The sequence below is a fragment of the Puntigrus tetrazona genome, unplaced genomic scaffold (genome assembly GCF_018831695.1).
Source record: "Puntigrus tetrazona isolate hp1 unplaced genomic scaffold, ASM1883169v1 S000000846, whole genome shotgun sequence".
Lineage (NCBI taxonomy): Eukaryota > Metazoa > Chordata > Actinopteri > Cypriniformes > Cyprinidae > Puntigrus > Puntigrus tetrazona.
In genome coordinates, this window is record NW_025048446.1 from 836,490 (window position 1) to 972,500 (window position 136,011).

General features: G+C 37.3%; 6 protein-coding genes and 2 long non-coding RNA genes across 10 annotated transcripts in view; 6 read left to right on the forward strand and 2 right to left on the reverse strand.

Moving 5' to 3' along the window:
* sirt6 (sirtuin 6) overlaps positions 1 to 189 on the forward strand; it is a 19,346-nt gene extending 19,157 nt beyond the window's left edge. For both annotated transcript variants that reach the window (XR_006248997.1, XR_006248998.1), the window contains exon 9: positions 1 to 189. This exon is cut by the window's left edge and continues 1,940 nt beyond it. The gene's annotated coding sequence lies outside the window, so the exon portion shown is untranslated.
* Positions 190 to 9,450: 9,261 nt separating this feature from the next.
* LOC122335698 lies at positions 9,451 to 16,263 on the forward strand. Its single transcript, XR_006249003.1, has 4 exons — positions 9,451 to 9,495; positions 9,629 to 9,827; positions 10,794 to 10,922; positions 15,849 to 16,263. It is a non-coding gene; the product is annotated as an uncharacterized LOC122335698 (long non-coding RNA).
* Positions 16,264 to 25,925: 9,662 nt separating this feature from the next.
* On the reverse strand, positions 25,926 to 28,959 carry rxfp3.2a (relaxin family peptide receptor 3.2a). Its single transcript, XM_043233511.1, has one exon. It carries the CDS (start codon positions 28,098 to 28,100, stop codon positions 26,901 to 26,903), a length of 1,200 nt encoding a protein of 399 aa, XP_043089446.1. The 5' UTR covers positions 28,101 to 28,959; the 3' UTR covers positions 25,926 to 26,900.
* A 3,527-nt stretch (positions 28,960 to 32,486) lies between these two features.
* On the reverse strand, positions 32,487 to 52,980 carry creb3l3b (cAMP responsive element binding protein 3-like 3b). Of its 2 annotated transcripts, none has more exons than XM_043233521.1 (10): positions 52,819 to 52,980; positions 47,505 to 47,615; positions 45,939 to 46,203; positions 43,802 to 43,932; positions 42,327 to 42,437; positions 41,468 to 41,574; positions 40,033 to 40,101; positions 37,633 to 37,717; positions 35,598 to 35,694; positions 32,487 to 33,602 (listed from the first exon to the last, which is right to left on the reverse strand). In XM_043233521.1, exons 1-10 carry the CDS (start codon positions 52,837 to 52,839, stop codon positions 33,352 to 33,354), a joined length of 1,248 nt encoding a protein of 415 aa, XP_043089456.1. In that variant the 5' UTR covers positions 52,840 to 52,980; the 3' UTR covers positions 32,487 to 33,351. The 2 variants fall into 2 exon arrangements, with proteins under 2 accessions (XP_043089456.1, XP_043089455.1); XM_043233520.1 differs by having other exon boundaries at positions 43,802 to 43,935; positions 52,819 to 52,979.
* A 4,658-nt stretch (positions 52,981 to 57,638) lies between these two features.
* Positions 57,639 to 70,559, forward strand: ralbp1 (ralA binding protein 1). The gene is given in 11 exon segments (XM_043233519.1): positions 57,639 to 57,711; positions 59,492 to 59,776; positions 61,227 to 61,661; positions 62,398 to 62,747; positions 63,793 to 63,954; positions 64,833 to 64,964; positions 65,780 to 65,890; positions 66,125 to 66,246; positions 66,931 to 67,051; positions 67,779 to 67,949; positions 67,952 to 70,559. Coding segments are annotated over 10 exon segments (1,995 nt in total). The 5' UTR covers positions 57,639 to 57,711; positions 59,492 to 59,529; the 3' UTR covers positions 68,096 to 70,559.
* On the forward strand, positions 69,773 to 76,925 carry rab31 (RAB31, member RAS oncogene family). The gene is made up of 8 exons (XM_043233515.1): positions 69,773 to 69,821; positions 71,628 to 71,834; positions 72,628 to 72,707; positions 73,197 to 73,277; positions 74,203 to 74,274; positions 74,673 to 74,779; positions 75,298 to 75,407; positions 76,359 to 76,925. Exons 1-8 carry the CDS (start codon positions 69,773 to 69,775, stop codon positions 76,454 to 76,456), a joined length of 804 nt encoding a protein of 267 aa, XP_043089450.1. The 3' UTR covers positions 76,457 to 76,925.
* A 7,542-nt stretch (positions 76,926 to 84,467) lies between these two features.
* Positions 84,468 to 91,700, forward strand: LOC122335651 (C2 calcium-dependent domain-containing protein 4C). The gene is made up of 2 exons (XM_043233505.1): positions 84,468 to 84,608; positions 86,454 to 91,700. Exon 2 carries the CDS (start codon positions 86,491 to 86,493, stop codon positions 87,754 to 87,756), a length of 1,266 nt encoding a protein of 421 aa, XP_043089440.1. The 5' UTR covers positions 84,468 to 84,608; positions 86,454 to 86,490; the 3' UTR covers positions 87,757 to 91,700.
* An 8,828-nt stretch (positions 91,701 to 100,528) lies between these two features.
* LOC122335692 lies at positions 100,529 to 109,036 on the forward strand. The gene is made up of 4 exons (XR_006249000.1): positions 100,529 to 100,604; positions 102,292 to 102,409; positions 102,711 to 102,798; positions 108,349 to 109,036. It is a non-coding gene; the product is annotated as an uncharacterized LOC122335692 (long non-coding RNA).
* Positions 109,037 to 136,011: the final 26,975 nt, after the last annotated feature.

Sequence of the window (136,011 nt, forward strand, 5' to 3'; positions counted from 1 at the left end):
ATATTAGATACATAAATTTGAGACTTCTAAATTATCAACGGGATGTATAAGGCCTGCTTTGCTGGGAAAAAAACGGTAATACATAATCTTGTATGCAGTCTGTTTAGCAGGTATAAAGATCGCACTGATTTCATTTACATTACAAACTATTACCTATTATAACTATAACTATTAAATTGCATATTGTAATGTTTTGTTGTTATCATTATTATTGATAATACTTTATAATGTTATTTTTCGCTTTACCGCGTGAACAGGAAGTAGTCTTGAACATTAGCGTAAACTTTTATTTTGCCTTGCGTAATGATAAACATCAACATTAATCATTTTAACTTCAGGAACCCCGTGGAGACGTGGGACAAACTAAATAATTAAATAACACAATAATAATACAGCCTTTCCGAAACACTTTTATGTGAAACTTTGCATATTCATAACCACAGAGGAGTAATAATCGCACAATTAATGTTTTCAGCAATTTGAAAATGGCGCTGACCCCAAAACAACAGGAGGGTTAAAAGAAGTCACAAATTTTGCATGACTCACTGCGGTGTCCTCAGTATTCGACGCTGCCGAATGTGCGCTGAAGTGATAAACATTCACTTTAGAACAAATGCGATGCAGCCTTTGAGTCAAAGCACAGCGTTCCAACTAATGAGCTGATAAGATTACAGAAACACGGCAAATGTGCATAAAAGTGGCCTCCAGGAGCGCTGCGGCACGCCACAAAATAAATAATCTGGAAATGTATCAACAGCACAGGCTTGGGCAAAGCACATCAGACGCCTCCCTGGCATATCCCATGATCCTTGGCTCGGATGCAGTCACAGTCATTCGCCCTCAGCGACGGGGAGGCTCAGAATACCTTAAACCAATTTGGAAACCGCATCGCTTTCGTTGTCGTCAAGCTGCCTTTAGCCATGAGCGCGGCCTTATCTCACAGCGAAACAGCCGCCTTCTGCGTCACCGGGACTCTCTCCCTTTGACACGCGGCCCCCCCCCCCGGACAATACAAACTTAATTGAAAAGGTTCACTGCAATTTGCGAATAGATGGCGGAGCAAAAACAAAACAAAGCAACTGGTAAAAATACGAAAATACGTCTCTTGGGCTTTTTTGAAATGAACGACCTCTTCGGCAGGTCTCTGGGGGCTCTAGGAATTGGGCTCCGAAATACAGAGGAATATTGATTACGGTTAGGCTGCGTTGTTTTTTGTTTTTTTTCTTAGGCGATGTTGTCCTGAAATATGCAAAGCTCTACAATCGTTACGGCAGTAAAGTTGCTTTAATTGTCTGTTCAGCTGTTTGGCCGACGCGCAAGATATTGTCGACTCGTTGTGTTTACGTCTGCCACAAAATGTCTCGGCATCCACTTTAGTCGCTTTTCTCGTGTTCAGTTCAAGTTGCGTCTGTCACAGTCTGTCCGGGAACTTTCTTTCGATGCACTGTCATTCAGAAAAGTCGATTTCAGTAACAGCTTTAATGCTTATTTTTGAGAAGTAAAGGCATTTAAGCCCGGTAATATTTCCGTTTCAAATAAATGCTGTTCTTTCTTTGACAAAGAATACAAAAATATGGATATTTTCAGCATTAATAATAATCAGAAATGTTTCTTGAGCAGCAAATCAGCATATTAAAATGATATCTGATAGAGCATGCGATTTTGGCGTCGTATAATATTCTTCTGTGTCCTCCAGCACATGTCTTCCTGGGAAGTGACATCTATTTGGAGGGAAAGACAACTAGATGAACGTCAGTAAGTATTAGCAATGGGACTTATTCTGCTGATGCTGCGGAGTTGGTTTGGGTTATTTTGGTACATCTTCAGTATCAATCCTTTCCTTAAACCCTCAGCGTGAAAGGAAACTTGCAGCCCATTTTATTTCTTTCGGCTGCTGCGCTTTAAAATATATTTATTAAGAATAAATGTGGAGTGGGAAGGTCTGATGAGAGTTATATGTAGAGCATATGTGAACCAATCAAGTTAAAATGGATGCAGTTTGACGACTTTTTTGGCGTTTAGAGTCATTTTTAATTATTGCAAATTATGCAATGTGCATTAGCATGATTTTTCATGTGTTCTTTATTTTTGCTATCAACTGGTGATACCTACCAAGTAGCAAAAAAATGTTTTAGTTTCTCTAGTAAGCGTGTACTGTCATATACAGTATATCACCCCGTTATAATCAGTATTCAAAAGGTATTCATTATTATCCGTTTGATTCATTTCATGTTTAATATTCACTTTATGTCTGATAATTTTGCTCTTTGTGGCCAATTATGAATTTATCATGCTGTAATGTGGATTTAAATTGCTCACACTGAGGGCGTAATTCTTTATGACAATTGATGCCACCAACAATGAACCCAATTCCCTTGTATTCAAAGCTGCATGCATTATTACCTGTAATTATGCAAAAAGCTTAAAGCGGTTAGAAAATTGATGATTGAAGGTGAGAAAGGTTAGGCACTCGTCGAGCTGCAAGAGCTGATACAGTGGAGGTGTTCGGCTGAATATTCACGTGTTGCCCAAGGTTAGCTGGAGGTGGTTTTACTGTCAGTTGCCAGAAGAGCAAGGGCAGCTTTAAAAAGCCACGCTTAGAGGGCCAGTGAAATCTGAGGAGCCGAGGCCAAAGGGGACTGTGAGCGCTCAGCAAACGTCTTAGAGGGGCACGATTTAAGCTCCATTACAGACATGATATGCCGGTTTTGCCACCGCTGGGACGGAGAGCTCGACAAGCTAACGGCCCATTAACCGATGATGGCCTTGACGTGGGACAGCGGCCCTCTTGACATCGTAGGAGAGGATGGGATGTTCCAGAAACTCAGTCTGGCAGGCGTTCTGTAGGAAGGGGACGCAGTATCAAGACGGGGTTTATTAGTCAAACTGTGTGCCATTTAAGAAATAAATCAATGGAGAGCGCCTGGATTTATATCGAATCGGGGCAGCAAACAAGATACCTTGCGAGTAAGATTATTCGAAATTTGCTGTTTTTGTTACTTTTGAAGATGTTTTTCAAGACGTTTGATGGTTTAGGTTTTATATACATGGAAAGCATAAAAAGTATCTAACTTAATGTTTCAAATAACATTTATGAAAATAAAATTATTGTCAAAAGATCGTTAATGACAAAGGTCTGCCAAGTTTTTAGTAAATAAACTTGTTACGCTGGATGACATTTTAAGTGGTGTCTTCTTTAAATTATGGCCAAATGCATTATAGTCATTATTTGTTTCACAGTGTCCAGAGAAAAACTAAAACTGTATTAAACTTCTGTTGTTTTGGAAGCTTGAAAACCATTTTTTGTCTTTAAACCATATGCAGAATGAATTATATATATTATTATATTATATTATATTTTAGTATATTTAGTAGAGACTTGAAAGGCAGACTGTTGGGAGTTATTAGAGTAGCCTATTAATCAATGTTATACGCAACCAACTTATTTTTAATATAATGACTTTTAACAGTTGAGTTCATAGTGAAAAAGCACATTGCCCATAATGTTTTACTATCATCTTTTTGTTTGATTTTTGATTTTTTTTTTTATTAAGTTTTTAATATTGTGATTATACAGCTGGCTGGCTTGGTCCACGGCTTATGACGCGTTAATACAGATTATTATTAAATCCATATGGGGAAAATCAATAAACAAAATGGGCAGGCACTAATGTCATTCCTATTTCTGTCATTCCAATTAAATTCAAACTCAGGAACCCGACAAAGAGACATTTTGTCAGTTCTTGAGTTTTAATAACCTTAATTGACGGCAACGTAGAGAGAGGGACAGCGCCGCGTATCGATGCGGTTGAGATGATTGTTCACTTGAGCAATGATGTGATAAAGCAACAATGTACTTACGCTGAAGTCTAATGTTTGGGGCTTTGTTCGACATTCAGTATAAATACCTTAGAAAACATTGTGAAAATCTCATGACCGCTTTAGATGCCTCTCACAAAGAAACTCGATTCATTCTCAAAACCCCTGAGCTAAGCTCTTTCGAGTTGAGAACATTTATTAAGTTCAGGGAAAAGGAGGAAGTCTCGAAATGAAACCCCTTGCAGATTTTTAACTCGGAATCGCTTTGTAGTGTCAGCATAGTATTTGCCAGGTCTGGAATCAAAAATAAATTCTTAACTGCTGATGTCCTTAAAGTACGCCAGTGCTAAATCTTCATCAAATCCTTCCGTTTTAAATCTCGTCCATCCATTAGTCTACGCTGGGCCAAACCACAGCGTGAAACCTTTTCTTCAGGATACGAATGTCGTGTGTTATATTTTATGAGCTCTGGCTAACTATGCGCTCGGCTGCGGTTTCCACTGATGCTGCGTTATTAACAATCTTATCTTGTGTTTTAATAATTCAGCATGTGCGGATTTTCTCCAGAAGAAAGCAGCGTGAATCAGCTCGTGAAGAATAGGACTGATACCCTTCCTGTAATCCTCAGGTGAACTTCACTTTCACCAATGACGTGCCCACAATGTAGCCTACAGTTAATTTCCCATGATGCATCTCTTTCACGCTAGGTGCTTAATTACTGATATTCATGCCAGCATTTTCAGCTGCCCTCTGAATAACAAGAGTATGATTTTTTTTTTTATATTGCATTACAGTTGCATTACATTTATCTTAAAATGCATTGTAGCCTTAAAAATGGCTTTTTTTCTAAAGTAGGCCCACATTTTGCATTCAGGTTGTTTTAAGCATGTTTCTTAGAGTTCTTCCTTACACGCAGTTCCCTCAATTGTCGTTAAAACCTTTTTGTATAACTTATATGGTGTATTTTTGAGTAGAGGTGTGCTTTTTCACTTTGCTGAGTGACTAACCGCTGAGAAACTGCACCAAACACAATAGCATTGCGTGGGTGAGTTTCACATGTAAAACGCTCGCCTGTTGACAAAAGACTAGTATTTCAGAACGGCTATCAGTCAGGCTCTAAGAGAAATTAAAGCAGCGACGTTTTGAAGGTGCAGTTCAGGTATAATCCGCTGTTCATTAGAGCGGATCGGCTCAGTGAGGGACTCGAGCAGGTATTTTAAGTCGATATCTGAGCTCTTTGAATGAGTTTCTCCCCGCTGGAGAGCAGGATTGATCTGCAAACTCACATTTTCCTGCTCTGGCACCACCTGCCTCATTGAAATCCACGCTTTGCTCTTTCTCTGGAGTGGACGGGGAATCTTCTCCAGTCACACCAGGGGTTTGTTTTCGTCTGAAGTAGCATGCACGCCTCCCTGCATCTATATTGATGAATGCCCTTTTTGCTTCTTTTTTATGTCTTAGTTTCGTTCAGTTTCGTGCACGTGACATTTTCTGTATGCATTTCAGTGTTTTTCTAATTTGATCTCTATTATATAATGACTTAAATTAAATATGATGGGTTAAAATAATATAGGTTTAAATTTTATATTTCTTTTCAAAAGAGACAATAAAAATACCTTTAAAACGAATTCTTTTCTGTTTAAAAATGATATATATATTTGTTTTTCAAAGGTTTATGAATTTGCATCCACTGGATGTAGACACTGAAAATACACAATAAACTAGTGTAAAATAATATGTATGAACATTTCATTATTACCTATTTGATTTTATCCCTTTACAAAAAATTCTAATAGTTACTTAAAAGTAAAAAAAAAAAAAAAAAAATAAAAAATATATATATATATATATATATATATATATATATATATATATATATATATATATATATATATATATATATATATATATATATATATATAATTTTTTTATTATTATTATTTATTTATTTTTATGGAATGTTATTTGTTTCTTCTTTTAAGTAACTATTAGACTTTTTTTGTAAAGGGATAAAATCAAATAGGGTAATAATTAAATGTTCATATATTTTTTTTTTTTTTAGGTTTCAGTTTTGAGTTTTATATTTATGGCACAGACACACCTGCTGTGTTCAATGTTAGCTGTGAAAAATTGTACATCGGAGAATTTGTTCTGACGTCTATGTATTATCTTTCCGCTGCTCCTGGTTTTCTTCCTGTCAGATCCGTAGCGTTCTTCCCTGCTGTTCCACATTCAGTGAGCTATAAAGCACTCTCAGCACCGCTTGCTGTGCTCCAGATTTGGAGGATTAGATTTGTCTAATTTACTTTAACAAGTTTCTCAGCAATTATGCACCGGTCACCTCCAGAATGATTTGCAGAAAATTGAGGAAAATTCCTTGTCCTCATTTCCACCGTGTCTCATAGACACGACATGTTAGAGCTGCACGTGGCAGTTCTCCAATGGGAATTGAGAGTAACATTGTTTTATCTCAATTGCTTTCGACAGCGTGGAGGCTACATGGAGATCAAATCTATCTCGATACTAACTCTCGTGTGTTTCACATGTAACTCTTATGCATGTAAAAGATCATTTTAGCTAATGATAATAATAACCGCACCCTGGAGAGGATTGTGAAACAGAACCCATTTGAGATCTGCTGGTCTTGGTCCGCTGTGTTTTATGAGGTCCAAGGTCAATGCAGCCATATACCAGGAAGTTTTACCAGGAGCCAATAAAGAAGAAGAAACATCTAAGGGCGTGACATGCCCAATGACGGATCCACTTAAAATGACTAAAAGATCTGTGTTCTGCATGCCAGTTCAGTAAATAAACACATAACTGTAGACTGAACATGTTACACACAAGCACATGGCCTCATTATGTCGTTTTTGAAGGTTACGTAGAGACAATAACAGTTTCATTTTCAAAAACGTGCACGTTGAAAGCCATTTTTGTTTTTAGGCACATCAGAATTATATATGACTGATGCAAAACTCCAAAACATACGATTCACGTTTTAACATGATTTCTAAATTATGCTGTTTAATATGTGCGTCACATATTTATCTTCTTTTGCGATGCTTTTTTAATAGTAAACTTGCTCGATTGCACACCTGGTACATTGCAATTGCAATGTGCGGTGTTCAGATAGGAGTCTCTAGAAACATAGTTGAAAAAGGCCCGAATGCTGTGTAGAAACAAAAGTAAAATAGCATGGTTGTTTCAGTAATTGCATTTTTATCTCACTTTTCTAACTGTTTTAATTAGGTTTAGTCATGGTAGGTTTAGCGTAGGTGGTGCTTCACGTGGCACTCGTGTGGCATTTGATTTCCAAACTTCTGCAATGCGTATAAAAACAAGTGTAACAATGTTGCCAGGGCCACATTTAACTGGTAATTATAGAATGAATATGATTATTCGCATGCTATATAAAAGATTAGCTCTAACACGCATAGTCACGTCATTTCGTAATTTAAATCCCAGGTGTCCTCCCTTCTCATCTTCAGCTGCATCACTCGTAAGCTGTAACATTTATGTGCAGCACTTCAAGCTCATAAAAATCAGACGTTTGACGAAATTCAAACACAAGTGGTCTGAAGAGACGCTTTAGAAACGCTTCATTACCAGCTGGAAAAACATCTGACTGAATAACCAAAAAAGCACTTTCATATCCTGGAAACAGGGCATCTTTCTCGCTTGCATGACTTCTGGGATATCCGGTGAACTATACCTTTAAGGAAATGTATCTATAGAGAACTACAACAGGCTCAGAAATGTGCTCAAGTCAGACACTAAGTCTCGTTATGCATACCGTCAAAAGGGATGTTAACTCGAAATACATTTTCATGTTTTCGTTCATCTTTTGAAATGTAATATAACAGACTTCTATCAGCGGATCAGTGGGACCTGTGAACTTTCCCAGCTCTTTATGACACGTCTGCTCAAACCACGCATAATTGTGATAAAAGAAAACAAATTTAGTTTCCAAGGTTTGCGTTTTTTTATATTAAGATGTAAATGTCGGAAACGTGATAGCGACATTGACGGCTTCTTCTTTCGCTTTTCCATTTACAGATTGTAAGACTGGTAAAAGGTAAGATCCAATCTGATTTTAAGCCCTCCTCTCTCTGTATTTCGTGTCTTTTTCTCTTTTCCATCTTTCATTTCCTGAGTTCTTTCTGAAAGAGCTCTATGTCACAGTCGGCCGCTCTCACCTCTGCCTTCTTTTCTTTTGGTTGTTTCTCATCCGTCAGCCCATATCCTGCTCTTTTAGAGTCATTTGCTATCTATTCATCTCTCTCCGTCTTTTGTTAGCGTCTTGATCTGTTCATCTTCTTTGCTTTCTGTAATTCTGCTTAAACCGTGATTCGTTTTTTCTTCCAGTGCGTAATATTAGACAGTAACACTCGGGGGCATTTTCGTGATTTCGTGTTGCCAGATCATGAACAAAACGACAGTACTTACTGATGTGGAAGTTCGACTGGAACTAAATGCTGTTGGCGTATGCAAAGATGCAGAGTTTTTTTTTTTTTTTGTACGCATAATAACATGTATTCACACTTATTCATTACAAAAGCAAAATAGATATTGCTTGCATGTGCAAGTGTTTGCATTTTGCTGGTGTGATTTCCTTAAATGAATAGTTCAATCACTTTGTTTAGCATTGCATCACTTGCTCACCAATGGATGCTCTGCAGTGAATGGGTGCCGTCAGGATGAGAGTCCAAACAGCTGATAAAAACAAGTCTACAAGTAATCCACACCGCCACAGTCCATCAATTAGCATGTTGTGGAGCGGATAGCTGTATGTTAAATTACATCATTATTTTATTATAACTTCATCATTATATTGCGTTTATCAGATATCTTGCATAGACACATTACATTCAAAAGCAGCCGCCTGTCAGTCAGGTACAAAATTGAACTGGTGCTTAGTGCAATTCGCCAACTTTGTGATCCGGTCGTGGGCTTTTCGAGTTAACAGTTCACTGGAGGGGAAGATTGTAAAGGAATAACGCCTTACATTTTAGCGTAGCTGCAATATGACTCTGAATATAGCACAAGTCATGTGGACTGCTTTTGTGGTGAGGCTTTTTTTCGGAGATTGACAGCTGGTTCTGTTGAAAGTGAACTGCATGGAAATTCATCTGCATGGGTTTGAAACGGCTCGAGGGTGAGCGATAATAACAGATCGGTCCTTACAAATGCATATAGTGCGCCGCCCTGAATCGTATTCAGTGAATGAAATCCCATATATTTTAACGCGCCGATTTCCAATAATAGTGTTGTTATGAAGCACGTCACATCTTTTCAATATGACGCCTTTTGTAGCATCTTTGCTTTCGACAGTCATTTGTAAGGTGTCCTTAATCACCAGAAAAACAGCCACAAAGACACGACTCCTCTCTTCCTGCAATTATTTGTAATTCAACCGGCGATTTTCACATGCATGAATGATTTCGACGATGTTATTTCATGCCTGATCCAGATTTCAAAGTTAAAATTATGGCTCGTGACGGAAGAAAATGCAAACATGAGCCAGATGTTTCCTGTGAGAGAACATGACTGATTTGTGCCCTCCTTTGGACTTTTGACTGCTTCTTTTGACGTTTGACTGCTTTTGTTGTTTCTCATTTTGTGAAACTGTACGCGACGGAAAGATTTGATTGCATTTTTGAACAATTGTCAAATGAGGTAATATTAGGCCTTATTTTTTGCAAAAAACGATCAGAATTCAACAGATTTGTATTTTTTTTGCAGGACGCAGGTCTGTGCTATCAACAGGTCGTTCTAAATTGGATGCATTTGCTCTTTTCTCTTGTGACAGGGCTTTGCCGTCGTCGCCCTTGGCTCTGCTCCGGTGGCCCGGATTGGGTCTGTAAATGTTTTCTTGTTCTTTTCTCCCCAGAGTGTGAACCTTGAAGGCTCAGATGAAAAATCAATACTTGGCCAGCTCCTCCAGGTCATCGCCGCAGACCGTCAGCAGCAGGAGGAACTACAGGACAAACACTACTTTGTCTTCCTGTGTAAGTTTACCCAGTACTCCCACAGGAAATGAAAATCACGAAATGAGATCCGAAGTCAACATAAAAGTCTTTCACTTCTGTAAAATAAATCATTGAAAGGATATATATGGTGAATTTGGGTAAACTGGGACACCAATTTAACTTAAATAAGAGTTAATTAACTAATTATATTTAACAGAGTATGACTTCGTATTCATTGGGAATCTGTAAAAAAAAGTGCTTCATGCCGCAAGTATTTCTCCAGTAACAAAATCAAATTATATGAAGTGCAAGTTATGATGATGTTTCCAGCTTTCAAGATATTTCTCCAATTTTCAAAAGCATCTTTTAGAGTTTTAAAAGACATCAACAATGTCTCAGATTTGCCACAATAATTATTGTGGATAAATATTTGGTAAATGTCTGTATTCTGAACTGTTTTTTTCTTAAAATGAAACATTTCTCAGATCATTTATACATTTTAAAGCGCTATGTGTTGTTTTGTCTAATTTTTAGGAAAAAAAAGTCGAAGACAGTGAATTTATATTCAATTTAAACTCTATTTTATTTAAATCTCCCTTAAATAAGGTGATCGTGCTTTCTAAAAATGCTAATGAGTTAATGAGAAGTGCATACATACATATTTATAAAAACTCAGTAACTCATGTTGAGGTCTGTAAATATGGGCCATCACCATGACGACACGATTGAAGGTTTGATAAACGCGAGAGAGCAGCCATTAAATTAAATTTGCTTCAGTTCTTTATTCCGACACGTTGCCAGATTGTGAAATGCTTTTCTTACAAATAAACTAGAAGCTGTAATTACATGTTGTTTTCGGTTTCTTGTCAGCTTGTTTCTGTAATTTCTTTCTGTAATTTTGCACTCTTCTAGTAGGAAAAGGAAGTAATGTCGTGTCCTCTGTGTTTTCATGACTGTGCGTGTACGTATTTTCCTCTGCTGATCAATGAATGATCTTCCTGACAGTTGGGAGCCGCAAAAAAAAAGAGACGTTTACCGCGTGACTGGGCTTGAATAGACAAAAGACAGACTGCTGCCGGGCGGATGCAGACAGATAAAACAGACAAATCATCCGCAGCCATCAGAGGAAAACAGGTAGGGTGAAACCGCGGGACTTTTCTGCCTCTCGTCTGAGCAAATCAAGTGATTTGGAGCTTTGTTGTGACGAACGATCTCAAACGCTTGTCTGGAAGGATTGCGTTTTTGATTTCTCCCTTAAATTATAGCTCTTTGTCAGTCCATGCACTGTTGATATTGAATGCTCTACTATTTTTCATTTAGAAAAAGGCTGAAATGGACTACACTGCTTTTCCAACAATTTTTGAAACACTAGGCATCGCTTTATAAATGATTACAGAGGGAAGCTGGGCATCATACGCTTCCTTTATGCACTACCGGACTATCAAGTTGTCTCGAACGCTACAAACTCACACAGAAACGTGCAGACAAAATAGACTCAAAATATCACATATATGTTTAATACGCTCTGATTGGATTCCCTGTCCAGACTGTACATCAGGGCAAAAGTGTCAACTATAGTTATTCAGACTTTTTCCTCACTTTTTAAATGTTTATCTTTTGCAATTGCGATATCTCAAAATGTATATCTCAAAATTCGGACATTTTCCTTTTATAAGCTTGCAGCTGAGAGTTTAATTTTACAGGTTTTTTTTTTTTTTTGCATCTATGTCTTGAAATTATTTTTTTTCTTTCTTTCAGAGTTTAAATCTTTTAAATTTTTTAACTTATAAACTTGCATTTGTGAGTTTAAATCTAAATCACTCATTTTCAGAAGTTCCCTGATTCCCAGAATCCCAGATTTTATTCCAAATTCCAAATTAGCTGTTTATATCTCACTGTTTTGTGTTTTTTTTTTTTTCCTGCGCATAACATGTGATGTACGAAAAAGTGCTGGGCAGCATGGTGTTTCTATGGTTTTTCGTCTATGGCTCCAACTTCTAATTGAAGTAACTTTTGTGGTTACTGAAATGTTTGAAAGAGCATTTTCATTGAGTAGAAACCGTATAAAAAGATTTTGTGTTGCTATTGATACGATGACAATGTGCCTTAGCATTTTTCGAAGCGAGGTAGAAAACATGTAGGTTTGTAACTTCTGAAATTGTGTTCAGGGACAGGAAGCGTCGCCCACTTGGGATGTGCTGTTATGAGTTCTGTGGGTGTAAGTTGTGACAGTGGTCTTAAAAGATTAGCCTATGTTATCTTGGACAAAATGTCAGTGGGAGGAAAGTCTTTAAATGAAGTAAGTCAAAGGTTTAGCGGAATAAACAGAAAACTTTCTTCAAACACGAGAAGTGCCTGACCGTAACCCCTCTCTGATTCACAGAACAGACAGAAAGCTAAACGATTCCACCTAATGCGGTTTGTTTTGGACGGGCCTTGGTGGGCCAGATTATGTCACTGAATCAGCAGATGAAGCGAGCTGAAACGTACTCGCATTGATTCGTCTGCCAGAGGAAGCAGTGAGCCGTAACTAGAGAGAAAACACAACAGACACAAGAAACCTGTTTAAACAGTGTTCGATTCACCTAAAATTGAGTCAGATTTTCCTTCTGTCATCCTGCATTTTTTATTTTTTATTTATGTCTTTGTTCATATATCTATCTACCTATCTGTCATATATATATATATATATATATATATATATATATATATATATATATATATATATATATATATATACATGTTCATAAAAGCAATTATTTTAACAACAAATAGAAATGTTATAATTTATATATTGTGTATGTGTATATATATATATATATATATATATATATATATATATATATATATATATATATATATATATATTTATTTATTTATTTATTTATTTATTTATTATTATTATTGTTTATATGCTTCTATATTGCATTTCTATTTGTTGTTAAAGTACTTTAATTTACCCAATGGCTGTGATAAACCTTTTTATAACAGATTTATATACACCGAATAGTTTACATTTTCTGCTAAATCTTGCTCTAATTTCTAATTTCTCTAAAGAACTAGCATGCTACAGTGACTCAAACACTGCAATTAAAACACTGATATCTTTATTTCATGTTAAAAGTAGTAATATATATGAAGTTAATTTAGGGTTGAAGCAAAAACGCAAATATTTGTAATCATGAGTTTACAGTATATTTTTAGGAGTTCTCGGATCCTCCACAGTTTTCATGAAAATTTTTTATTATGTATTAAATAAAATCCAATCACAAGGGTCTTAATAGACATTAACATACCGTTTAAGAACCCTAACACTGATGTGAACAACCTAGAAGGATCCATCAAAATCTTTATTTATCATATAGCACACTTGAAAGTACTTGAAAAGGAAAGCTTTGCTCTGAAGGACCTTTTAAAGAATCTTTTTTTTTTCTAAGCTTCAAGAGATGAATACCCTGTCGGTCATCGCCATGGTAACCAGCAATACAATATTCTCCAGCCATGCGCTCGACAACACACTACAAAACGGCTTATGCTGCTTCTGTTATCTGTCGTTAATTTGCCAAAACACTTAAATAATTTCCCTGGCAGGTTTGTTTTCCTCTGGGAACACATCATTAATTTGTGTCAGTCAGTTCTGAAGAGGCTGCGCCGGAAACAACTGCTGCGCTGACGGATCATGAGAGGTTAGCGGCCCACGAATGTTCAGAATATCAACACAACATCAGATCTACAGATACTACGCACACTTAAGACCACTTCAGAGGCCTCTTCAAATGTGTCGAATCATGATTAATTAGACCGTCATGCGGTTTGCACAGATCCGTTTTTTTCTACAGATATATGTCACCCTTTTAGAAAAAGATTTTGATGCATTGCGCACAATGTGTATAATACGTCAGTATTTCCTCTTTGATGCTTGCTCGAGCATCACGTCTGGATTGTAAAGCCATGCCTCATCCTGAGAATTGCATTACTCAGAGATTTAGCTCTTTTTGTCGTTTAAGAGAATAAATAAGGTACTTAAGAATTCCAATTTAGGATTTGTATGTTTACCTTTTCATTTTTGTATCATTAGTCTCATTTAAGTATCACCTTTGTCTATTACTTTAGTAAATTAAGATGGATACAAATAGCTGTCATATTGAAGAGCCTAGAGCTACAAAATAATGTAGATAGTCTCTCTGATCATTTGACCTTCATAGAACTGGAGGAAAAATGTTGAGTCAAATCTGAAACATAAAGAAGACTAATGTCAGAAAACTGTAAACTTTTTATTCTAATAACAATCATGGTGCCATGAACTCGGTCCACAAACTACCCTTCACTCACCACCTGCACCACACCACTGTTGACTTCAATTCCCATCATCCATTGCACTGATGACACACACACACACACACACACACACACACACACACACACACACACACACACACACACACACACACACACACACACACACACACACCTGATTGCACTCATCACGCTCACCTGCATTCAATCACCATCTCATGCCATAAATAGCAGTTCCAAACCTGTTTATCCCTCTTCTAGAGATAGACAGAAAAGCCATTTCCTGTTTCCAAGTTTGTTCATATTTTTTTCTTGTTAGATTCTGGTTTCTGGATTTACTCTTTGCCAGCCGTCTTGGACTTTATTTGTTAAAGCATGCACTTGGAACCACATGGGTCTTATTTTACCCTTCATCTAAATATCATTTTCAATCAATCACAATGTTTCAGAGACATGCTTTAGTTCATATCGAGACCTCCGCATGATGACTTTAGCACAGTTTTCATATCTGAAACCGTGGACTCGCGTGAGAGGACAATCTTTAGCCACATTTTGCTCTCCTTCATCGTCTTTTTATTAACCTGGAGAAACAGTGCTGATGTTTAAGTTTCTTGTGAAATGTTTTGAATAGAATTTCGCTTGTAAATATTTGTGCCGCTTTCCCAAGATCAATTACAGTCCCCTTGCTTTTCATCCATATTGTCAGAAGAATTGGCACCGCTGGTTATCTTATTAAATCCAGCGTTTTAACTAGCTGAGCCAACAAGACCTTCACTGTCAGCCGCTACGAACTGTCCCGGTAAATTACGATAAATTCACTTTACACCTGACACATCCAGTTTCATTCGTTAGACCTTAATGAGCATTGATCTTGCAGTACACAGCTCACCTTCTGCTCAACATTCCCTCGCTGTCTGATTCCATTCAGAGACTAATTCTTTCCATTTTAAGAACGGCATCGGAGGAATGGCATATGTCAACATAAACTGTATTACGTTTGAGCAAAATCCACATAGGGCTTGGGAAAAATTCAAATAATGAACTTTGCTACTGGTCGGCTGCTTAATATTCCACACTGACACTGAATAAATTGTATTCGTAAATGAAGAGCAGAAGACACTAGCAATTAAGACCGACCCGCAGACGGCCACCAGGCACGTATTCCAATTATAACAGATGCCGAAAATACCTCCTTCGTTCAGATGCATTAGGGCCAATTGAATTTGAAAACCAATCTCTGTTTGATGTATTTGCACAATGCCATATTCTATCACTTCTAGTTTAAAAAGCATTTTTTAAATTAAAAATCGTATTTTTATGTAGACTTATTATTACATTTTATTTCCTTGGACCGTGCGTTTCAGTCTCCCATTGTGTTCATATAATTTGTCATCTTATTTTTAAGCAATATTCCAAGTTGGAAATGTAGATATTTGGATTGTTTCTCCTAGACATCAGTGATTCTCTGGTTGTCTTACTGAGCAAACGACTATAATAATCTCTACTCAAGTATCTCAACATCTCAAACCCAGGATATTTCTCCGCACTCTTGCCTTACGACGGCTGTAGTCTCATTTGTGTCTATCAAAGCGTTTTCAGGAGGAACACAATGCTGACACTGAAATAACACACAGTTGAGTCCTCCATAAATCCTCCTGAGCTTTGAAACATAGCTACAAACTTCCCAGACCGTATCGCTGTAGCGGCGTTTCTTCTGCACGGGTTTGAAACATGACATCCTTGAATAAAATCTGTAATTGGCAGGTCCCGCGGCTCCGGACAAACTGATGGATGAACGGACAAACATACCAGAGCTACCTGGCTGGAACCTTTTGAGCTCCTGCGAGGGAAACGAAACTTTCGGGGAGATTCAGATTTCAAGTCAGTGACGCAGTCAACCACGCAATACAATGAGATTCACCTTTAGACCGTTATCCCTTGGCGGACTTTATTAGGAGCAATGGGCCAGTTTGTCAGAAATTAAATATTTTGAGAGACTGAATGTATTTTGTATTAATCTGATGTTTAATCATCACAGGATGCCAATATTGGGTGCATTTCATATTAGACTCACTTCTAGTAATGTCACAAGTAAGTCACATGACGTTTCCAACTTAAATTTGTGTACATTTTAAATGCTTTGGAGCAGAGACTTAAGGTTGATCTCTTTTTAATGAAAACATGCGGCAGATTATTGTAGAGGTGAGTAAAGTGGAAGTTTATGGAAAATTACATGTAAAAATCTACATTTTATATCAAATGTATATTTTACAAAACATAATTCACTCTAAAACTACTAGAAAAATCTGAAAAAATCGTGTTCCAAATTTGAGGTTGAAATGTTTCAGTGAAATTTTGTTTCACCAGTGTTTTTCACCATCAAACCTGTGACTATATTAGGGCAGGTTTAGTGATCTGAAGCATGCTTTTCCATATTTATTACAATGTTTATCACGTAGACATCACATTTAGAAGTATTAAGGGTAGTATGGCAGCATCAGATTTCAATTCAACCTCCAAAAAACATAAAAGACATGCGGCAAGAACCTGGATGTACGTTCTCCTGCATCAAAAATGGACAACTTGTTGTTTTTTCTTTACATTGAAAACCTTTTTTCTCCAAAAATAGAATGAATGTATGTTTTGAACACTTGACATGAGCATGAATGGAGATTTGTAGAGATTTTAAATGAATTTAAAGCTTTCAAGTAATATATAGTGTGTTAGGATTGCTATAGGTTCAGACTAAGATCATGTTTAAAACATGTAATGGCAAGTGGGCTCGTAAAAAGACACTTCAGTCACTCTTAGAAACGTCTTGTTTGAGAGTGTGTAAGTGATCAAATTCCCGTTGCTTTTTAAAATCAGATTTCTCTTTCATTTATTATGCATAGCTGTTGGTGTGGAGGTGGAGTATGACTCCAACCCTTTGGTTTCTTGTGTTTGAGTTGGCTCTTCAGTGGGTGTCTGAAAAATATCAAGCAACTCAACAGTTCTCAACATTGATTATCATATTTATAGAGCAGCAATCAGCACATTACAATGATTTCTGAATGATCACGTGACACCAAAGACTGCAGTAATGATGCTGAAAATTCAGCTTCGCGTGAAGTAGACGTTCATAACCTCGAAAACGACAAAATATCGTCAGTGTCTGATGACTTGAAGGCTGGTTTGTTGTTCTTTTGATCAGTTGAATGTTTTATTATAACAAACTCGATATATACATGATATATCCTGTTCATCCGTATCAGTGCTCAGAACGCAGGTGTTTCTCTGTCAGAGATTGTCCTTTGTGTTTTCACAGGCAGCGTTGCTTGTGGCCGCAGGCGCGTTGATCTGATCTGACGTCTGCGCGGACAACCAAGAGCCACGTCCGGCGCTGAGCTAAACTACCTGCTCCGACCAGATCGCTATCGTCCAGCCGGGCCAGACGGAAAGGTCGCGGCCTGACCCGTGTCACGGAAAGCAATTACGATAAGCATTTAAAAGCAATTATTTGTGTATTTCGTGCGTCGGTTTCAGAGAGAGAGCAGAGGCGTGCGACGTCACGTGACCCGCGTGAAACCGGTTCAGAAGACGTCCGCTGGGATGTGAAGAGCTGCGGAGGAATTCGTGCGAAGGTACAAGAGTAAAGAAACGTGACAGGATTTAGATTTGATTTTAAAAGTGAGTATTTATTTATTGAGGGTCTGCGTACCTTCTGGTCATTTAATTCTCTACTTAAAAATAAAGAGAAATTAGTAATAGTAAAAAATTAGCAGTATGTTTAAGGAACATTAAAAAAAAGTACAAAGAATATTATTATTTAATATTTGTTTTAAATGACATTTTAGAATTATAGAAAGCCTTCTTCTAATTCAATTGTATATATTTAGTATGTATTTATTTTGTGTAGTTTCGCTTTTTTTCTATAGATTATTTTCAATAATTCGTTTTTCATAATTCGTTTTTTATATTCTATAATTTTTCACTAAAAATGAACAAATGTTCATGCGGTCCCGACACAAAACATTTCAATATTACGATGATTTTATTTACAATTGTAAAACTTACATTTGTATGAATTCAGGTGGATATTTAAGTGGATTGAACATAATCAAATTAACCTGTGGCAAAATCTTTAAACAATAATTTTAACAAACGACAAAGTCTGTATAATCGCAATTAATAATTTGGTGTTTCAAACATTTATTTAATTAATTGCAATAGTTCTTTTGTTTTAACTATTATTAAACTATTAAAAAAAAATTTTAATGAGAATTGCGCGTATGTATGAATTCCGTTACGAAGGCATTATTGTTATTATTATTATTATTATTATTATACTGATCTAAGTATTGCATTGCGCTGTCTAAGGGTTGAAGGAAATGCCCACAGACTCGATGGAAATGCTGCTGATAATTTTTTTCCACTTTCAGTGAATGTGACTGAAGTTATACAGCTGATTACTGTAATAACTTCATGTCGTTTTCATAGAATACGGCTGATTATAGCGGCGATCTGATGTGAGAGTGTCAGACCGTCATCATTTCTATGCTCTGGATCGCAATAGATTTGTTAGAGCTTCTGCCACCAATTACTGCAGACCAGAGCTCAAGGTCTTCAGAGACGGCCATCAAAGCCTACTGGGAATGGAAAAAGCTTGTTGCCGTTGCTTTTCGAGCGTCTCAGCTCTGCAGACTGGACTGAAACACCGTTTGGCTGGATGCTTTCAGAACATTGCTATTTTCTCGTCTTGCTCTCTGCAGCCCTTGGCTCTTAATTCTCTCGTGGCTCATCTGAAGACAGATGCTCTATAAATTATGAAGGAAAATCAACAGTTTGGTCATAGCCTCTAGCTTTACCCTGTCACCGTTTACTGTTTATACTTGCGCTTGTCATCCTCGGTGGTTTTGCAGACAAACACAGCGATGGCTCAAGTTCGATTCACCCCGTTACACAAAGATAGAGTTCGTGCTCAAACTAAAGAAGTACAAGTAAAGCTCTATGTCCTGATGTCAGTTACCACAAAAAATTAAAGCCATTTCTCGCTTTTTTACTGTAATGCATATACAAGTTATAATTTGGTATTACATCACTTGCAGTGAATGGGTGCCGTCAGAATGAGAGTCCAAACAGCTGATGCTGACCTCTTTCATTAAAAACCCATCAACTTTTTGTTTAGAATGGTTTTCGCATGCTTGATCTGTGCGTATGTTTTAGCAGCCGTTTGGAGTCTCATTGTGACGGCACCCATTCACTGCAGAGGATCTATTAGTGAGCAAGTAAAGGAACACCACATTTCTCCTGATAAAGAAACAAACTCATCTACATATTTGATGGCCTGGGTATATTTTTGAGTCAATTTTATTTTCTCTTTTGCAAATCAGATGCGTTCAATACTTCATTTGAAGTAGTCCAGTCTGAAAAAATTTTTTTACCTCATATTTGAATGTTATTTTATTGTTTTTTAAGTTTAATGCAAAACAATTACTTTAATAATATATGTAATTTATAAAACAATTCATTTTTATATCTGTTATGTATCTTTTTCAACTAAAGGCTTTTGCTTTAATGCTTGAAATTAGATTTGCATTTTGTTGAAATAAAAAAATAAATAACTAACTTGCAAAAAGCAAAAGGCTTAATTTCTTTTTAATTCAGTTTAACCTTATACTGAAATAACTAATAAGGGGGAAAAGACTAAATTAAGACTAAATAAAAATGACAAAAACCGTTTAACATTCAACATTTAAAAAAAAAAATAATAATAATAATAATAATAATATATATATATATATATATATATATATATATATATATATATATATATATATATATATATATATATATATATATATATCACTATTTTTGCATATGCCTAGGCACATTGTTAAAAAAACACTCACTAGGTTTTCTGCAGCAAATAAAATGCAAGTAATGAATGTTTTGTCAGTGGCTGATCTTTCAGGAGCAGCTGTCATAGAGATGAATGTGGATGCTAACAGCTTTCCTCAGGTATCATACGGAGCTCCAGAGTATATTCACACAAAGCTAATGTCACTCTTTAAGTCATCCTCACTCATTTGCAGTCACAGCTTTATATTTCCTGCATATCAAGTGCAGAGTTGGAGAGCATTCACTTCATGTTATTTTCATAAGTAGTATGTTATATGTATGTTAAAGGTTAAGAGCTCATTTTGATGCACAAACTCTGATTAATTAGCAGTAGAGAGAGATGGCATCTCATGGGAGTCCTGCAATTATGAGACACGCTTTGTGGGGCCATTTGTTTTCATCTTGTTTGCTTGTGTTGCATATTACAAGTGTTATTTAACTGACGGTGCTGTGATAACGATCCCTTTTCAGACTGATGCGTATTATTAACGGAGCAATATTTTCAATTCATTTTTATTTTTAAAACATTGATCCTCAAAGTAAACTACAATAGCAAAAGCTAAACTTCTCAACATTTTACTATAAATAAATAAAAATGAAACTAAAATAAGTAGTAATATTAAAATGACAAAACAATGTAACAAAAATAAATAAAAACTGAAAGAGTAAAATAAAAGTAAAATATTAGTAATAAATAATGCTGGTTTATATATGAATAGATTTAAAAAAATTTTTGTTTTTGTTTTTAATTTTTTATTATTATTATTTTTAGTTAGTTTTAAAACTGATAGTTAAAATGTGTTATATTAATAGTAATAGATATTATTTTTGTTATTGTAGTATTATTTTACTATATTTTAAAAAATTGCTTTCACTCTAAAATTAAACTACTTGAGCATTACTTGTCTATCTTACCATGAAATATTTTTACATTAAAAAATAAAAAATAAAGTAAAAAAATGTAAACATACACACACACACACATATATATATATATATATATATATATACCCATTTATAGAAACATATATACACACACACACACACACACATATATATATATATATATATATATATATATATATATATATATATGTGTGTGTGTGTGTGTGTGTGTGTGTGTGTATACAGTATGTATATGTGTGTATGGGTTTTTTTGGGTTTTTTACTTTTTATTTTTAATATATATTATTTTGGCAGCAGAGCATCAATGACCTTTAAAAAAACACAAACACAACAGCTTAATTTAAACAAACAGCTGCTGCATTCTCCAGATTTGCATGAAGGCCACTTTTAAATGGCAAATCCACCTCAGAATTGCAAAGCGGATCATCTCTGCTCTCTCGCTCTCCTGCTGTAAACACATCGTTCATTTCGATTTAACCTTTATTCAAGCAGGACAGTCACACGAGATTTCATTCTCTTTAGTGACTCAGCTCTGACAGAGAAAGCTCCTGTTTGTCTCACGATGCTGCTATGAAATTAACAGACAACGACGACAGTAACATGCCGAGCAAATTACACTGCCCTGACCCGGTCGCGCTGCAAAATTAATACAAGTTCTTTCATTCGGTGACTTTTTTTTTTTTTGATGTGGATCTTGAGAACGGAGATGAATGTCGGGGGAATGAGAAGATAAAGATCTGAAAGATGTGATGCCCTTGAGCCTAAATAAACCTCGCTTTTCCTATTTTTTTCTTAATTATAAGGCTGCTTCCCAGTGCTGTGGAGGAGCCGGAAGCATTTTCAGTTACAGCCGTTTTGTTGTGTATTGTTTCTTTGGTCTTTAATTTCTTTTTTGTTTTTATTATGTCTATAGTTTTCTGGTGTTCGCATGTAAATGTTCGATCTGTGCATATTCTCTCCTAATTCAGACAGGATGAATTATTGTGATGTTTTTATCATCTCTTCTGAGTCTTATTAAGACGGCACCCGTGCACCGGAGAGGATCTATTAGTAAGGAAGAGAAGGAACGCTACTTTTCAATGGCTGGTTTAACACAGAGGCTCTGTTTATGATAGCGTAAGTCAAATCTAAAGCAGAGCAGCAGATGAAGCGTGATTAATTGCGGTGGATTATCCTTCATTACAGCGGGATTCAGTGGCACTGAACTTTCTGACACTAAGGTTTTTCCAGCAAGCTCAAAATGTTCTCTTATCTTTCCAGCATCTGTCACTTCGGCAGCTTCTGAAAGCGATTTTCTTGCGGCGGTCCGGTGAGAGAAGAGGTGAGTAACTGCATCGTGTCACTGTCAGCGGCGTCAAGCGCTTCATGAACGATTCACCAAATGTATGACAAGACTGCAAATTAAGTTATTGGCAATTTTTTTATATGTATACAGTGCTTTGCAAAAGTATTCATACCCCTTCATTTTTTTTTTTTTCTTTTCCCCACATTTTGTTATCTTGCTGCCTTGTTAAACTGCTTTCAATAAAAAAAAAATTTCCACAGCAGTCTACACTCCATACACCATATCTATACAGCAAAAAACACATTTTAACATCTTTACAAAATGAATAACAATTAAAGCTAAAATGATTCAATCGCAAAAGTATTTTCACTAAATATTTATCTGTAGCATCTTTTTTTTTTTTTTTGATGCGACAAGCTTTGCTCATCAGCAGTTTGTCAGTTATCTGCCATTCCTCTCCTCTTATAGCTCTCAAGCTCTGTCAGGTTGGATGGGGGCAGATGCGCATGTTCAGGTTTCTCAGAAAATATTTGACAGGCTGTGTCTGGGTCACTCAAGGACATTCACAGAGTTGTCTATAAGCCACTCTTGCTGTGTGTTTAGGGTCATTGTCCTGTTGGCAGGTGAACCTGTTGCCCAGTCTGAGTTTCTGAAAGCTCTGGGCTGGGTTTCCTTTAAGGCTATCTCTATATTTCACTGCACTGAGCGATCCTCTCAGTCCCTGCCGCTGATAAACAGCCCCACAGCATGAGGCTGACTCCAGCACACTTTACTTTTGGGATGGTACTCTGCAGGTGATGAGCAGAGCTGGGTTCATTCAAACATGATGCTTAGACTTGAGGTTCATCAGACCGGAGAATCTCGTGTCTCAGAGTTTCAGAGGGTCCTTTAGGAGCTTTTTTGCACATTCCAAGTGTGTTTACATGCGTCTTAACTGAGGACAGGATAGAGTGTTGCAGTGATGTTTGTCCTTCTGTAGATTTCTTCTATCTCCAGCACTCATGGAGCTCAACTTGAGGGACCATCAGGTTCTTGATCACCACCAAAGCCCTTCTCCATCAGATGCAGTTTGGCAGGAGGCAAGGTTTAGTAAAAATTCTGGTTGTTTCAAACTTCTTTTATTAAGGTTAACAAAGACTACATGACTTTTCTTTTCTGAACTCTTCCACAGATGTGTGGCTTAACGCAAACCTGCTTCTCAGCTATTCCTCAGCAGTTCTTTTTGACCTTGATGCATGCTTTTTGCTCTGATATGCATTATTAGCTGCTAGACCTTTTATTAAGACGTGTGCCTTTCCAAATTGTACCCATTCAATTGAATTTGGTGTGAATACTTATGCAGTGAAATCATATTAATTTTTTTTATTAATACATTTTTAAAGATGTTAATAACCTTTTTTGCTTTATAGTTATGATGCATGGTGTGTAGGTTGATGTGGAAAATAGTAAATAGGAAAGACAATTTTCAAAGATTCATAAAAACCTCCCAAATCACAAATGATTTGCTTGAACATAGACGCATTGAGGCAGATCAGGATCAACACATTCCCTTCAAAGTGAAAGTAATGGTAATCCTCAGCATCTCAGGAGTAAATGATGACTGCTATATTCATCGTTACATCCAACAACAAAACACCTCATGATGACAGATCACTCAGGGCGGGTCTAAGGCAAGACGGTCTTGTCAATCAACTATCATGGGAGGGGCTTGTACAGAACTGTCAGGAATCTCAGAACAGCCTGATTTGAGAAAGAGGATTTTAAAATAGGGATTTAGAAAATAAAATGTTGACTAGTTCACTTGTTTAGTTTCTGAAAGTATCACCATATTCACCAAATCAGTTGAGTGAAGCATTTATAGGTTCACTCGTGAAATCACTTGGTTCCTGAAAGAATCTGTGAATTAAGAATTATTCTTAATGAATAATGTAGCGATTCACTTATAAATACATCACTGTTAACCATCATAATAACACTTACTGGCATAACTAGGCCGCAAAACATTTTTTTAATGGCCAACATTCTACTAGTCCATTAGAATAGAAGGCAACCGTTGAAGAAAATAACATATTATACGAAGCTGTTAAAATTGTGCTTCTTATTCAGGATGTCAAAGCCGCAAAGAGGCCAGTCATACACAATTATGTCTAAAATGCACTGGAAGATAATTGCACTGTACATTAGCTGTGCTGCTTTCTAGTCTAACCGGAATCAAACCAAAGCCTGTCCATTTGCTACGCTGCTTTATTTTGAAGTGCATGAAAAATGCAGGCCTAGGTTAAGCTTTCCAGCGCAGAGTGTTAAGCAATTTAGTCAAGAGCTCCAGGTAACAGGCAAGCAAATTTAAGATTCGCCACAGAATCTGGAAATAAATCAGCTGCCAGCTCTGCAATAAAGCAATGCCACCTGCTTTAATTTCACAATCCCATTCTGAACATTGAAATTAAGTGCATTGGAGTCTCAGTGTTAGATGCGCGCTGTGTTCTCCAGTCACAGCTGTAAAAACTAAAAGTGATTTAAATGCAATCTAGGTGACTGAAAATAGATGTAAGGATGAAGAGCTCTATTGTCATTTGATGGGCATGATTAATGAAGAGCCCTTCATAAGCTCAGTTTGTGCAGCTCGGATGAAATGTATTTGAACGTGTGGAGAGATGTAAAGACTTAACCAAGACTGACAGCTCACGAGTCAGTCAGCGAGTCAAGAGGTCATGCTTAGCAGTGAACGTTCTCTCCAAAAGGACACCATTGAACAGAACTGCATTGTTATTCCACGTGCTATGGCTTTCATCAAGCGAGAAGCGTGCCACAGAAACGCCTCATCACATTTCCATTCCTGCAGATGACCTTTATACCAGTCAAGCTAATGCAAATGCATAAATAATAACAATAATAACTCCTTGGCAGAACTTAAATTGGATGTGTGGGCATCGGAAATGAAATAGTTCACCCAAAATGAAAATCCGTCATGGCCTTTCTGTCATTCCAAACCGGTACGAGCTACTTTGATCTGTGTAACACAAAAGAAGCTATTTTGAAGAAATATTTTCTCATGAAATTAAATACACCGTTATAAGATTTACTCTCCAAGTGCTTGCTGGAAACTGGAAATTATTAGCATGGTTTCAGCAATGCAAATGATTTGTTTAATGCCGGTGGATTAAACCAACTTCCATTTCCCAAATTTAAGTGGATTGCATGCAATAAAATTAAGTTGTTTTTAAAACTGTGTTGCGTTAACTTTTTATGTTAAATTAGGCAAGCAATGAATCCAGTGCTTACTTTCTCAGTAGCTGTATTTTTTAGTAAAGCCAGTTTATTGAAATGTTACTGTTTTCAGGGCACCATTTATTTATGTATTTATTTGTTTGCCGTCCATTAAAATTTTTATATATTTGTTTTTTAATGTTTATCAGTTTTAAAAAGGCAAGTCAATTCCTTTGCATTGTGGGATACAGTAATTTGTACTGTATGCTCTTGTATATTAGATGTTTGTGTACACATACACATTTCCATGCAGTACATATGAATCAGACACACGTTACAGCAAAGCAATATCAACACAGACCGCAGAAATTGTTCAAAAGTCAAATATTGTATGTTTGCAATTAATAAGCACACGTGAAGATTGCACCAGTGAAAGGAACTAATTATTCAATCATATTTGATTTAGATGTTGTGATATAAAGCGCACTTTTAGTGTACTTGACTATACCTTTAACTACAAACCTTAATTTTATTCACTCTGTCAATGGAGGAAAAACCGAGGATTTGTTTTGAAACTTTTTTTTTTATTTACAACGAGTCATATACAGTTCAGCAAAGCGAACCATTTCTCCTTGAAAATGACACATCGCTTTCAAATTTCCTTAAAGAGAGTCATTGTGTGGATGATTGTGTTTAGACCGCATTCAGCAGCATTCATTCAGCGATGATAAACAAACTCCACTGTTCAAATGTTTCAAGGACAGTTTAGACAGTTTCTCTCCTCGTGGCTTTTTCCTCTGAAGGTCCGCAAAGCTCATTCGATATTTTCCCAAAAAGACAGAATAAATGCTCGATTTCCAACCCCGAAGCTCAGCTCTTGGAAACGCTGCGTATACATGGAGACGTCGGTTGCTTGAGATGTTTGGGATGGTTTTAACAACAATGATAGAATCTATCACTGTCTCACGTCACATTAGCAGTCGAGAGTTTGGACACACTTTGTAATTTCTCATAATAACTGTTGCCAGCGTTTTACAATAAAGAACCCCACATTTTTGGTGCCCTCAGAAAATAAGTTATTGTAGTTGATGTGACACAATATGCGATATGATAAAGCTACATTTAAAATAAAATAAAAAAATGATTTACAATAACAACTGTGGAAATGTGCAATCACGTCTATGAAAAGAGTCGATAAAATAGAAGTGTGTGAATTAAAGAAGGGCAATAATGCTTTTACATTAATATCTGCTTCAGTTCAGTCATTAAATGAAAATACATTACATAAATTAATTGCATTTTGAGTCATTTTTTCACCATAAGACTTTTTTACCCTCGCTTAAGAAATGTTTCCGTTAACTTGAAGTTTTTGAGTCCAAGTGCGTCCAAACTTTTGTCTAGTAATGCACATGTATTATACGCGCAGTGCAATTCTGTTTCAGCGATGTCTGATGTTTGCCAATCCGCGTCGCAGAGGTACGCAGAGATGTATTTTAAAGTCGAAACGAGTCACGGAGTTTTTCCTCGCGGATAACGCGTCACATCCCGATCTCCATCTGCACCACGGACACCGCAGGTGGAGCCTCCGCCACCTTTTTCCCCCGGTACACGAGCTTGGCCAGGTTCCGGATGGACGGAGTGGCTCTAAATAGCAGTTTCTTGAGGCCGGTGCGGTACTCCTGGCGGATCAGACAGTACAGCACCGGATTCAGGCAGCTGTTTGTGTGCGCCAGGCACACGGTGATGGGGAACGCGTAGGCCTGCGCGTTGTAAAACGCGTTGCTGAACGGCACCAGGTCGAATTTGATGAGCACCCCCCACAGGGTCAGAGCCTGGTTGGGCAGCCAGCACAGAAAGAACGACAGAACCACGATGGTGACCGATCTGGTGACTTTGGATCGGCGCTTGTGCCGTCCTCTCTCGCTCTCCGAGCCGGGAATCCCGCTGACGCGCCGCCGCAAAACGAAGCGCAGCAGGAGCAGGTAACAAACGCAGATGATGACCAGCGGAATCACGAAGCCCAGGAGCACCTTTTGGGTTTGATACAGACCCAGAAGCAGCTGCGGGTCCCAGCTACCGGAATCCGAGAAGCGCACGAGGCACAGCTCGTCGTCGGACACCTGCGCCGTGGTGGAGTAAACCGCGTGAGGGATGGTGGCCACCACGGACACGATCCAGATTCCCAAACTGGCCCACTTGACCTCTGCCGAGGCCGTTTTGGGACTTTGCATCCGCAGGGACGAGGACAAGGAGCAGTAGCGCGCAACGCTCATGGCCGTGAGGAAGAACACGCTCGCGTACATGTTCATAGTGGTGACCGAGCTGATGATCTTGCACATGACCTTTCCAAACGGCCACCTGAAGTCCAACGCGGTGTCCACGGCCCAGAACGGAAGAGTCAGGACGAACTGCAGGTCCGTCACGGCTAGACTCATGACGAAACAGTTGATGGACGACTGCTTGAGTCTGTGGCGAGACTGGAGCAGGTAAAGCGCCAACAGGTTCCCGACGAGCCCCAGAGCGCACACGATAAGATAGACGAGAGCGATCACGACGCGCATGGCCATGCTCGAGCTGTCGCCGTAGAGCTCCGGCGCGGATTCTTTGGAGAGCAGCTGCAGCCAGCAGCGGAGAGACAGGTTGTGGAGAGCGGTCCGGTTCGACAGCGCATCGCCCTCGTCCAGCGCCGGTCCGCACGCCGCCAAACCCGGTGCCAACGCGCTGCTGTTCCCCTGCATGGCACGGCTTTACGCGCCCATACGATTACTATAAAATTCCATGTGCTGCACAAGTGCGTTCATAAAAGTCATCCCACGGGTGCAGAGTGTGATCGTCATGCGCGTAAACTCTTTATTCCTGCTTTAAAGCGCGGTCTTTGCGCGAATCTGAGCAGAAGACGCTCCTCTCTCCTCTGACTCTCCGCACCTGAATGAGCTCATGGAGCACCACCAGGCTTTATATAAGGGAGGCCGTCTGCTGTCGCATGGGGGACGTTTTCAAAAATACTGTAATTTATTTTTATTTAACCTGTAAAAGCTGTATAATATACGTTTGGATAAAAGCATCTGCCAGATGAATACATGTATATTCAACAAATGCTTACTTTAGAAAACGAACAGCGTAGCTAACAAAAAAAAAATCATGCCTATAAACAGTCATATATACATTGTCGTTATGTTATCATAAATTGCTTATGGCTGTAATTTTTCTTGGTTGCAATTTATTTTGATAGTTCACTTTAGGCATTCTGCCAACTATAAGTTACTTAGTAACTACATGTCAACTAGTCCTGATTAATTTGCAACTACATGTCTACTAACTCTCAGAGTAAGGGGTAAGTTAGGATAAGTTTAGGGTTAGTAGAATACACATATTTGCCAAATTTCTCATAATCGGTATGTTGTGGACCCATCAAAGCAAAGTGTTAGAAGATATTAAGCAGACAGTCTTCTAACAGTCAGTTATTTTTTGGAAAAGATCAGTTTTATTTCAACTATTTCTGTAGTATTTTCTGTAGTATGAAAGATTTGTATACTCTTACAATGTGGTTCATGTCGTGAAATAATCTTCTTATCAAGGCGTATAAATAAACATCAGGTTGCCATCGTAACAACATGTGTGTCAGCTTATGTTTCATCTTTTTTTCCCGTGGTAAGTGATGGTGGAAATGTTCAACAGCTTTTTTTAGCCAAGACTCAAACGTTTGTCTATGCCCAGACCTAAAAGTAATTTAACCCCCGAGAAATATTCACTGCAATATAAACTGTGACAACTAGCCCCAGGTTGTTTAAGAACACCCAAATACCAGAGATGAGATCAAGCAGTGATTCTCCGCATGAAGGAAGTCTGTAGAGAAGACACTACTCTTCCTGGGCTCTGAGAGACATTGATTGATCACGGTAGAGGTGGAGCGGCGATCGACTTCCCTCGAGGCGAGAGTGACACGTTAATTGAGTTTGTTCCAGGACGACTGGCTTCCACTGTACAGATTCTGAGATACACTGACTGGAATGGCTTGACGAAAACAGAGCTGATTTGGAAGGTGTTTTGCAGGCTACCGTTGAGAAATTACGTTATCAACTTTTCGCTAAAATCCTAAAAAAATCACATCCACTTATACGGTGTTCGTAGCTCGTTCTCCTCAACTGCACACATATGTAAATATGGCGAAATATTCTAATGACCCAGCTGCTGTGATGCCTGTTCATCGAAGGCTTAAAGAAAAAGAGGAAATGAATATTATTTTAGAATTTAGTGTTTGATGACTTTCTAGGACATTTCTGTATATTACTTGCCGAAGGGCACAGGTGGATGACATTTATCATATTGGGTTTATTGTTTTACAGAGACATCCGTAGAATGCTATCAGCGATACCTGCCTTCGAAAAAGATAACAATAATATTAAAAACACGATTTATGTTGTTTCTACTACATATGAAGATCGCTTGTGAAATTATTGCAATAGGAAGGCATATTTAAAAATGTGAAAATGTTGCTTTCTTCAGTTAAAAAGTCATTTTGCCTAGTCAGGAGAGAAATACGCACAAATCAAACACACTAGATATAGATATATAACAGTCAGGTATATTCAGAAATCGCATCGTAACATATTATGCAACCGTTTCTACCTGATTCAAATGCATTGTGCATTTAGACAAGGAGCTTTCATTAAGAGAAACTGCACGTCTGGTTATTTGTGCCTGATATGAAATGTGGTACTTCTGATGATGAAATGATGAACGAATGACCTCCAAAGATGGATATCTTTTAACAGAATGATACATTTATCTCCTTGCTATGAGCTCAGCTCCGGATTCAAATAAATTAAGCTTTTGTGGAGATGAATTAAACGATTGTGAAAGTGATCCACTCGACCTGTTTCGATCATAAGCTTTTCAAATCAGCGTCAAAGAAAGCTCCCACGCAAACACCCACGCGAGTGACTCCCGAGGTCCTTTATTTACAACTAGCACTGGTCAGAATATTTTCTCAAAATACAAAAGCAATGGGAAATAAATACATTCAGATATTCGGTCAAGGTTTTACCATTATGTTGTAAAATCTTGAAACCTTGGAAAATACAAATTCACATACTCCTTTTCAGCCGTGTATATTTTACAATCTTGTATAGTTTTTGCTAAATCGTATGCATTTTACGAGTTGCCAGTTCATATGAATTTCTACTCGGCCCCTTGAGGATAGCCGCTTGGTAAAAATACATAAGAATCGGTGGCCAGATAGCGTTTGAGCGTTGATATTCTTAAAGGGCTACTCCACCCCAAAGTGAAACTTCTGGCATTAATCACTTACAAACAGATAAAACCTTTGTTTGTTTTCAGAACACAATTTTGGATGAAATTTGAGAAGATTGTGACTGTCTCATTGATTGGGGAAAGCATAAAGGACGTCGCCTGAGCTCTTTATCTGCCAAAAGTGGTTCAACCAGAAAGAAAGCAAAAATAACTACTTTATTCAACAATTCGGGACCCTAACGCTATTTTGGAGATGCCAGTCAACGGGGATAGTCTCAAACCTCTTAAATAAATGTCTTAAATTGTATGCTTTTTACAGGTTTGGAATGACATGGGGGTAAGTGATTATTGACAAAACTTTCACTTTGGGCAGGACTAGCCCTTTAATGCTTCAGCTATGCAGTTAGTAATGGAAAAACAACACCGAGGAGTAAAATAAGCGTAAGGGATGAAAAGCCCAAAGGAGAGCTGTGCGCAAAGAAAACACAGCAGCTCGTTCTGTCCAAGGTTGTGTCGTATTTCCAGGAGCTGCACACAGCAGGCCGTGTTCCAGGAGCCGCCCGCGGTGAGGTTTTGATGCAGAAACCCTGACCTCGTGTGAAACAGGTAATTGTTATTCCTCGCCGCCCCTCTTTTACCTCTAAAGCGCACCGACGTCAGGAGCTGCACATGAAAACCTTGTGCATGTGCATGGAGCGAAAGGCCGATGAATGCTGAGGTCTGGACGCGTGTGCAATACTCCACGGGTCCAATTATGCACGTATTCCGATAGTCATGCGGCAGCTGCCCCGGAGGTTGGTGGAGGTGGAGCGAGGAAGAGTGAATACCTGCTTGAACAAACGTCGATTCGGGGGTTAACATCCGCTGCTTGTTGCGTGCAATACTAAATGGACCGTGCGTGGAGCAACAACAAAAAAAAAACATTCAAAAACCTCTTTGACCGTGAGTCAAAATGCTCGAGGGAGTTCTGCGCGAAACAAAATAACACAGAAAAGCAAGCCCTTGAGATAAATTTTACGGCCGATAGATGCAGAGACAATATTGCTTGATATAAAATCCCATTAACTGAGCGCGTGCGGATGCTTGATTGTTCTCGAATGACAGGGGCTCCGTGCATCAGACCGAGCTGATGAAGCGGCCGATGCGCAGCTGATCTTGGCACGGTGATCCACACACCGCTTGGCAGGAGCGTCTGCTTTTGATGGGATGTGCTGCGTTGGGCCAGTTCCCATTAATTACTTTCTTCCCCAACGGCAACGTTTAAAACACAGGCCGGCGTTCGGCTTTCATGCAAATTTGTGGATGCATATTGCACAGAAAACTCTTGTTGGGGTCACGCAGTAGCACTGAAAACAATTTATGTTTACAAATGTTAATGCAGTAAACTCTTGAAATGGTCACTAGAATTGCTAGGTTAATTGCATGAAATCTTTGTATAATATTGTTTTTTATAATTTGCAAATGAAATAGTATTTGCATCTAAAACATGTACTTTATTTTTTTTTTTGTTTCATGTGCATACTTTGCATAGTCTGCATAATTTTTTATATTATTATTTTTCCATTTCAGTTTATTTTGGTGTAACCTATTCAGATAAACCAGCAATATTTTATTGCTTTTCTGTACTATTATTTATATTACTTTTCCATTACATTATGTGGTATAGAATGTAGATAAAATAGAATGTAGATAAAACATTTTACTCTATACTATTTTTGTGTGTATGTTTTTTGTACTATTTGTGTGTGTGTGTGTGTGTGTGTGTGTGTGTGTGTGTGTGTGTGTGTGTGTGTATGTGTGTTTGCATGCTGTGTTTTTCAATTCTTGTCTGTTTTATTGGTATGATCTATTCAGATAAAGCCACATTTAAATGCCAAGTTTTAAGAGTTTATTTCAAGATTTAAATTCAAATGCTTACAAATGTTGATAAAATGAACGTTTGAGGACTAATAACTAGATTAGTCAGCTTCGTTGCATAAAATCTTTTTAGAACATTCTGCAGTCATTTGTGCATCTGTGATTTGTTTTGGGAGATTTTTTTTTTTTCAACATTTTACTTTATTGTATTCAATTTTGTTGTTTTCTGTACAACCTTTGCCTGCAATATATTCCTACGGCATAGCCTATTTAGATATACCCAAACCTAAATGCCAAAACTGACTGTGGTTGTTTGCTTTGCATGTCGATCAGATTCCTGTCTGTGGCAGTTTTTTAGCAGGAATGAGCTGCAATATCATAGCCAAACGCTTCCAGAAATGAATGCGATGAACTTGAGGATGACAGTCAGGGTTCAAATCTTTTTTCCATACGTATTGAGCTGCGATGGCGTGGTCAAATGTTTACAAATGCTGCTGCAATGAACACTTGAGATGGAAACGATTTGCCAGGGTACTTGCAACAAATCTTTGCACGATGCTGGAAACGATTCATGTTCAAGCAATGAACGCTTGAGGATGAAACGGGCGTTAAATTTGCCAAGTTACTGTATTCGCATGAAACCTTCCTACAGTACTCTTACAATAAGGTGCATCATTTGCAAGTAAACTAAAAATGCTTTTCGCAACATATTTTTACAGCTCCAGTCTGTTATTGCAGTGTGATCTATTCAGATAAACCTGCACCTGCATGCCACATACAAGCAAACCAAACAGCTGTGGGCCGCTTTTCGTGTCAGCAACGTCCTGAGCGGCGATGCCTTGGTCGAGCGTCTGCTACAATGCGCGCCAACCCGTGACATCACTTCCCGTCTTTCTCATGATGCGTTATCCACCCCAGTGCGGAGGCGTGGCCCGTGACGGGATCTCTGTGATGATGCTCTCTGTCTCTGTGGCTGTGGTTGTGATGCAGAGGGTCCATGTCGGCGTACTCGGGTCGGAGCCGATGCTTTCCGTGAGGAGACGAGGGGGACGCGTCCACATCCCTGTCGACCGAGTAGCCGGGCTGGACGCTGTAGACCTCCATCACTGAACGCAGTGACCTGGACTGAACTGCAGGAGAAAGGGGAAGAGTGAAAACAGACCTTGTACTGAGTCGCTCCATCTTCTCAATCTGGACACGGTGACTCACCGCTGCATATTCTGTGTTTTCTTTTTAAACACCCCCCCAAGAGCAGTTCAAGTATGAAAATACATTATCGTTTAATAAAAGAACAGCATGTACCATCATACATGCAGCACTCTTCAAGGTTATTTCTATCATCATTTACTCATGAGGATGAATAAATAATATTTGAGCGAAAATAAGGTTCTTCGGTTGAACCCTTTTAAGCTCTAGCTATAATTTCCTTATTAAAAACCCATTTTTGGCTGAACAATGTTCTGTGTGAGGTTCATGGGTTCTTCAGATCTGTGTTATGGTTTCTAGGTTCTTTAAAACTTTTGGATGTCACTGACTCCAAATATTGCTTAAAAAACTTTTTTAAAGACCCAGATTGTGCGAGAAGAAAACAGTATTAAAAGCAAATAATAACATATTCTTTTACAAAATTAAAATGATTGAGACTGTCAATCTAGAAAGTTTTTTTAAAATATATATATATATATATATATATATATATATATATATATATATTAATCTAGTTAAGCTTATGTAGTGTTTCTAATATGTTTTCCACATCGTATAAAATATAATTGTATATAAAGATTTGGAGTCTGTGTGTATGTTGTATGTTCTTTGATGTACAATTATTTGCACTGTATTTAAAATGCATAAAATGAATAATCAATTAATATTTTATTAAAATGTTACAAACCAAATTCTGAAAATGTTAGGATATTTAAGAAACGCTTTCAAATCACATGCGGCAATATTTTATAATAGAACATAAAGAACATAAATGTTTAAACGGAGATATTTTACACAGCTATCACCAAATGAGCTCATATCAAATTTGATGCCTGCTGCAGGTCTCAAAAACGACGGCATGAGGGAAACAAAGGGCTAATGCGAGAACTTTTGAAAAGATTCAGCTGGGAGCACAACTAGCAACTTTTCAAGTTAATTATCATCAGATCTGTAACACGATTAGCTATAAAAGTCTCTCAGAAGTAAAGATGGCCAGAGGCTTTCCAATCTGTCAAAGAGTGTGTAAAAAGATTGTGGAACACTTCGAAAAACAACGTTCTTAAATGTGAAATTATAAAGGCTTCACTTATCTGCGTGATTCTGTCACTGAATGGGCTAAATGGGCTCAGGAATACTTCCAAAAACCACTGTCGGTAAACACAATCCACCATAAAACTGTACACTTTTCTGTTTGGTCATCTATTGTAAATCTCGCACGATTCAAAATCCTTTCATTTAATTCAAATTCGACTTGTGCGATGTATATAAGTTGACCGTATCCCTTTCTCTCCGATACTACAGAAAACATTTCTCAGTCATTTTTCAGTCCCGTTTTCCATGGACCCCCAGAACGCCCCAATCCGACAACTCCTGCTTTAAAATGCCAGCAAAGGACTGCACTGAAACACTGCCCAAAGGCTTTCAGCGTCTCCCGCCTGACCTTGTTTAGTCGAGAGCAAGCGGACGGTGAAGCCAACTCTCTCGGAGGTTAAACCAAGCGGAGTACGAGAAAGGTCAAACGCGGGTTGCGAAGAAAAGTTGCGGCGCATGAAAAAAAAAATACTTGCGTCGTATATATACCGTCTGACAGCCGTGACCCCGTTGCTTTCTTACTGCTGTCACCGCTCAGAAAGTACAGAAGCGTTCGAATGCGAGCTATAAATTGTCTGTTCATCTCAATGCTGCAGCCTCCCGTGAGACTTTGACCTGTTAACGAAAACCTGAATACAAATCAGGTTACACCTCGACGTGCAGTGTCTGAGTTATGCAGCTTATATATATATATAATGACCTTTTTAGTCAGTGTACGCCTCAGATGACTGGTATAGTTACACAGTTTTCTGAAATGCATCCAGAAGCATAATGTGATGCTTTTACGACGCTTATCTGCTGTGCTTTTCACGTCGATGTTGACTGACCTTTCGCGCCGCTGAAGTCTCCGGGGTCAGTGGCCCTCCGGTGTGAGATGGGCTGGAGGCTCGGGATGAGAATGAGAGAGAAAGAGATGACCAGCACCTAGGAAAAAAAGGACTATTAAACGAGAGGAAGTAAACATTCAAGTCCCGCTATATGGGTCAGCTGATGACCTACATCCTTTAAACGGCTTGTTCCAATCAACACTTTCATTATAATCATCATCCTCATTCGCCTTCTCTTTCCACTACATGCACAGGAAAGAGAAAAAGATGCAGAAAAGCAAGGATGTTATTTACTTAGGTCAGCAATTTCGCAATATATATTGACTGAGAAAACTTCAAATCATTTTGTTGTAATGTACATTTCAAGACCAATTTTAACTAATAACTATTTTATTTGAATATATTTCAAAGCTAATTTACTCCTGTGATGCGAGATTGAATTTTCAGCATCAGTCCTTAGTTTCCTATAGAAATCATTCTAATATGCTGATTTGCTGCTCAACAAATATTTCTGATTGTTATGAATTATGAAATCGGTTGTGCTGCTTCAAAGTTTTTTGGTTTTTTGTTTTTTCTGGATTCTTTGTTGAACAGAAAGTTCAAATGAACTGCATTATTTTATCATACATGTCTTTACCTTCACTTTTGAACAATTTGATGCATCCTTGCTGAATAAAAGTATACATTTTTTACTCTTAACGTTAAAAAACTTATAATTATAATAGTCCTTTCATTTATTCCTTTGTTAATGCTGTATTTTTCACCCTACCTTCTTGTCTCCCCCCTTTCCTTGTTTCCTATTAAACTTTTTTCCTTCCTAAACGTGTTTTTGAGATGCTGTAAATCAGAAAGTCTGCTCTGTACACACGTCAGCAGTATTGTAATATCCAGACAATCCGCTTCATTTATCTTCATGGCGTCTGTTCATTTTAATTCGAACACCCTCCCGGTGCCGCACTTTTGAAATGATTCATTCGTCTGCTCGAGGGAGAGATTCAAGCTAGGATTTATTAATGAAAGAGAATGTAATTGTCGACAGAGAATATGAAATGCTTATGCAGAGCGGAGAGATCACAAAACATTACTGATTGTTGTTTTTTTGGTTATTTTCTTTGAGTGTCAGGAGTGTCTCAGATCATTTTAATAAAATGTTAATGTAATAATAAAAAAAAATTAAAAAAATTATATTAAATTAAAATATTAAATAATTTAATTATATATATATATATATATATATAATTTTTAAATACTTTTTAATATATATTTTTAATATAATTATATTTTGTATATTTTGTAATTATATTTATATCTCATACACACACACACACACACACACACACATATATATATATATATATATATATATATATATATATATATATATATATATATACATATATATACATATATATATATATAAGATAAAATATAATATAAAATATAATTATATTAAAAATATATTACAATTTATTTTAAAAATATTTCTAATAAAATTATTTAAAAATTATATTTTGTAAGTACTTATAAGTATATAAGTATAGTTTTAGAAAACAATACAAATATATATAAATCTACATAATTTTTTAAAAAGTACTTTCCAGTTATTTTGTAATTATTATTACTTTTTTTTTCACATTTTCCACTGAGCTCTTTGAAGTCTTCAGAAAAGTGTCTGACTTGTTGCTGCAGACTCTACCCTGTAAAATCTGTGCAAAGTTTTGAGACATTGTTAAGCTCTTCCGGAAAGTGGCAGTGAGATCAGTCCCTGATGTAATCAGTTGTAATAAAGAAGAAGAGCGAGTTAATTAAGTAATGCTGACGACACCGCAGAAATCTCTCTCTACTCTGGCCCACGTGTCACCCAACATTTACTTTCCTCCTTTTTCTACCTCTTCTGCAAGTGTTCACTTTGAAGCTTGACTTTGATTGTGCTTCAGTTCTAAAAATGCCTGGAGCAGATTCCTTCAAAGCTTGGAGCTTCCTTCCTTCGTTTCTTTTCCTTTCTTAGGCTCCTCCTCCCGTGCTGTCGTCTTACCAGGATGCAGGTTCCCGTCTGAGCAGGTTTACTGGATCCGTTCATCACCAGAGACTGTAGCCGGCGTAACTGCTCCATCAGAGACCTGACACACAGATAGATGGAGAGAGTGCGCTCCGAGTCAGAAGAAGCGGTAATGGAACTTTAGAAGTGCAAAGTACAGAGTCTCGCTTTAAAAGGGAACGGCTTCATCTAAGGACAGATATGCAGCACGTGGGAGGATTTCACAGCGCTGCAAAAGTGTTTTGAAAATGTCAGTAGGGTTCAAATCATTTTGAAGTTCAATCCATCAACCCAGATGCTTCTAGCTCATCAATATATTCCTCAAGATGCTGTTAATTCGGAGCCAAAAGGATCAGTCAAGTATCCTCAAAGAGTCAAAAAACATCATGCTGATATTCTGAATAAATTCGGATTGATAAATGGATAGGTATATAGACACTCACTTGATCCGAAAATCTTATTTTTAAAGTATTGTCATGTATTGTCGTTTAACTTAATATGGAACTGAAAATTATGATGCATTGAGAACCACTTAATGAATGTAACTTTCGGTCCTCTAGCGGTTGTTAGCATGAAAACGCGAGCTTTTTTTTTTTTTTTTTTTTTTTTTTCTGGTCGTGACGCAAGTTGTGCTTCGGCTCCACGAAATAAAGTCGAGTATCTGACAAAAAATATCTATTTCTGTCCACAGTTGTTTGCATTTTGAAAGTTCACCGGCGCTTACTTAAGACATAATATGATATTCATATCGAATAACAGCGTTAACTATATATTTGCATTATATAGATCAATGCAGTAGTCTATCAGTTTTATAGATTAGCGTAAACATTGTTAGTGAATGCACAGCAAAAATGCTCTACAAAGATTAATTTTTGTTTTTATAATGGGCGTCGCAAGGATGATGCAAATGACGACAGAATTTTTAATATCGGGTGAACTATTCCTTTAATTGCATGCACGGACTAATGACGGAAGTCCTGACAACTTTAAAATATGAATAATAATAATTATTATAGGCTTAGATTAGTCATTTTGAGTAAATCAGCAACGTGGTTTCATGATGCATTAATAAAAAGTTACTTAGGGTCACTGTGGTTATAAAAAACATTAAAAAACAGCTATGAGAACAATAAGCCATGGTCTTTTGTGATGCAAAAATATCTAACAGTGCTGGCTTTGGAGTGAAAGAAATGATGGTGTCTTTTATACACATTAAAAACACATTTTCTTGTGGTGAAAATGTGGTCATTATAATGCACCGCTGATCATGGTTTATTGTGCTATTTTATGTTTATTTGCACTCGATTTTCCCTTTAAATTTGATAGCTGATTTTATAGCATGTTAAATAGACTGTAAAATAACCAATAAAAGACTGAGAGAAGAGACGCTTTCGTAAATGAGTCTCATAATGGAATTAGATTTTTATGAGGGTCGGGTGTGTAGTAGAATTAAAGAGCTAGTTTGAATGGTTATAAACCTACAGTTCATGTTTTACAGCAGTGGATCTCAACTGATGGGTCACCATGTTCATGATGTTTCTATTCAATTTGATCTTTTTTTTAGTGCCGTTAAATGAATAATTGTGATTAATTGCATCCAAAATTTGGTTGCACAATAATATATATGTGTGTGTGTGTGTATATATATATATATATATATATATATATATATATATATATATATATATATATATATATATAAATAATAATAAATATACACATTATGTGTATATTTATTATTACACAAAATCATGCATATAATTAAGAAAGATAAGTTTATATATATATATATATATATATATATATATATATATATATATATATATATATATATATATATATATATATATATTCTGTATTTGTGTATTTGTATATACATAATACATATACACAGTACACACACAAATATATTACATGAACAAAAACTTTTTGGGATGCAATTAATCTTGCATTAGTTTCTTCTGAAATCACAAATGCATGTCCATTTGATTTCATTCATTATAATTACACAAAGTGATTCAAAATGCATGTAAAAATGCGATTAAATGTGATAACCTCAGAAGGGAAAGCAGTGCGCAAAAGCAAATGCAAACGACAATAAGCATCTACCTATATCTTGCGCGGTTCTAATATCATCATCATGATCATACAAATCAAATTTTATGGTATTTTAACTCAGAAAATGGTAGAAGCTAGCCAAAATGGCAGAACAATACTGACATAAATAGACTGATTGTTTAATTTAATTTTAAGGAAACTTTTTGTGCGCCAAGCAGTTTCAATACCGCGATGGGCCGCAATGTGATGTCCAATGTGTATCCAGATCCTGAAGCGAAACCAGTTGAGATTCATAGCGCCGTCAAAGCGGATCCGATATCGTTGTAAAACGGGACTTACGTGTTGGTCTTCTCCAGCTGGAGGACTTTCCTCTGTAATTCCAGATTCTGAGAGCTGCAGGCAGCCATCCTAGACCAGAGTATATTGGCCAATTACTCACAGTGATAAATCTGACCTCCAAACACTCCCAAACACACACACACACACACACACTGTCTTTCACAGCAGGTGTCCGTATACACACGAACACTCCCTGAATAGTCCGTGTGGTGCTGAATGGATTAATTACATCAGATGATAATTCAATAATAACTGTTGGTTCAGTTGTTCTCATGAACGAGAGACAAATGAGCTAGATTTATAGACTGCAGAGAGGCTCTAAAGACAGAATCTAATAAAGCATTATGTCCAGGTCATGCCCATAAACCAATAAAAATGGGAATATATGTTAACTAAGTAAAGCTATAACTGATTTTAACGCTGAAAGTCTGTTTCAGGACTGAATAAAACTTACTAGCTTAGAATGTTCTGTGCTGATTTTTTTTTTTTTTTTTTTCATGACAAAATCCGAAGCTTTTTTGTGAGAGGTCCGTACAATCCCACAGGCGTTTGTTAGCATCCGACGGTGACGTTCGCGCCGCCGATTTGTGAATGTGTGAATAAAAAACAGCGAGATGGATTTGGTTGCTTTTAGTGACTGCAGCGCCGGCTGTGAAATGAGTTTGTCCTTTGGACAGATAAACCCACGGGCTCTTCCTTAAAGGGCAATTTCATGCCTGAATTTTGTGCAGCGCTGTGTTCTAAATAATTTCTCCAGACTCTCGGAGGATATTCGATTCCTTTGATCCTAAGTTAAGATAAGTTCGAGCCTGGATTTTTAATGACTTTCGACCTCGATTTCAACTTTTACTGCAAGTTCACTTAATGAGTTTTTCTTTGATGTCGTATTCATTCATTCGGTCAAACTGTTTATTTGTACCACATCTGAGGTGAATGCTTTTAGTCAGGAACACACTGTACAGCGGCTCACAATGGAAATTACCATTCATCGATTTGGGGCCAGCACAGTTACATTAAATCTGCTCAACAAGGCTGAATTTATTTAATCAAAAATACAGTAAAAACTTTAAAATCTGTGAAATAGTATTGCTGTATAAAATATATGACTTCTGTACGGATATATGTTTAAACGTAATTTATTCCTGTGACGCAAATCTGAATTTTCAGCCTCATTACTAGTTTTCAGTGTCACATGATCCTTCAGGAGTCATTTTCATATGCTGCTTTCTGTGGTAAGCCTGATACATATTTTAATAAATAGAAAGTTCAAAAGAGCAACAGAAACAGAAGCCTTCACACAGAAGGCAAAAATAGTTTTCCTGTCAATTTAATGCATAAAAATCTTTAAAAAGCTAATTCGTGTTGTCATATATATGTATGTTTATGTGTGCAATTTGATGTTATGATGTATGTATATACGCAGGTTCATAATCACCTGTCCTCCAGTCCATCTATATATTCCTTCTTTTTCTTACGGCTCTCCTGCGCCGACTGCTTGTTGCGGATCTTCCTCCGAATCTTCTTCAAAATCTTTTCTTCGTACTAAGAAAACCGGGAGAGCAGGCCAGACAAAACGTTAAGGTGAGTTCGTCTTCAAACGAGAGGGCCACGTTTCAGAAATGGCTTTCATTTGGTCCGAAACCTCAGGCAACAAGTGCGTCGAATGAGATCAGCCTAATCTTGTCATTATCCAATATCCTAACCCCCCTGCTGCTGAAAGGGAGGTGGTATTTCAACGAGAGGTGTCTTTCATCACCGACTTCATTCATCTCGGCCTCTGTAAAAGCCTCTTTTCTCTTTGGTGATGTCTAAGCAGACTCCGTGCAGTAAATGTGTGTGTGTGAGAGACGATATTACAAGTGGTTATTTGATGTTTTGAGAGATGCTTTATACCTCGAATACTTTAGATACACCAAAGGGGTGCAATGCAAGATATCCACACGACTCCAGTCCAGCAGTTAACATCTTGTTAAGCAAAAAGCTGCATGTTTGTAAAAACCAAACCATCAAGACATTATTTAATCCGTCATTTGCACAATAACGCTTCCTCCAGTCGCATATTTGGTTAAACCTGTTTCGGCTTGTAAACGCTGCATATTTCTCTCCTGATTCAGACGAGACTGATTTTTAACTGGAGAAACAACTTATTGATAGCATTGTTTTTTTTTCAAATGTGGCTTTTATTTGCAAATTTGGCTGCAGGGGAAACCCTGCCTTTTGAGGTTGAGGTTTGGCTGAGTTATTATTAGCGAGTTTAGCAGGGTTTCAGATAGTGCTTTAAGTCTTTAACATACCTTGTTAAGTGGCAGTTGGCTGGGAAGACTGACTCCTTCCTTGGCTAAAAGTTTCTTCTCATCTTCATTGAGGATCAGTTCTTGCTGGGATTGCTGGGCGGAGGGTTTCGACTAGACACAGAAGCACATTTCGTTTCATGTTCTTTGAAATTTGTTGTAATTATTTCTTTTGAGAGCGGTCGCGGATATCGCTAGTGGAGACTCTATTTAGAGCATCGGTTTCCCTCTGCTGCATAAAGACGACAAATCCTTTCAGACTCAGGCGTTCGGGAAAATGCTGCACGCGTACATCTGCTCGCTTGCAGCGTACATCGCGGCATATACATCAATGGCTCAATGCGGCATCAAGCCAAGCACTGAAGCGGCAGCCGTGGAGGTATTAAAGCGCTATCAGGCCTGCTATTGTGCTTGGTGATGCCCGGGAATGTTTACGGGTCAAAGTCATTACCGCTGCGCTACATGAAGAGCTGTTTGATCGAAAACATAGCCCACTCTGTTCTAAACACGGTTTTATCTGTTCAAAAAACACTATTGAGCTGCCTCGCTGTGCATTTCCACCGCCAACAATACCCTTACCTGATGGGTGTGGTGTATGCTGGAAAGTAGCGATCGACTATATAAATAATATTTCAATGATATATAATACATAAATAATATTAGCAGCATTGCATGAATCCCTTCACATGCACCGTGTGCGTGCTTTTAGATTTTTTAATTTATCTTCGGGTATTAGGGTGCATTTTCAGCATCGCATCCCAGAGTTTTTAAGCTAAAAGCTTTTATTAAATGCTCCCGGGACACCTGCATTCTTTATGTTTATATGTGCAAACGGAAGTGCAAAAAAACGTATGCTGCATTTATTCGAACGATGCAATATAAACAGTGATATCATTAAATATCATTGCACTTTTTTGTTGATATATATTGCAAAATGTAATTTATTGTGCTCGATCTTCAGCATCATTACTCTAGTCATCCTTTTATTACGATAATGTGCTGCTCAAGAAACCTTTCTGGTTATTATCGCTGTTGCATTTTATAATCGTTAATCAACCTGCTAAATCATACTATTTGTGGAAACTGCTTGTTGCATTGCATTCTGGGAATGCGAAGATCTTTTGCTACTTCAGTCTTTCTACTTAAAAATGTAATTTAGTTCAGTGTCTCGCTCGTCTTTTCTTTGCAATTTATTAGGTTCATCCTACACTGTTTTTTTAACCTAAACATTGTCTAGGTTTTCGGGAGGTAGCGTTTTCTTTTTCTCTTTCGTGTACATCTTCCTGAGTTCTTCCGCATCTGCTGTTTTCCGGTATGAAGTCTGACGTCTCCTCCGCTCTCTCCGTCTCTCCTCCACCGGTTGTCATTAGCATCCGTGTGGATGTCACACTAGCTGTACGTCTCGCGCTGAATGTCACAGCAGAGCGGTTGAGTCACGTACGCGGCGTGGTGTCTGTGTGTGTTCTCTCAGCACTCACCGCTTCTCCCATGTTGGAGAGCAGCAGGTCTTTTACGCTGAGCTGGTAAACGGTGGCTGGTTGAGTTCCCGGCTCTGCTGATGTATACTGAGAGTGTGTCAGACCTTCAGAGAACAGACAGGCCTCCCAGTCTGCTGCGCGCACAACACACACACACACACACACACACAAAATGCATTTACGTCACACTATGACCAACAGACAACAAAGATCTTTCATTTTCTGAGTGCTTGTTAGTGGTAGATGGTGTGCTGGTGCTTTTTAAAGTGTTGCTGTGTTCTCAGCACATTTATACACGGTTAATAGTTTAGGTTTTTTTTGCGTGTGAGTGTTTTTAGGTGGTTGCTAAGATGTTCTGATGGTTGTTAGCATGCACATTACTATTTGGGTGCTACCGCTCTACGGTCCGTAAGGCATCTTTAGCTAACTATGGTTGACTGTGGTTGAACTTTATTGGTAAGAATGAAACTTATCATAGCTGCTTTTGGGAAAGGCACCAATGGGAAGTTTTAAGACATTTTGGGTGTAGCGCTATGTGGTTGGTGCTATTCTGCGTGATTGTTAGTAGGGATGCGCCAATGTATAGCTAATAATATAATCACTAATTGTTTAAAAACAGCCAGTGATCTGGGCTGATTATATTCTCTCAGTCAAAAAGGGGTGGAAAAAATGTGACAGGATGCAACTTGTTTGAAGGAAAATGGCAAATTTTCTAAATATATGTTCGGACCCTTGGAGAGAACTGTGAAGTAAGGGAACATGAGATGGTCACTTCATGGAAGTGTTTTCTGCCTGTGAGTTTTGGGTGTTTGATTTTGACTTTGCATTCAAATATAAGTTTGTCTTTATTTTAATGTAATGCACATTTAAAAGTAAATAAGGTAACATTTGATCATTCCCTTCACCGAGGGATTTCCAGGAATGCCCTACACCCGGCAAAGAACACATTTCAAGGGCTCTTCCTCTACATCTCTCATCCAATAATCACAAACCGCTTTTCTGTTTTTCCAAAACAAAGTCTAAGCTTTCGAATCATGCACATTTTGTTGCAAAATTCTGGCAATGAATGCCATTTTAACACTCTGAAATGTGGCGTGACGACGCTGTAGTTACGCTTATGCATGACAAGTTACAGCAGGAACATTACATATGTTACATATATTAACTAATAGTTGTTAATGTTGTTAATGTGAACCTCTATTGTGTGCTAAATGAGAGGGGCTCCCTGCATAGCATTAGTTGGAAGAGATTCCTTTGGTATCAGCATTCTGAATAATCTGATTGAATCTGATATATGTCATTTTTGAAATCACATTTTCAGCTTTTGCGATCGCTGGGAGTTCTTGTAACCTCAGTCCTGCATTAGCGGAGCATTAAGTAAAACTCAGTTATTACAGCCTGCTTCTTCTGGAAGATCACAGGCTTCACCTGCCATTCGTTTGGACTCTGCTCGGGTTAGCAGTTGTTTACTGCATTTCCTCAAGCTTTGAACTCTGAAAGCTTTGGAAGTCTATTATGTGTTCTGATGGTTTAGCGGACCCTACAGGCTTTTATGATAAAAGGAATAAATGGAAACCCATCCAATCCCCACATTATTTGAGATAGCTTGCGATTTCGCCTTATTTTGAAGCAAGTCAATATCGGTTAATCAAGATTCATGAATCTCAGGCTAACCGAGATCGACAAAATGTTTGTCTGTGGATTGCAGAAAATTACTCAGTGAAGTGAGAATCAGTATGAGCTATAGAGGTAAGTACACTTGGAACAATATGTACCTGAACAGAAAAAAAATAATAAATTCTGTTTTCTTACAGAGTTACCTAGTTACTCTAATTAACCTATTTGAATACACATTTAAATAAATGCAAAAAGTATTCTCGTATCTTTATAAAATTACAGTAGAGACGCTGATGGCAGGTGGACTATTCTGAAAATGTCTTTCATACTATTCTGGACCTTGACAGTGTTTATTACTTGGCAGTCAATGGGAGAGTCACAAGCCTCCCGGTTTTCATTCAAACATTTTAAACAAGCTAAGCGTTTAAGGGTTTGAAACGGCATGGGGGTAAGTGATTAATGACAGTAAGACATTTTCATTTTCAAGTGTTTAGTAACTGTTTGCGGAGTGAAATCTCACCCAGATCGATGGAGATATCAGGCTCTGTGCATGCGGCGGGTGCGTTCTTCTGCTGAAGGTGCTGAGGAAGAAGATGAGGAAGCTGCGGGAGGAAGACCGTGTCAAACGGCGGGCTGTCCAGGTGGTCCGAGGGGGTGTCGTCACTGATTCCGCTGTCAGAGGGTGAAGGGACCCAGAGGGGAGAGCAGGGCTGGGACACGCCATCGGACGCTTGCAACAGGGAGTCCAGGAAGTTATCGACAGCACCTTCACCGTGACACAGAATCTGCAGGAACAGGCATACATGACTAAAACACAATCAATATTTCAGATGAGTCATTGCATGCGTTGCCTTTTGCGTCTATGTTACATTATGTCATTATGTTACATTTAAAAAAATTGCGCCTAAGAAAATACTTTCATATTTGGATATATATTTACTCTATAAACAAAACAATTATCTTATGTGTGACTCACATGCAAAAATCCATGATGAACAAACAAAAACACACACATGAGAATATTTCAAATGCCTTTTGTGTCTCTGAACTAAATTATCGATCTATGAATATATATATATATATATATATATATATATATATATATATATATATATATATATATATATATATATATATATATATATATATATATATATATATATACTTTTTTTAAATGCAACGTTTTTGTTTTTGCCTTGGGCTGGCCACAATAAAACGCCACTCTAAAAACAATTCAAACTTTTTAACAAATGTGTTGAATATTTATATATTATTTAGAATACATATTTTGATTGAAATATTGTATTTATTTGAATTTTGCCGGTTTGCATTTTGTCGGCTTGCCTAAATGACAATCTTTATCATAGTCATTAATATGGAAATGAAATACATAAATTCTCAAAATCTTCGGCCTACACGTTTTCTGCTTTACGAACTTGTTAGTATGTGCTAATGGCAGCTTCAACAAATTGACCTAACCAACTATGACATTGATCTATTTCCCTGATGTAACTGCACATTTCAAGGGAAATTAAAACATGAAAACAGTCCTGATGCAATTACATATCAATTTTAAGCAGTTACAAACTACCATATAAAAGTTTGAGTTAAGTAATTTGTTTTTTGTAATTGTCATACTGTTAAATAATTTCTAAAGGATCGTGTAACACTAAAGATTAAAGTAGTGATGCTGTTAATTCTGCTTTGAATCACAGAAATAAATGACATTTTAAGAAATATCCATACTTTTTAATTGCAACAATATTTCTCAATATTACTGTTTTTGCTGCATTTTTCATCAAACAAATACAGCGTCTGATACACACACACACACACACACACAAACACGGTGTCATATCGGACACAAACACACGCACACACACACACACAAGTTGACGGATAAATTTGGGTCAGGCACTTAATATGCTGTCACTGTGTTTACAGGAAGCCTTTCAGGGTGTTTCATTAATTAACCGAGTTAAAATAACTAAAAATAAAATGTTCTCAGCATGCTCTCAGCAGGAAGGTTGTCTTGCGATTCATCACATAAACTCAGGTCACAGATATCAAATAGCGGTTTACTTACTCTTTGATCTGTGACTGACCACGCGGGGTTGCCATGGTCACCATTGCTCTCTATATGAGGGACCTTATGAGGCTCGAGGAGCAGGTCTAGGAGTTCAATCCCAGAGTAAGCCTGAGATACAGAGGAGAGGTGAGAAGTTGGAGGAAATGGGGGACAAAAACAAACATTTTTGCACGTTAAACATCATAAATTACTGTAAAGTTACCCGGTTGACTACACAATTATGCAGTTCCCACAGTTTTATTAAGATACCATCCACACATCAGAACAACATACTGGTCGGCTTTGTGATTTCCACACTGAGGACAAGGGCTTTTCCAACACAGTCTCACGACCAAGTCATATTAATATTACGTCTAAAACCCCAGTGACAGGTAGGTTTAGGGGCGGGGTTAGTTGTAGGTTAAACTACACTATTAAAATACATATGATTTAGCAAAAATCATATTAATTTGTACAAGTGAGGTTGTATGAATTCATATGAATTGCCATGAGATCGGGCTGGCTTTTATACAGTTAACTGTGGGTCAAACCTCGGGAAAGCGGGATCTTCACGTTTCACACCGTTTATATTTTACACGTTGCCAGATAATCCTAATCTCTACGAAAAGAGGGTTCTTTAAATGGGCTTTTTTTTTAAGTACCAATTTTACTTAATGTAAAGACGATTTTGTACCTGAAAGGTTTTTCAGTATAAAACACTTTCCAGGGATGTTAAAGGTTCTTCATGAAGCCCTCGATGCCAATAAAGAACCTTTTTTTGTTGTACATAGAACCAAATCATCCTGAAGAGCTCTTTTATTCTGAAATGATTGATTGTTACAGTTTAGAGTTCTTAAATTTTAATCTTATCTCATATCTGTCAGAGCATCTCATTATTGATATTTGGAGCTCAACTGTTAAATTACACAACCTGTCGACACACTCTCAACATATATGTATATTTGTGTATATAATTTTTGTAAACATTTATGAGCTGAGTACACTCCTCTTCTCAGCTATCTGTCAGTAACATACATATTACATTTATGATACTGTTGTTTTAAAATATTACTTGAGTTACCTTTTATTACTTTTTAGCACTGTGAAGGGCTCGGGCTACTTTTGACTTTCACAAACATTATTCGGAATTAAAAGAGACGCACTGTAACTCTAAACTCAATTTCAGATACTGTCACAGCCCACATCTTCTGCAGAGAGAAAGTACCACTCGAAAAACTCACTTTATAGAGAACTGTGAAGATATTTCACTGCGAGTTGAATGCATCTTCATTGCATCCATATTGCGTTTGTGTTTTATTTATGCATTTATTCATACTTGGTGTCAACTAGGCATTTTTGACACGGCTTGCCATGTTTTCTTGCAAAGCCTTAATAAATGTCTATAAGACCAGACATATATATGGTAAAAAACAATATGAAAACTATAATATTATAATACAATTATTTATAACACTAATAAGGTCCTATGCATCACTTTTAAAGCACGGAATCTTTTAAAAACAGTTCTTTGCATCAAAAAAAGTTCTGAATTAAACACATATTTCCCCTCAAATGCTGAAACTACTTTTTATACGGTGCACAGTGTTTCTGTCCAAAGTTTCTAAGTTTGGGCTTTAAATTGTAAAAACAATGCCATATAAGAACCATTTTTGTTTCCCCAAAGAACCTTTCAGTGTCCAGAAGCCTTGCACATAAAAAAATAAGTTGGATAGCCTTTCCCGGAGTATCTTACAAAGCCTGAGCGCAGTTTTAGGCTTTCTTGAGAACTCTAGAGAAGACACATTTGAGATTAAGTGGCTCATTTTACATTCTCAAAAGCTTAAGGAAGTTGTCATTTCAGTGCCAAAGACGAACCATTTTTGCTTCCTCTATTATTTTCTTCATGTAAAGAACATTTTAGTGCTCTAAAGAACCCATTTCCACGCACACAAAGTACAGCATTTTTTATTTTGCAATAAATATAAGGCACCCAGAGCACTCTGCAAAACTATGGTGACCACTCAGAAGACGTCTTTGTTATTTCTGCATGTCTGGGGTCCTGAATGTAAAACATCCCTTCACGCTTTATAAAGAATGAGGCAGGAAGCTGCAATGACTGTTAAAGTTTAACCAGGTCCATTGCACTGGCATAAAGTATTGATTTAAAAGCCTGCAATGTTATTATTAGCGCCGTAGCACAGAGAACACCCATAGAACATGACATTTGAAGCTGACAGAAACATCTCTCCAGCGGGACAGCATCAGATATATCAGGGAATGACAAATAAACGTGAGTCCATGTGACCGGGCCATGCACCTGATATAATGAGCACAGTGACACAAAAACCCATGACCCAGAAGCACATCTGACAGGTTGAAGATGAGAAACGATGAAGACGTTTGAGCCTCACCATCAGCTCTGCAGACTTTAAAGGCACAGAAAAGAATAGAAATACAAATGAAAAAGAATATCGCGCTATGAGCCACATCTTGATGTGATTCCAAAGCCGCGGGTGAAAAACCCTTCTGCCAGAGAAAGCAAACTCGAACCCGGAGCAGTTAGAGTTGCACTCACACACACACACACACACACACAGTGGACTGAAACAGAAATAGGCTTAGAGTCACCGTTTTATTGGTTTTTCTGTTTAAGTTTGTTTTGGTTGATAAGCTATCTGTGAAGAAATGCATTAAGTTGTTGTGCTCAGCCGACAGACACGATGATGCTTCTAACATTTCTAGCAACATTTTCTCATGCTAAACTTCTAAAACGCCTCTTTTTATCTCGGCAGATAAGCCCTTGCTCCATTTTATTAATGCCTTTAGGAATAAAAATCATAAATGAGCTCATTTCGATCTTTGATCTCAATTGCTTTTTTGCAAACAGCAATTAGATTAAATATAGAGATATTTATTCAGAGATAAAAATGGAGATGTTCGCTTACTGTCAACCTCCTGCCATTAAATTTGTCCTTTGAAAAACACGCTGTGGTAAAACATTTCTCAACTGGTCGCGGTGTCTCATATTGTGTTCGGATGATATCACAGTCTGCGGTCAAAAGTCTAAATATGAACTCATCGTGAAATATCTTTCATCAAATTCTGATTATGATTAAATGATTTGTTCTATCTGTTGTATTAATTTCATAGCGATCTCTTTAATACAGACTTATAGTACAATTCAGATACTTTTATAATTTCCCCTATTTTGTCTGTATTGTGTTAAGTTCCTTTAGCTCACAATTTATATTATGTGGCCTTAACTGATATGCATTTATGTACATACATTGCAATACAATATGAAACAGGAAGTACACTGTACTTTTTTTTTTATGTAAGTACAGCAGTCGAGCCATTTTTTACGATTTATGAACCCTACTTCAATATCAACTGTCTACAATAAAAGATTTTAGAAGAGTTTTAAAAGCGTTAGAAGAGACCTCAATGTCGTTTACGTTGAGAAACATCTGAGACGAGTTGCATATGATTTATTGACAGATTCCTTATGGAAACGTGTGATATTTGCAGCCCAAACCCTTGAAAACGAAAACTCGTGGTATTGTGCTCGAAAATGGACTTTAGCGTATATATGTCACACACCTGTTCGGCGTGCATATGATAAGAAATGTGTTGACGTGCATATGATCAATTTTTTTCGTATCTACACCGCGAGTTTTTGTTATTACCCTGCCGTTTATGCGCTATCTAGACGCACGAGTTTGGGATATCTGGCATGACAAAGCCATACTGCAAACCAAAAACTGTGACACCAAGAGCTAAGAACGCGAAGGTGGTGGCAGGCGTCTAATACAAAAACAGATCGATTTCTCCAGTGAATTTAACATCACCATTGGGAACATCTAAACCTCAGCCTGGTTTTCATTCCAGACGGTTTATTTGTGTTTCATTGACGTGATTCCTCGGCGCCCTACTTTGCACCGCGGTCATGCGCTTTCGGAGTCAAGATAAGGTATCTCATCCGAGCAAAGTTTTATACGGCTTGCTCTAATGGCACAGAAGAGTTACGCACGAAGCTACGCTTGACTTGCCAACCTCTAAAGAGCGCGAGACGATTTCATAGCTGGCGGTTTCGAGGACACGGAAGGAGATCGGCGGAGTGAGGCTCCTCAAACCAGAGCGGAGCCAGGCGCGTTTAATTGCGCTTTGTCGTCAAACTAATCTAAGACACCTAAAAGGCATTTACACAACAAAAGAGCAAGGCCCAAACTTCGATTCCATTTGGGAGGTTTTGCACGAACTGATTGCTGTAATAAATCAGGTTATAGATGGCAAAGTAATCAAACAGCTCTCACGGAAGAGCGCGCACGGGTAATTACGACATTTCTGTCTAATTGCGCAGATCTGTCGATCTTTCTCTGCCTGGTCTGCTGTTAAAACTCGGAGATGAGCCTTGGGTTTTATTCTTGATTACGTGCGTGCCGAGATAGTAGGCTAATTAGAAAAAATGGGGTTTGCATTATTGTCATTTCCACACCCCAAACTAGTAGTTTGCTCTTTTTTTTTCTCAACAAGTGAGATGCAAACGGGTTTAAATGTAGCTCTAGTCTCACACATAACTCGTAAGAGATCTTAAGAATGTCTCCAATCGTCAAATTTCACTCAAGACCATGCGTTAGATATCACAAGCGTTTTCTCTGGGTTGTTTTGTGGGATCATGTGCCAAAAAAGCAATCAAACAAACAAAACGTTGTGTCCCCATAACTTATATTATTTGATATCCTGAACTCTGTTTAGGGTGTAATGAAATAAATATTTGAAATAAAACCTGACAAATGATTTTGAATGTTTTTCATTAAATTGTCAAACATTTTATTGTCCCCATTTATCAACATTAGGTTCCTTAGATTTTTATCTATATATATATATATATATATATATATATATATATATATATATATATATATATATATATATATATATATATATAAATCATTGTAGTGACATTTTAATTCGTAGTATTTTATTATGTTAACACTATTGATCTTTTTGAAGCTATTTTTAAAAATCAGTTATACTTGTCATCAAATTAATTTATTATTAAGTGAAAGTTGGCAGGTACCATCAGTATACTCAATATACTCAAAATATATGAATAATAAACAATATTTTGGAGGATACACCCAGATAGTCCCTTTTGAACCTGAGCCTAAGTCTTTGGGTCTGAGGCGGGCTGGTTCTCCAGTAACCTTTTCATATGAAATGATATTTAAAAAATAAATAGAAATGTAACTGTTACCTGATAACGACCCCACTGCAATATGACACAAACAATGAAAACCACAGTAAAAGCAAAGGGAATGCAGTACTTCACCTTGTCTGAGAGCAGGGCCATGTTCCAGGCGCTAGAATCACCAACAGAAATACAAAAATGATTAAAATCCTGAGAAGAAAGCTGAGAGCGTCAGTGTGGTGCCATTCTCCTCACAGCTGTGTTCCTGAATGTGTTCTCTGTTCTAGGACAAAGTTGAATCTCCAGATAAACTCCAGATAATGAGCCGATGATTCAGTTGTGTAGTTAGTGGTCAGAGGGCTTTGACCGGCAGGTTAAATCACACTTGTGAGGATCTGCATTCTGTTTATCAGCGAGATGATGATGATGATGATGATGATGATGATGATCTCATCAAAATAAATTAACATGACAACACGATGACATCGCTGTCGAAATGTAAATTAAGTGGAGCTGCGAGAAGATTGTATTTCTAGACCTTTCTATTCCACTGCTCAAGAGACTTAAAGGAATAGTAAAAAATAATGTTTAGGTATGTTTTTTCACCTACTGGCCATCCAAGAAGTATAAATGTTTTTTTTTATTTGTTCATCTGACTCTCATTCTGACGGCACCCATCCACCGCAGAGCATTCATAGCCGGCAAGTCACATAATGCTACATTTCTTCAGATCTGTTCTGATGAGCAAGACCTTGGATGAGAAAAGTTTCATTTTCAAGAATACTACGTCTTTAAGAATATATCTTCAGTGTCATAAGTGATACACCAATCCCAAAAAAAAAAAGTTTCACCGAAGAATCTTTTTAAGAGATGGATAAAAATGAACGTAAATCAGTAGCTGACATAAAAATAAACGTGGATAGATTATTTGAGATGTCTGGCTATTGTATAAGGCTTCTTGTAAGGTCTTATTTCAGCATATTTAATGACAGATTACATCGCATTGCTCTCTGGGAGATACTAAAGAGAGCTCACAATCTCAACGAGGTAACACGTGTTTGTGTAGACTTGCGGTGTATTAACTTACTGAAATCCTCTTGCAGTAACGGCACGCTGCCTGTGTGTGAACCTGTGTATTCTTAACCTGAGTTCTGAGGCGCACAGATAAACGCAAACTCAAACTAAACTGTGCAATCAGTGCACGCTTATCCTGCGTTTGTCCCAGCTGTTATCACAGAGGATAAGACGGCTAATGGCTGCACATTGTTCTGCTTATTAGAAGAAAACACAGATAGTGTTACATAACTCCAGGCATGTCTCAGCGATTATTCATGACAAATCGAGCATACTTTTAAGGTGCAAGTTTCTACATCAACAGCCAATCAGCAGAACCGATTTTAAATTCAAGCTGATTCGCGACGCAAAACACATTACAGTTAAACTACTTATGTTCATATTGTAAAAATGATATTGAATAAAACAATTATTAGATTGATTTACAAGAAAATACTACTAATACTCAGGAAGGGGCACCATTACTTCTGATCACGTGAATGCAAGCGGTCTGTCTAAGGCGTGAGAAAATGCTACGGGAGGCATGCAAGCGGTAAAACAAAATTAGCTATTGATAACCAGTTCATTATAAAATGTGAATTATTTATTCCAAATTTTGCACCTCAACTGTGGCTGATATTTTCATAATCCTCCACTCGTGATCAGCAAAGGCATTTTTTCCCACTGAATCGGGCTACTGCCGCCGAGGGCTGAATTCCCCCCCGTGGCTTAAAAGCTTAAAATATTGAATATCAATTACTTTTCACTGAAAAGCTTGTACTGAAATTTTGCATTCTACCATGAAACTGCTGGTTGTTAGGTTTCGTGAAGGAGGGCCACTGGCAGGAAGCCATAGCATAAAAGCGACTGTAAAATATGTATTTTAAGTAGCCTATGGAAATGAGTTTTGATATTTGGGATGTGGTCACTACTTTGTTCTGCTTTTCATTGGCTAGTTTTGTTACCTGGTATATATATATATATATATATATATATATATATATATATATATATATATATATATATATATATATATATATATATTCTTCTAAACTGGCTCTCAAGATCAGAACAAATTTCATGCTGCCTTTCAGATATGCCTGCTAAAAGCCTAACATGACCATAGAATCATTTCTTTCAACAAAGCTCACATTCAAGAGCAAAGGTCATATTGACTCTGTCAAGCAGACAGTGAGGCTTTTCGCTTCTTGTAAACTTTTAGCAAACAGTATTAGGATCTTTGACTGTGTGTGTGTGTGTGTGTGTGTGCGTGTGTGTGTGTGTGTGTGTGCGTATGTGTGTGTGAGTGTGTGTGTGTGCGTGTGTGTGTGTGCGCGTGCATGTGCGTGCATGTGTGTGCGTGCGTGTGTGTGTGTGTGCGCGTGTGTGTGCATGTGTTTGTGTGTGTGCGCGTGTGTATGTGTGTGTGCGAGTGTGTGTCCGTGTGTCTGTGTGTGTGTGTGTGTGTGTGTGTCCGTGTGTCTGTGTGAGTGTGTGTGTGTGTGTGTCCGTGTGTCTGTGTGTGTGTGTGTGTGTGTGTGTGTGTGTGTGTGTGTGTGTGTGTGTGTGTGTGTCCGTGTGTCTGTGTGTGTGTGTGTGTGTGTGTGTGTGTGTGTGTGTGTGTGTGTGTGTGTGTGTGTGTGTGTGTGTGTGCGTGTGCGTGTGTGTGTGTCTGTGTGTCTGTGTGTGTGTGTGTGTGTGTGTGTGTGTGTGTGTGTGTGTGTGTGTGTGTGTGTGGAACGACTGCAGGTTAAGCAGTAGAAGTCTCACACCAAGTACAATTCTTCCAAGAACATGGTTCAGATAGAATCTATGACAAGAAAAAGGTCAAGAAAACCAATTAACTCGCTGTTTCAAATCCTGGATGCACAAAAGAGCAATTCAAAAAGAAGAAAAAGGGATTCGGATGTTATCTTTGTATGTATTTGTGTTGAGTGTATGCGTACGGGTCAGGTTCACTGGGATGACCAAACGTCTCCAAAAAGGCTTATTGTTATAATTGAATTTAAAAAATGCAAAAAGTAGGTGCTGTGCAAAAGCTGATAAGAACGTCGAAATAATTCCAGTCCACCATTTAATGTATTCTGAAGTGAAAGGCTAAGAAATAAATCCATCAAGATGTTTTAACTTTAAACTGTTGCTTTTGTGTCCATAATCCATATAATGTCACTTCCTCCAGTGAAAAAGTCCGTCTCCATATCTGTTGAGAACTGCTCTGGACGGTTTTCTCTTGTGCAAAACCAAAAGAAAGCATATTAAGGATATCATTTTCTCTTAATCTCACTTCACGAGACTGTAATGATGTGGATTGCTTGTGGATTATTATTGTGATTTTTATCAGCTGTTCGGACTCTCATTCTGACGGCACCCATTCACTGCTGAGTAAGTGATAAAAGTGCTACATTTCTCTAAATATGTCCTGACCTCTTCCAGACTCTTTAAAGCTTTTCCTTTAAGGTTATTTTACATAAAATCCATCATTCAAGTAAATTCTGTTGTCATCTATCTACCCTCATGTCTCTTTAAACTCAGGTGACCTTTACCTGTGGAACACAAAAAAGGGTATGAAAATGTCAAATCTGCTCTAATCCATACAATAGAAGTGCATGTGTTGTGCTTTAGCTGTATTGTACTTTTGCATTTTTGAAAAGCGTCTTTGCTGCATTCTGCTGCATTGTCTTATACTACATTCGCAGGCGGCATCTAATAAATTAATGGGAAAAAGAAACACATGTTTTAAAATTGCAACAATAATGTTTATATATTTACAGGTATTTGTTATATTCGAGTCCTCCATGAATTCTTGAGAAGTGTTTGGCCAAATGTAGTGAAGAAAAACATTGTTACTGCCAGATGCTTTTGACATATTTTACTGTCATGTGGTGTCGTCAAAATGGAAGAAGGTTCAAAGGTCAGCATGGTGTAAAACCTATTTTGATCAGAAAACAATCAACAATTTAATACTTGAACTGAATGTTGAATTTTAATGCTCTTCTTATCAAGGCGTCATTTTGTTATGAGCAGACATTGGATTTGTATCAGTCAGGCTACGATTATAGCAAACTAAAACTAAAATAAAAAACAAAAATTATAGAATTTTTTAATTTTTTTAATTTATATTTTATTTACTGTATTAAGAAAGAAAGAAGAAAAAAATCTGTAAATAACAAATTATATATATATATATATATATATATATATATAATTTATATTATTTTATATTATTTTTATATTATTATTTATATTATATATATATATATATATATATATATATATATATATATATATATATATATATATATATATATATATATATATATATATATATATATAGTAAAAAAATTGAAAGGAAAACTAAATTCAAAATGTAAGTAACCACTGACTCATACTGCTGTATTTATCAGTTAAGTGTTCTAAAGCATGTTCTGCATAAGTTTTATGATGGATGCCATAAAATGTGTCCAAACTCTTATCTTGCATGTCAGATAATAAGTTGCACACCTTAAATAAATGATAATGCTTGAATCATTAAAGTATCCCCTGAAATGACTCAACCAGAGGAAGGACAACTATAAAGGGCTGCCTTTGTTACTAGGGAACGGGTTTTTTTTTTCATCATAAATATGAATAATCTCCCCTTGTCGTTCAATCAAATGTAACGCGGCACTATTGGTCTGTGGCTCGACAGCTCCACCTGCTGGCCTCGCGGCCTCATGGGAAATACTGAAAATAACGTATGACGATGTAATGTGCAACATCGATAAGCAAAGCAATACTTAGTTATTTTATATCATGTAAATTCACATTCTCAGAAATGTTCTCAAACCGACGCAGCTGATAAGATTAAACTTTTTTCCACAATTGCAGAGAACTCAAGCTAGAGCTCCCATAATTCAAGGGGGCTCCGACTGCGCATGCGCGCGTGTCAGATGGGACGTAAACAAGCTACAGGAAGTGCAGCTGTTACGTTGATCACAGCAGGTTTGCGAACGGATTATTTTTTTTAACGTATTCGTACTTGTTCTCTGCGATTTTGTCGGAAATGCGGTGTATGTCCTCGTCCACACGGTGTATTTCACTTTTAATAGTTTGTAAGGATGTCTTACAAAGCAATCCGAGGTTCGTTAGCGAGCACGCTAGGTTAAGAATCTCCCTTTATGTACATTTGAGTGTTGTATTATTAGCACTGAGGGGATTATACGTCTTTCTTGTTGGTGAAGGATCTTTTAAATGCGGTTGATTTATTATTTTAATACGTTTTGAAGGTATTCTGTCGTATATGGTCTGGCTTGTGTTTCATTCAACGAAACAGCTGCTGTCAGAAAAGATTTATTCTGCTCCTCAGTCGAGAAAACCTTTATTTTTTTCCCCCATAAATCGTCAGAATGCCTTTAAATCGATACGATTGTGTGAGTTAAATCCTCGGTAATCTCTTCTTAAAGTAATGTGGTTTCTTGGGGTGTTTTATTGATTTATTTTTTTTGGATGTGGCAGGGGTAGGGCCCACAGATTCTTGTATAATATACATAAAATGGGAAGTTGACATTGACTTATACCTAAGCCTAAAAATCTAGAAGTGTTGTTTATTGTACGAGGATAATGTACGCACTTTTTTTAAAAAATATATATATATTTGTTTTGATTAGCCGAAACAAACCTAAACTAATTAAAAAATAAAAAAGTATGTCCATATTATTTGTCAACTAGTACCTGGATTAATATTGTTATTGCTTGTGGACTTACACTCGTTAAGTTTTCATGAAATCATACAGTAACACATTAACTGATCTTACACTCAATGATTTATAAATGCATGTTTTTTCTTGTAATTTTATTTGTTTATATAGGCAGTCGTGGCCTAATGGATAGAGAGTTGGACCTGAAGGTTGCAGGCATTGTATATAAAAAAATATATATATATATATATATATATATATATATATATATATATATATATATATATATATATAGAGAGAGAGAGAGAGAGAGAGAGAGAGAGAGATAATATATAAAATATGTGTTAACATAACAATACATGTAATGACACTTGATCCAGTCAATTCTAAAAGATAAAATCAAGTCCATTCTTCATTTTTGAAGTGTCTTCTTGCTGACATGTTCTTTTCAGTGAGGTGTGACCTAATTATATATATTTGATACTGCGTCGGTATTATGCTAGTCTTTATGGAACAAAATATCCCTAAAAATATGGCTATATAGTTAATTGTTTTACTTAATCAAATAGTAGGAGCGTTTATAGATGACTTTTCATGAAAGACAGCATCTTCATCTACTTTTGATGGCTTGGGACTCAGAAAGTTTATTTAAAGCCTTGTATAGTTTTTGTGCTGTTGTTGGTTTTTCGGGCATGATTATAATAGTTCTATAAATAATTTTATGACATTTGAAATGGAGAAGGTGACTTTAGTGTACAAGTTTGCACTTCTCAGCTCATAAAAGCTTTTTTTTATTGGACGTTTTGAGATGCTAAAATCCTTGTGGTCACTAGAGGGCATTGGTTAGGCTGTTTGTTAGCGGATATAAACATTTAATAACGCATAAATCCGAACAGAGTTGACATGATGGGTTTTAAGAGACATCCTGATCATTTATTTAAAGACTACCTGTTGTAAGATGTAATATGACAACAAACTGGTGTAAGGACGCTGCTGTTTACAGAACACTCTGCTGCCGTGAGGGCTTCCTTTCTGCGAAATGATCTTCAGTGAAAGGAGAATTAAATTTTTTTTTTCCCTCTCAGGTGACATGAAGAGGTGACAATAGCGGGACGGCGCAGAGATGACGGAGTGCTTCCTGCCACCCAGTAGCAGCCCTGCGGAGCAGAGGAGGGCGGAGCATCCCGGGGGCGTGGCTCGTACCCCGAGCTCTGAAGAGATCAGCCCCACTAAGTTCCCAGGTCTGTACCGTACGGGCGACCCTTCGCCCCCTCACGACGGACACCACCATGAGCAGCCCGACGTGGCATCCGATGACGAGAAGGAGCACAACAAGAAGAAGAACAAGTTTAAGAAGAAGGAGAAACGCAGTAAGATAAACACACTCCATATTTACACTCAACAGTGCCCTTATATTGACACTTGCAACCAAATAAAGACTTGTTGCGTTAGATCACAATATATATAACACAAGTGACTTTTCATGACCGTATCATTGAGATACTATTGTTGTTTTGTATAAGAATTTTAATAAATGTAATTTATTGCTGATTTAGTCATTATTATTGCTTTTTTGAAATATGTAAACTATGTAACTGTAGTTTTTAATATTTATTTTATGAATATTTTTGAATATTAATGGGATTAGCTTAAATTTAATGGGTTGATATTTTTTTTTATTTCAGTTTAAGTTTATTCTAATTCAACTAACATTTTTTTTTTTAATTTTTGAGCTATAACTGTCCCGTTTCCTGCGAAACATTTAACAAAGACATCTCTTCAGTTTGAATCCCGAAGCATTTGAGCTTAAATATTTATTTAACGTTTTTTTAGTTTCTGAATTCCATTTAGAGTCAGTGTAGATGTTTTTAACAAGATATCCTTGAATCTTTTGTGTGCTGAAATCTGTATGACGCAATTTTTTTTATTGAGAGAAAATAAAACGAGGATATATTAAATTGATGAAAAGCATATACATTTATGCTACAGACTATTTCTGTTTTAAATAAATAGTTTTTTGAGCTTTTTATTCACCAAAAATATATCACGATTTTTTTCAGCATCAATAATTGTAACAAGCATGTAACAACAGCCTATTACAATGGGTTCTGAATACTTTTATAAAAAATAACAATGTTACAGTTTTACTGTATCTTTGATCAAACGAGTGCAACTTTGATGAGACTTCCAAAAACATTTTAAAACGAAGATTTACCAACAACAAATTTTTTGATTGGCATTTTATCTCTGAAAGAGGTTGTTTTTGTAACTGTATAACCCAGCTCTAGTTGACAGTATGGACTTCTGCCCTCGATGTGCAAATGTTCCAGTTTCTGTGCAGCTTCAGAGTGAATTCGTTATTTTCCTGCCTCTATATTTAGCCGCCCTGCAGCAGCCTATTGCACATAAGCAGGAAGTGATGGGGCTTTTAAAGACACGCCCTGTCCATCCCTGTAGGTGTGTTATAGTGGCTGAGGAGGGGCCGGTCGTGAATGCTGGCCGCTGGGGTCAGAAACGTTAGTGAGCCGTTGATTACTGTTCTGCTCAGGGTGAAGTCAGTGTCAGGACGAGGAAATGGATCACTAAAAAAAGAGCTGGCACAAGGGGATATTGTAAGCTGACCTCTTTAGAGCAGTTTTCGGTGTCTTTCTCTTGCTCTCGTTTTCGTTCTGCTCCTTCAGTCTCACCTAACCTTGAGAGAGACAGACGGTGGGCAGTAAATTTTGCACAGCCGTTTGCTTTTAGAATCAGGTATTGGAAGAAGCTTCTCTTCTCTTCTTCGCCTTATCCCTTCACTTTTTTATTCTCCTCTCCCTTTAGCCGAGGGATACGCCGCGTTCCAGGAGGACAGTTCTGCCGATGAGGCCGAGAGCCCGTCTAAGATGAAACGCTCCAAAGGTATCCACGTCTTCAAGAAGCCCAGTTTCTCCAAGAAGAAAGAAAAGGACTTCAAAGTGAAGGAGAAGGGGCCCAAGGAGGAGAAGGCTAAGGACAAGAAGTCCAAAGACCTGACGGCAGCCGACGTCGTGAAACAGTGGAAGGAGAAGAAGAAGAAGAAAAAGCCCAGCGCCGAGCCCGAACCCGTCGTCACGGAGACGGCGGCGGCGCTCCGGCCGATCTTCGGAGCGCCGTTAGCGGAAGCGGTGAGGAGAACGGCGCTGTACGACGGGATACAGCTCCCGGCCATCTTCAGAGAGTGTGTGGACTACATCGAGAGCTACGGCATGAAGTGTGAAGGCATCTATCGCGTCTCTGGTATGGCCCTGTTCTACTTCCTGTAAACTGAAATCTGTGTATTTAAAGGAATATTCTGGAGATGCTTACTGCACAGAATAATTTTAACAAAAACATTGACCTCATTAGTTATTGATAATTACTTTATTACTTCAATTATTAAAAATGGTGACCAATATAGAATCAACTGACACATTAATATACATTTTAACCTAAATTATTAAGAATAGAGAGTTTATGTGAGTATAATATAAATTATAAAAAGTAAGTGATTCAAGTAAAAAAATGACAGTATGTCATCAATATTAAATTAAAATTACACTTTTTTTTTTCAGAATTTTAAAAGAATATGAATAGCTTGAAATGTATATCTTTTTTTAAATTATATGTTTTTTTTACTGTTACTTTTGGTCGATTTAAAATAACCTTGCTGAATAAAACGTATTAATTTCCCCAAAAAATAAAAATTGACTAAATTCTGACTTTTAAAGAACTTTAAAGTACTAAAAACAGCCTAGTTTTTTTATTTTATTCTCTTTTTTTCACATTTAAATTGTTCCTCAATAGTGGGCTTGGTAAACTTTTTGGTCCACTTTCGATTTATATTTAATTCAATAATCACACATCAACTCAAAAGCGCTCTACCTTCATGCATATCCGAACAGACAACCAAAACATTCCCCTTGCCAGGAATCGAAGCGTCAACATCAAATGTTCCTTGCAGCTTTTGACTCTTGCCTCCATGTTTTCCCTGTAGGTATGAAGTCAAAGGTCGATGAGCTGAAAGCAGCGTATGACCGCGAGGAGTGTCCGTGTCTGGAGGAGTATGACCCTCACACAGTGGCCAGCCTGTTGAAGCAGTACTTGCGAGAGCTGCCTGATAACCTGCTGGGCAAAGAGCTGGCCCCGCGTTTCGAGGAGGCCTGCGGGCGGCCCAGCGAGGCGGAGAAACTGCAGGAGTTTCAGAGGCTCCTGGGGGAGGTTCCTGTGGGGAGCAGACTCATCCTGGCCTGGCTCATTACTCACATGGACCACGTCATCGCCCGCGAGACAGACACCAAGATGAACATCCAGAACATCTCTATTGTGCTCAATCCCACCGTACAGGTGAGTTTAGGATCTACAGGTGATGATCACTTGATGCAGTGCGAGGTCAGCACTTAGTAGTGGCATGTCCTTCTGAAAGCGTGCTTTGTAAAAATAACAATGCGCATCATCATTGAAGGATTTTAATAAATCTGTATAAAAATGTTAAAACTACTGTAGAAAATGTATTACAAATTTATGCTGAAATATTAAATGTTTTAGTCATATAGAAGAATATTTTTATTATCATAGCTCTAATCAGATGAATACTGTTTTAAAATAAAAATCTTTATTTAAAGCATTTTTAGTTCTTAATATGATAAGTCTACTTGCTTTTTATGTTTCATGTTTCTCATATCCATCCGCAAGAATGAAAAAAAAATAAATAAAAAAAACCAAAACAAATTATCCGAGCAGATATCATGAATAACATTGGGTGTTTTCAATTTGCTGTATTTTGTAATTATTCATGTAGGTGTATTTAATTACATTTTTACATTTATAAAATCAAAGGGTTTTTAGCCGAAGCTTTTTTTTTTCAGAATATTAGCAACAAATGTTTTATACTGTTTACGCAAATTATTATTGTTTTAAACACAGGATTTCTAGTTAATTGTATTACCTCGTGATCTTTCTTAAACATCATAAACAACACGTGCCCTTTTTCGATGTGTAGTATTTTGTAAATATTCAAGTATGTCAACATTAGCAAGTTGATTTTGCCCCCTGGATGGAAGTAAATAGTAACGATTTTATTCTTTACAAGATGTTTAATATAGTGAAATGCTGCTAATCATCGTTGGCGGTGCTACGGTAGATGGATCTGGATGCGTTTCTGCTCTCAGACTGAAGGTTGTCCTACTTTTATAGTCTCTCGGGACACATGGAGGATAGAGGTGCCCTCATACCGCTAATGAGATCTTTGTTTGGGGTCATTTTTATTTGAAAGAAGGCTGCAAACGATGCAGAGGAGAGCTGTTGAACAGTTGTTCTGCCTTTTTAAGGTTCACCATGTCTGTGTATTCACTTATGACGCAAAGTCAATTCTTTTCTCTCTGGTTTGTAGATCGGGAATCGCGTGCTGTACGTGTTTTTTACTCACGTCCGCGAGCTGTTCGGTGATGTGGTTCTGAAGCCGGTCGTCCATCCTCTCCGTTGGTCCAATATGGCCACCATGCCGACCCTACCTGAGACCCAGGAGAGCATTAAAGAAGAGATCCGCAGACAGGTGGGGCACAGGACTCAAACAATACAGCTTAAAAGAAAAGAAGCGCGTCAGTCTCACAAACCCGTCACGATCGTGCAGTTCACCCGGAAGAGGAAAAAATGTAGTTATGGTTTACATAAAATAATTAGTTTCATTGTGTCAAAGGCAAATGCGACCCTAGAACAAGGAAATGTGCGTGTGATATTCAAAACAGGAGGTGCGTGAAGACGGACTGGAAACAAAAACAGATCTGGAGCAGAGAAAACGAAAACAGTCCCGATGTGTGTGACTGTATAGCTGCCTCAGCAAGATAACAGTAGCGGTGTATTTAATGGCTCTTTGTGAGAAATGCTCTCAATTTGTTAGATGTATCAACTAGAGGTTGACATTTTATCTAGAACTCTAGTAAAGAGTAGGGTCTTTTTCCCAGGAGAGAAGTCAAATCAACAAGATACAAAGACGGCTGAGAATTGTAGAGGTCTTGTTTGTGAGTTATAGTGAAATTTCGGAAAGCAAAAAAAGGTTTTTCGGTTTCAGACGAAATGGTTTTGGAGAACAGAAATCACTGACCAAACAAGTAACGTTTAATTAGCTGTTCTCCAATGGCACATAACATATTTATTATTTCATACATTTAACTTAACCTGTTAGTTATGTTTTATTAAATAAATTTGAATGAATCTGTGATGAATGTAATAAGTTTTAGTAATGCTTATATTTCAATGACAAATAGGTACAGAAACTGAATTCTAGTTTTATATGCTGCTTAAATGTTTGTTTACCATTTTTTTTTCGCTTTCTGTAAATAGAAGCTTCTTCTCTGTCGCTTTCAGTAAAAAGTTCATTTCAGTTCATGGCTAAAGTGATTTTTACGGGACGTGCATGTCGTCTTTCTGCAGGAGTTCCTCTTGAACCGTCTGCACAGAGATCTGCAGGCCGGGGTGAAGGATCTGTCCAAGGAGGAGAGACTCTGGGAGGTGCAGCGGATCGTCACCGCTCTGAAACGCAAGCTCCGCGAGGCCAAGAGACAGGCAAGAGTTCTGAGCCCTGCTTTACTGCACCTCAGCAAACATACGGTCTCGTCGTGAGTTTGTCTGAGAAAGAAAATTTCCCAAACGACAAGTAGAAAATTCCATTTGCATTTCCTTACAGAAAGGATAATGTTGATATCTGAAGTTGGAAATGTTATCAGCTCAAATACAAGTAGAAAGAGAGTGATATTGGGTAGGAAAAAAAAGTGTGTGTATATATATATATATATATATATATATATATATATATATATATATATATATATATATATATATATATATATAAAATAAAAATTTATATTTATTTTATTTTATTTTATTTATTCATTTAGTTATTTTTTTATACATATATACATACATCTAATCATGTGTATGTGCATACGTACTTATCTCAACATAGCATGTTGTAACTTGTTTTATTTTTCCTTTTGTATTTCTATGTAAAAAAATAGATGAAAAAACGGAAGGAAGAGAGAGAAATGAGTGAACAAATCACATTCTTTTGTTAAACATTTTTAATCAGAAAAACTATTTAGAAATGTAGTTTTTCATTTATTGTTTATATTTATTAATTTATTTTTGGTATGGTATGTCATTTAGCATGTAGTAGCTATGTCATTAATAGTATGTCATTATTAGTTATATAAATAATAATAAATAATAATAATAATACCAATAATAAATAATGTTTTTTTTTTTTGCTGGCCACTAAAAACAAATGTTTGCGACTGTCAAATGTAATTCATGCACCATTTTTTATCGTGCCACTCTACTAGAAACCTCCTCATGATTTCTCTGTCCCTCTGAATCTGCAGGAGTGCGAGACTAAAATCGCGCAGGAAATCGCCAGCCTGTCTAAAGAGGACGTGTCAAAGGAGGAGATGTCTGAGAACGAGGAGGAAGTCATTAATCTTCTCCTGGCACAGGTGAGGCCGCCTGCTTGGACGTTGCGTTTCAGGCGCTGGCTCGACACCGAAACGGCTTCCTGGCCGATAAACAAATCAGCTGGTCAATGATAAGCAGCACTGCACTTTGCGTAGTGTTCGCCGGAGACGTTTTTTTTAGCACGTGCAGATGCTTGCACGCAAAAGTGAAACGGGGCTTTTTTTATGTCGTTGTCGCTGAAGGTTCTCTGTTTGTTTCTCTGCCGCCCCCTGCAGGAGAATGAGATCCTCACAGAGCAGGAGGAGCTGATATCGCTGGAGCAGGTGCTGCGTCGGCAGATCGCCACAGAGAAAGAAGAAATAGAGCGCCTGCGTGCCGAGATCGCGGATATACAGAGGTGAGAGTTGGCACACAGGTAAAATGACCAAGTGTGCTGCTAATTATAATCGTGAATTATCCTAATCATGTGATATCTGTGGGAAGCGGCGTCTTTGAAAAGTCTGTTCCGCTCACCAAGGCGTGATTCTTCAGAAGTCATTCTAATATGCCGATTTGCTTTAGAAGCAGCTTATCGATTTTGAAAAGAGTTGTGCTGCATCATAATTTTGTGCTGACTGCGATGCACTGCCTTTCGAGATTCAATACTTGAATTCATGCGTTAAACTGATAAAGTGTAAAGTGACTGTAAAGACGTTTATAATGTCGCAAAAGATTTCTGTGTCAAATAAATAGTGGTTTTAGGTACGTTTTTAATTATCAAAGAATACTGGAAAAATTTCAACATTGTGTCTTGAGCATCAAATCAGCATGCTAGAATGATTTCAGAAAGACACTGAAGACTGGCATTATGATGCTGAAAAATGAGCGTTGAATCACAGGAATAAATTACATTTTAGTATGTAATGCAGCCTCGATAAGTAAATAAAATTGTACACTTTTTTTTCGAACTTTAGTGTATGTGCAACAACCAGTAAAAACAGCTTCAGTACAGTAGATCTGAAAGGTGCAAGGGTCCCCTTTCTGCTTCTTTTCTTTAACTCTTTGCCTTTCATTTTCTGCTTAAAATGGCGCACGCATACAGCCGCCAGCAGGGCCGCAGTGAAACAGAGGAGTATTCATCAGACAGCGAGAGCGAGAGTGAAGATGAAGAGGAACTGCAGATGATTCTAGAAGACCTGCAGAAACAGAATGAAGAGCTAGAGGTGAGAAGGAAGGACTTAAAAATTTAAACTGCCCTCTTTTATTTAAATATTTAAATTTGTCAAGCTTTCCTATTTGTGTCTGTTTTGTTGCGTTAAGTCTGTATTACATCAGTTAAAAAATAATGATAATAATTATTATTATAATTATTTATTAATGATAATTAAACAAGTCTTAACAAAACTTGTTTATATAGCAAGTAACATTTAAATTTAAAACTGCTGAAAAATAGTCAACATACAGTTATTTTAATATCATATATATGGTTTTTTTTAATGTTTTGAATTAGTTTTAATGTTTAGATTTATAGATAAATAAAAAATCATTTCAATTTTGTTTTAAGTTTGCATAGTTTTGTTGTGTTATGGTAATCTTTTTTTTTATTTTGTTTCTTAAATTTATATAGTTTCATCAGTTTTAGTTATTTTAGTACATAAAGTTAAACTAAGTTGAGAAGTGAGAATAAGAAATGTTCACTTATATATACTTTTGATTTATTTAAAATAACATTACTTGTTCCAGTGCACGATTTCGAGTATCATCCTACATTTTTTTGTTTATTATTATTTTTTTTATTCTGATATACATCACACAAGAAAAGGAAAGTTGATCGTTTTAAGGCTTGGCATACGTAAATGGCTAATTATTTGCATTATTTGCTGCTTAACATTTGGCCTAAACGTCTCATTGAATTCTGTGCATCGGTCATTTGTCTTTGTTTCACCGCAGAATAAAAACACTCATCTGAATCAGGCCATCCATGAGGAACAGGAGGCCATATTGGAACTGCGTGTTCAGCTCCGCCTCCTTCAGAGTCACAAGCTTCAGCAGGAGCACACATCCCCGCCCACTTCTGAACAGGCCCCGCCCTCCCAGCCCAGCCCAGAGGAACGATCTAGAGCGGACGAACCAATCAAACGAGCCGCAGCGGTCGCCATGGAACCCCTGCCGCCGCCGCAGCTGCTGCCACCCCAGCCAACGGGAAGCCTGGGAAAGATGCCATGAAGCCATCGCCTAGCAAAGACAAGAGGGAGGCCAACCTGTAAACCATCCGACCGTCACCACACTTGCACTTCTGTATGCTCATCACGTAACTGTGACGTCTGGGTCAAAGGTCAGCAAGGTGAAGTGAGATGGTCATTACACTGGGAGAAAACTGGACAGCGGAGATGTGATTTGTAGGTCGGAAATGAGGCGAGTACGGGAAACATTCCTGATTGGTCATCATCACAATGGAGTGAAATTGCATTCTTTTGACACGTTTAAGTTCGTATGTGAAATTGCAGCAGCACAATCAGATCTTTGGGAGTGCTCCGATTCAATCTGCCCTTTGACCCATCTAAACACACAGGCTCATTTTCTTTTTTCTAAACAGTTAAGAGTATTAGGGGGCCCAAGGTTGTTAAAAAAAAGTGAAGATCATTTGTCCAGGTAAATTTTTGCTCCAAAATCAGAAGAAAAATTATATTAAATTATATTATATTTTGCATTAAGAAAATTAAGCCGCCGGATTTTTTTTTGCATTCTAACATAATTTACGTTACTATTAAGCACTGTTCTACATAATTGCCATTACTTTAATTGCAGAAATGCAGATTAAAATTTAAACCAAGTGCAAAGTGTTCTTAATAGTCATTTAATTGTCACAATGCAAAAAAAAAAAAAGTTCATTTAAACATATATATTTTTCAGTTTTGGGTTAAAATATATAGAGCCCATTTCCATTGAAGTGTAATTGCAACTTTTCATCTCACACTATTTTTTTTGCAATAAAAATAGGGTCAGAACTGTGAGATATAAATTCAGAATTCTGCCTTTTTTTTTTTTTTTTTTTCTTACAATTTTGAGTTTACATCTAATGATTCCTTTCTTGCGATCTGCTTTTTTCCTCAGGATTTGAAATCAGCATTTCACAACTTCTTTTCTTCTTTTTTCACCACGAAAAAAAATACGATTCAGTTGCGATTTCTTGATCTCAAAATTCTTGCGGTTACTGAAATAGAGTTTTTATAGACAAACTCGAGGATAAAAGATGAAAAAGTTGCGATTACCTTTATATTTATTACACATCACGGCGTGAGTGGGCTTTTACGCAGATGTTTTCTTAAGATTCACCTGAATAATTCATGCATTTCGAGAAACGGCAAGCTGTAAAAGGATGTTATGACACAACACTTAATTACTTCCTGTGTAAAGCTCCAAACCAAAGGCGACGAACATCCGTCTCTTCTATACTCGCGTTACATTCGGTGCAAAAACAATCATTTCAGACAAGTACGTTTGCTTTATCGGTTATCGTTAACAAATGCATTTTATTTATACAGTTCTGCTCATAGTTAAATCGCAAAGGAGTAAATGCGTTGAGAAACATCCTGGATGTTTGTTGCCAGTGCAGAAATGAGAGGACAAGAAATCATAATGGGCTCCTATTGTGGGTCCAGGTCTAGAACAGCGATTAAACTGAATGAAAATAAAGTTGTGTGTTTTCTGAAACCACTGTGCCATAGGTGTGTGTGTGTGTGTGTGTGTGTGCAGCCGCACTGAAGAATTACTTTGAAGATGCTCTGGGACATTGTGATACAACGAGATTGTATTTTTTTTTTTTTTTCCTATTAAGATATTCCAAGGCGACGGTTTAGAACATTTATTATAAATTTCGATATTTAATAATCCTATATAAACATCTAATCTGTAACCGCACTAGACCGTGCAGATCTGCACTTATGGAAGGGAACGAGTCGAGTGCCGTTTGTGGTGGAGTTGTTGGTTTCCGTACGTTCGCACGTTTTTTTTTTCGTTTTTTACAAATTTCGTGAAGCACAAGAATATTTTTGATCAGCGATGAAGTTCGAGTGGTCATTATGGGTGGTTTTAATAAGCGTTGGTGGTCCGAATCGAAGAAAAGAGACACTGCATGAAGTAAATGGTGCTTCTGTTCGAAAGCGAGCTTCGTTTTCTTTTTCGCAGAATATCTTCTTTTTTGATTCGTGGTGAAATATGAACTCTTTTTGAGAGATCCTCCTAGCCGCTCCTGAAGTTTTGGCACAGTTGTTACAGATGTTCTGACACACTGTTCGATAGTCATTTTGGAAACTTGCACTAGATTGTCACCATTTTTTTAATTTTTTTTTTTTTTTGATACAAATATTCTGTCAGGTTCATTTTGTGATTGTTATATTTGTTTAAAGTGCTTGTTGAAATACTAGTGTACTACTGGATTATTATTATTATTATTATTATTACTCCCTTTCAGATAACACATTTCCTCCCTCATTTTGCTTTTCTTTTCCTTTTTTGTGCTGTCGAATTGCATTTCAGAAATACTGTAGAATTCTAATCAAGAGCTGTTATGTATGTAAAAAAAAAAAAAAAAGATCTCAAAGAGATACGTGCCCGCTCATCTACTTTTGGAAATTATAGTTTTTCATGTTATAAACAAAGCTTTTGTAGCTCCTGATCATTGTGAACAGAATGCTGCCATCTAAAATAAAATGATAGGTTGGACAGTAATCAATGTTGAAGATTTTTGACTGGAATGCCGTATATGAAGGACGGCGCTGGATGCTGGTTACCACGGTTACGCACATTTAACCTAACCTTCACCTCTAAGCTTCTTGCGTTTTCTCTGTCTAGGTTGCCGGTCTTGTTTGATCTGCACAGGCTAGTCAGAGAAAAGATACCAAGTCCAGAGCACGTTTTTTTTATAATTGAAATATATGTATACATACACACATGTAACTTTTTTTTGAACAACCACAACAACAATAATAATCTCTTCCCAGACCAACTTATTAGAAAGAAAATAAAAAATAAAAAAAAAGCTTGAAATCCAAGAACGTGTAATCATGCTTTGATTTAAACAGCATTCATTTTCTTGTTTGGTTGCATATGAATTTGCATGATAATATATAATATAAATTTTGTTCAATGATGTGGATGTATATTAGTATTTTTTTTATTATATTAATGCATTTTGGATTTATAAAGTATCCTCGTAATTATGTATTAATCCTTAAATTGTGAGCCCAAAAGCAGTCATAAGTAGCACAAAATTATCAATTTTTCTTTAATGCCAAAAACCGTTAGGATATTAAGTAAAGATGGTGTTACATAAAAATATTTTGTGAATTTTCTACTGTAAAAATATCAACTTGATTAGTAATGTTTAATAACTTTATTTTTTTTCCCTTTAACTATCCTAACAAACCATACATCAACGGAAAGCTTATTTATTATGGCTTATTTTGTGTTAAATAAAAATTTAATTTCTGAATAAGGTTATAAGTTATCTAAATGAAACTCAAAAATATACCAGTAAAAACGTAGATAGACTTAATGTTTTTTAATTATTATTATTATTATTATTATGAATGTTTGGCAAAACTATAACAATTGTCAAGTCAACTATACAACAACAACAGTCATTTGTTTTTAATGTATTATTAAGGTTATATATTATATATATATATATATATATATATATATATATATATATATATATATATATATATATATATATATATATATAATCTCTCGCGCTCTCTTTGGGGCGTGGCTTATGCCGTCACGTGACGTGAGTGACAGCTCAGTCGAAATTCTCCAGTCGGTTTCCGTTAGATTTGGGAAGAAGATGGTCAGAGTTTGTGTTTTGCGGACGAACAGTCCCCTGTGACCGTGATGGACGAGAGTCGACAAAACAAGGCCGGAGACTGTTAAAAGTATGCTTCAGCTGCCTTAACGTACTTCACAATGGCCATCAGGGAGCTGAAAGTTTGTCTGCTCGGGGTGAGTGTTGAGATTCCTCCGCTTCGGGATCATCGACGCAAACAGCCTGACTGGAACTGGATTATTTCCGATTCCTTTCCTCGTGCTCAACGCGCAGCGGCGTTTATTACCGCTGCGGGCTTCCTCGTTAGGTGTTGATTTAATGTCGTCGGGTGTTTCGTGAGAGAGTCGGAGCCGAAGCTGGACGTGTTTTCGCGTAAATTCATTCTTTAGGAATGTTTGCGGCCGTGACGTCACCGCCGGCTGGAGACTGGCTCTGTCTTCAATGGAATTCTAGCGCGCTTTAAAGTGTATACTTAAATATAAAGTGTATACTTGTATAAAAAAATAGTGCGTGGAACGGAATTCACTGGCTGTGACGAGAAGAGCATCCAGTCTGCACTATGTATGCTGTGCGTGCAAGGCATGCAGATTTTATAGCTGTAACCGACTCTGATTTAAAGGTCTTAATTGAAATTAACCTAAAATGAAGGCATTTTATGCAAACTCGGTTTTAAAATGCATCCCGGGGTGATGATAACAAACATGGTAGTCAATTCAATTCACAAGAATGCATGTAAAACACTTACTCACTGGAAACTGAAGGTAAGTGCATTGTGGGATATGGTGTTTTGTGCAGAGTGCTTTGTGTTGTGGCAGAAGTATGTCATCCAGGTATTTTATATGTACAGAAAATTGTATCCCGTATAGTGTGCTTGCATAATTCATGATGAAATAATTTTATCTAGTTCTATAATAGTCTGTTCATATATCTGATGATCTTCAGTGCTTTTGGTTTTTGTCGTTATCACAGGACACAGGCGTGGGGAAATCAAGCATCGTGTGTCGTTTCGTACAAGATCACTTCGACCACAACATCAGTCCAACGATAGGGTGAGTGCGTCTCTTTACCAAACGCTTGATGTAGTTGTGGGGACTTACACAAACTGAGGTGAAGAAATCGCATCCGTCAGCTCATGTGGAGGAGGAAGAATGTGTGTCTAAATATACCTTCATGAGTCAAAGCACCAGTTTTGAACGGCTGATTCAGAGTCAGTTCAGTTGTTTCCTCTCAGTTTTGTTTACATCAGCACATGCTGATTACTCTCGGTTATGCTACTCACGACACAAGGACAAAAGAATATTTTTAGCTATGCATAATTTGCACAAACTTTTTTCGTCATATTTTAGTCATGGTTGCTGTAATGCAATTTCCTCCTTGAGTGAAGACATATGCATATATACTAAATAAAAAACAATATGATATATATATATATATATATATATATATATATATATATATATATATATATATATATATATATATATATATATATTACTATTATCAAATCATGTTTATCATGATCTTTTTTTTTTTTTTAGTGCATCTTTTTAACTAAGACAGTCCCCTGTGGAAATGAACTTCACAAGTTTCTGATCTGGGACACTGCAGGGCAGGAACGAGTGAGTACATTTTTTATTTTGTTTTTATTCATTTGGAAATCTGAGCTTAGATGTATGAATCTTTTATGAAGCTTTTACTTATTTACGCGTTTGTTCATTTTTATTTTCGTCCGACGCGTCTTTTTCTCCCTCGGCTTCATAATTCTGCACGAATTCCTATTTGTGCCCATTTGTGCATCCACTTCTGTCTCATGCGACCTGAACAGACCGTAGTAGCTAAACATGATTCCGTAGCATTCGGTTTTCCGTCCACGCCCACACACACACACACACACACACACACACACGCACACGCAGGTTTAATATGTTCGGATTCCTGTCAGTGTGTCTGCGCCCCTTAACTCCTAACCTAAATCAATAATTCATAAGGGAAAATTCTGTCATTTTACGTCGTCTGCAAGTTTATTTTTGGATGAACTTTTGGTTTAACACAAGATTAAAAGATGCGAGATCAAACCTTTGTGTCACATTTGACATCAAAGTCGTTGTTTAGAGAAATCACATTTCATTTCCACACACACACACACACACACACACACACACACACACACACAGAGTTAAGAGTTCACTGTAGGTGTGACTCATCGGGTGTGGTGGAAATGTGTGTGTGAGTTTGGAAAGTGCTGGCTTGACTTAGTCTGTTCAGCTCGCTCAGAAAATGCATGTCCGTCTGAGCTTGGCGTTATATTCTCTATAGCACATCTCCTGCACTACAAGTCATCCAAACATGCTTTACTAAAACAATGCTACAGTATCCACGTGTTTTTGGTTTTTTTTAAGAAAAAGCTAGTTGTATTTTTTCTCTGCAAAACTTGTTAGAAGTCACTAACCCCGTGCAAGACAAATAATAAATCTTCCCTATTTAATATAGAATTGTTAAATCTTTAAAAGCTCCCAACATTGACAAAATGTTATTTTTCTGCAGTTTCATTCGTTGGCTCCCATGTATTACAGGGGCTCTGCAGCGGCCGTCGTTGTTTACGACATCACAAAGCTTGTAAGTGGTATTAAAGCATATGTTTCTGCGATTCATTTACAAGCAGGTTGAACTGCGTTTAGGTGCGGTACACTATAATGGGTTATTCTGAGAAACGAAGCAAAGAAAAATCGCTGATGAGATCCTGCCTATGTATCAGTTGTTTCTTAGGAAGCGATGAGATTAAACTGATTTCACATCAACTCCAACGCTTACATTTTTCAAAACGAGTCAGAGAAGTCATTACGGAAATTTCTCTTCAAATTCATCGGCTATCCACGTTTTGATTTTATAGCTTTATGCTAATTTGTCGGCGTCTGCATTATTTGATCTCGCGTGGAACTTCAGAAGCATCTGAGACAAAGTTGATGTTTTAAATTGGATCTGAAGCCTCTTATTTGTATTTTGTGATGTGCCAGGACTCTTTCCAGACGTTGAAGAAGTGGGTGAAGGAGCTGAAGGAACACGGGCCGGAGGATATAGTCGTGGCTATAGCAGGAAATAAAACCGATCTGGGAGATATCAGGTTTAAGCCCCTTTCCTCTGTATAAATGTATTATACTCTCTAAAGTTTATTTTATTTACGTTTAAGTTTAGTTTATATTTTCATATTTGTTACATCGTATGTGCTCATTTCACTTAGTCACATTAAAATCAAAATTGCACATTAAGAGCAGATCAAAATAAACGTAATATCCAGTAAATTCTTAAATTATGAACACAAGTCCTCCTTTTAGTTGTGATTATTACTTTCAGTTCTGAAGCTCATGCTCATGCACCTTCAGTAATCATTTTATCGAGGCTGTGTAACTGTTAATTAAGCCATTTCCATTTAGAAATTTTTTATCATGCTTCTAATCCCTCGTAATTTTCCCGACTGTCTGCCTTTGCAGCTGTAATCAATATCTGCAAGAAGTCCAGTGCTGTTTTCAGTCTTGCCCTCATTTGAACACATTTCTCAGGCTAAGCAAACACTCGGGGATTTCTGTGAGTGAGCTGATTGCTTGCTAATATCCAGTGTTTGTTTGTTTTTTTTTATTCTAGGGAGGTTCCAACTAAAGAGGCAAAAGATTTCGCAGAGTCAATTGCAGCCATATTCATGGAGACCAGTGCCAGAAATGCTGTAAACATAGAGGAGCTGTTTCAGAAAATCAGTAAGTGTCGCTGAGACTAGTCAAGTCCTGTCGCATATTCCAGCTATAAGTCGTTTTCCAGCTATTTTACAAAGCGTTCTCAGGTCAGAAAGCATGTTAATTACTCGCAAATGAACTTACAGCTTATATCTAACCGTGCTTTTTTCCAACCCGGATTTTAAAGAAAATTTCAGAGGGAAACATTGCAATAAAAAAAGAGAATTAACTCAATTAACTAACAAATGAATTTTACATATATGTTCAATAACTACAGTACCATATTTTTTTTTTTCGTTCTTTTTTTAATTACATTTTTATTTTTATTCAGCAAAGACGCATTCATTTGATCAAACATAACGGTAAAGACATTATAAAGTTGCTAAAGACGTTTTTTAGACGTTCTGTTCTTTAAAGAATGCTGAAAAAATTATATTAGGTGGCTTTAACTACTACGTACTTGCATCAATAAATAATTACAATGTATATGGGTTTAGGGAACGGTTTGGTCAACAGTGTAATTATAAATTAATTACAGATGTAACTACATATAAGTATTTTTGTAAAAATATGTATGTACACATTAAATGCATTGTACCAAATGATAAATTTAAATGCAGGTACATAGTATTTAAGGCCACCTAATATAAAGTGGGACCAAAAAATGTAATAATAACTCTTCCTATTACTATTAAAAAATACAATGTTTAATAGTATATTAGTCAGGGGTTATTGTAGATAATATATCTAGGCCTTCACATCAGCTGATTGGGAATGGCTTTTTAGCCGCTTTGCACAATATTAAATTTATGCTGAGTTTCTTTAATGGAGTGATTTATCGCAGTAGCCCGTGTCGATGACACAGACTTAACTTGAACTTGCCACGGGCATTCGTCTTCATCACCTCTCTGTGTTTAATTACATCAAGACAATCAATGCAGTGACAGAATTGTCGATGTTCTCACATCTGTGTAGGTCGACAGATCCCTCCGCTGGAGAACACAGACGCCGACAGCCACGAGTCCTTTAAACTGACACGACAGCCTCCTCCCTCCAGCAGACGCTGCTGTTAGACATCACTACAAACACCCTACAACATGATGGTATTTGACCCATGCGATACCTAGACGAGGATCGCACGACTGATAGACGTACAGGAAACAAAGCAATTCTGCCTAACAACCGTTTCATACCAAGTCGGAATATGGCATTGACACGAGAGTTATCGCCACGTGGAATCGTTTCGCTTAAAAAGCCTTTTTAAATGCAGAATTGTGACAAATAAAAACGCTAGTAGTTAGCACAAAGTTTACACAAGAATAAGTGCCTTTAGAAAACGCCATTTTTATGTTTGGCATTGCCGTTTTGATACGTAAAACGTTTTAAAGAGGTTAATGTGGCTTTATTTGACCACTTACGATGAAGTCTAGAGGAAAGAAAGACGTTCGCTGGTGTGTCGGTCACACTTCGTATTACAGTGTTTATTGTATTATGTATTTACATACCACTAGTGCTTCGTACTAATAAAGTGTGTGTTAAGTATGCTGCTTGTAAGTGCACGCAGTAATTGTTTTTATTATAATAATTATTATTAGGACGTTGCCAATTTATTCATCCTAAAAATAAATTACGGTTATTGGTTAAAATGTAGGTAACACTTTACAATAAAGTGTCATTTGTTAACATTAGTTAATGTATTAACGGAGATGAGCAAACAATGAACAATGCATCTGAAATAATATTTATTCATCTTCGTTAACATTAGCTAATGAAAAATGCATCGTTTATTCGTGTTTTTTCACAGCGCGTCAACGGATGTCATCTTGCGATTTTAATAAAGCAAAGTAAATGCTGAATTTTTTTCATTCTCATGTTTACTAATGTTGTTAACTTATTGTAAAGTGTTACACAGACTTTTTACGTTTACTATTAAATGAAAATTAGGAGAGGAGACACCAGGGGGCACAATTGTCTCTAAAGTGAACACATTTCCGTTATTTTGCAATCCTCTGCTTACCTGTTGCTGCCAGTGTTAAAAAAAAAAAAAAAAAAAGCTCAATTGTATTTTTCCTATTGTATTTTTTTTTTAATTTGTAACCAACAAAATTGTGTTCCTCTGTTAAACAGGTACACTTGTTATCCTATCACTAAGTTTGCAAATAAAACGAACAAACCATAACTAGGTTAATTTCCCCCGAAAGATAAAACGCTGTGATTCTGTGATCATTTGTCCGTGCCGATGGTTGGGGTCATTATTTTTTTTTTGCAATTCCATTTGGTGACTCTAGTGCTTCAGAAATGACACGCTTCACCTTTAAGGCTAAAAGCATAAAAGCGGGGTAATTGCGCGCTCTTACATAACCAGCCTACCTTGGTGTGGTCGTGAGTGGATTGATTGCCTGTCCTGTACGCTAGCTTTTTCAATTTTGTAATCGGTATGATCTTTTCTGTCCGTCGCTGCAGGCGAAATCTCACTGGTTTTTGTTCATTAATCATCACGGTCGTTATTGATAAAGCGTCGTATGTAATTTAACATGTAATATATCTATCTAATTATATCTCTTTATAGAGTCGGTGTGAATTCACAACGAATGCTTCAGTCTGAATCATAACAGAGCTAGACGAGATCTGGTGGTGATAGTCATTTTGAATTAAACGTTTTATAAATCACTTTAAACCTACCTTTTCTTTGATAACTTAATATTTCCTTTACGTGATGTGACAACGGTACTGTATCAAACGCATTTTGTACCGGAAGTCATCAATAAACTACAAAGGCAGCATGCAGATGTTCGCCTAGAACGTTGCAGATATTCTTTGCAGTCAGTTGTTTTGATTTATGAGTATTCCTACAGATTCGGACGGTGCTGGAGATTGTTTTGGAAGATAAAAATCTTAGTATTTAACGGTTAGTATCTGAAGGTTAGAGTACGACGGGTTTCATAAATCCCAAAGGAGCAATTTAGCACACAGGCAGCTACAGCTGTCCAATTTTTTCTTTTTTTCGAGTGAACTACGGGTCTAAACTTGTTTCCGGCACTGTTGCTGTGTCTCAGCAGTAGTCTTTCCAGAGAAAAATATTTGATCCGGCTATGTGTGGGGTTTTTGTTGTTGTTTTCTGTATGGTGTTTGGAACCGGTACCGTATGAACGCTTTAATAGAGTTGACTCTGAACACTTGTTAAAAACCACATGAACCAGCGTTTGCAACACATTAAGCTTAACCTGTCAGTCAAAAGTTTGGACACTCTTGACTGATTAGATATTTTGCAGTATCCTGAAAGTCAGTTTTGCTGACATCCATGTGACTAATATACACACACACACACACATATATATATATATATATATATATATATATACAGTACTATAAAAATTTTGGGTTCATAAGATTTCTTGGTAACACTTTATAAAGCATTGTGCCAACATTAATAGTCATTAGTAAGCAGTTTATAAATAAATAAAAGGCTCAGTTATCTTCCTAACAGAAAAAAACTAAACAAACACAACAGAGTGGGATACAGAACTACTCATTTCAAGATGCAAAAAATTATGAAACTGTACACATTTTTTCTATGAAAGCGCAGGTTTTTTTTTTTTATATATAAAGTGTACGGTAAAATGTTTTGCCTCTTGCTTTGTATCCCAGCTCCAAATCTTATGGGATTTTTCCCGTTTTATCGTCTGCCGGTCCTGTTTAATCACTTAAACCAGTTTGGGGTTTCGTGTTTTTAGCACAAATTGCGTGGCACGGAACAAACAAAACAACGGGAAAGATTTCAGTCTTAGGAAGCACCGCTAATTAAGATTCTTCTTTTATCACCTCGTTACATCACAGTAGAAGACATGTATTTTCTCTTACACGCTCTAATAAATAAAGCTTCAACGACGGCGAAATCTTTTCATTCTTTCTTTATAGTGAAAAAAAGGTTACGTAACCTTTGTGTTTTAAGGTTATGTACAAAAATGGTTATTTTAAGATCTGTTCGCTGAAAGGTATCTGTGAGGTACCTCAGGGTTCGGTGCTCGGTCCTCTTCTCTTTACAATTTCCACACACACCACCGGGTCTCCACATATTACTGCAGCGCGCTTATAAACGCTTGCTTTAACGAAGAAGCTTTAACAGCCACGAAATCTTTACATTCGTCCTTTTATAGCGGAAAGCTTTTGCTTTTAAGAACTGTTCTTAAAGGGTTTTTTAAGGGACTTAATGGTTCTTCGAGTTCTTTCGAATTTTCCGCGCGGCCATATTGCGTTTGCCGGGTCGGAGCTGTGTCAAGAGCAACTTGATCGAGTACTGTTTTGATTAGGAACCTTTTGGAAAGCCCTTGAAAAGAAAGGAAACGGAACGATGGCTTGCTTCCTATTTCTTCTAAAGGCTTTTGTTCTGTGCAGATTACTCTTGAAGCTCAGCTAACTCTCCGGCTGACCCCCGCGGACCCTCTTCCATCTCGGGTAAAACAGCTGTAATACCCGAGTGACCTTTGTGACGGCCAGAGGTGACGCGGGTGTTCTCGGCCCGGTGGGTGTTTGTGACAGGTTTACGTTGGGGTTTATTACTTTCGTCTCCATGCTTCTCCTTGTGTTTAACAGATCCACGTGCGGACGCCCACCGCTTGCCTGGACTTTCTCGCTGATGAGACAAGTGGGCGATTCAAGAGAAGAGAGCGGAACAAAATAACTTGTGGCCAAATGTCAGTAAACGGTGTAGCCCGCATCACCATGGGAACGAGCTGGGAAGAGACAACAACAGCGGCGTCGGCGGCGGACCGGGAAGCAGGTTTTTCTCTGCGCTTTCCCGAGATGATCTTTTTCTTCTTTCACAGAGGTTCAGATGTTATTGTCATGCGGGCTTTGTCTCTTTTCCTTCCTCACAAAGCGCCTGAAAATGGCTCTGAGACCTGCTTTTAGTGGAACCTCGGCTCGATGAGTGTAATTGTGAATCTTTGCACGCTGACGTGAATGGACGTTAAAATAGCGTTGCGTGGCACGTGGCAGAAACCGTTTCGTTTCCGTTATCGTAGGCACGTGCTATAGATGTGGAAGCAGTAGAAGAGTTTTTGCGTTCCCTGCTCTCTTAAGTTCAACTGGGTTCAGTAAGTGTGAGAATGAGCCGACAGAGATCATTAGACCTGTTGTATGCGCCGCTTGTTAAAATATCGTACCGTGACGTTTTCTGATACATCGTCGGTGGCTTCGGCCAAATGGGAGAGCAGGTTCCTGTCAGCGTTTTTCTTAAACAGTAGCCTGCTGTATTCGGAGGTATATGCCCTTACCTTTTTTTTGCTGCGCCCCGCTGTAAGTTTGATGAAGCTGTTTGTTTTCATACTTTTTCATGTACTGAAACTGGGAGCGTCACGGTATATTTAAAGATTAAAAATCATTTTAAATCACCCGCCACCCCCTAGTGATTTTTTAAGCAATACAAGTTAAAGACTATAAAGACTACTGACTGCATTTGTAGCATGCATGAAAAGTCTAGAAATGCACATCACACACATACATACACACACACACACAAACACACACACATACATACATACATACATGCGCATATATATATATATAGACCATTTATTTGCAGCCAACTTTGTTTTTAACATTTTTTTACATTTGCATTCCTAATAATCTCAAGCTGCAGTTGTGTGACATAATTTTATTTATTGGTTATTTATTTTTGGATTTTGGACACACACACACACATATATATATATATATATATATATATATATATATATATATATATATATACACATATATATATATATATATATATATATATATATATATATATATATATATATATATATATATATATATATATATATATATATATATATATATATATATATATATATATATATATATATATATATATATATATATATATATATATATACACACACACACACACACACATACACATAACCTTAGATGTTACAACAACAATATTTTAAAAAAATAGTTATTAAAGAGAAGGTTTTTTTAATTAATCTAAGTGCTATGAGGAATCAATATAGAATGTGGTTGCCTATGCCATTCGATCCATTTGGTTATTTGTTTCATAATGTCAGCAATCCTACGTAAAAGTTCTGCTAACATCTGCTAATGCGCCGTCAGCTAACAAACAGCTGTTTAAAAGACGTTTAAAAAATCCATCCTGAACTATCTCTTTAAATGTTGTTTTTCTAAAGTGATATCGTCGCAAAGTGGCTGCAAAAAAAACTCCTGATGCACAAATAAAGTGTAAAAACTTAATGATGTGTCCATATTTGGATGTTTCTCAATTGGTCTGAAGCCATTACCCTCCCTGTGATGATAGACTTTAGATCTGTAAACACTATCATCAGCAATGAATAGGCCACAGTTGGACACCAGCTTTTGTTATGCGACAGTTAAAGTGGATGACATTATCTCAGATGTGCATAATACTTTCTGCAGATAAAAGTACAGTCTATAATTAATATCTGAACCCCCTCATTGTTTCATAGAGAGCTACTTCGGGCCGAAACCACCAACCGGCTTTTTCAAGCTCATCTGTGCATTTGTATGCACACGATGAAGACTTTTTAGATGATGGAATAGAAATGAAAGCGTACTTGCGTGACAGGAGTTCAGCCCATGATGCATCCTGGGAAATTAGAGCGAATGTGATCATCGCTGTACTTTCATAGCCATAATGCTCCTTACCTCTCCAGGCAATTAGTTAATTGCATTTTAATGTTAAGCCCAGACAGCAGATGAGAGATAGACACAGAGAGAGAGAGATGGAGAGAGGCTAATAAAACAGCATATCTAGGGATCCGGTGTTGAACGCAATTTGTGTTTTGCGCTAAAAAGGAGAAACGCATTTCTCTACTTCAGATGATTTAAATTCTCGCGTGCATTAATTATTCGCATGCTTCTGGATTTCTTTTTCGGCCTTTTTGGTTGCGTTGTGCTGGTTTTGATGCAAAGGAATGGTTCGCCCCCAAAAATAAAAATTTATTGTCATGCCATCCGAGATCGAGTTAATAATTAGGTTTGGAGTACATCGTTTCTTTATGGGAACACATTTGAAGAAATGTAGCGGTGCTCAACCAATAGATCCTCTTCAGCGAATGGGTGCCGTCAGAAATAGATAATCCACTAGCAATCCACACCGATCCAATCCATCCTTTAATGTCGTGTGAAGCAAAAGGCGTTGTGTTTGTTAGAAAATTTATCATTAAGGTGTTTTAACTTTAAATAGTCGATTTTGGCCAAAATACGAATCCGCAATCCTTGCTTCTTCCAGTTAAAAATCCATCTCCTATTGTTCGCGCACACTGATATCCACCCACATCTTTGTTTAGAGACTGATTTAGCGTGTAAATAGTGCTTTATCTGTCTGCATTTCTCTTCTGATTCAGACAATATGACTGTAGGAAGCAATAACATGTCAGTTTAAAATTTTATGTTGATGAATTTATTTATTACAGACATGCAGCTTCTTAATTGATGGACTGGAGTGGCGTGGAGTATTGTCATGTTTTTATCAGCTGTTGCCATTCTGACGGCACCCATTCACTAAAGAGCATCCATTGTTGAGCAAGTGATGGAATGCTACATTTCTACAGATCTGTTTGTAACATCCTGAATTCAGCAAATTTTCATTTTAGATCAATTATTCCTATCTAGGCATATTTTTGTTCCGTTGTGGAGGTACCCAAGAGGAAAACCGTACCCAAAATGTGTGCATTCAGTCAAGTGGTTGCGTAGGATACACGTTTCATGTTTCTGTGGAAGCTATGTATCTCCATGTGAACATTGTGAAAAAATAAAAAATAATGCATGAATATTTTAAATATATCATAAAGGTTTTTTTTTTCTTTTTTGACGTGTGAGCTAGCCATGTTTCGAGTGCACAGACCTGAAGCCCAACATCTATGTTTAAATTCTGAGAAAAGATTGTACGTCAGCTGTGACTTTTAAACGCTTTTCTCCAATTAGGCGACTTTTGGAAAAGTTTTCTGCTTTTGCACGAACAATATGGGTGTGCGTTTCCGTAGTCCTCTCTCCAAGTTTCCAGGGAAACAGACAGGCAGATCAGAGAACAGCAAATCAAACACAATTATACATCATCTTAAAGCACTATTTCATTCAGAGCGTTTCTCTCTCAGTGGCCGACAGTGAACTGATAAGGCGTTTAAAAAGTGTCTGTTGCAGCCTGCTCGTAGTTATCCACGCATCAATATTTTCTTGAAAGCGAAACACTTTCTCATGTAATGCCTATGCTTGCTATTTTGAACAGTCTTGTCTTGTATATGGCGTCTGATCTGTGCATATTTCTGTCTTAACTCAAGGCGACTTCACTTGAAAAAACAATATTAAGCAAAGAAGACTCGTGTTTTAGCTGGAAGCAGTTAAAACCGTCTTAATGATGGATGTTCTTCACGATACAAATCATCTCTAGGCAGCTTTACGGAAAGTTTCTACATTATATTTAGGAGTAGGTTATTAGTGGTGACTGGCAGAAATGTACGGTAATAATAACGCATGTAGTTACATATTACACATCAATCGAACAGGTATTGAAGACTATTAACTGCAGCGGTTATATGTTGTGATAAAACTGATTTTGATTAAATGTGGCAGTTTGAATGAAGAATGAAGCAAGTGGCAGAAACCAAATCAAATAAAGATGTGGATTATTGGGATGTTTTTATCATTCTGATGGCACCCATTCACTGCTGTTACTAAATTTCTCCAAATCTGTTCACATGAAGAAACACGTTCTTTTTTTATGTGAACATATCCCTTTAACCTTTTCAATGCATACTCATTTACTCCATTAAGTGAATATACAGCGCAGTGAAGCGTTCCATTCCGAACAAATATTTGTTCCATGCATATTTTATTTTTTAAAGAGCATGCGTAACGTGCGATATATATTTAGCGGCCTGTTCTCTTCATAACAGTGTTTATTTGCACTCCTTTAATATTAGGCAGTACTTCTGTTCCGTTAAAACTCTCTGATACGAACTGCGAGTAATTCCGGAGCGGCGCGCGTCACCGTGCGCGAGCAGATCAGCCGGCGGGAGCGCGCGCGCGGTAACGCGCTCCGCTCCGGCGCGCTATTAAAGCCTCGAGTAGACGCGCGGCGCCGACACACGGTTCTGTCCTGGAGCGAGAGGTGAGACGAGCGACGACACATGGATTGAAGCGAGGACACTCACTTTAAAACCCGACCACAAACCACTTCACGTAAGTTCAGCTGAGACTCAACAGGTTTTTAATTCAAGAACGTTGTAAAAGTTTAAACGCATGCTCGCATTCGTTATATTCTAGTGCGTTTACTTGCGCGTGTATGCAAAACATAAAAATAAATATCTGAGTATCAAACTATTGCTCGTCAGAAATGTGCTGTGGAAATTTTACGGTTTTACAGTGTTACAGGTGTTTATGTGTTTTATTATAAGTAATATACTTATGTTCGTTGCGTTTATAACATAAAATGCCATTTGTTTAATATTTTCATTTCTTATAAATATACCAGATGCACCAAAGTACGCTTTTTTGTAAAAAAAGTACTATAGTGTTACTTTGGTCCCACACTGCTTGTAGGAGATCCCATATTCATTTATGAAAGTATTAATGTAGCTACTGTGGTATTTTATCAGAAAATGTGTTTATGTGATTTTTTTTGTAAGAGATCATCAATTATTTCGTATTTGCATGCAAAGTTTCTCAGGTATAATAGGTCAGACAGCGCAGGGATTTCTTAGAATAAGCCTGATATTATGCATATCTTTAGTTTTTGTACAAATAAAGTCCCCCTTTGCAGCTCTGTGTCACTGTTGATCTTCTGCAGTCACAGCAAATGCCGTGCAGTCCGTATTTCAGAACGCATTGTGATCCGTTCTCCACACGTTATACACTGACCTGAAGAGCAGCTGTTGCGCAGAGGACTCTTTCGGTGGAGACAAAGGGTGCATGCATTAAGTGCATGGAGAAATTTCCTAGGGACCGGGACCAATTTAAACCACAAATATTATACCGCTTTAGGACTTTGATTAAAATGGTGAACAAAAATTACTTGCTTTTGAATTCATTTGGTAATGTTAAGTGTCTCAGATAAGTTATAAAAAATACAATCTTTAAAATGAATAATGAGTTAAAATATCGCATATGACTAATTCAACTGATTGTTTTCGATTATACCGGTGAAAATAATTGTGATGTGTCAGATTGGGAATAAATAACTGACTAAGGCACGAAGACGGTGTAGAAATGTCATTAAATCGTTAACTTATATGTGTTAATATATCCTCCTCGCAAACCAGTACCTTCATGGACCCCCTGGTGTCCACAGACCCCTGCTTGAAAAATACTGTTGAAAAATTCTCACGGGTGGTATGAAATTGTGATGCTGGAAATATAACAATATAACTCAATATAGAAATATTTAGGTCGTACTTAATTCACTAACATGTAAAGAACAGGGAGAAATGGGTAGTTGATGTATCCTATGGTGTGACAGCAAAAATATCTAAAGAGAAACCTCTCTTGTGCTAATTGTAACTCAAATAAAGCTAAATTTTTCTCACGTTATTTGTATGCTAAGTTATTTTTCAACATTTTCACACCATAAGAGGCAATACGATTTTTATATGTCAACTACCTGATTAAGATAAAGTCATTTTAATTTTTTTAAGTGTACCTGCACTTACAGTTAATAAAATGCACACATTGTTTTCATGGTCTTTCTGAAGGATCTGTGTACGTTCTGCATATATTTCTTATGTAAATAAGCTTTGCAGATTGAATGCGTAATGAACGCATGATGCTGAGTGCATGTTGAGCAGCATCTCCTCGAGGTGACGGTGCACAATTGATAGCGTATAAAGAGACAGGTGTCAGCTGTCTTTAACAATTGCTTTTTAGTGTTAGCAACGTGTTAACTTAGTCTCAGAATCTCCTAAGAATCCACTGGGTGACAGTGTACCCAAAGCAGCGAGGAGTTGGATGGAATTCAGTTCGTTTTGCATTCATCAATCGCAGGTGTCGGTGTGGGTTGATGATATTTTGTCTCGGTCTCTGTGCCCACAGGGTGCGATTGCACGTCTCTCCCAGACCCCGACGAGAGATGTGGCTGCTGGAAAAGATCCGCGGTTCAGTGGAGGGAAACGTTCTCCGGCAGGGAGACTCGGCTGACAAACAGAGCAAAGCCCCCACCTACTGCAATGTCCTCACCCCTGACAAGATTCCCGACTTCTTCATTCCTCCCAAACTGGTGTGCTGCCCCCCAGAGGAGGAGACGCCGGAGATGAAGCCAAAAAACGGCCTCCATTCTTCCACGTCCGAGCAGACCATATGCTGCAAGACGCCGCAGGGTAGTCCGCGCAGCCCGCGCCTCATTAACAAGCTGGCTGGAGACACCAAGAACTTGCTCAAAGCTGCAAACCGGCACATCATCCAGATAGAGAGCGCAGATGATTTAGTGGTCGGGGACGTGGGAGACCTCAACACTAATGCCGACCCCCAGTCCCAGACGGCCATGTCCTTGCCCTACGTACCCAAAGCGCAAACCTCCTATGGTTTCGCTACGCTCATGGAAAGTCCTCACACGAGACGTAAAGAGTCCCTCTTCCATAGCGACCCCACAAGTCCGCTCACCTCGCCCAACACCCAACGCAAATCGCAGGGTAACCACTTAAACCCCAGCGACTGTAATATGTCCCATTCCAACCCCTACCGGTACTTCAGCGGAGGGGAGAGCGACACTTGCTCCTCGGCCGAGTCCTCCCCGTTCAACTCCCCTCTGTTGTCCCGCTCCGCATCCCTCCTCAAGATGTTCACCCACGAAACCCAAGCCAAAGTGTCCCGGGCCAAGCGTTCCTTCGCCAGGCACAGCTCTCTCTCCACGGACGAGTGCAGCTCTGTGGAGACCAGCCCGAACATTCAGAGGCGCCTGCGTTGCCCTCCTTCTCCGGCCTTCCGAGGACGGAAATACGGAGGCAACATGGATCGCTTCACGCAGCACTCCGTCAATCTCCACAAGGGAGGAACTCTGCGCATCTGCACAGACTACGACATCGACGCCTCCAGGCTTCACGTTCGCGTGCTGGCGGCCGAGGACCTCTACGACAAGCAGTGCGATGCGAAGAGCATCAACTGTTGCGTGGCTCTGTACCTGAACCCGGGAAAGCTCCAGAAACAGCGGAGCACCATTATCAAGAACAGCCGCAACCCTGTCTTCAACGAGGACTTCTACTTTGACTCACTTCCAGTTGCGCAGGTGAAAAACCTCGCCATCAAAATGAAGGTAGTCAACAAGGGCACCAGTCTGAAGAGAGATACCTTACTGGGAGAGAGAGAGGTACCCTTGAAGGAGTTGCTTTCTGGGATCTAGCGTTCCTCTAGTCACATCGATGCGGTCTTCATCTAACTGAACCAGAAAAGGAAATATAAAAGTGAATTGGTCCATTTGGTTACAGAACTGTTTGCAGCTTCCCAACTTGTTTACCAGCAGTCAGTGTATGGATGTACAGTACTGTGTGTCTGAGATATTCTGTAAATACGGCCCATGAGTGTACAGGCATGCTACAATTGTATGAGTTTCCAGGGTTCGTGTTTGTGTTGAGACCAATGTGTTCTTGGTTCCAGACCCCCCCTGGGTCTCACCGTTGGAGACGCAGATCAAAACAGATCTCACACACATGACGTATCTCCACAACAATAGCACATTAGTAAACTGATGCTTTGAAGTCACTTAAGGCCAGAGGCAAATGCATGCTTCTTCAGCCGTTTGAGCCTTAAAAGAACAAGAATGACAAATGTATTTGTCCCCCCGTAACGCTGTAATAACAGTGTTTCGCCTTATGCCTCTTCAGTTCCACTCGGATTCAAGACTGTGACATTTCTCTCAATCTCACTGTAAAACTGGACTTTTTCTTTTTTTTTTTTCAAACGCTGAATCTGTGCAGTTAAAAACACCCTTCAGCCTTATTGAGTGACAAGCTGCTCACTTTGAGTGACACATAACTTTAGAGAGGGCGTGATTCGTGATTGGACAGAGCATATGGCATCATCGTGAATGTCAAGACAATGTGATTTCTGTAAATAGAAGACTCTTTTAAATCTGCTCGTGTGTAGCTGCATCTGAAATCACTCCCTACTCCCTATAATGCCGATTAAATACTACACAGTTTAGAGAAAGAGCGGAAAATACCACAGTAAACAAAAGCGCCAGAAATGGCCGTGGTATTACCGTGTTTTTTGGACATGCTTGTGAAAATGCTATGCCATTTTTTGCAGTAACTTCAATTGGCATGGGTTCTTGTGCATGCACCATAGTTTTGACATTTACCATGGTGATTTATATGAATGTTTTAGTCATGCAGTACCATAATAGATGTCAAAGTATTGTAGTCTTACGATACCTGATCTGATACCATTGCTTTACCATGGTAATGTCATTGTTTTTGGGCATGTACTGTGGAAATGCTTTGCTTTTGGACCATTCTGATACCATAAAGTACCATATTTAAATGGCAGTCTATACAATTATATTTTCAAGTGGCCCATGTTTTTGAACATGTAACCTAAATATACAACTGCCATGATACTGTTTATATGAAAGTATTGCTTTACCGTGATACTGTTTTGTAAGGTATATACTAGTAACCAAACGTTTCACAGGTTAAACTGTTATACCGAGGCTATGCTAACATACACAATGCTTGCAAAGAAGTTTCTTCAGAACAACAACGTGTGTGTTTACGTTCATAAAGGACATTAACGGTGCCCACTAGTGCGATTTTAGCTTCAATCTCAGGTTAGGGAACTTATTGCATTTTCGTATATATATATGTGCACTTTAATAGAGTACGTTGTCGATTTGCAACCATTTATAGTGCATTGTGGGTATCGTTTAGTAAAGTATTAAATTGTTCAATAAGATGTGGGACATCCCGCAGGAAACATGGAGTTCTTTCATTCAGCGTTTATGTTCAAAACGTGTTCAGATGATTATTCTTCTATTAAATATGTGCACAGTTTTGGCATGTTTATAGTAGATGTGTGTGTAGATGTTTTCCGATGGGAGCAGTTGCATGGCAAAATGTTCAAGCCCTCATGTTTTCATTTCCGTTGTTCTTGTTTCTATTGTTATAGTCAGATGGTGAAGATGTTAGGTGTGAGCTCACATCTTTTCTTTACATCATCCCCTGTATTGGATCCGCAACGCTATCACTATTTTGAATACTCATTTTTAACAGCCACGGCCCATTTTCTACAGATTTTGTACATGTATTTTTCTCCACTGGCATTTTGAGAAAAAGGTGTGAAATAATAATAGGCTGAAATGAAAAGTCTGTTTTGAAAGGTTTTAGGTATTATATTTTTAAAACCCCGAAAATGAATTTTCACCTCGCCCTATGGTTCCACTTTTATCATTTAAAGCCTACTCAGATTATTTTGGACTTTAAAAAGACCCTTGTGTAAGACATTGTAATGCGTCATTAATGGCAAGTTCTTTGTTTGACCTAAAGAGTGTCCGGTAATATACCTGAGAGCTCTTCAATCAGGTTCCTGAGTGGATTTACACAAATTGCACCGCTGTAAGAAGTGAGACAGATTGTCTCGCGGTTTTGGCTTCAGTTCAAGGTGACACATCTGTGCGTAAATCACTTACATATCCTTAAGGGTGAAGTGTGTAATTTATGTACCACATGCGACACCAAATGCAATTGCAACTAGTTTTTCATGCTTTGTTTCTCTAATGGAAGTGAGTGATTTACTTGTGCTGCAGGAGTTGTTTGTTGCCCCCACCGAAAATAGTTTCACAAGTTTCTTTTTTCTTTTATTTTGTTTAACATGCAGACGAATCGTGCACAATACAACTGCGATCACAGTAGCACAGTAGTTTAAACATCTATCGTCAATGGTGCAGCCACGCGAAATACGCCTCGCTTTCAAAACAAGCTTTTTTTCTGTTGCTCAACGTGACAAAACCTCATGATGAAAATGCGTCTAGATAGTACGCCAAATAAAAACTCGTTTGGCGTGCAAATAATACGCAGTTTTCGCATGCGTATGATTTGCTGGCGTGCATACGATAAATATGATACGCGTCTACCCAACAGCCCCAATCTTACCCATCACGTAGCATACACATGCCAAAGCCCATTTTTATCTATAAAATGTTGTTATTTGAGACGCATTCATGAGATGGAAAATTCCCATTTACAAAATGGCTGGACAATGAAAAAAATTAACTCAAAAAGACCTTAAGACCAGGAAAGCGCATTAAGTGGTAGTTTTAATTTCATATAGACTTCAGTTGCTCTTTTCGATTTCGCTTCATGATATAGCATGTCGCATTCTGTACGTTTAAATGATCTGTTTTAGTGCTAAACAGTCTTTCCCTTTAAATGATTTCGTCCCTTTTAAACGCATTTCCGTTTTCCATTTTTTCCTCATTCATTCATTTGCGCCTGGGCTTCTTTCACCGTTCATTGAAAGCACTTCCATGTCACTTTCGCCAAGCCGAAAACATTTATTATACATTAAAGCGAAAAAAAAAAAAGCACTCTGAGCAAACGGTCTGCAATTACTCTCCGGATATGAATCACTCCATATGTGCTTCGTGTGAGTTTTTTTTTTCTTTCACTGTATGCTACCAGGGCACAATTGTTCATTTGTTAAATTAATTTCATTTCTATTTTCAGCGCTCTTTAAAGATGACCAGATTGCAGGTGTATTAGATTTCCCCTCCGAGCCACGTAAAAAAAAAAAAAAAAAAAAAAAACTGAAAGTCTTATTCCTCGCGGATATCGAGCTCTTTTGATTGGCAGAGAATTCAAAATAGAAGATGAGAATTAGATTCCAGTAGGGATTCAATATGGGGGGTGTTAAATCACATCCGTTTCCGTAACCATCTTCCTGTACGTGAGATTAAAGTGTCTCGCACTTGTGTTTCGGATAAGTCATGGAGAGATGAAGTGCCTATCCACTGTACTTGATTCCCGTTCCTTCCCTGAGCCCATCACCAGCCGCAGCGTTCCTATGCATGTGTACATAAACACCCCTCACCTTTCAAACCCCCGAAAATCCACATCCTTTTAATAGTGTAGTGTTTCAGCTTGTTGTTATTCTGAAGACGGATGTGGATTTGACTTGATGCGTTTGTGTTTGTTTGTTTGTTTTAGCTCCTTTCCAGTGGTTTATTCTCTGTATCTGTATCTCTCTGATTTTCCAGACTGATTTTCTTTTCATAACTTGCTCTATTCATGCTGTTGCTTTGTCTACTTTCTTACGTTGCTCAATAAAAGTTGTGAAGGTGGTGTACAATGATCGCTCTCTGTCCTTTAAACCTCACTTTTGCATCCAGTCCAGAATGTTTTGGGAATGTGAACAAGTGTATTTGGAGCTTTTCACGTACAATCATTTATTTTTATGTTTGCATAGACACTGCAACGCACAATATTAACACCATCTAAAACTGTAGCGGCATACAAATGCTTCTAGCTTCATAAAACATCGAATCTATAAGGTGATTTCTATTAATTTGGCTATTGTAGCTAAACTTAATTGTCTCAACAGAGAGTGCAAATGACATTTTTACTTAGATTTATATACATTTACTATTAAAAAGGTTACCATCAGAGAAAATCACTATGGCATTCTGTATGAAACTACATCAAAAATTCCCGCTGTTCCAATTTTGAACACATTTTTATGGATTTTTAAGTAATATTCTGCTCTCTAAGAAATGTCTGTAAACATAAGGGGCCCAGTGTACTGCATTAAAATGAACTGTATTGATTTTAATCAATTGTGTTACCCTTTTTACAAATTACAAATATATAGAGTAAATGTTCATAAACTTTAATGTAAAAGGTATTGGAAACTTTCCAATAGTGGTGGCCTCTCGATTTTAATGCTGCTAATTTGTTGTTACGCATGCAAAAACCCACAGAAAGCGTGTGAGGCCATTGTTGTAACGCAATAGATGAACCCCTATTTATCTAGTCTAATCAAGTAAGAAAAACCTTCTTTAGAACATCAGTACGTTCTGTCTGCGCATGAGAAATCATAATTGGACACATTATGTGTTCTGGGCTTGAGTCCAAATGGCAGATTTGTTGTTTGTGTTCCTCCAGGTGTTCTGCTGAAAAATCTGAAGATGCGGTTTATGGTAAAAATAACAAAAATGCGTTCTTGATGTTCAAAAAAGAAGGTTGCAGACATATGCGTTCCGATGGCAAAAACCATAAAAGTTGCAGTTTCGTCACAACATAAAACAGCTGCTTCGGCCTCCAACAGACCTTCCGGCAAACCACATCCGAGATGTCAGATGGCATCTTCGATAGCAGCTTTTCTTTGCTGCCGTTCTATAAACCTGTGGCTGGAGAAACACCTGAGGTGCTCGCAGCTTCCTCAGATTCGCCATTGGTTTCTCAGCGGCCTCCCATGCATGGCCAGTTTCTGAGCACGTCCTATTCTTGGTACTCGAGACAACTCTTTGCATTACTGATTTGAAGTGAAAAGTACTTGTATTAATCTTTTTAATGTTTCCCTGTTCTGCCTGACACCAACATACTGCCGCTTCTGTGCGTGCAATTAGACTAAACATTTGTGGCGCAATCGGTGTCGGTTCAAATGAGTCAATGGGAGAGATATGAAATGTTAAAAAATGTTGTCGAAACAGTTTTCACTAAGCTATAGAATTTCACAGTTAAAGAAATGACAAGCATCACATTGATGTCATTGTTTTTGAGAATTAGAGCCCAAACACTGGGATGGCTGTAAACAGTACAGTTTAATGAATAAATACCGAGGTCTGATTCATGCAGACAAATGGTTTTATTCTTTGCTGAAAGAAAAGCATTGGGAGTCTCCAGCAAGCTGCACAACGCATTACTCTGTGTTATCTTCTTGAGTGAGTATCTCTGGTTAGCAAGGTCAAGTTATTTTTTGTGAAATTGCAGGTGGTCTTTGTTGCCTGTAAAGGAAACTTTCCCACTTCACCGTTTCTTGATTCTTTACTGTCTGGCTTTTCGCACTATACAGTCATCGGGAGAAATTTTATCACTTGTTTACCGGTGGATCCTCTGCTGTGAATGGGTGCCATCGGAAAGTCCAAACAGCTGATCAAGCGCAATATTCAAAAGAAATCCGCACCAATCCAGTCAATCAATTAATGTCAATCTGGTCTCATAAAAATACGAACCTCAGTGCACTTTTTGTGCAACACCATTTTTTTATTGCACTCTTTGTCCCAGTTTCAAAGAGAAATGTCCACTGAGTGGCGCTAAAACACAGGTTCAATATGTGAACCCTTGCACATTTTTATTAAACTGATATAGGTATGTATTGTGGCGGCTCAGAATTGAAATATCTGTATCATGTTTGAAATATGCCCTACGCTAAATCCAACCCTGAATGCAAAACTGATATAAAATGCAACCATTTGGTGATGCAACCGTGCCATTTCAACTTCCTTTTACACAGATTTGAACTGTTTTGTCGAACGGTAGTCACGCAGTATTTGAGCTCATCTGCGTCTCTGTACAGAACAAACCTACCGTCTATGAAGCTGGATATGTGTGATGCTAACGTTCAAAAGCACCAGTTTACAAATAATATCGTTCAGTCATAACACGGTAAGTGTGAAAATGACACATTATTAAACAAAACTCTGCAAATCTGTGTGAAAAGGAATAAAAGGTGTCAGAGTTTTACTTCCCTTTAGTGTTGATTTCTTTTGGAAACTGCAGTGACATGCACTTATTAGTACGTATTTCGTGTCTTGAGACCAGGTAGATGAATGTCTTGTGAACGGAGATCTGCATGGTTGCAAGAAACAAATCCATCACAAGATGATTTAAACTGTCGACCTTCGACCTTTGAAAATCTTTCAATTTCTTTTAGTTAGTTATGCCTTCTTTGCACACACACACACACACACACAGAGTTGTGCTAACATAAGGCAGTTCATATAATGAAACATTAAGTTTGCAAAGGTTTTATTTCTATGACAATTTTGCGTTTCCATAGATGGTTAATGTTTTGGACAGGTTTGCTTTAAACAGATGCATTTGCATTTATTTCACTGGCAGCCTGTTTTATTGAAGTGACTTGCTTATAGTGGTCTGTTAAATCAATTTCAGCCACTGGAGCACAAGATACAAAGAAAATGAAAGTATGATTTCAGTAGCATAGCACTCTGACAGATCCTAAGTTATGGGTTGAAGATACACAAACCTAGACAGTTATAAAACTCGGGACAGTTTTTTTTTTTTTGGAGAAGTGATAAAGCCTTTATCCTGGCTTATAAACCCATTATGAGTTTCTGTATTAAATTTTGGTGTTCTTTCTACTAGAGAAAGTGAGTATGATGTCTTTAAATGTGCTGCAGAGAAGTGCACAAGTAGGACAAAGGAAACCATTGAAAATTGTTTTTCACACAAAAATTGCATATATTATTCACGTATTTGTTTGTGTATATTTAATCGGTTTAACTAGCTTGCTTCAGACTAATCGAATCAGGTCAGACAGTTGTTAAGTTTAACAAGTCAAGAATCAATACATGTTACATTAAATATTACATGCACAGAAAATTAGTTGCACTTTTTTCAAAAATGCGCTTCCGAGACGTAACAGCGTTATTTTGCCTTACGGGTGCTCATAGACACAACTTATATTTACGCTAATTACAGCTTTTCATGCCTGACTGAGTGATTGTGCCTCATTGTGGAAGAAATCGTTTGTCAGTCTTTCAAGTGGCTTTTCTGCAGAACAACAGCCAACTGAAGAAAGTCAGCCATATTGTGTTATGGATTCTGGGTTTGGCCGAGGGTTGCTATGGCAACTGTGCAGAAGATTTGCAGTCCGGTTTGGAACCCAGTTGGTCGGATCTGCGTGAGCAGTATGTTCCGTGCATCTGTTTCAAACCAAAACACGCTTTCAGGGAAGCTTCTGGAGCGACACCCAAGACAGATGCACATCAAAAACTGACCGCAGAATTTACTCCAGTTTAGCTCGAACTGGACTTTTTAGATATATCTACCCTTTTTTGAATTCCATTCAGTCATACTGCCAAAATATACTTTTACTTGAACTACGCGGGCAGATCTGCACGGCTTTTCACAAAGCATTTCAAGTTGAAGTCATTGTTATAATTGGCTCAGCTGGTAGCAAAGCACGTTAATACAAAAGCTTTTGTTATGTCTGACAGGTAATGTAACAAAACCAAGGTTTTTTGAATACCTGCTTAATCTAATCTTATTTATTCATTTTATAGATTTTTGTAACGCTTACTTTAGAAAAGCAAGCGTGTGTGTAAAATTATGTAATGTTCCTCGTGTCGTAAAGCTCTGTATCTGTAATCCGGCAATCGCATCAAAACAAAAATAGAAATATTTCTATTTGCATGCAATTCACATTTAAAAGTAGAATAACTGGATGCATGTGAACCTACACTCTCTGAAATAAAAGTCCAAAAGCTGCTGCGGTATCTTTTCAAAAGGTACACTTTTGTCCTGTTATGTTCAAATAAGTACACTTTAAGTACTAATATGTACCTTCAAGGTACCAAAAGGTCCTTATAAAAAGATACCTCCCCAGTGACAGCTTTTGTACCTTTATTTCTGAGATGGTAGCATGTTTTATCTGTAAACATATCATTGATTTAATGATTAAAGAATCTTTAATTATCACAATTATTTATTAATGGTTGCTAGGGAATTGTGGGCGGTTGTTTAGCGGGGATCTTTACTCATCTTCAAGTCTCTAATACTCTAATTCATAGTCTCTCCGTCAGTGCAAGATTTTTTTGTTGCTGTTTTTCCAAATTTGGTCAAATACATTAAGACATTATTTACGAGAATAACTAAAAATAATAGTAATATTACTACGCATTTGTATGCATTTATAACACCTTTTCTGCCTGCTCCTTCTCTGTTACGAGGCCGTGTTGGAAACACAGTACCAACTTTATACTGGTAAGACGCAAAAATACTCCTCCACCAAGTAGAAAATGTTGCTATGGCAACAAAAGAACCATTGTCTCCTGATGCAAAGGGTGAACGTTCTGAGAGTGGCCATATTTCATCAGATCACATGAGCCATAAAAGTTCGGCGTAACTCACAGAAGTTTAGGAAATGTTTCCTCTAAGGCTTGTTATGGTAATAAAGCAGACGCTGTGATCTTTCACCGGTATTCCCCGGCGCCGCTCACTGAAAACAGTTCCACAGTTGCTCTTGATTGGTTGAGCCAATATGGACTCAGTCGCTTTCAGAGTCAACGCAAAAGGGCATTAAAGCAAATTAAATGACTCTGAGAGGTGAGATTACTGCAATCTGGTGTCAAACCAGATGCATTTTTGGAGCAAAATGAAAAGGAATTTCATGCGGGAGTATTCAGAACTGAGCGTTCTGTTCATTTTCTGCTCATTTATTTATGACCAGCGGATCAAAGTTTGATTGCATTCGTGAACTTATGCATAATTGTGTAAAATGTTTGCTGCAAGTTCGGTCAGTCGTACCACAGCTCATCATCTAGAGCTTTTTTAATGAAGATATGATTATAAACGACTTCAGCTCTGAGACATTATTTCGGTTTATGATTTCGGTTTCAGTTTTCATAGTTGATTTTATTTCAGAACAAATTTCATTTTATGTTAGTCCTATTTGATATTTAAAAAAAGAAATGTATCTAGTTGATTCAAATTCTAACTATTTTTAATGAATTAATACTTAATGATTAAATAGTAACAAATACTTTGCTTTTATTTTTTAGATGATAAATTTTTATTTTCGAATATAGTTTTAGTAATTTTATGTATTTTTATATATATTTTTAATAATTAATGTTTCAATTTTATATTCTATTTTAAATTTTATTAATTTATTTTTAGTTCTGAACTTAAACGTGCACTTTTTCATTTTGCTGGCAAGTTTAACAAAACTGCTTGTGTTTATCCTCACTGCAGGTATACTGCAGACATATCATTTAATCTAAATTACGTTTTACAGTTTTTTACTTAGCTTTTGAATATGATATATAATGCATCTATTTGCATTCGTCTAATTTATTACAATAACAAATAACAAATCTGATTGGACTTTGATATCACATTTTAACCATGTGCAGTTATGTTAATAACTGCATTTCAGCCTATACCACGAGCGGCATTGTTTTCCCCTGCTGCGTGTGAGACCTGAGACCAGTCGAGGACCACCGATCTGGAGCGGCGTTCATTTCCAGGAGGGGCTCTTTACGTCGAGCGGTCTTGACATCTGTAACCTTCATTCTCATGAAATCCACTTTTTCTCCATTACTGTAAATAGATCTGCACGAGCGTATGCGAGTGGGTTCGTGCGCATGAGTGTCTCTGTGTGGTGTTTGTGTTTGTGCACGTGGGCATTTATGGAAACTGTCTTCGTATGATATAAATAGCATAGATGACATATCCAGGCATATCCATCTGGGGTACCTTTTATATTGTTTGAACTTTGAACTGAAAAAAAAAGCTGTGCTAAACGAGATCATTCATTCGATGAGGTTGAGTAGCAAATCTCAACAATGTTGTCCTGTATACAGACAAATCAGGATCTTGTTCATAAAATATTTATGTCTTTTCGTTTCAGGTTTAGGTAACACTTTTTTTCGATAGTTCGCTGTAGACATTCTACTAAACGTATTTCATTTTGCATGTCAGCTAGCAGTCATTAGAGTATTAGTAAACTGTCTGCTTAAAAGAACACTCCGCTTTTTTTTTTTTGGAAATAGACAGATTCTCCAACTCCCCCGGAGGTAATAAGTTGAGTTTTACCATTTTTGAATCCATTCAGCAGATCTCCGGACCTGGCCGTAGCTCTTTTAGCATAGCTTAGCATAGATCATTGAATCCAATTAGACCAGTAGCCTCGCGCAAAAACTCTTTTGAGTCTTGACTCTTTTGTAGTTATATCGTGCATTAAGTCTAATGAAAAGTTGTGATTTTTGCTGCACGATATCATTGCGCCTGCTGCGGCGAATGTTACGGCAGCAAACCTTCTTGATTATTACGCCGGAATGGGAGTATAGTTCCTAATCATATCGATCGAGAAAATCACAACCTTTCTTTTTCGCGCCGATTTTAGTATGTGATATAACTACAGAAGAGTCAGGTTGTAAATAGGAAAAATATCGAAACTCTTTGGTCACTTTTGAACTTGATGCTACTGGTCTAATTGTATTCAATGATTTATGCTAAGCTATGCTAAAAGTGCTATCGCCAGACCCGAAGATCAGCTTAATGGATTCAAAAACAGTAAAGCTCAACTTATTAACTCTGTGGGAGTTGTAGAGTGAGTCTAGTGTTCCTAATAACTTCTATTTTAACACTATTTTACACAAACATACAACATATATGTATGTTATATGTCAACTTAATGCGTACTATCAAAAATAGACTATCAAAAAAAAGTGTAACCCAGGATTTAGTTTCAGATTTTCAGGGTTTTTTTTAATGATAAAAGCTAAATTTGATTTATATGATTATATATATATATATATATATATATATATATATATATATATATATATATATATATATATATATATATATATAAAACCATTTTGGAAAATGGATGCATAAAAACACCACATGGGTTTGGAACAGTGTTATTTCATATGTATTACTATTTTCAGTTTTTTTTTTTTTATGCACTTTTTTGATTTAGTTTACTTATTCACTTTATTTTAGGTTTAGGTTGAGTATTTTTTCTAATTTAATCCAGGTTCATTAAAGTCAGAAACAGCTGAAACTGAAACAAAACTTAACTAAAACTAAAATAAAATAAACAATGAGATCATTTTCACGTTTGGATCACCGGCTTCCTGAAGTCTGCTCAAGATGATGAGTTTTCCTCAGTAAACGTTTCTGGATCTGAAGTGCTGGCTATTGTCTTACCGTATGGAAACCGAGTGAACGCTACAAGCCAAAGCAGGCAATTATGTAGTCCAATTTTTTGCACTAATGTAAAACGCTGGGCCTTTTACTCACCCTACTGAGAAGAAGGAACCAGTGCAGTCTGGGAGTTGTGTTTGATTGGTCGCTGTTCTCCTCCCAGACGCCTTTGAGTGTGCAGATGAAAGCTCGTGTGGTGAGTTTTGATGATTGCGAGGCAATGGTGAATAAAGGAGCCAAAACGCTGCCGCGCACCAATCAGAGCCTAATCAACATGAGCAGTGTGCTATCTGCTCTAAAGGCACTGGACTGCGTATTCAACTGCTATTTATAAAAGATCAAATGCTGCTGGCCGCTCACTGATATTTCGGTCAAAGCACAGCGCTGTGTTTTTATTAGATGGCAATTTAGATTCGACCCCAGAGCTTTTGTGTCCAGCTTTTGTTGGGTGCTTATGACCCACTTTATATCCTGAAGTGCGCACGTATATAAAAGCATAGGTGCACATATTGTGCCACGCTGATTGTGTGCATTCAAACAATTAATCAGAATGCGCATAGATGAACAGTCTGGTCACGAGATCCAGTCAACAAGCGGTGGCTTATTTTTTTTTGCTTTTGTGTTGCTGCCATAGCAACATGAGAAGATATTTTGCTATTTTATTTCTAATTTGGGTATGTTGAATATATTAAACTGATATGTCTGCAGCTCAGCCTTGGTTTCCAGTGAATGATTCAACCTGACCTTTTAAATAGTTCCTTTTAATGCGTACATTTGTGTATTTTTAACTAAGTTAACTAACCTAACTTCCGGCAGACACCCCAACAGAATCAATAACGACAGCTAAGTCCTTCTAGAGTAGATTATATAAGCTAAATATGTTTGCTGCGTACATCAGACGCATTTGTTAAAAACGCAAATTCATTTTCTGACAGCAGGAGGTGCTTTATGCGCGAGAAATTGAGGTATCGCCGGTAACGGCTGTAGAATAGGGGGAAAAAAGCAGCTTTCAGCTAACAAACGCTTCCTTACATTGCCTAAAGACAATCTTCCTTCAGAAATACAGTGATTAAAAAAACACCCACTCCTCGGTTTGATTTTAAACGTGCATTACGTGCTTGTGTTTATTCAACGAAGCCTTTTGGAAAATTGATCGATTTTGATATCGTGGCACGTCGCCACAAAAAATAAATGTATGGGAAGCGCATGCCACACAGACCGGAAGTTAACTTCGGGCCAGGCGCGTGTGCGCGCGCCAGATGAAATCCGCCGCGTCCGACATCGCGTGCAACTTCAGTAGGTACTGCATTTGAATTTGAATATACTGTTAAAACAGTGCATGATATAGTATGAATGAGAGTAGCATGACTGGAATTCGGACGTATTACATTTACAGTGTCGATGTTGTCACGCGTGTCACGCGTCCTCATATAAGTATGAAAATTTAAAGGAAAAAATGTGTTAAACAACCTTTTAGAGCAGATTCACGAACTGATCTCATCGATTTACAACGTTTAAACCTGTACTGTCTACTTTTAGTCCGTTAACTTTGATTATTTAATCGCAATGAACGATGTTTTTTCTCTGAGGTAATGTTATTTAAACGTTTCCGCCACTTTTTCTGAATATGACGTCTCCTCTCCCGTGATCTGATTGGATAATAAAGTGTCCATCACAGGCTTACTGTAATTCAGGCGGAAGCAGTAGGTCATCCGCCTACTGTTTTTCGAATACTATGATTTCGGACATACTACTCACCTCACATACTGTTTCTCGCATACTACATAGTAGGGAAGTATGCGATTTCTGACTCCAAAAGCCTAGGCCTCATGAGGCAATGACTTCGAAGGCAGAATTTTTGTAGAAAGGACACCTTGTGATTTCAGACATGCTTCTGAGGCGAAACCTAAACAAATATTTAATTAGCAAAGCACTGATTTCTTGCTAGAAATAACATCAAAAGTGCAAAAAGCCAGCCAGAAATATACATTTGCACACAAACTCGCCACCAAATGCAACTTTCAGATGCCATCTTTATTTTTTAGCTCAGTCGTCACAGAATGAAGCGCACAGGATTGTGGGATATCAAAGGTAGCGAAAGATACATCGATGTTGCCTTTAAAATTAGATCAGAAGAAGGTACATCTAGAGACAAGAAGTTTAGCAAAATTTAGATTTGGACATGGCTTCATGCCTTGGAATGCTGTTTTTGTTGATCTTGGAACAAAATGTATGTCCAAAAATATGAATTTATCCCAATCCCTACCCCTAAACCTAACTATACCCAAAACGTATTCCTAAAATCAGATGGAAATGGTATCTGAGTCACAAGAGCGTTGAAGCACCTAACCCTGATCATATGCCTAAAACCGATATTTCTTGAAAAATGATCCCTCAGATCTGATTGGTTGATTGAAATGTTGTTCCAGGAGCATTGTGTGCTTGGTGAAATCACGTTCACCGTTATTTGTGTCCCCTTTGAAAATGGCTCTTGAGAAAGGTTATGTTTATTGTTATTCCCTTGATTTTAAGGTAAAAAGAAACGTGACGTACAGTTGCTTTAAACAAATGTCATTTCAATGTGAGAGTTTTTACATCTCGGCTATGTAAACAATATTTTATAATCCTCAGATAATGTGTGGGACGACGCTTTTTCTGGCAGGCTCCTCGCTTAAAGGTGAAGTGTGTGATTTCTGTGAAACTAAGCGTCGCTGTTAAATGAGCCAATGTTTCTGTGTCGGGCCGCTGAAATGGATAAGTGTTTTGATAGCGCTGCAGTGTTTACTACTTTCAGCTTACACGCTTTTGCAGAATTTAATATGATATAAAACAAGAAACGTGTACACTACGATTTAGTTTAACATTTCGTAATGTCTTCTTTCGAAGGCAATTGGCCTTACTAACTTGATAGACATTTCCGATCTTAGTGTGAACGGTGAAGTAATTATTTAAAATAAATCTGCATCATTTATGTTTTTATTACCCAGTCAGGTCCTCTGTGGTATATGAAATGTTACGCTCTCTACCAGTGGATGCTCTGCAGCGAATGGGTGCCGTCAGAATGAGAGTCCAAACAGCTGATAAAAACATTACAATAATCCTCAGGTAAATCATGTGACTCCAGTCAATTTAAAGGTGCATGCCTGTAAAAAATAAATCGATCATTTTTTAAAACCTCCAGTAAAAATTATTAATAATAAATCCTTTAAAAATAGTTTTTTGCAGCACACTAAAATGCAAAGACAAATTTGATTTTGGACTTTTTTTGCTTGTAAAAAGGCTTGATCTGTGCGTATTTATCTTCAAATAGGACCTTTTTTAATACTGGAGAAAGCAAAATACAGAAGCGACAGTTTGAGCTTTAATATACTCGTTTTGTGTTTTCTGTGATTTTTGAATCTTACAGCTCCTGGTGAATCATATATAAATGAACAGCGTGGACATCCTTCAAAACATCCCAGAAGAAAGAAAGTCAAGTTTGGACTGACACGAGGGTGAGTAAATTACATTTTGGGTGAAGTAACCATTTGAAAGGAGCCTCAGTAATCCTATAAAGCGTTTTCACCGGTGGAGAGCTGACAGCATTATTCAAACATCATTCCATGGGCTATCATGTAGCCTATTTTCCCACAAAACTAGCGCTCATCTGCATTTAAAGTGGGCATATTCAATTTCAGAACTGCTCGGTCATTATAACAATGAAGAGGTGTTTGGCAGTGCTTACAGTTCATGAGCATATGATTATGTGATATTGATTTGTTCGGTGTGCTGGAAGTCTGATATCTGTCCTCAAGTTTCAGTTCTAAAAAAACGCCCTAGCTTGCTGTCTTTTGCATAGTTCATTTCAACATGAATACAAAAAAGATGTATATATATATATATATATATATATATATATATATATATATATATATATATATATATATATATATATATATATATATATATATATATATATATATATATATTAGTATATATAAAATAGTGTTAAAGTGTTAAAAACAATCTGGTCTCATAAAATATATCTACCACTGTTTTTATGTGACTTATTGCACGCTTTAAAGAGAAATGTTAATACATAAACTTTCAGAAATTTTTATTACGTAAGTATTGTTGTGTTTTTATTGTTTTGCTTCAGTTACATATATTCTGAGACCGTACCTAAAAGTTAATGCTTTATCATGTTGGAAATATGCCCAAATCCAACCCTGAACCTACTCGATAGTGTTAACAAATGCAAAACTGATCAAAAGGTATTTGTTAATGCAACCGTGCCATTTCAACTTCCTTTTTATTGGATGAAGATTTGATCTGTTTTGTCAAACTGTAGTTACACGTGAGCTACAGAGTAAACCTGTCTATGAAAACCCATAGAAATGAAGCTGGATATGTGTGATGCTAACTATCAAAAGCATCCACTTTCAAAGCATATTAATATTGTTATGAAGTCAAAACATGATGTTCTTCTAGTAATTGTGCGAAAATGACACATTATTCATTAAAACGGGAGTAAAAGGTGTCAGAGTTTTACTGTCTCTGGTGTTCTGTGATTCATTTGGAAACTGCAGTGATATGTACTTATTGGTAGGTATTTCGTGTCTCGCTAAAAAGTGTTCCCAGGTATATTTATGAGACCAGGTAGGTTAAAAAATTAAGCAAGTGAAAATTAAAAACAACTAAAATATTATTATTATGGAAAAATAAGCTGCTTTCGGTAAAAGTGCGAACAAATAACAAATAGGTTTTCCTTTTGACCGAGGATAGGACAGTTAGGAAAAAAAGTGTAGATTTAATTCCAAATTTGGTAAACATAATTTTTGAAAGCTTTTATTTTCTTCCTATTGACCTTTGAAAGCTGCCATTTTTCTGACATAAATAGCTCACAGCTGAATGGTGGTATCTCTGCGTGGGCCTAATAATCAACATTCAGGCACTGTGAACATTTGCAGCTGGTGTTAAATTGTTGACCGGGTTTACGAGTGAATTTGTTCTCTTTTATATGTTAGGTTTGTTAGTGTCATTGATATACAATTATTTTTTTATATGTCTTTTATTGTGTTTTTTAAATTTTTTATTATTATTGCGTTTTAGTTATTTAAAAACAAAAATAATAAATGTTGCATTAGCAACTAGCTAAAATAAAGTTAGTTGTATTTTTATTTATTTAACATAATAAAAATGTTCTTTAGGTTACAATAATGTCTCTATTTCCGGATGCCACGTTTTCCAGCTGTACTCTATATAAAAGTAAAATCCAAACGCATAAGGGATTCCAGTTCAATACGCAACCTTTACGCTCACTTTAATTGAGACATGCAAGCAACTGAAAAAAAAAAAGAACATGTGATTGCGTTTCTTTTTTCAGAAGGGAAAATGCCATAGTAAATGATACAATCTTAACATTCATGGAATGTAATGGGATTCCGCTGGGTTGTCACGGCAACCTACAGAAGCAAACACCTGTGAATCAGAAGCGCTCCTCTCCCCCTCCTCCAACAGGAAGTGCTTTTAATTAAACACCGAACAGGAGAGCCGAGAGGACAATGCGCCTCGTTTCTTCAACCCACCAATTAACACGAGCCATCTATCAAATCACATAGAATTAGTTCCCAGCTCAACAATTCTGACTTGTTCTAGAGAGAGATATTATGCTTAATATTCATATCAAAACTCGTCTTTTCTAAGGCGAAGTCTCTATTAAGCGTTCATCTCTTGATTATGGGTTTCTATACAGATTTAGATGTACTTTTCTCGATGGGATTGGAGTTCACAGCAGGCGATGGCGTTATCACGATCACTAGGAGAGAGTAAATATTACAATGGGTTATGCTACGAACAGATAATAAACAACTGAATATTGACGTCATGGCATACTTTTCAAAGGGGAAGCAATTTTTTGCAAGCAATTTTAAATTACTCATTTTATTTTATTCTTTATTTTATTATGAAGGCTACATTATCTTTGCAAATCCAATGCCTTAGAATACTCTATAAATACTCCTTCTCAAGCCATCCAAGACGTAAATGGGTTTGTTTCTTCATGAAAGATGAAGCATTCGGAGAAGCAATGCATTACCTGTTTACCAATGGATGCTCTGCAGTGAATGGGTGCCGTCAGAATGAGAGACCAAACAGCTGATAACAACATCACCGTAATCCGCATCATTCCAGTTCATCAATTAATGTCTTGAGAAGCAAAACACTGCATGCTTGTGATAATCAAATCCATCATTAAAGCCTTTTTATCTTCAAACTGTTGTTTCTGTCCAAAATGTTGTTCTTTAATAATAATCCATCGTTAATAATGCTCTATTCAGTGATAAGGTCAATCTACTCTCACATAAAAATTCATTAATATATTTGATTAGATCAGTTTAGACTGTTGGAGATTAAAAGAAAAGATGAAAATTAAAATAAATGATGGATATTTTTTATTAGAAACACACTTGACGTTGGACTGGAGTGGAGTGGTGTAGCTTACTTGTGAATTATTACGATGTTGTTATCAGCTGTTTGGACTCTCAAGCTGATGGCACCCATTCACTTCAGAGGATCCATTGGCGAACAATTGATGTAATGCTTAATTTCTCAACATCTGTTATAATGAAGAAACAACTTATCTGCACCTTGGATGGCATGAGTATTAGGTTTAGCTGCAAAAGATGCTTCATAGTGGTCCATTATCCACAGTAAATTGCGTCACGCTAACGTACATGATATGAACCTGCCACAGTGTTGAAAATGAACTTCAACCATGCACTCAATCCTAACATTGGTATCCTTTGGAAGTCAAGTAGTAGATGATGTGTATATGTAGGTGTGGATGTGTTAATGTGGGGGCGGTCATTAATTTCAATTATATTATAAGGTGACAGAAGTGCAGAGCGACTCATTTTTCAGCCTACTTTCAGTGAATAATGTTTTAAAACCGAGGAAGTTGTGCAAATGTTTTTACAGTCTACTGAGCTTTTCACCCAAAAGATCAAATCAAATTAAAAACCTTGTATGACTATTTGTTCCCTTTTGGATTAACCATCAAAAAAAACACGCTAAAGCAGTTTATTCAGAGGCAAGCAGCTGTGAGAAATCAAACAAGGAATATGCTACGCTACAAATTATATATTATCATTAGCTGCTCGCTTCCGCCGGTTGAGATGGATTGTTTTCATACTAATTGGAAACTGCGTACTGGAGTTCACATGCATAACTTCAGTACACCGCTTTCTCACCAACCGAACGAATCAAACTCTGACGTCAAACTGACTCGGGATCACAACAAACAGAAAGGTGTGAAAGTGGTCTAAAACTCTTAAATTAGAGTTCGCTTTTTCTGCCAGACTCGTAATTGCGCAGTGACAGAACGCATTATAAAAACGAAAATGTTCTGTCTGGTTTCAATCCAGAAGTATCTCCTAATGAGCATGCTGTGCTGAATGCGGCTGTTTCGCTTAGACAGACTGATGAGTCAGCCTCAAATAAACACATGTCCGTCCGCCCTTACTGCACCTCACTTCTGATATCTGCATATGTCATCTGTAGTTATAATTTGAAATTTGGAGACGACGGATATAGTAGATTGTCAGCCTCAAAAAATTGTTTCTCCTAGACTTCAACGAGATTCCTGCGTCTCAGAGGAAAACGACTCATGGAGGCACAATGGGAAGAATTCTGTGTGATATGCCATTATTACCTTATTTTGCTTTGCAATTATTCTTGTTTTTTGGTCTGGGGGCTATTGTATGTGAATGCGGACTTTATTTGCATAGACAGGACGCTGTGTTCTGTTCATGGGAAGACAATAAAATCATTTAGAGATGGTAGAAAGTGTAGCCTGATACACAAAACACACCTATGAGATGGACACTACAAATAATGTTAGCATGCAAGCAATTAAAGTTAGATGTTGATTCAGTAAGTACTGTACTAGAGTTAGTAATTTATGAAAAAAAAAATACCAGCACCTTATTCACAGTCTTTTGAAATCTGGAAAGTACAAGTCATTTGTTTGAGAATCAGATAAGATAGGTATTTTTGATTTATTTGATTTTTTTTAATGAATCAGACTACACTGTTTGTGCTGTATGTTCTTGATTCCCATTTTTTGTGTTATATATTCCAAATGATAAAAGGAAAGTAGTTATGCTGTATGTTTTTGATTTACTAAAAAACGGCTCATAGGTGTCAACTGTTTTGGCAAACTGTAATTTGCCAAAAATAATTGCAATATAAAAAAACATTCATTAGTCAGAGAACACAAGATGTTTATTTCACTAAAAAGAGCCAGTTTTCAATATTCAGACTTTCATGAAGTTTTTTCATAAGAGTCATTTGTTCATGAATTGCATGAATTTGCGCTATATACTATACTTAATGTTTGGTTCTGAGTATGTAACACTTACTTTATCGCATGGAATGATGATTAATATGATCTTAATTTGTAAATTATTAAATTATTGATAACAAATGGCATAGTTCAACATTCTTTTTCATGTCAAATTATTTATGTGTATTTATAAATTTATTCTTTTAAGAAGAACGTCTGAGAAAAAGTTTAGACTTATATAAACAATTGAAACTAGTTTTTCCAAGCTGTAAATGAGCAACAAAAGTACCTCTAGTTAATATATGGCTTTTAAAACCATTGTTACTGTTTCTCAGTTCAGTCTGGCTTTTTTTTTGTTTGCTGTCCTCAACAGTGACCTCTAATTATTTGCTGTAACCTCTTGAACACTCATGACAATGGCCTTAAAGGTGACGTGTGGATGTTAAAATACTTTGTCCTGTCCTACTTTAATATGCAAAGGCTGTAAGCAAGATGCACTTAGTTGGACTTTCTGAAGCATTGCTTCTGTTTGACTAGTCAGTTTGGGGCAGGATTTTGTGTTGCTTGTCCAACTACTGTCCATCCAGAACCATCTAGAACAATTACAATGTTTCACCAAAGCCCAATAATTTATTGGATGCTTTAAAAAGTGTTAATCGGACTTAGATGTACCTTTGTACCTGATGTCATTAACTAATCAATGTTGTCATGATTCCTGCAGCTCCAGAGTTATGACTATGAACCGAGAACCTGATGGTGGTCTTCAAATCATGTACTTCCGAAGGTACCTGATGCATGTCTACTAATGGATAGATATCTCCAGTTATGATGGACCTGCTTACATGCTACTCTTCAGAATGTTTACTATGGAACAATATCTACTACTGTTTTTAAAAAACAAATACTGCGTATCTATTGCGCAGTACTTAGCAAGTGGAATCTAGTATTTCATTCCCAACACTGGAGAAGAGCCAGTGTGTCCAGTGTTATTCCGGTCATAAGCATCAGGTCCTCTCAAATCAACCAACTGGCTCTATGGCCGCTGAACCGGTGACTGATGGCCATCTGTGTTGTGTCAAAAGTACCAAATTAACCCACACAGATAGCAGTAATTGCTCTAGTGTGTCGTCCCAATGGGTTTATGTGTGTGTGTGTGTGCTGTTTGGCATCAGGATTCAGGGTTTTTTGTTGTCGTTGTGAATCCGTATGGAGACATTCTCCTTATCTGTCTTTAAAACACATGTACTTGTTTATTTGGGTCTTTCATTTCTGTGGCATAAACAGGAATAACCAGTAAGTTGAAGTATAGTAGCCTATCTTAAGTTTTTATCTTTTTAATTTCCCCCGTGGTCCATTCACAATGTTAGTCATGGTTTCTTGAGCCAAACCGGTTTAATTTTCATGACTGTTTTCCACCTTCTCTTTAATCCTTAGAATTAAACAGGCTATTTTTGCTGTTGTGCCTTTTTGTAAACACTTTTCACTTGCGCTTTGCCGCTTTTCCTCATGAGCCAAAGGGGTCAGAAATATAAATTACTCCGCTTTACTAATTGATTAGTTGTCCAGGTTTTTATATAAATGTTAATTTAAGGGTTTAGTTTCAATTAGATTCATTTTGTAACTCTTAAAGGTGTATTGACTTTTTGTATTATTTGCTGGCCCTGAAACGTTACGGAACTGCGAGTAAATTTCTTGGTTTACAACAAACCCATCAGACTAGATGACTTGGTAAAACTATAAAAATTATATCTGATAAAAGGCACTCGCTATATAAAATGGGGAGGGGGGGGTCTTTTATAATCACAGGTAGTGAAGCTTTTTAGAGAAAGAAAAGAAGGCAAGAAAGGCGTTTCTTTCCTTCTCCCCTTTCTTAAATGAGCAGATTTATTTTTAAAAAGTGTTGTGAAATTTGTTTTTTGCGACATATATTATTAACTGAACACAGCTGGGGGTAAACTGATAAGGCTAAACGAAACCAGGAACGTAACCAAAAAGGGCACACAGAATCTTACCCAAAACAAAGAAAACAGTGTGTCCATGGCAACTGAAAGTGTGACTCCTCTCGGAAAGCACGATCTTGCACTAAACTCATTCAAGAGGGGTGCAGCCTCTTTAGCCTTGGCCCAGCCTAGACTTTCTTTGGGAGAAGTTTGGTCCTTTGGCCCGAATCCATCTCTGGACAGAACTTGGGCCTAGTAGTTGATCAGGACAGGGGCTGGAGCCTCAGTGAACCTGCCCTGGGCTGCGATCGAATAGGACTGCTGTTGCTTTTGATGGGATGAAAACTAGAATAAATCTTGTGACTGGAGACAGAGTAAGGGGTCTGGATTTTGGCGCTGATCTGACAGATTTGAATGCTGAGTCAGCAACTAGCCTTCCGGTTAGTAGAGCTGGGTAAAAAAAAATCCCAAGAATCGTTTACTCTGGCCTGTTATCTGTTATTGGACAGAACGTTGGCCACTTCCTATGCGATATATATCGCAATAAGTATTGTGCTATGATACTTTTATTTCGAAAAAAGTCTAATTTTGGCGCTACGATCGCTGTAGCCACTCATCTCCTCCACATTAAGACCAGTTTCAGCACAAAATGTCGAAGGTAAGCTAAAATAAAGAGTGCAACTTCAATGTAATAGCTCAATCTGTGTTTCAACTGCTCAAAGACGTCTATATAACGTCTTTAATATGCATGTAATGTCACATTCAGGCTTCCTTAGAAAAAACATATTTTGTGACCCTAAACTCATTAGTCAGATGGAAAAATAAACTGCAGAGAGGGAAATATATGCAACATGACATATTCATAATAACTTTTACTGTTTTTCAATGTTTAATTTGTTTTTGACAGCCACCATTATGTTACAGCTAATACAGGTACATCTCAAAAAAATTTATATTGTGAAAAACAATCGACAATTCTCGATATTTCTCTTGAAAATATCCACGTGGTGAATCAAGCCCAGTCATATCATGGTCAGCAAAGCACTTGGAAGTGGTCTTCTCACCGTGGGCAAGTTCTAAAGTCCTGCTGGAAAAGGAAATCAGCATCTCTATAAAGTTTGTCAGCAGATGGAAGCAAAAAGTGCTCCAAAATCGCCTGACAGAAGGCAGCTCTGACCTCGGGCCACTGAGTAACAGTCCAACTGTCTTACGGTCTGATCCCACTGTGTGACATAATCATAATCATAATGTTCATACAGTCTGAGTACATTCCTAAAGGACTTCCCAAAATGGCACGGTGCAAGCCCGGCTTGAGACTGACACTTAAGATTTAGTCCTGCACTTTGCCTAAATTATGACGGAGACGCTTGATGACTAACTTTGAGCCAAGAATTTTTTTACACTTAAGTCAATTCTTAGCAGTGTTCCTGAGTAATTCAGGGTTTGATAAATACACGACCAGAACAGAAGACAGGAAAACACAGAAACACGGTTTCCATGGCAACTGAAAGTGTGACGTCAGCACTATCTTGAATGTTCGCTTTTTTTTCTTTTACTTACTAAGGCTTTCAACTATCGATAAATAAGACAAAGTTTAACAAAATTTTAATTTGATATTTAAATATTATTGAGTGACGTTTTATTTAGTATAAACTAAAATGCTTTTACTAGTAGAATTCCACAGATTTTCCCCAGTAACAAACATGCTTCATGGACACGCTCGCTTTTATTTTGTCTCACTCAATCTATTTTTCCCCAAAGCAATTAAGTATCTCTCTGTATTTCCCGTGTTCACTCTGTGAAACTGAAATTGCTCAAATAATCATTCAGGGGATGTTTTGCGGTCCTCATTAGGAGACGTGTGAATGTCGTTTACACGCTCGTGCGGGAAGACGAGTGGCCCATTTAGTGTTACTGTCACTAACCTTCCCAGTCTTTCTTAATGAGCGGGTGGCACATCAGTGCCGTTAATCAAAAACACCCCCCATCTTCATGTGCAGATCTTTTTTTTTTTTTTTTTTTTTTTTTTTTTTTTCTGGAGCTGCGGACCGGAGTTGAATAATCGAGCTATTAGCGCTCGGAGGGACCACCAAAGACGCTGCAAACCATAGCAGCTAATGTTTTCTAGGAAATTAGAGATCAGGAATAAATGGAACAACAGGAAGGAAATGGTTGCATTGTTATACATTTCCTTCGCTTCCCGAAGAAATGCGTAGAATTTAAAAGTGCAAGTGCTTGGGAAATGAAATGTGTCAAGACACATGCTATGTTTAGATCAAGTTGTGTTGAGAAAAAAATTCATTTAGCGTTCTTCAGCCTTCTGTGTAAAGTGTATTTCGTATTATAATGGTTTTGAGGAGGCTGTAGATTGATAAGGAATGACGTCCAGAAGTGCGAAATAATACAGACACAGTCTATACCTAATAACAGTGCTATACAAGATATTATGTTTTTAATTTAAAATATGCGTTACAATATTTTATTACTATTTTTCTTTACCATTATCATTTATGATATTTTAGTCCCGTTTTAACATTAGAAAATCTTTTTGTTAAAATTCTTATTTAATGTATTTTTGTTTATCCTATTAACGTTTGATTGTTATTATTGTTATTCATTAAACATTTTATTTATTAATTAGCTCAATATTGGATATTACTGTTTTTATTGTAAATATACATTTTTATTTACCTTTTTAAATTATTTTTAGACAAGGGTAGATGGGTAACTTGCATGCGGGAAAAAATTAAAGCAAAACATTTTTTTAGTTTTCAAGGAGCATTTGTTTTCACCATAATTTCACTTATATTCTTATTTTTTAATGAATCCAATATTATTCCCTTTTTTTTTTTTTTTTAAGTTGGATTGGTAACTCTCATGTGGACAAAAGCCAAAAAATCTTTTTAACCACAGTCAAATTTGCAATTTTATTTATTTTTATTTGCATGTATTATTTCCTTTTCACTATTGTAATGTTTTATAGTGCTGTAACATTAGAGTAAACATCTTCAGATCTACAGTTTTTCCTCTACCACCAAGAATCCTCTGGAGCGGGTGAATTAAACTGTTAACGCATGAAGAAAACATTTAAAGCCCACTGAGGACTGAGCTCGGGTTCTGCCACAATAGCAGCACGTGAAATGCACGTAAAATATGCGCAACAGGCTGTGCTCTTTCAATGCGTTGAGCGAGCTTTCACGTCTTCATGCTTGCGTAGTGTGTATTTTTCCCCTGACTACATATTAGCAGGTTACCAGAAGCAGGTGCTGAAGTAATAGTGTTGAAAACCTGTACCTCTCTCCAGCTGTTCTCCTCCGTGCCTGTTAAATCAGCTCTGCGTTTCTGATTATGTGTCTATTTGTCTGTTTGCTCGCTGGCTCTAGCGGCTCAATAGAGCTTTGTAATGCGCTGCATTAGAAAAATACAGCAGGAGGACTTCATCAGGAGCTTTTTGTGTGACTACATACAAAAAACACACATGGACAATAAGTCTTTTGCACAATTTGACATAGCTGCGTTTAAAATTGAACTGGAAATTAAATGCTGGGTGTCCGGTCTCTGCGTTTTAATAAAGATGAAGTGTTTAATCGTGTCATTATACATTACTATCACTCTACTCTCCTATTTGATTCTGTTCAGTGCATTGAACATTCATCACGGGGAGCTTTAATCTATTGAGGTTTACAGCATACTTCACAAAGGCCAATGAAATATTAATGATTCTGTTATCAAACGTATTACTGTATCTCGTGTTTATCATGACAGTGTTATCACTACAAAAGCATTTTAAAAGTATTACTTTGTTACACTTATTTTTAGGTTTACGGCATTTATGATCTAAATCATAGTTTTAATGTATTGCAACTTTAGCGAGAAATAAAACAAGTTGCAGGTAAACCAAAAACAGCTGCCAACAAACTATAGCCTGATCATTTATTAATCTGGAATTTGTTAATCATGAAAAACTGGGCGCATGAATACATGATGAATGAAAAAAATAAGAGGGATTTCTTGTTTAAGAGTTTAATGATTAAAATGAAATAATGTGCACATTTTTATTTCATATTACGCAAAGACTTTGTAACGTATTAGAAATACGACACTTTAATTTTTAATTTTTAATTAAAATTATCCATCAAGGATTCATTAATCAAACGTTTAAATATTACAGAACATATCTATTTCAAACCAATGGTGTTTTTAGCTTTATATTCTCAAAAGAATTTTGAAAAGAAATTTCTACCTTCTACACAAAAATCTGAAATCAGTATATAAGAAAGATTTCTGAAGAAAGCCTGGAGTAATGATGCTGAAAATTCAGCTTTGGCTATATATAAATAAATATATTAACTTCGAAAACACTTATTTTAAATTGTAACATTTCTTTGATCATAAATGGACGATCTTGATGAGCATAAGAGGCTTCTTTCAAAAATCTAGCCACCCCAACTTTTAAATGGTAGTAACAAAATGACAAGTAAAGCTATTTTAGACGATGTTACGGCATATAGACCATAAAAGCGTTAAAAGAAAACAGGTTTGACTCGCTCTTCTGAATGCTGAGGCTTGTACACAAGTTCAGATGAAGGTTTTTGGCAGAGGCGTACTAGATAATCAGAACCCATGTCTTGAATGTGTCCCCACACTTGTCAAATCATTCCTACGCTCCTGGTTTTGGGTGGCGGAAGCACGCCGGGAGAATTATTAAGACAATGAAGCGGCTCTTTAGACACGTTTGGCGCAAAGAAAGGAGCACGTTCCTCCTGAACTCGGTTTCTGAAAAGCATTAAATCGATCGATATTTCATAGTCACAAGATCCGCCGCCGCTGCTGCCGCTGCTTCATTTTTCAAGCTGATGTTTCGTGTCGCGAATAAGGATAAATCAAGATCCGTCTTTCGGCCTTCAGAGGATATGAAGTGTTTGCCTTGGGATCGTCGCTGTTTGCATAAGAAGTGAATGACGGTTGAAAATGAAATTATGCGAGGCTCGGGATTTTCATATATTCATATTCGAAAGAAATCCAGAGATAAACAATCCTAGACAATAAGATCTAGGTGTACAGTGTAGTGCATTTATTATCGTATTAAGATGAGAATTGTGACTGTGAGATGGAGCTTCTGTCGCACCGAGTGCCATTGGCTGCGTCCCATATCACTAACGGGCCAGAAATGCAGTTTTTGGTGTCTCAGCTATTTCAGTGAAAATGCAAGCCGCTGTTAGGCTGTCTTTCTGGTATGATTTGTGGTGCTCAACGAGCAAAAGCTGTTTCTTTGCCATTTTTTGCCGCTACTTTAACTAAGTGCTCAGTGTCGTGCTGAAGTCTCTTCTTCACTTCTTTCTGCAGTACACACCAATTGAAGTTTGCTCGTTTTCACTTTAAATATCCATTTAAAAACGTTTTAATAAAATTGAACAATTTATTTTTATATTTACCGTGTAAAATTTTTTTCCAAATGTTTTTTTTTAATTTTGTTTTATTATTTATTTTTATTGTATTAATTTGACCATACAGAGGATAAGCAGTTTTGAAAAGGGATGCATGATTTTGTTTAATTTATTTTATTTTAAATTATTTTTACATTTTTAATTTAATTAAAAAAACATTTATTTAATGACAAAAGTAATTCCAGTGCATTAACATGAAATCTCTGTTTTATATTATTAATTAATTTTCATGTTTGTATACATTGCTGCGTTATTCTTTGAGCCGCTTGCCATTTTTCTACATCTAAAAAAAAAAAAAAAAAGTGTATTCAGAAATGTCTCCTTCCTTAAATAAAAACGGTTGTGCAATGCTAGCATGCAATAAATAAATAAATAAGGCCTTTGTGTCCCATTAAGGACTACCCATCGGCATCCGTATCTCTCCGCCCTTCGTACCATTCCTTCTCTAAATTCAAGCAGAATAAGTCACTTCGACTTCTTTTCATTTCTCCTCACGTTGTGTGCGAGTCAAACTGACACACTTGATTGAGTCGTGGCGCTGTAAGCCGCTGTCAGTCTCTCATGATCTCACGCTGACATTTCCTTTGAAGCGCGCTCCTATCCGCCGCGTGATGGCGGAGCATTGAGAACATTGTGACGGTGTTTGTCAGAATCATAATTTCTCTTTCATGTCTCCCCACTGGCAGCCGCTCAGGACAAGCTTTAATAACAATACGAGGAGGACGTGACGAACCCATTTGTCACAAAAGCACAGAGAAACAATATTTATTTATTCTTAGATGGAGACAGACTTGCGTACGGAACTCAATCAAGGCCTTTTGGTTTTGTTTTAACAAATGCAACGGAAGCGGGGAAGTTTGAGGCGTGCGGTTGTAAAGTGCCTTTAAATGTGTCCTGGAGGATTGTAACGTACAGCCGTGATTGAAGCAGCCTTGTACCGTCCTGTTCTGGCTTTGTTTTCTTTCATCTGTGCGGCATCACCAGCTGCGCTTTTTTTTTTTTTTTTTTTTTTTTTTTTTGCCATCACAAGCTTCGTTATCGTCGCAACCCCCTTGTTTCTTCCTTTTCGTTCGCTTGCCTTTGTCACATTGAAGTCAACAATGTCGGTATCCAAAAAATTTGATCTCGCTATACTTCCCCGGCTGATTAACCACAGTACAGTAAGTTAGTTTTGCTTTCACCAGAAATAAGATGTTATATAAATCTATATGAATTGTATGTGGACAAACACCTTCAGAATATATTTAGGAGTAAAAGCTTATGCTCTTTTCAAAAGTGTGGCATTTTCGGGATTCTTTGATTAAATAAAAGTTGAAAAAAAAACAGCATTTATTCAAAATAGAAATCGTTTAGAACATATTCGAATGGTAGAGTATTGTGACAAAATTATTTTCATTCTTCAAATAATCCAAGACAAAGTAACACAGGTTCCTAAAAGATAAATAAATAAGGATTAAGTAAATATTTAATATTACTGTTTCCGACATTGATATTAAATCAGTTTATGATTTCTGAAAAATCACGTGACTCTGAAGACTGCAGTAACGATGCTAAAAATTCAGCATTGCATCACTGGAATAAATGACATTTTCACCATGTATTCACACAGAAAACCATTCATATTTTAAATTGTTTTACTGTACTTTTGATCAAATAAATGCAGCAAAATCTTTCCGATCCCAAACTTTCGAGCGTATGTGCTTCCGAAGTGAAGAAAAACAGGCTTTAAAGATCTGAGTGTAATAGAAATCTACAGAGTGTAATAAAATAAAACTTAAACGTGTGCTTTAGATGTTTTCTTTTCCCGAAGACTTTATGGAGGCAAAATAGCCCAAAATCGCATTTTGTGTTTTCTCTGTAGTGACATGCCATAAGTGTTTTTTTGTTTTTTTTTCCACTGGGCTGATTGTCTCTGGAGGGATATTCAATGTGTTTTCCAGGTTCAATGGAGTGTAATAATTGCACTCGGCATCAAGAGGCCTTTCGATCCGTTAGCTTTTTGCTAGCGGCTCTCAGAATCAAATCGAGTAGCGTGACCCTTCAGTTACGTGCACTGAAGCACTATAAATAATCATCTCCTTCACCCGGGAGATCTCGGGCTCAGAGGAGATTTGTGTCAAACTGAATAAAATACTGTAAATAACACGGATAACAGACAATTTGGTCTTTAATTTAATCATAGCATTGCAACGTCGAAGCATACCCTAAATAACTAATCATTTGAACATTTTGAAAACACTGTACTGTTTTCAAATGGCATTGCTATCATTGCGGAACAACGCATTTTGCAATCGTGGAAGCATTAAATGAAAACTTTTGCCTGATGCTGCATGAATCAATCATACAAATTGCTAGTATTTTATTATTTATTATTTTTATGTATTATTTGCACTGCTGGAGATGCTCTGTTTGCTCTGTAGCTAGATTGTACAGGTGAACAATGAAAGTGCATGATAGTGAAAAATGCATTTTGTTGATCTTAGTTAAAATGACATGTACCTTGAAACACTGTTCCTGTTGCTATGACGACAGAATGGGAGCCATATTATTTTCCATTTCGGCTAACTATCTAATTAGCTGTTGAGTGCTGTTGGTACAAGTTAGCTGCATGAAAACAACAATCTTCCCTATTAAAATACTTTATTTATCCCAATTTTGGATGGCTGGTGGTTTCAGGGATGGCAACGTCCACTGTTTCTACAGGTTAGAGGCCAACAGTCAACGCTGAACATTTATTTACATTTATTCATTTAGGAGACTCTTTTATTCGAACGACTTACAAATGAGTCTGCGTTCTTAAGACGGTTTTAACTAGTGCATATTTTTTGCAACCCTGTAGACTTATCAGCAAGAACGTGCCTTTGTGGATATTTTAGTGAATATAAGGAATGAGACACTTTTTATGATTAAAGATTATGAGTCAAAAGTCCATTTGCATAAATGCTTGTATTGTCTAGCAGTAGTTTTGCATTTAAAAGCACTTCTTGTGCATTTTTAAGTGTGCAAAAAAAAAAAGGACAATAAAAAGTAAGAAAGGACAACAGTACAGTAAGCAAGTAATTTATAATTTAATAAACCATATTTCTGAATCGGGACATGTTGACTTTTAGGTTGTATTATTGTTAAGAGAAGTAGTTTGCATCTTCATGGGAGAAGTTTAGTTGATAAAAATAATCTACATCACTCCAGTGCATTAGTTGCCTATCTTGTGGAGCAAAAGAATCAGCACGATTGTAAGAAAAAATAAATTGAAGGTGTTTTTGGAGAAATCTAGAACACTGCGAGCCTTAAGAAAGGTCAACATACGCTATACCTGCTGACCAAAACATTACTCTGCGCCGCTTTCGTAGAGAATGACCGGCATTATCGCGGCGTGAATCAAAAGTGAAGAAACAGTCCGGGGTGAAGTGGCTAATCAAACAAGTGGGGTTCCAAAGCCTCCAGCCCTCGGCCGCACGCTAAGAGCGCTATTAAAAGAGCTCAGTGAGTCAGAAGAGAGCCGCGGTGCTGAAGGGTGTTTATGGACGAGCTCCGGTATTTATAGTCATCCATCAAGAAAAATCTGCAGGGGCATCATCACTGTAGATGATCGGACACGAGCTGGGGAGAAAAGCCTGCCAATTCAGACCACTTTTCTACAGCTTACTTCATCAAAGCGGGTGCATTGAGGGTGGAAGGCAACCGTCATGCATTTTTATTCAATAATATGAAGTTTTCATTATTTATATAATAAAGATAAAGTCCATTAAGTGTTAGGAAAATGTTAAACTAGACAGAAAAAGGTTTATGCAACTGAACCTTTGACTAACAATCTTAATGATAAAATATATGTCCTAAATATATAAAATTTAATTCCTTTTTTTTTTGTGCAAGACTTGAGATGTTGACTTATTTTAGTATCATGGTTAAAGTCTATTAATATTGTATTAATAGTTTTTTTTTTTTTATTTGTTTTTATTTTAATATTTGAGAAACGTAGCACTGGCTACTAGCTTTTATGATTTCATTGCTCCCTCTATGCAGCGAAATGCAGTCATTTTAGTTTTAGTTAGCTGAAATAAAATGTTGTTTATATATGATGAGCTCATCTGCAAAAACCTGATTACTCCACTTTTAAAAAATCTCAAAAATCATGTTTTTTTTTTGTTTTTAATTGTGCATAACTCAATCAAACTGAGTTATATTGATTGTTAAAAAAATCTATGGTTAACTAACACAAACACAATAACAACATGATAATATAATAAAAAAACATGATTGTTGATATCTGTTTTTGCAAATAAATATATATATATATATATATATATATATATATATATATATATATATATATATATATATATATATATATATATAGTTTATTCGCAAAAACAGATTTCAACAATCATGTTTTTTATATGTATATTTTGTGAAATATATTTTATAATGAAATGTATTTTATATTTAGTGAAATATATATATATATATATATATATATATATATATATATATATATATATATATATATATATATTTCACTTAATGTTTCGTTTATTTTAAAGTGTTTTTTATGATTTAGTTTTAGTCATTGTTAATTAAAATAGCAGCAGTTCTACTGGATGCAGATGGTATGTCTGCGTTTTTTTTTTTTTTTTTTTTTTTTTTATGAACGCGAGATCTGACTGCAAAATCGGATGGTTTCTGACCTCTAGACCTGCGGGTGAACACCTCTCAGATGAAAGCTGTCTCTCTGTCTCTCAGACCTGTCCACAGCCGCTCCTGAGGGACGTCCTCCGAGGAGAACACACACGGCCAGGAATTCAGGAGAACATCAGCAAGTGTTCTGTCTGTGTTCTAGAAGATTCAGGGAAACTCTGCTTCCTCTGAATGAAAAGTGAGTGGGTGTTTGGTGCAAAATGTAGAAACATCAAGCAACATTAATTAGCTTCTATAGCTTCTATTCCTTGTTTCTGCAGTAGTAAGAACTTAGTAGTAAGCATGGCCAACTGAGCTAAAGCTTTGAACAATATATTGATACTGTGTCATATTATTTGGCAAGAAATAGCTTTAGCTTTATTAATAATCAGTTTGTGAGCGATTTCAGGCCATTTTCCCTCGAGTCTCTCTTTTGCAGCTGTTTGAATTTGGCTTTATCCACTTTCTGAAGCTGCCAGCTGAGTTTTTGACTTGCACCCACATGTACGTCCAAACCCACGGTATAAATAGCACATTGAATATTTATAAATAATAATAGCGTTGCAAAAATTCGAATTAATGAAGATTGAAGCTCGATACGGTATTAAAAATTGCACAAGGTCAATCAGAAGTACGAGTTGTTGTAGCTGAACAGCGGAGCAAAGTTTTCTTATTCTGTTGGCAGGAAACTATATTTTTATCCTGAGGCTGAAGGTCAGAGGTCATCTAAACCCTGCAGTGTGTGGGTGAGGTCAAATGATTTTTTATTCGTGATGCTTTGGTATTCATGCTCAATTTTTTGCATCTTTGATTTTAGAGTGTATCGTTCTGTCAGAGAAGCTGCTTGAGTATGTATTTGGGAAATTATGCTTTGATTGAAATGATTGTTTTATGAGGTGTTTTATTCAGTCGGTCACAGTCTTGACAAACAACAATAAAAATGCTAATCTTAAAAGTTGCTGTTTGTTTTTTCACCCTCAGGCCATCCTAGATGTAGAATGCAGATGACTTTTTTTTTCTTAAGCGGAACAGTAAAGATTTTTAGCTCAAACGGTGGTTCTTAGTGATTCATAAAATGTCTGTATTGAGAATAAAAAAAGCATTTCAAGAAAAAAATAATAGCTTTGGCTCCTCAGGTCTTAAGAAACAAAACGATCAGTTTGTGTAAGAAACTAAACATTATTTACAACATTTCTATTATGATATAGCTTAAAATATAGCTTCAGGCAACAAGGAAATTTGATTATTTTCTGCAAAACTGTTCTTTTGTTTAAATAAACTGGTTTAGTTCACTAGTTAGTTTTTGTAATCACACAATGATCTAATGTTTACACAATTATTTTATGAAAGCATTTTAAGACAAGCATTTCATAAATCGCCAAGGACCCTAGTTTCAGTTCAAAATCATATTTACTGAAGAAGAAGCATTCTTGGACATCTTTGTTGGTCTGAGGATGAGAAAGTTAACAGCAATTTAACATTTTTGGCTGAACTATATTTTTCCATTGGCTCTGCCTCTTTTCCGTCCATTTTGAAACCATGCATTAAATTCTTCTAAGAAAAGCAGAAGCCCCAGGACAAACCATTGCACTAAACTCTTGCACATTGGCTAGCAGTGCTCTCTTCATTATGTTTAGAGGCCCGGGAGTCTGACTTGCCGGTAGAATCGCTCGGAGTAATCGTTTCTCTGCTCGTTTGAGATACTTGACGACTCGCGAAAATACGCCGGTTCTTGTGTACAGTCTGAAACGACCATTTTAAGTAAACCGCGGAGAACACACTGTCCTCCAAACAAACGTGAAATGTTTAAGCATGCACCAGATTTAAAAGCGTCTGGATCTTCTGTTCTAGACGAGGAGCGCACAAATAACCAGCACGTGCCACTAACAGATATGGCCGTTATGATGTTTGCTGGGTTCGTCGGGTATGTTAGTGAGCTAGAAAGGAGGCTAATGAGAATGAGTTTACCTGTGGCGTGCAGCCTAATGAGTCGAGATGTGCCGCCGAGAGCGAAACATGAACATTAGGATGCAGGCCGGTCAGGATTATCTTTATGGCTCTACATAAATACTTAATTATCTACATCAACATTTCTTTAGAATACTAGTGGTGCGGTCAATGTCAATGAATCGGTTTTGATAGCTAGCTTTTTGGAGTGTCAACGTTGTTTTTTATTTTTTCAAGTCATTCCAGCGCCATCTGCAAAACGATTCAGAACAATCCCTGAGTACGATTTGAACGTGCGTTCACCCAGAAGGACAAAATCTCTTTTCTTAGGAGATATATCTTCATTCAGTCTAGGAGTCGAGCTTTTGAAGAGAGCTCACAGGATATTTATTTCTCCACCTTGAGCTTCTCTTTCATTGGAGAACTATGGTGGACCTCTGGATGCTCTCTTTCTCCGTGATTTTCTGCTCTGTTGTCAATAAGGCCAGAGGACAATCCATTTTCCAATTTTCATTCACATATTGGCACCAACCCCCCCCTCCAGGAGTTCATTTTATGGAGCCATCGCAATGGATTTAACTGTCTTGGTAAATATTTTCATTTATAGATTGAGATGAGATGTTGAGTGAATTAATAAGCAAGTGAGTGATGAGCACATACAAGCACCTAATTGAACAGAATTGTTCTGGGTGCTCGTGCTGATTTCGTCGCAGTCTACTGCCCGCATGAAATGAAGACGTGTGGAAATGGATTCTGTTCTGCTCAGGAAGGTAAATTGAGGCTATGTACACATATTGAACTGAAAAATGCAATGATGAATCCTCTAAATTATTGATGTAAGTGTGTGCAGAATAAATGAGTCACTACTAAAATGGAATGGTTGATAATGATTACAATCGTTTTGCCGTTTCATGGCTATAAACAAGAAAAATGGACGACAATGCGAGGTATTCTGTTAGATGCATTAAAACTAGATGCTTTTCATAATAGAACTTATGTTAGCTAACAGTTTATCTAACAGTTCTCATCGTTTTATCTTTTTTATGTGTAATACTGTTGATTTGAACTTCTTTAAGTTTCTGTAAATCATTAATTCTATGTGTTTGTATGAATATATATATATATATATATATATATATATATATATATATATATATATATTTGCATTTTACAAAATATTGTTGCATGATTAATACAAAAAACCTATATACTATACAATATAAAAGTTGAACCAAAACATTATTATTATTAGTAGTAGTAGTAGTATTATGCAAAGCATTTTTTCAAAAAATGTCAGGCTTTATGTCATCTTATACCTGTTATTAATAATGCTGATGATTATTGCTATTATTATGTTATTATAAAAGTAGCAACAACAACAGCTAATATTTATTATTATTATTATTATTATTATTACAATGTTTTTTTCCACTGTTAGATTTATCAGATATGACTATTACCGATGAATACTATATTATTTTTTATTATTTTTGATGAAGTGTCTGTAAATCAGTATGCATCGTTGTTACAAAAACATAATATGACATATGAAACCATATCACAAGTATTATTATTATAGTATTATTATTTTTCCAAAGATTCTTTGGTTTTGTCTTGTCACATTTATCACTTCAGAATGTATAGCGTCGTAATATATATATATATATGAAGTAAGCCTGTGAATGTTTTTCTGGTTGCTCTGCTTTAGAGACCCAGCAAATGTTTTTCTTACACTCAATATTAAAGGAGCAACAGCTTATATTGTTTAGTTATATAACAATATCTGTAAAATTGTTACTCAAACCTGCTATGAAACACAGTATGCTTTGTCTCCAGTTCTTTCTTCATTCATGAAAACTGCCAGGTGTAGCGCGTATGTGATGTTGGCTTTGGCTTCCTGCTGCTAATTGAATTCAGAACAAGGAGAAGACTGTCAATTACGCTCAGTTTCAGGCAGCTTGACCAGCCGCGGCACGTCTCAGAACAGAGGAGCAGAACCGTGAAACATCTGCACATCAGACAAGCTGTGCAGGAAGGAAGAGGGCAGGCGCAGGGGAAGATCAGAGGAGGATCGAGGGAATGAAATGCAGATTGGAGGTAAAAGAGAAAGAGTATCGGAAGGGCAGTATCGTACCGGGCCTGTCCAAAGCTTTAATGTTTGTTGGTTTGGGTGCAATTATGAAGGTGCAGCGGTCCCTCACCGTCCACACAGCGCAGGAAACTCTGACCAGTGGACGTCAAATCAGGCATTACTAGAGTGTCAGCATCGGCTCACATCAGACGCAGAAGTGGTGATTAACGCCAGAGCTCTAGAGTTAACCTCACACACTTCCACATTTTCACCGCTCATTCACTTCTGTACAATAATTGGAGGAAATGTCTATCATTGGTAGCTCTTTTCTTATTGCGCGCTCACATTCCACGGCTAACCTGAAATGAAATGAGTGAAGCGACTGGAGAAAGCGGAGAGCTGTGGCCACCTGATGTGATCGGTCGAGCGCGTTATCATATCTCATGAAATTATATGATACTGACACTAATGCATTGTTGATCTGGGTATAATTACCATAAAATGAACGAAAACAGCTGGGCAACTTGACGTACTTTAGCACAGATGCACTTTAAACGCATGAAAATTTGTAAGAAAATGATAATTTATTGTTTTGTTTAGTTTTTTACTGCTATATTGTAAGAACTGTGTATATGTTTATTTTATTTATTTTTTTAAAGCTGCCTTTAGAACAGTTAGACGTTTAGTAAAATGTATTACATGGCTTTGCGGGTGCAACTGGCGCAAACTTTCGTGTCGGTTTTTGTAGCAAAGATGACTTGAGAAGTTAAGAATTAATATTCTAATATTATTAAAGTGTATGTTTATTAATTGGCATGGAAATACAAAGTTTATATGGAATGTCTATAGAGGACTATCAAAAATAAAGCGTTACCAAAGTTGAAACTAAAAAAAATAGGATCCCTTGCATAAACTGCTAAATCGTCGACTTATTGTTTTTTACAAAAAATACAGTTATAAATATACCAGAAATGTAGACTGGGCTAGATAGACTAACTAGCTGGTCAAATAGCAGTTTATGCAACTGGACACTGAACACCATAGCAACTGCATATATATATATATATATATATGGACTATAGCAACCACGTGGAACACATCCTGGTGGCAGGTTTTGCATGGGCAAGCAATATTTATTTTCATAAACTGTGAAAATCTAGATAAGAAATGAACCGAATCAGCGGAGCTATCAGGAAAAGCGCTGAAGCTTGAAGGTGTGAGTTTGCACCAATGCCACGCTCCGGCGCCACACGTTTCTGATTCAGAAGTCCAGGGATCAGCGTGAAAAAGCGTTCTATTATTAGTGTAATTAAGGAGCGACGCCCCCCTCACACGCCACAAGTGACTGCCCACTGAGCTGGAGAATTTCAGAGATGATGATCTCCTAATTCACCGTTCTGGGAATTGCTCCTCTTGTCATCGAGGTGACGGCGTGAGCACTCAAAAGACCACTTCAGCTTAGCAGAGCATTTATGCTGCTTTCTTGCTTTTCCGTCTCCTCGTAGATGGAGAGGAGCTCAAAACGGTGTCATTTTAAGATCAACGCTATGAGAGATTAGACCGCCATGCTGTACCTGCTTTATGTAGCGCTTTCATATTAATTGAGATGCGTTTCTACAAAGTCATGGGTGAGATGCAACGAGCAGCACTTGAGCTAAGTGATGCAACGGCTTGAGTCAAGCATCATGTAGGAAAATACAGAGCTTATACTCAAGTAGAAATGATCAATTTTATTCAGATTTTATGGTGTAGTTGCTGATATTTGTGTGGCCTAATGGTAAGATGAAATTCTGATAGCTTGTAAAGTGAAACGGCTCTATATCTTTAAGTAAAATGTTTTAAGAGATGATATTAAAGTGCTTAGTTTATGACAGAGATCAGAGTTTCAAAATATGTAATGCAATGCAGTGATGATTAAGAGATCTCCCAAAGCCTGGTGATGGCATTTGATACATTTGAAAATGATTTATAGTAAATCTAGTCCAATAAGCGTCCATCTTGTTCTTGCATATACTTCATAAAATGATACACATTTACGAATCATACTAAAAGACCTTTCCTAGAATGTATGAAATATCAATCAGATGACAGGAGGCATAGTAGATTATGTACAACGGGTCTTTCATTAAAGTTTCAAAAATGATACAGCCGACTTTGTAAGGTTAAACTTTGACGCGTGACTCATCCTTCGTGAAGCACATACTCGTTGAATCACGCACTTGTTGATTGATGTGATTTTCGATGCTTTTAATTGGACCTTTATTCGTAACCGAACAAAGTTTCTGGTGCTTTCTCTCTCCCCCGTGTCGGTCAGTGGTTGTATTTATTGTCGTCTTGTTATGATAAAGACAGATGGGGTTTCTTAGACACTCCTCCCAAACACATTTGCTGTCATCAGTGTGGAAAAAAATAGATCTTGTAGGCATTAAAGATGATGAATCGCGTTCGCCCACACATATCGCATGTTTCACGTGTTGTTGTTCTCAATCCTTTTTCCATTTCTCACTTTTCTCTTTTTCCATTCCGTTTATTGTCCTACTGTAGTCTTACAGTACAAAATATTACCACGGTAACCGGTTTTTTGCCATAGTTACAACACTGTATGCAGAAAATGTTACAATTATGTAAGTTAAGCGATGGTTGCCTCAGCAAGCAATCAAACTAAGACCAGACACCCAAACAAACCTGAGGTTCAATTAAACCTTGTGTCCGTATTCGTTTTTGAAACGCAACCTCTCAGAAACGGGTGAAACAGTCTGATACTTTCTTCTAAAAAATGATCATCCCAGCCAGACCCCATGTGCTCAAGAGAGATTGCGGAGACGTGATATTTTTTTCTAACGACAGATTAGAAACATGCGGTTCCGTGAAAACGTGAGCAATGGCGCAAAGCGACCCGCTCAATATCGCCAGACCTTCTCATACAGCCATTATTATTATTTTTTTATAACTATTTTTCACTCTTGAACTCCCAGACGGTATTATAAAGAGCTAAAAGGCTTTAATGAGATATCACAGCCATGTATGAGAGGTGAGCAACATTTTATTTTTTATTTTTTCAAAGATAAAGAATTATTTTCAAATGAAGCTCGTTTCTCGCTCCCGTCAGTCTTTCGAGCTGGGATACAAATTAATGTGTTGGAAATCAAAACCTTCATGCAACTGGTGAACTAGACGGTTACTGAGAGCATTTGTTACTGCGCTAATGAGCAATATAAAACTAGAATTTAGGATGTGGTTTGTCTAAGATATTTAAAATAAAAAAAGGACAATTAGGAGTCATAAAACCCGCCACGCAGCTCCATCATGAATAATACATTTCTGCTTATGTGTGTTTGCTTAACTTTCGTAAAATATGAAATGTTAGGTTCTGACTGATCTATATCATCCCGCTGCAGTGGATGGGTGCCGTCAGAACAAGCTGATAAAATCATTGTGGAATGAGAAACTGTATATTAATGATGAACAAATCCATCATCTGATGTTAACCCTAACCCTAACCCTAACCCTAACCCTAACCCTAACCCCTAACCCTAACCCTAACCCCTAACCCTAACCCCTAACCCTAACCCTAACCTGAAGTTGTTTCTTCTTGCTGAATTACTTATTTATAATGCACATCAAAATCCACCATTGTATTTGTTTAGAACCGGACTGGTTTCTGTTGATCTGTGCACATTTCTGGTCTGATTCAGATTTTTTTTTACTAAAGGATGTAATATAGATACAAACACACAGTTTTTAGATTCGCTATGATGTCCAGTGATGTGGATTATTGTGATGTTTCATCAGCTCTTTGGGTTCTCATTGTGACGGCACCCATTCACCGCAGAGAATCTATTAGTGAGCAAGTGGCGTAATGCTTTAAAAATGACTGTTCTGATAAAGAAACGAACTCTCCTACGACATTTTCTGTTTGCATGAACTATTCCTACATGCACAAGTTGCATTTACAACAAGAAGCTTAGTTTCTCAGGCATGATTTTAAGATACCGTATTGTAATGTTTTTAGTCATTGTAAGTTTTCAAATTGCGTTAAACTACTCCCAAATGTATGCAGAAGCTGCATTTACAATATACTTTAACATTTTCTGTACGGTGTGTGGAGAGTGTGCGGGACAGTGCGTCCTTGTTCTGGGTTAGTGTCTTATTATTTGCCATAATACAACAACAACATAAGTCAGTGCTACGTCTTCTTTCAGATAGCGAGGTAGATGCGTGCGTGCTTTAATTGCTCAAGACAGGACCGAAACAGACACCAGCTGTGATGTGGAAGAGAAAGAGCCGGGGTGCAGGAACATGGGAGAGCAATAACGGCAGTCAAACAATTACTCAGCATCCACACGCTTCCCCTCAATGAAACCAATGTTTTCTTAGGGCTAATTGTAGCTTCTTGTCGTTGATTTTAGTGTTACTTTTGAAATCGCATCCCCTGTTGCCAAATGTGTGGTTCGCAATGTTATTTGGTAAAGAAATCACACGGTATAACAAGACGCATGCTGAGAGCAGGAAACTGTTATATCGGTGAGGCAAGTTATTAAGAGAGATAAAATTACAGCTCTATCACAGATTCATTTATTTTCATGCATTAAATGTCTCTTTGCTATCATAACATCAGAAATTAAATCTATATTTGCACACTGACTGTTGCTGGTCTCGGCTAGTTTAAGGTGGTTTGTCAAAACATCACCAAACTAGACCAGTCTGAGCTGGTTAGCTAAAACCGGTTTGCTAAAGCTGGTTTAAGATCATTTTAATACAGTTAAAACTGAATTGTATGCAGAAATGCAATCACCCAGGCTACTGAAAACGCATTGATCAAGCCTTTTCTAATTCGGGTCTCCATCTACATGGCTCCAATTCTCCATGCTTTGCGTGAGTCACGGCGCGCAGCTTTAGCCTTCTACATTCAGAAGCGTCATTAAACTCGCGCGTGTACAAATGATGAAAGCATCTCCGCTCAGAAGATTAATCCCTCGCTTTTAAGACCCCTCTCTGGAGTTCAGATGTGTTGTTGCCATGTATTCTTTCTTTATCGCCGCAGCACCAGTGCAGCGTGTGAACGCTAAGAGACTGTCCTCAGTGGGGGTTCGTCTCTACAGTTCATACCCGCTCTAATTGGCCACTGTTTGCATGTAATATTTCTCGGCGCTATTAATGAAAATAGCTCGTAGATGCCTCGCATACACCAGTCCGAGTATGATCAGTAACAACAAGAAAAATAAAAAGAAACTGACCGTGCTGTCAAAAGAGGACACAATGGGCAACAGATAGTCTTTAGACAGTACAGAAAGAGAAAATGCATAAACAAGAACAGGAATAATTAATGATTAAGAATCAGTTTTACCCGAGTTTTATGAAATGCCTTTGGAGAAACAGAAACAAGAAATGCAGTTGCAACCATATCAAATAATTGCATTATTTGCAATCGAATAATATCATTTTATGTGGATAAAATGACATTATTTGATGAGAGATATCTGAATTCATTTTCAGCCGATGCTGAGACTCACCTGAAACATCTGAGAAGCAGGTGAGAAGAAGCAAGAGTCTCAACTTTCTCTTGCTGTCTGTGGGAAACCTTTCAGATATCAAAGATATTTGTTCTTTCGTGTGTTTTTTACACCCGTCTTCAGTAGTTTTATCAATTTGGCTTTTCTCCTTTAAACTTTTTTTTTTCTGATGTAACACCAGTCAGTCAGGAGCATTTCCAAGTATTTTTCTTGCCTTTTTCATAATTCTCAAAAGATTTGTCTGATCTGTTAATTAAAACTTGCCGTGGATGAGGAAACGTTTCCCTGAACCGCGCTCTGACGCGTCAACTTCTACCGTTCCGACTTTCTCGAAGATGACGCCGATGAACTCTCTTCGTGATATCACGCGGCCGTTTCCTCGAATGCGGACTGGCGCTCGACGCGTCACGTCCAAGTAATGTCAAAAAGAGCACCGCAGTCGTTTAACAGGTCAAAAGATTATAATAGGAATTCAAATTGATATTTTTTACCACTATTTTATTTCCCCTCAAGATTCCTCTTTGGAAATCCAATTTTCCCCCTTGGTGGTGGTGATTTAAATGTGAAGTGTGTAATATCCTGGCCATAAACGGCACCGAATGGAATTGAAATAATAATTGCTGCGTTCCAATTCACAGGGTCCCTACGCAGTGCAACGACACAATACAGACACAAAACTTAACTCTTATGAATATATTTTCATGTGAAAACAGCTGGTATCTATCTATCCATCTATCTCTCTCTCTGTATGTGTGTATATATATATATAGATATATGCTTCTTATGATTTGGAATTGCACTGAATATCACGTGACGTAGAAGCTACACTTCAAAACGATCCCCTCATCTTCTTTTATTCAGTTAAACCGGGATATGAGAAAGCATTTTAAGCTCCGAAACAAATCACATTTATATAAAGTTTATTGCACCTTCTGGCTGCTTTTGCATATTGGAGCAAACGAATGATTCTTCCCACTGTTTCTGTGTGACTTTCGTGCCATCTGGAAATGGCTCTCGGTGCCCTTGATGAAGCCAAGAAATCTTAGCTTTATTTTTTTTTTAACAAGAATATTTGGCAGAAGTGCGAAAGGTCTTCAGAGAGAGTTGATTGAAAGTCCAGTTGACTCAGGCACGCTCTCATTACCTTTCCGCCCACTTCTCTCTCCCTCTCCGCGCATTTCATGATCAAAGGATGCCTCCGCGGTTAACACACTCTTTCCACGCGGCCCGTATTAATGAACAGATTTGCCCAGCCCCATCTCGGTCCGCTTCACCTCCAGGAAGCTCGAACCCGCGCCTCTAGCCGGGTGCCGATGCACATGTTGCGCATGATTAAAACCTTTTGCGATGGATTTCTTCAGCTCGTGGGACTCTCTTACATAATACCATCTCAATAATGTGGCTCTTTCTCTCGCGCGGCCGACTTACAGAGGGATCAATCCATCTAAATGCCACCTCACAAAGGAATAGCGCTAGTTAAAACCGATGAACTTGGCGCTGCGTGGCGGAAGCGCGTGATCAATATTTCCTCTCTTTTGATAAGATCCGGTCGGTCAATGTTGCATCGACTATCTAAGACTGACCCCGGTACCGGAGACGGCAGGCGACGCCGCTCTCCGGCGCTGAAGTCAATTACGGAAACAAAAGCCACTCCGAAATGCCACTTCAGTCACGACCGATTCATTCAGAGCCGTTGCGTTCCCCTTTACAGACATACGGTAGAAAAGAGAGTAAACAGCAGCCGTTTTATCTGCCAGAATCAGCCGCTGGGGCAACTTTCAATTTCTGCACTCGGTGTGTGCCGCGGAGAGACGGGAAAATAACAAAATATATCACATTTCTCCAACTCGCACCTCCCACCGAGCACAATTTGCTCGCAGAGTAATTTGCAGTAATGGTTATTTACGGTAGGAGGAGGCTGTAAAGTTTCTCTGGAATCGGCCTGCGTTTACAGGTTATTACCGACCGCGATGGTCGAATGCTGAAAAAAAAATGAAATACGGCTTCAGATTTTTTTTTCTTTCCTCCAGATTTGGAGATTTGACAGCACGGGGGTGGACAGCGAACGGTGAGGGGTTTGAAGGTGTTTTGGAGGAGCAGTCCTGAACCTCCGGGGCTTGACACGGTTCCTCGCATCACCTTCAGAAACCCTCACTCCCACGCTTCCCGTCAACACCGGCTGCAGGAAAGAAGAAGCGCTTTCACTCCCGTGTCTCAATTCTTCACCCTGTAGGGCGAATGGAGATTTTATTTTGTAACTTTCAAAATCTTCTGAAAAAAACACCACCAATCATTAAACGTGTCTAGAGTTTCAAGTCGTGCTCGGATTTGGCAAATCTATTTTTTGTAAACGCTTTTTTTAATGTGTTGTAATTTTATTGTATTTTATTAAGTAGATAAGTCTTAGTATTAGTATTGTGCTAAAATCTATACATACTAAAAAAATCTATACGTGCTAAAATCTATGCATTTTATAATGAGCATTTTTATCCATTTCAGTATATGAACTTTTTTTATTATTTATTGTAATGTTGAGTTGTTTTATCTTTTGTTTTGTTGAACCTCAGATAGGCTAAAATCTACACAGGCTATACATCCTTTTCATTTTATAATGCTGATTTTTAATCCATTTCAATATATTAACACTTTTTAAAAAAAAAAATTATTGTAATGTTGAGTTGTTTTATGTTTACTATTCAAGTTTCCCATTTTATAATGCTAATTTTTATTATAATGAAACAAAAGTCAAATGAATTATATATAAATACAAATATATTTTCAGAATTCATTTTTTTCTAAAACCAAATTATCAATATTATTTTAGTATCACTAAGATACTGTACTATTATTAGTATTATTTTGAATTCATTTTTATTTCTTAATTGAGTTAAAAGATAAGCAATTCTGTTTGCCAATTTTATGATTATTATTTTATTTTTATTATATCTTTTTTTTTTTTTTGTCAGTACATTTTTGTTAATAATATCATTTTCTTACTTTTTATTTCCGTTTTAAGGCCTGTTCACACAAGAACTCAAACTATAAAGATAAATATATTATAATATGATAATTATAATATATTATTCTAAGCCCAGCTTGCTGTCTGCTTTAACTTCTTGAGCTTGTTATAGCAGGATTTGGTTCATCAGCTCTAAAAGATATTGTTTCTCTGTGCCTTTGTCATTGTAGCTGTGGTGTGGAGTGCTATCATTTAATACTGTGAATGATTTTTATAACTATATAGTTATAGATATCATTTTTGGCGCGCACAGGCCTTTAGTTATTTTAGTACATTCAGCTAAACGAAATGTTGCCTTGGCAACTTAGATCAAATAAAATAAGTGTTTTGGATTTTATTTCATTTAACTTCAATTTCAACGTGTTTTTAGTTATAGTTAACTATAATAGCTGTTGCCAATTTTGTATGGATGTGTTACCATCCATACAAAATTCATTTTAATTTTAACAACCCATAGAATTTCAGCGATTGTTTAGTTTTGCTTGCTTGAAGATGTTAAAGGAGAAACAAAGTAGAAACCAAAGTCGAAGTTAAAATGGAGAACCTGTGGTAAAACACCTAGCATTTTAAAGGTAAGAGAGATTGACCGGGCTTCAGGTGTGTGTTTAGAGTCTGCTTTTTAGTTCACGCTTTCCTTCCTTCGCCCTCTTCCTGTCGCTTTGCCAGGAACGCCGCGTAATTACGGTGTTTCTATTTGCAGGTATGACTTATCTGTGCGGATAATCAGCTCCATGGTGATGACAAACAACTCTGACATTATATTTCACATCCTGATTTCTAACATGAGCGATGACGCTTGTTTGTTTGCATCATTATTACCAGTGCTCACGCTTCTCAGCGATTCGACCCCCAAATATTTATCACGACCCGATGTTTTCTGTCCTTGGTTCCAATCATTTGTATGAAAGGGACCCGATACGACGAGCTTCTTGCAGTTTAATGGCGCACCGGCTCTCAGGAGCACAGACTTACTCTCATTATCTGAATAAATGAACGCAAAAATGGCTTTATGAAACATATTTAAGCATGTAATGTTGGCTTAAAGTAAGCGCACATGCTCTAACATATTGAGCTACGGTGCTCTTATATGTGATAGAAGTTCAAATCCATTTTTACAGTATCATTTTCCAAAAAAACAAGTGCCATTTGTTCATAAGAACAAGTTTAGACTAAACAAGTTATCTCATTTATGTATTAAATTCATGCAAACTGACAAACAGAAGTCACCTGTAAATTAGGATGGCGAGTCATAAATATAATAACCGATATATTCAAGCAGCTTAAGAGACTTGAGGCCATTCTCAACCAATTATAGTTGATTTTTTTGCAAATAATTTATTTTAGGTACATTGGAATAAATTTAGCTCAGCTAAATTAGTTTATTTAAATGCAGCCACTTTCTGGTTACCTTTATCATCATCATTGGCGTGAATGAGCCTTCGGTGCAGGTCTCTGTTGAGTCATCAGCTCCGTCTCGAATGTTTTTCTCGAAGACAACAGTTGACATACAGTAAGAATAGAGCTATGAAGTTAATATGGCGTAACTCATCATTAGTTCTTGGAGGAATTGTTGAGAGTTCGTTCCTATAATGCTATAAGGAATAAAAATCAATTTAAGTAGATTTTGTTCAATTCGGCCTTTTAAGCCATAACCTTTCAGCCTCCTGTTGCTGGACAATTATGTCTTTGATTTCATTCTCGCCGCCAGCGGACCCGTTCCAGGACCGACCGCTGTGCCTTCGTTTGCCGCCGTTCCTATTTAAATCCCCTCCCTGGCAATTAATCACTCTCTTAATTGGATCTGTGCATCTTAATTGCGAAGGGCCTCTTGGTTAGTTTCAATCTGCGACTCTGATGTAGAAGGAAGGAGGTTTTAATTACTGACTTGGGTTTGCAAAAGGCAAGATACCAGAGATGCCCCACTGTTTTCTTTCACCGCGGGACCCCCGTCCACCCCGCGCTCTCTGCGATAGATAACTGCGAACTTGTCAAAAACACGCTGTCAGGGATTTTTTGCGAGCGTGTTCAGAACTACGGGGATGAAAGGTTCTCTGAAATGCGATTTATGCTACGAAAGCAGAAGCGTTTTGGTCTTTGGCGCGCGACCGTCCCTGGTGTGAGAATTGTCTTAGTAATCCTGACATCAAGAATAGAAGACGCTGAGCACTCTGGGTATTTGTGTGGCCGTGTCTCGCTGAAGCGCGTGGGAATATTCCTAATCCCGATGAGCGTTTTAACCTAGCTAAACGCTGAGCTGCTATGTGCACCAAAACTGGTGTAGTTATCGCTTATTTAAGGATAGCAATTGGGACAAGCCCATATAGAAACTACGAAAATACTCACTAAACAACGTTAAGCTAACAGCGATTTGTTATAGCGCTTGCCGTTTTGCTTCCGTGGTCTTCATTTGTAAGTCGATTTGGATGAAAGCATCTGCTGAACGTCTAAATATAAATGTAAAATACCGATAATGCACTGGTGACAAGACCCAGCGTCTCTTTTATATCGGACGGGCCTCTAGTTATGTCCAATAATGGTCCAATGGTCAGCATCGATGATGAACACGACGTTGTTTTTATATTGTTTCGCCAATTCTGTCAGCGAGGTAAATTTATCAAGCTGGCTGACGTAGATGAGGTTTTGCTGTTTCGTTGAAGTCTGGTGTCATCACTGATAAATGTCTAGTGTTTTTCACCGTAGGCTATGCCATCAGTTTTCAGCAAAACTCTCGCAGAGTTACATTACAACTTTACATTTCCTTCTACGGTTGCAGATAGAATAGAACATAAATCATTTGTTGTACATTGTCTTTTCAGTGTTGCATATATAGTTTGTGAGGCCCAAATTCCCATTTATTTCCCAAAATAATAAGGCTCTGATAGCACGAATGTCTCGATAAGCAAATATTTTTGCATCACGTTCGGTGCATTAATTGTAGAGGAAATCCCAGAGGAAGACCAGGGGTTAAGTGCCCAAATCAAGTGAACAATGGATCTGACTAATAATACTTCCCTCTCAAGGGTCACCCCTTCTCACGAACGACCCTGTGACCTTTACATCAGAAACGGTGTATGATCACAGGCGATAAGTGTTGGGGTTTTCCAAACCATCGTCTTTAAAAGCTTAAAAAAAAGGCAGGACGGCCGCCATTCTATGATGTGAAGATAATCCAAGGTTGTGATGGCTGGCACGAATTAAAAGCTTGAAAGAATCACGAAATCATCCAATCACGAAATGCAAATGTCATTATTTATGCTCCCTCGTGTCAATCTAAACCATCCATGCTGTTGAATGCACCAATTCTTTTAGAATAAAAGGTACAAAAGCTACCGCTTTTTAAAAAAATGCACACTTTTTAGCACTAAACGATGCGCATCGGTCCCTAAAACAGTCATTTTTAAAAGTATACCGCCCCAGAAACAACTTTGGAACTTTTCTACCCCTCCTAAGAGCACTCAGGAGAGCACCTGAAAATGCAAAATGAGTTTTTAGAGCTGCAGCAGAGAGGAAGGTTTTCGGCCCAGCCTAGGCTTCGCACAGATTCAGCGCGAGCAAACGAAGACGGAGTCCTGGCATTCGGCGCCGTTCCTGCTCGGGTGGTAAGATCGCAAACTTCCCGCTGTGCAATCAGATGACGAGAGAAAGTTCTGCGTTCCCCGCGGAACTCTCTAAGTCTCTGTGCTGCACATATATACGGTTGCTATTGGAAACAGAGGCTTGGCAGAGCTCTGGCGGGTATAAAGTGATCTCGGATCCCGTCTAAAGCACATAAA

What these genes read in the sequence shown, in the direction of transcription:
- rxfp3.2a (XM_043233511.1), bottom strand. Translation starts at nt 28,100, where the DNA reads ATGCAGGGGAACAGCAGCGCGTTGGCACCGGGTTTGGCGGCGTGCGGA.
- creb3l3b (XM_043233520.1), bottom strand. Translation starts at nt 52,839, where the DNA reads ATGGCCCTGCTCTCAGACAAG. An exon ending in TGGCCCTGCTCTCAGACAAG is followed by an intron (nt 47,616 to 52,818) that starts GTGAAGTACTGC and finishes TCTGTATCTCAG; the next exon opens with GCTTACTCTGGGATTGAACT. An exon ending in AGACTTCAGCGGCGCGAAAG is followed by an intron (nt 33,603 to 35,597) that starts GTCAGTCAACAT and finishes TTTCTCCTGCAG; the next exon opens with TTCAGTCCAGGTCACTGCGT.
- rab31 (XM_043233515.1), top strand. Translation starts at nt 69,773, where the DNA reads ATGGAAGGGAACGAGTCGAGTGCCGTTTGTGGTGGAGTTGTTGGTTTC. An exon ending in ACACTGCAGGGCAGGAACGA is followed by an intron (nt 73,278 to 74,202) that starts GTGAGTACATTT and finishes ATTTTTCTGCAG; the next exon opens with TTTCATTCGTTGGCTCCCAT. An exon ending in GGAGCTGTTTCAGAAAATCA is followed by an intron (nt 75,408 to 76,358) that starts GTAAGTGTCGCT and finishes ACATCTGTGTAG; the next exon opens with GTCGACAGATCCCTCCGCTG.
- LOC122335651 (XM_043233505.1), top strand. Translation starts at nt 86,491, where the DNA reads ATGTGGCTGCTGGAAAAGATCCGCGGTTCAGTGGAGGGAAACGTTCTC.